We start from the raw sequence: 144179 nt of genomic DNA, 5'->3' as shown, positions 1-144179 counted from the left end.
CTCCTGTCCAGCCTGCAATCTGCTGCCAGGAGACAAAGAGGCAAATGTTCCACAGGCAGCAAAAGACAGAGGCAGACAGAGAGAGACAGAGAATTTAAAAAACACAATAATCAACAGAAACTGTGAGGATCATCGGTTGTGAGTAAGAAATAGACGGGAAAACAAGACCAAGCTGAAGAAATCCAATAAGAGCTGTCACAAACTGGCTCAACATATGTGACAAGGAGGGGAGACGAGTCAGGATTGAAAGTGCTAAATGAAAAGGTTTTATTATAACTTGAACAATTATATGTACAAAAAGCATGAGGTGTGGAGAGTAGTGGCATCAGTGGTGAATGTAGTGTATGGATGAGTGAGATGTGTGTGCTCCTGTTGAGTGTACAAGGAAGACGCCAAAAAGAACCAAGAACCAAGAACCTGTAGCGGCGTGGAGCCTAGGAGAGAGAGAGAGACAATGAGACCAGGCTGGCTTATATCACCTTGGGTAGAGGCCTAGCCAGGTGTGAGCACCTTGCCCTAACGACCCTCCCTTTCTGCCAACTCCTGCAGGAAGTAATCAGCTGCATGATGCTAGCAGTAAAGGGAGGGGTCGTCACACCCCCCTCCATAAGAACGAGGTTCCACCTCGTGTTATACATCAAATAAGTGTCAATATGTTCCAATCTGTCATGGTTCATACGTTACCAATAACTGACAGTCAGTACTGCACTCCCCCCAGGCTGCATCCTCCAGCACATCCCTCCATCCTCACCAACCCAGCAGCCTTGGTACCAAAGGAGCATTTTAAGGGAATGAAGAGCCGAGAGATGAGCAGAGGAGAACATGGAAATGAGAGACAGCATGAATAAATAGACTAAGGGTCCACAGGTGCCCGAGACAGGGCATCTGCCATTACATTGTCAGTCCCCTTAATGTGTCGGATGTCTAGGTTATATGGCTGCAGGAACAGCGCCCACCTCATTAGCCTCTGATTAGGATTTTGCAGTGACTTCAAGAAGGTGAGGGGGTTATGGTCAGTGAAGACAGTCAGCGGAGATTATTAACCAGGTCACACTGGGAAGACTTGCCCCCTGAGGCCTCAAAACTATCCACTCTCCCCATATCTGAAAGTTTACCCTCTCTTACCAGCTGTAGTTGATGCTGTTGCATTTCCAACTTGGCACACTCAGTTTTATGCTTTATAGTTTCCAACTCTACTTCCTTTTCACATTTCAACCTCTCCAACTCTAACTGCTGTTTTAACTGCAACTGCAGCAACTCCTTCTGTTGTTCAAATGTTAGAGCTCCAGGATTAGGCACTACACTGGTCACTGGACTGCTTACAGACTGCCTGCACAAAACTCCAGCCTCAAACAGACCATCCCTTAAGCAGGTCTTCACACTCTCCTTTAACTTTATATCTGAAATGTCAACTTCATAGTGCTCTGCTATCCTAAGAAGTTGATCTTTAGTGCACTGGTCCAGCAAAGCCTGTGAAGGATCCTGGATGAAACTCTCCACAAGGGAAGCCATCCTCAAAAACAATCAGCCTAACAAGTTACAAACCTTGACTGAGACACGCAGAAAACCCAAACCTGAGGTAACAGGTGAACAGGAGCCTCCCCCCTTTACTGATATTAACTACAACCATTAAAACTAGCTAACTAACTTATCCTAGTCTTCGTGCAGTTAATGGTGGGGGGTACTTATGCACGCGAAACCAGTGGTGAGAAGAAGGCCACCAGAGGACTGGCAACCCTCTCCCAACCCTAGAGGTGCTCCCGAGCTAATAGCTCTACCCACCTTCGCCGCCACCTAAAGTGATCACCACGAGTCCCCTAGAGGAACCCGCTACCAAACCTAACAGGGGGTAGAAACTCCTGCTCCAACAGATACCAACATACCCCAGATAGGGCTAAACGCAAAGCCCCAGTCAAATCCAATCACCTTCACCACAAACAGAAATGGACCAAATACCTCTCCTTAATTTCCTACAAGAAATAACCAGCACTGACAACAACCTGACATTTCCCCTCCCAGAACAGTTGATGACTAACCAACGCACAGTCAGCTATGTCCAACAACAAGTAGTGTACACTCCAACAAAGCAAACCAAAAACCATTGTCTGCAAGAGGAGGAAGCACACACCAACCTAAACCGGGCCAATTTACCAGTACAGACCAAATTTAAGCTATTTTAATCCTAATACTGTATCCCGGATGAGCCCCCACTTGTCACAAACTGGCTCAACATATGTGACAAGGAGGGGAGACGAGTCAGGATTGAAAGTGCTAAATGAAAAGGTTTTATTATAACTTGAACAATTATATGTACAAAAAGCATGAGGTGTGGAGAGTAGTGGCATCAGTGGTGAATGTAGTGTATGGATGAGTGAGATGTGTGTGCTCCTGTTGAGTGTACAAGGAAGACGCCAAAAAGAACCAAGAACCAAGAACCTGTAGCGGCGTGGAGCCTAGGAGAGAGAGAGAGACAATGAGACCAGGCTGGCTTATATCACCTTGGGTAGAGGCCTAGCCAGGTGTGAGCACCTTGCCCTAACGACCCTCCCTTTCTGCCAACTCCTGCAGGAAGTAATCAGCTGCATGATGCTAGCAGTAAAGGGAGGGGTCGTCACAGAGCAGAAAGCAGCGGTGAGGAGAAGTGATGACGAGCGAGAGATCAAGACTCTCCGCATTATAGGAACCAAAAAGGAGAGACTGAGGGAGCTAAATGCAGTCGAGATCAAAAGATGACAAGCGAGGGAAGTGGACAACAGACCACAAGAGAACCAATCGAGTGAAGGCCAGAAAATGAGTTAACAGGAGCGAGGAAAATGAAAAAAGAGAGGGATGAAGGGCTGCAGCAGCAGGGTTGGAATTTAGATGGGGGTATGCTGGTGGGTTTTAGACCCTGGGGACCAGACAGATCTCTCTCTCTAACCAGAGGGCTTAGTTTGGATCTCACAGAAACATACGCACAGTTTGCAAACTGATTTAAATCTTGTGCCTTGAAGGCAGGTATATCATCAAAAACCAAAGTATGTGAAAAATCACAATCTTTACCAGATGATGGATCTGAATGATGAGTCCAGAGGCTATCAATATTATCGTGAAATTCATAATTCATCGTCATATTCATTATGAAAATGTATTCCAAATTCATAATCCAATCTATAGTTGATGAGATACTAAGGTGGTGGACAGGCAGACTGTTTGGGTTTATGCAACTTAAAACTACTTGTTTTGTATGTTAATGCATGATATATTTGCTAAGGGTAACAGTGAATCCTAATTTTGTTTCCAGTTAAACTTCACAGGGCATCTTTAAGGTCAAGGGAGAGATCAGGGGCGTTTCTAGGGTTGAAAGAAAGGGGGGGCTTAGCCCCTAAGGCTGCTGAATGTTTGCACGCACAGCGCGCGCCAATTTTTTTTGGGCTCATTTGGGACTGCGGATATTATCCATGTTTCATACAGTTCATAGATTGGTTCAATCAGAAAGAGTGTGATTTTTCTCTGTATCTTTGCTTGCATTCATTCAGTATAAGATAACAGAAGAGACAGAATTTCAGGGTCATTGTGAAATTTGACAACACAAATATGAACTGATTATATACAACAACATTCTATAGGCACTGATATTATTGTTTTAAAATACTAGAGATAGATATTAATGCAAAGAATAGAGAGCTGTCGATAGTTATTTCTTACATTTCAAATTTGCTCGTTCACACTCTTGCTCACTGGAGACATTTTCTAACAAAATAGCTAGCTAGCCAGCTTAGTGTTAACATAGCTCATTACACTATTCCCTTTCATTTGCCTCAAGTAAACCTAAATTTAAGCAGGTAACAATCGTTAACAACTACAGATAGACACATTCTGTAACTACCTGTACTTACAATTTCACTCCGTGCATCATTTACTATGAGCTAAACTCCTTGGCTGTAATCCTGCTGTCTTGATGAGAGACGTTACTTGGCAGAGTGAGAAAGCCAGCGCAGCAGCCCTAACCCTAACCCTAACCCCGGCATGAAAAAGCCCATAATGTAGCCCCCCCTGTTCCTGCAGGATCTCTGGAGGCCAGTGTCTCTGTGAAGCCTCCGGGGCCAAACATCTACCTGGGTGAGAGTGTGCTACTGCAGTGCACAGTGGAGTCCCTCTCTGCTTTTGTGAAGAGCTACTGGTGGTTCAGGTCCAAACCACACAGGGCTCCCCCCCAGGCACCTGGTCTCCGGTGACAGCTACTTCATGACCGCGGTAACACGGGAGGAGGCCGACAGGTACTGGTGCCAAGCCGAGTGTCGGGAGAACCGGACTGAGGTTGAGCTAAAGGCCCGGCCAGTCTCGCTTGGAGTGTCAGGTGTGCAGCAGCTACGACTGCAGCCACTGCAGCGCGGCATCAGGTTTCTGCTTTGCACAGGACGAATCAGATGAGTACAGAGGTTGTGTATTCTCAAACTGACTAATGCAGAGACACATAGAGGCTCTTATTTTCCTCAAAACAGCCTCTGTCACTCCTCCCTATCATGGGTCAAAACATGGTTTATACTATTTCTAATTGATCAGAAAACTGTCAGAAGATTTTTTTTTAATTTGTTTATTCATTTAAGCTTATTTTGGCTTCATGACTGACTGTGTTTAGCAGCAATAAAATGTTGAAAACCCCTTTGAGGGTCCCTGGAGCGAACCCTAGCTGACATTAGGTGAGAGGGTACACCCCCGACAGGTCAATCTCAAAATGTAAAACTGTAAAAAAAAATGTATATTAATTATCAATAGGATATCTTCAGTCATACATTTTTTTGCCAAACATTGAATCCAAAAACAGACACAACTCTCCCTGTAGTACTTGATTTATTACAAAATGTTGCTGCACTCGACACAAGATTTGTTTTGTCTCTTTACTATTCAGAGGTGGGTTTTGGGCATAACATGCAATAAACCAATCAGAGAGCCATCTACCATTACCTTTAAAAGTATTAGTGTCCTTGCACCAGCAAGGTTATTATAAGAGCAAGTCATCATATTTTACACCCTTTTATTACTCAATGCTAATATGTCTCATTATTATAAAATCCTATGTCATCACTGTGAGATGTGAAGCCATTGTCCTGCTTTAACAACAGTGAGCAGGACACAGCATGCTAACATTAGATACATTGTTGGTTTTATGTTGTTCATGTAGGAATTAAATAGGCAATCTGACCCCTACTGGAGAAATTCATGTTGACTGGGTTTGACAGATTATCACATGAGAAGGGTGTTTCATAAAAGTATAATTGTTAGTGAAGTGTAGGCACAGGTGATTTTAGAGACTACAGTCGAGCAAGTATGGAGATTAGAGTACAGCTGAAGGCAAATCACAATAAGTGAGAGCACGAGTTTCACAGACAGCGGAGATTTACAGTGTTGTAATTGGTCATCAGTCTCCGTGATTCTTTAGGTTTTGTTTGAGCTCTGAGTTGTATTACTCTCATCCATAGACACCTATGAAGGTATTTTCTGCTGCAAAACACTTGTGCAATGGAATTTGTGGTTGTAGAAAATCGTCTTTTCTTAAATATTCTCCATACTCTCGTGTGACATGAACCTCTTGGTAAAATAAATTTAAACTATTTAAGTCTGAATTTTGGTTGGAAATATCCTGGGTTGTATAATGTTCACATGTTCGTTTGTGATGAAATACTGCGGCTAAGAGTTACACGACGAAATGAACAATAGAGAATGAAATGAAACAAAATACATTTTCTACCATCACACAATGTGTATGTGTATGTATGTATACATGCATATGTATATGTATATAAACATATATGTAAGTATATATTGTATATATATATATATATATATATATATATTAATACTAAGACAAGAAGATGATAAGACAGGAGCCATTAAAAAATTAAAGATCAGATGCTGCAAGAATGACGCAATTAAAAGTCCACCAAAATGAAACAAATTTATTTACAGAAATAAATGATCGCAAAACTTCATCATCAGTAGGTGATTCTATCACCATAGCAACCAGATGCTAAGATTTGAAATAGAAGATGTTTTTGATTGACAGGGACACTCTCTCAATACCTCCTTTGATGCTTTGATGAACAGCATCATAGTTGGTATTTTGATAGGAGACCTCTGATTGGCTGTTGATTGCTTTAAATACTGTTAAAGTTTAAGACAGTTGCTATTGCACTCTGACCTTGACTGAGGTAAGTCATGTCTCACCCTCTCTCTGTATTTACCCAGCATGCTAACCAATACAATTCAGGCTCATTATTCAAGTTTGAAATTAAACCACTGTATAATATGAAGCTTCTGCGGTTACATGTTGATAATGTGCTGTTTTCTGTTGCTTTTATGACAAATGTGAAAATATTGTTGCTGGCTTCTTTTGTGTTTTCTGCTGCTTATCTTAATGAGTGATATGTGTTAACGTGATGCTAAGTAGCTTTAAGTCGCCGAGGCCAGGCAGAGCGAGGCATTGTGGACAAAACACCTGTAGCACCAGGAAATTCTCCCATTTCACAGCTTATTCTACCAAACGATGTGTTTTGTAACATTGGGAAGGTTAACCTTGGTGTTTAACTTTAGTATTTAAGACAAGTTAAAAAAACAACAGCTTCCATCACTGCCAATCAAATTCAGATTCAAATTCAAATCAAAGGGGCTTGGTGCCATGGTGATTGATGAGGGAAGTTTTATTTCAAAAAAACATTTACTGGTGATTTTTTGGTTAATGTGTAGTTTGAATGTGTTGAAGGACAAGTTGACGGAAGCTTAAGTTAATGCTAGGAGCACATGACATGAGGTGTGTAGCTCCTTTAAGGAAAAAAACAATCCCTCCCCATTGGGTCTAATGTTATTTCAGAGAAAACTTTTCTGGAAGGAGCATCAACTTGCATAACTTGCTCACACGGCCCCATTTTTTTACTCTCACAAATTTCAAATATATCTGTGTGTCCGGCAAAGTCTTGGAATTCTCCCGATGTCTTTATTTCACAGATAGGACTTATAGTTTCTGAATTATAGTTGTTTGAGTGGTACACTCAGAGTTTAGATTTCTCTCTTCCCAGTGAGGAGAGAGCAGTTGCATTCAGTTGAGTTTCCATGGCAACCAGATACACACGTAGCAGGAGGGGAGTCTCTCTCTCTCTCTCTCTCTCTCTCTCTCTCTCTCTCTCTCTCTCTCTCTCTCTCTCTCTCTCTCTCTCAATCTCTCTCTCTCTCTCTCTCTCTCTCTCTCTCACTCAATCTCTCTCGCGCTCTCTCTCTCAATCTCTCGCTTAAACCAGCCAGTCTGTCTCTCTCCCTCTCTCTCCTTCTCTCTGCGTGTGTCTCTCTATCTGTGTCAATTGTTTTATATTGAATGTTTGATAGATCAAATTCACCTAAATCTTACACACTATTTCATCTTGTCACCTGCAGACATAAAGCCTTTTGACTTCAAGTTCCAGACAAGAGCAGAAACTTCTTCGGAAAATAGTGCATCAACTCATCCAACAGCTTCTTCAAAAGAGAGATCTACTCTCTGTGGTAAACCATGGAGAAACCAGATATTCTGAAGATCCTCAATGACGAACTCCTCACAGCCTACAGGAGGATTAATGCTCTTAAGGATGAGGTGTGGCAGCTGCAAGACCAGCTTCAAGACAGAGATGAGTTCATAAAGATGGCGGTGGAGAAGGAGAAGGAGAAGGAGAAAGAGAAGGAGAGGGAGAAGGAGAAGGAGAAGGAGAAGGAGAAGAGGAAGGAGATTGAGACCGAGACGGAGAAGGAGAATGAGATCCAGGCCCTGGCGGAGAAGGTGGAGCAGCTGGAAAACCAGCTGAAAGAGAAAGATGTTGTCATAGCGAAGGAGGTGAAGAAACGGCGCGCTCGCCTCAGGGCCTATCTCGACTGCCTTGCTGAGCTAACTGACTGTCAGGCCAAGGTTAAGCTGATGGAAGCAAGGCTGCACCAGGAGCCACCTCAGCCTGATACAGGATGTAGCAGTGAGGTGGAGGTGGAGAAGGAGAAGGAGAAGGAGAAGGAGAAGGAGAAGGAAAAAGAGAAGGAGAAAGAGAAGGAGAAGGAGAAGGAGAAAGAGAAGGAGAAGGAGAAGGAGAAGGAGAAGGAGAAAGAGAAGGAGAAAGAGAAAGAGAAGGAGAAAGAGAAGGAGAATGAGAAGGAGAAGGAGAAAGAGAAGGAGAAAGAGAAAGAGAAAGAGAAAGAGAAGGAGAAGGAGAAAGAGAAAGAGAAGGACAAGGACAAGAACAAGGACAAGGACAAGGACAAGGACAAGGAGAAGGAGAAACTTGTGACGATCTACAATGTCGAAATCCTCCGAGCCAACAGGAACATTTTGATTCTTAAGGAGGAGGTGTGGCGGCTGGAAAACCATCTTAAAGACAGAGATGATATCATAAAGATGGCGGTGGAGAAGGAGAAGGAGGAGGAGAAGGAGAAGGAGACGGAGAAGGAGAAGGAGATTAAGATTGAGACTGAGACCGAGAGGGAGATGGAGACGGAGAAGGAGAATGAGATCCAGGCCCTGACGGAGAAGGTGGAGCAGCTGGAAAACCAGCTGAAAGACAAAGATGTTGTCATAACGAAGGAGGTAGAGAAAGGGCATGCTCGCCTCAGGGCCTATGTTGACTGCTTGGCCGAGCTCACTGACTGTCAGGCCAAGGCTAAAATTCTGGAAGCAAGTCTGCACAAGTGAGCAGTGAGGTGGAGGTCAACATGGAGAAGGAGAACGAGAAGGTGCTTGCTTCAGGGCCGAAAGGAGACGAAACTGCAGCAGGAGAAAACTCCAACTATGGGACTGAGCTACAGAAAGGAGGAGGCCGAGATGAGCTGGAGGAGAGAGAAGAGGTGGAGAAGCCCCCGCCCTCACCCTTTTTCTACTCCTCAAAACAAACCCCTCCCCTGTCCCCCTTTGTACATATTTGAAATGATCTAATGATGTGTTGTAAATATGTTAAACTTTTTGAATAAAAATAACTAGTACAGTAACATCTACCTCTGTCTTTCTGAATATACATACAGGATTCATTGATCAATTAACACAGTGTTGGAGTGAAACAAATCAGTGTGATTCATTTAGTTTGCTACTATTCATACGAACACAGCAGAGCATAGACAAACAATGTTTCTTAACTTTTTTACATTTGGTCAAATCTATATATTAATTATGACAACAATACAATAATAATACTATCATCTCATCTGAGGGCCCACCCATCACACTGACCACACCCATCTGACACGCACACACACTCACGCACACACACACATGCACACACACACACACACACACACACACACACACACACACACACACACATACACGTACACACACACGCATACACACACACGCACGCACACACACACACACACAAGTCATTTATATATTTACTGTATATATACACATTTATTTCAATTTATTCATGGTTGAGGTCAATATCAGATCAGAAGACATGTTCATGGCACTGAAGTCAATTTAAAATGACATGTAGCATGTTAGAGTTGTCCATGTGTAAAACAATAGTTTAATTAAAAAAAAAAAAAATCACAATAATTATTTTGGGGGGCTGAAGCACATTTTAGGGGGGCTTCAGCCTAACGACGCCCCTGGGAGAGATTATGGGTAATGTGAAGGTTAAAAAACAACACTGACAGCATCACTCTCCTGAGTCCAAGTGTACACCACTTTCCTCCTAGTAAGGTTTCACAGCAGTGTCATTACCTCATGCTCCATCCACCTCAGCTTCAAGCAGACAACAGGCCTCATTCACACGTCCACACAGCAAAGTGTGTTTTCAGTGACTGACCGATGGACCAATGGCTTCGTTGTTACGATGAGGACTCTCTCAAATGGGCAAGAACAACGTCTTCAAGAAAAGGCAAACACAGAATACAACACCCTCTGCATATGGTGAATATTTGTTGACTGCCAGTACTGGCCGAGCCGGAATAACACACACACACACACACACACACACAAACACACACTCTCTCTCTCTCTCTCGCACACAAACACGTGCACAAAAACCCACGCTTCCATTGAGAATTTTGTTACTCTTAATTCTTTAAGCGTCCCCCCTCGCTAACCAGGAGAAATATAGCTACACGGTTAAAAAGACAGTTGGATGAAATGATAAGAAGATTAGGCATGTGCTCCTCCTACACAGTGGTGGTCTCTGACTGTCAGGCTGGCAGGCAGCTGCTCACTTTGTTTTGCTCCGTGGCTCGTTTGCGGTGGTTCAGTCGGCGTTGGTGTGTAAGCTCGGCTGAAGTCGGAGGAGGAAGAGGAGGAGGAGGTGGAGGAGGAGGAGGAGGGGCCCTATTTTGTCTTATCAGAGTCTTTGGAGAGCCTGTGGTTGCACGTGTGTGTGTGTGCCATGGTCTCTGTCAGCCTATACACACAAACACACACACACATACACACACACACACACACACACACACACAGACAAGTCAACATGCAAGCACAGAGGGAAGGAGGAGATCAGGCTGCCAATGGCTGCTCCATCCGTCAGGCTAATCAGCCTTCAAGACCCAGATAACAGCATCATTAGCGGCTCTCCCCACAACAGAAAACCCCTCACGAGTGCAAAACCTCCAGTCATACAATATAACCAAACATTACTGTATTCCTAATTCACGCTACTGACAGGTCTAAGCAGAGTGGATGGGCACAGAGCCCCGAGGGCAGAGCAGCCTCCCGTGCCTCACATATACGGCAGAGAAGATTTAATGCCGAGATCCAATGATGGTGCTTTATATTTTGAGCTGTCCTGCAGCTGAACTTGTACTCATCACAGCGTTTTTTTGTAGCATGTTCGATAATCCCTCACTTAAGGCAAGCAAACCACCAAACATTACATTGCTCATCTAATAATGTCATTTATTGTCCTGTGTCAAGATTTTCATTTAAGAGCCACACACAGAAGTGGAGCAATTAGTCCCCCCCATCAAAGTGAAATGCTCTGCATAATTCATCAGGATGGATGAGGGGGGGAGAAGAGGAGTGGAGAACTGAGGGAATTGAATATCGAGTTTTGTTCATGGAATTTCAGAAAAAAGCTGCAACCACAAGATGAACAACGGGAGAGTGAGAAATCAAGAGATTCAGATCCACAGAGTTCAGGATGATGAAAACCATGACAGCTCAACTGAGCCAGAGATAGACACACGTGGAGAGAACACAGCAATAAACATGCTTAGTCTCTAAGTGCGCCTGTAAAGTGACACCACTCCAGAAGTGCTCGACCTTCCTGTCTTTTACAGCTGGGTATTAAACCGTCTTCGTCTGAACAACAGCAAATCCTGCCACTAGCATCTCCAAAGCCTACTTTAATACCATACTCTGTTTATACAGATGAACAGCATGTCTCCACTTCCTCCCATTATCCAGAAATTAAGCCCAAATATCCCAGATACCAACAGCACCATCTGGAGCCAGAGTCTGTGCAGTAGTGATCTGTGGATGGAATGGTACAGTCCTGCCGGTACGCACGCCTGACCAATCCTGCGTCATGCTGACCTGTCAATCATAATGCGTTATCCCGTTTTTACAGCATCACATACCAAATTACAACATGAAGACTTGAACAAACCTAAACAACTTAAATGACTAGACCCTTCTTTCATTTAAAGGCTATTTATTTAAATTTTAACTTCTACTTTTTAGTTTGGCACATGTCCCGTCCACTAACATGGAGGAAGTGGAACTTGTGATCTTTTCTGTAGCCAACCATCAAGATGCTTTGACTTCATTTTTGGGGACCTGTTCTGTTTTCCATCTTTATATTGAGTCTATGGCTAATACATCCCATCTAACTTGTTTAATGTACACAATAACTAAAGTGTTTGAAAGATAAACTGTTGTTTTACAGGCGTTCACTCTTTCTTGGTCCTGAAGATGTGAGGCGGCCAATCAACCTGCTACATGTTTGAAGACTTTGTGCTAGTTTAAATTAACCTAGATGGACGAATATACATGAAAGTAGTATCATTTATACAACTCCCTCTCAGCAAAAAAGGTATTTCCCCAAATGTCCATGGACAATTATCAATATACCTTCACTAGTATCGCAAAATTTCACATAATATCAGGCTCTACTGCATACATGTATACGCCCATGAGAGATCTATTTTACCAGCTCAAATAGAATGCTAATGTATATTCAGTACTTCAGAGAAATAGAGAGAATAAGAGAGGGAGGGAAATGACAACAAGAGGACAAGGAAACACTTGTCAAGACACTTCATCATGTAGGTGATAGTTTGTTCCAGTGCTCGCCTGCAATGTCATGTTTGATTGGGTCTCCAGCCTTCACATGCCTCCCAGGTATTTATACTATGGATTTCTAGAAATACGCAAAAATAAAAAATTCACCCTGTGAAAGCAAATGAGTTGTTGACTATGAATTGGAAGCAGCGACCTCAACCAGAGGTGGAGAGCTTCGATGAGAACCAGAGACAGTCTGAGAGCCCAGCCGTCCTCAAAGGGAATATTTGATTTCAAAGGAAATATCGGAGATCTTGCGGATTCGCACCTGTTATCTCCATTCCAGCCCACAGCCACGTGCTTTCAGCTCGACCCATGTATAAGTAGATCCAGTCATAATTAATTCACACAGGATGCCAGATTACCTCTGACAGCAGCCTTGTCTGCGTTGCTCCCGCACAAGAGGGTTAAAAGCCAAAAAGGAATTTCAAATTGGAAACAATCTTGTTTTTCAGGCAGCAAGCTTACCTTGCATCATGCTTAGGTAATAATATAGCTCTGAATGTGTAAAGTAAACCAATTGACACTAAGTTGGAATAGGCAATACATCATGTCACAAATATAAGTGTTCTGCAGGTTTTCTTATTAAAAATGTTGCATTTATGAAATGCTCTCTCGTTTTGAGGGTGAAGCAATCGATCTCTCCACCAGTAATTTTATTAGTGCATAAACCTGTGAGCCAACTGTGCCGACCGAGTTTAGTCGAGACGTAATACTCGGATGAAATGTTAACGCAAGGAAATTTTAAATGCAGCGTCCGTATACATCCCTAACCCTGTGCCAAATTGAAATGAGATTTCCAGTGATCCTGCTCCACAATTAAATCTGGATCCAGAGACTCTACACTCTGACTGATCCTCAAAAAGCACAACTGCCAGAGAAGACACAGACAGTAATCCACCAACTATGCCAACAAAATGCATCGCACCACTATAAGCTGTGCTCATGACCTCATGTAGCAAAGAATGAATTATTAATTGAACCGTAAAAGGGTCTGGAAGACGCTGTAGAAATATATTTCTATCAACTTGGTCACACTGTCAGCAATTATTTAACCCAGAGGAGCTATAGGGGAATAGCTTGCTGGGATATAAAGCAATCTGAGGATTAGCAGGACATTATCTAAATATATAGTAAAAGTCCACAACGTGGTTATGGGGATTCTTTTTGTATCAGTTGCAGCTGTGCAGAGAGGTAATTTGAAAAATAGAAGAAGAAAAAAAATATATTAATTAGAGACTCAGAGAGAGGGAGTAGAAGAGAGAAGAAATTAGTGTGTCGTGATTATCAATGTTCCTACTGGGAGCCACAGACACAGTTTAATGGTGCTGCCGCCTGGAGAAGTGTTTTTTAAAAGTGCCGGATTGGTTCCATGAGAAGATGAAAACAAAAAGCTTGAAACTGATGTCTGCCAAGGTCCTTAAGCCTCTCTTTTGTAATATAGTTTGAATAAAATACTCAGATCACGGGAAATTTGATTAACCTAGATCAAAAGTAGCAAAGCAGAACGTGCATGAAAGTGGGGCCACGCTGAGAAATAGACTAAAAAGCAGCAACCCAGAAAGTAGACGTCAATGTTCTCAAGTGACAATTCGATAACGTCAACTGTGATTAATTGAAGGAAACAGGAATACTGGGCTTGCAAAGGGCAGGGATGCTCTTTTGCTCTGCTTGGGATTTCCTCCCTGTACTCCTAGCTGTCTAATATAGAGCCAACTGCTTGGGGTCTTGCCATGTGCCCACACGTGTGTAAGCATGTGCGGCTGGTTACGATGCACTGCCCACAGATGCCGACGGCAGTCATGAGGGCCAGCAGGCAGCATCCTGGGCAGGGCCGTGGCTAATGAGGAGAGGATGCTCCATTAACGCTCCCCGGAGCTTTAAGCCTCGCACTCACAGCCCACTTCTGTCGTAGAATGAGTGAAATGGACACAGAAGGTATTGACGAACTGGCACACGCTTATCTAACCCTGGCACACATGCAAGCTGTGTAAAAATAAAGATGAGCCTGAGTAAAAATAAAGATGAGCCGACGGAACTGGCAGCCTATCCTGTTGAGTGTGGCTGCTGACTAAATTGGTGTCAGTGTAATATTAATATCTGGGGAAATATTTAGAGGAAGAGCTGGCAGCACTTGTTGGTGATTGCTGGGAGATGAGGTTCTCCAGAGGTTAAGGGCGTTTTCACACCTGAATTTGGTCCAGACCGAGGTTTGTTTAAATTAACTCCAGTTAGGTGTGGCTTCAGTTTAGTCCACAGAAGCTTGTATGACGTACACATGTCCTATAACCTAAGTAGGCTGCGTCTTCCTGTACTTGACATTGATTGATTTGAAGTAGGGACTGTATCTGACGACAGGGTGTTGTCAGCTTGGCAGCTAGAATTCTTTCCATTTGATTAGAAAAATGAATGACATGGTCCACTTTGTTAATTCTGTTGACACTGTAATAACATGATGGTAGTGCTTCAGATACGTATGGGTTGAAAGAGATGTAGAGGTTCCCCCACAGGCTCCTCCTCCCCCGTTAGCATAAGGAGGCAAGGCCGTCATCTAGCATGGTGGCTGTCTGCACAATAGCATAGGGCACAGGGATGTCACTTAGCATGGCGGCTGGTGTAGCATTAGCATTTAGGAGCAGGGCCGTCACCTAGCATGGTGGTCGCCATGTTTAACTATGCCTGTTTGCAGGGTATGAGTTGTCAGTAGCAGGAAGTGTGGGGAAGCAAAGGCATGCGCCACACAGGAGAGGATGGTCCAAGTTTTCACACCTGTCACATAAGTTCGAATCAAACTCAGAGATCTACAGGTCGTGACGTTAAAAGGTGTGAAAGAGCACTAAGTTAGCTATAAAGACAATCTCAAATGTTCTCCTAAAATAAAGCAAAAACAATTATGTTGTGTAGACTTACATCTCAGAAGCACCAGGGACAGATATTTTTCTGTCATTGGATGTGATTATCCAATAAACAGATACATTTGTCAAGTGCAATTACTGAGGAGGACAGATTCTGTTTCATTCCATTAAGTGAAAAAATTGAATCATCCTGACACATCCTTTATACTTAACTATTGAGGAGCTGCGACATGACAAGGAAACAACTGAGATCACATCGCTCTGAGGCGAATGAGAGAGGGAGGTTCGGTCTTTCAAAATGGCTGTCAATAGATATCATTATACCATGTTAACCTATATAGTTTTCTTTGAAATGCTAAGGGGGGACAACTCTTCATAAATCCTAGGTTTGGGGGTCTTGACCCCCCTGTGCCCCCCACGAAATCCGTCCTCTGACCCAACGTAAACTTCCACAATGAGCCCCTGACATTCAGACACTTGACTGACAAGAGCTTCCCCACTTGACACCACTGAAACCTTCTGTGCCTCTCCTCAACGGAATGAGATGACAGACATGTCTTAGCTTCTTCTCTCACATCTTCCCAAAAGTACTGCTGAGTCATGAGGACAGGAGCGGCGGGATCATTACGCCGTGAAATACAGCCAGACAGAGGAAAATAAAGTGAAGCCCATCTTGAGGAAGAGCTCAGATGGGGTATTCTGACGTGATGAGTGCAGATCTTGACCCTACACAGCAATCCCATTACACCAGCTAATTGGATAGGGTATGTGCACAGCAGTGATAGAATTAGAGGACTAAAAGGTGCGCAGGGGTGCAGGGAGGAGCAGGTGAGCCCCTTGTACCTCTGTTTCTGTTTCTGTTTGGTTCGCAGACAGTTATGGTCATTGTAAAGAAATATTCTTGAGGACAAACAGCTCCAGCAGAACTATAAATAACAACACGTACGAGACAGGTACAGATGACTTTATGCTGCGCCCGACATGCACTGTCAACAATTAGTTTTTACAGCAGCTGCTTTCCGTTCCTATTTTCCTGTAGTGTCTAATCAAGAAAGGGATGGAAGAAGAATAGAGGATGATCCCTCAGCCTTGCACGATAGGAGAATTTGCCACAGCCTCATTATAAATCAGGCAGACATCTGAGAAACTAAGTGGCCGTTGATGACTAATTGGTTAATATTTTAAACTATTTTGCATGCCCGTTTTCCACAACAATAGACCGGCATACGATCTCATACTCATAAATCTCAGAAGGAGAATTTAAAGTCTTTTGAAAAGGCTGCTCTAATCCTTCATTCTTCCTAAATATGTAAACAGGGTGTATTTCACAGCTCTGAATATACAGACACCTTCAACGACACAGGATTCTATAGAGGACTTGTAAGCACACAAGGGAGCAGCAGCCAGAGAGAGGTAATCCATAGGATTGTAAAGAGCGGGCAGAGAATAGAGAATCAATAGTTCTTTAATGGGCACATAACAAGTGGGGTCAGTACCGTTGGTGAAGGGACCAGTTGAAGGTCTTCACTATAGGGCTCAAGCAAAAAACATTCATGACTTTGACAGGGAGGTCAATGTAGAGGTTAGGGACTTAATGTAATGAGGTTTATAATCTAGAGTTATCACAGCCACTCACATATACCCTGAGGTGGAGTATGACTGACTGTTTGGGTAACAAGAAGATGCTTCTTTTTTTTATTTTATGTTTTGGTCTAGAACTAAATCAGCCTGACGTTGCTCTGGGACACAGGTTGATTAAATCTACCTCTCATCTTGGAGGCTAATGATGAAAGGGACCAAAAGACACCAAAAGTGCAGATATTTAGCCACACGCTTTTTCATCTCCGTTTGGGCCACTGGTAAGTTAAAATGAAGATTTGAACAGAAAGCCTTCCGAAAGTGCCGATTTTCAAGAACTTCCAGTTTCTATTTCGAATACCCATGTAAAATAGAGCGCTTGCATTGGGAACTGATGACATCACAGCTTATTTTGTGCATTGCATTCTATTGCTTTTTGTAACGACACATTTATTACACACATGTTCCTCGGGAGGTCCCATTTCGAGAGTCGTGAATCGTTGTTCTGCCTTTGGTGCGGTCATGTGCTTTGAAGTCGGAATGTGGGAAACACATTAATGAAGAATACAAAATGTGTTGTGTTAATGTGTTTTAAGCATTAAGACAATACCTTCCAATATTTGCACAACAACGTAGACAAGTCACCAAAAAGTCAGTCATGGGTAAACAGTATTGTGCTGAGAGTCGACTACTATTTAAAGTAGATTGATTGTGAATTTATAGTAATTGATCTATAAACAATGGTGTCAGCAACTTGTGTGCCAACATTTTTGCTGACTTTCAAGATTGTTCCAACTGACACCACATGAACTCATTATAAGCATGCACCAGAAAACAACAATAACAACCAATAAATGGTGGTAATTTGACATTTTGTTGTTTTAGACTTTATTACCACCTAGTAGTCTGGCATGCTTGTTTTTCTGTTGCCGTCTAGACTGAGATACTTTGTAAAATGAAGGTCATGTGAACTTTCCTGTTTGAGGAGAAAATATCAAAAAAAGCAGTCATGTAGTCAAGACCGAAGACATTCGTGCAAAGGAATGAAGAAGGATTTAATAATCTGTGTTACCAAATTGTGTCATTTTTGGTTACTCCTTCAAGTTACACGCAGCCTAAGCATGGAGCTGAAAAGAATCACAAGGGTTTACAACAACGGCAGCAAATGAAACTTATGAAAATTATTTCATTTTGAACAAAAGGCAACGAAATACTATGCCGTTTATCCTCTTCAGCTCTTAAAGCTCTTAAAGCTTAGGAGTAATACAAGACAACAAACAAGCACAGGTTTGACTGACAGTCATTTCAAACAGACTCCTAACTCATATTTTATCATCACACACTGCCACTGGTATGATGCATAATGCATCCCATCTATTTTTAATAAGCCTATAGCCTGTGTACAGCTCTTATGGCACATGCATGGGGCATCTTTATGTCATCGCCTGCTAGCAGAATATCTTTCCATATCTTGCTGCTCTCCGAGGCGGCCGCGATCATTTATTTATTCACTGAATTCAAAGCGTGATTCATCGTGGCAGTCCTTTTTTTGCCTGCCAGAAGATTAGGGGGGACAATCTGGCCCCTGTGACGCTGCATTATTGCAGACAGTGAAAGACTAGAGACAGCTGTGTCAGTCTGCCATGGCACAAACAGAAAGGCCATGCCCTGGTGCAGTGCAGGCTGAGTACGGTTATTACTGTCACATAGCTACAGAGTGCTGCGGGGCTCCACAGGTGGTCAAGCACTTCAGATGAAAAGAAGAAAGGAGAGAAGAGATGAGAATGTGATGATAATACAAAAAACGCATTCATTTTCTTTGTCACGCAGGTCAAACACAAAGAGATGCAGGGAAAAGTGGCTTGTGGATGTGCGGCAAAAGATTTTTTCCGGGAATTGGTGTTTCACTCCAATACAAATGCGTTTCGTTTATGATGAAACATTTGCTGCACTGGGTTCAGGGGTGTGATCCTGCTCGGTACTCTGGTGATTGTGCTGCTGCGTGTTGCACTACTGCTCCTCTGCTGCTCCAGAACGGATGCTTATTCCTCACTGCTGGTGTCAAGTGGATGGAGCATGCAGGAGATCTTTAAGCTCCAGTCGATTCCCAAGTCCTCGCTATGCAATGCATTGTAAGTAAGAGTAAAATAGTAAAAACTGAGTTGGGTTCTTTGTTATGACATTCATGCCTGAGCGATCCCCCCCCCCCCCCCGAGTTTAAAACTATTCGATAATTTTCATATTAAGTTTCATATTAAAACCCATTAATTCCCACCAACATCTTCCCTTTATCTGCAGTAGTAAAGGAGAAAATCAGCATCCAGTTAGGCTTTTTCACCAGGTTTACCCACGTTTAAAAACAGAAAATTCCTCTTCTGGCAATAGGAAAGGTGTCAATCGCCTTTTTGAGCGTGTTTACCAAAGTTTAAAAAACCTGCTTATATCTTATATCTGCTAATTTTGGTCGGATCACACGCACAGTTCCTGCTATCTCCGGGCTCCACCAGCCCATTCTAGCTTGTCCCCCAATCATAACCTGACACGCTCGCCTTGAGCCAATCACCCTTGAGCTGTCAGCATTTAAAACCTCTCTCTCCTGTGATTCAGCTGTCAGCTCGGCACTGCGATAACTGAGCCACCCATAGCCACCCCTGCACCACCAGAACTCTGGATAGCAGGTCATCTCCGTTCAACCGTCCAACCAGAGGCCTTTCATGAGACGTCCCAGCTCCGAGCTCCATCCCTCCTCATCACCACCAGTGTATAGGCTACAGGAGGAAGACTGTTTCCTGCCGGAGTCAAAATGCCAAAGACTATTTTATCATTAAGTCTCTACTGATTGAATGATCATCACCCTTCTCTGTAGCTCTGCTCAGTTACAATGGAGGGTTGTTATCATCTTTTATCTCATGGCTGTAGTTTTTATTGTTTGGATTCAGGTCTCATTGCTCTCATCAGCCTCATTTCCCGCTGCAGCAGGCAGAGAACAAAACGCTCCGACAATCCCACTGTTTGCTACCTGCCCACAACAGAAGGACAGACTTGGGCTTGTAATTCCAGCTGCTCAACACACGAGTGGAGGATTTGGCAGCTGAAGAGACAAATGTTTTCCCCAGGAGTGTGGAAACCGGAAAACATAAACTCGGTGTGACACCCCCGAAGAATGTGAATGATCCTCTGTGTTTGCTGGATGTAAACCGACTACTGTCTGCCACTGTTTGCAATTTGTGCTGTTTTTATGCACAACCATACGAAATAATGGAATATGTCTCTCACAAAACCATCCATCCACCAATCCAATGAATATAGTGTGTTTAAGCATGACAAACATGAACCATTGAGAATGTCTGTTAAGTAACTGACTATCAGACCGGGGTAATCGAGGGAAATCAATGTACCTTCATCCTGTTGTTGTCGTTTATGTTGACAATGGTCACAGTTCAGTAAATGTTACATACTCCCACTTAAGTGTAAATGATTCTTATAAAGACACATAACTATATATCAATCACAATTAGCAGGTTTATTAAGGCCCTACAGGTCTTAGGGTGTTCAGGTTTTATTTTTATTTATTTTAATTTGATTTAATGGCGGGTCAGTGGAGCAGTGTCTTCTCACTGCAAGAAGGTTCAGGGTTTGAATGCAGATTCTGCCAGGGTCTTTTTTGTGTGGAGTTTAAATATGTTCTTCTTGTTCATTGAGGGTTTTCTCCACGTACTCCGGCTCATTCCCACAGTCCAAAGACATGCAGATTGGGTTTAGGTTAATTGGAGACTTTAAATCGACCATATGTGTGAACGTGAGAGTAAATGGATCCACCGCAACCTTCAAAGGATAGGCGTTTTAGATTATGGATGGATTTAATATTGGCAGATGCTCATATCGATATCGATAGATGAGCTGCTGTGACAACTTCAAGTGCAACTCCAATTTCCAGTTGTTAAAATTCACATCCGAGCCTTTTGTTTTTCACTCTGGTATTAACACACTACACGTGTCTCCAGTCAGCCATCACCCAAAAACTTTCCTTCATCAATTCAGAACACATCAACACACCATTTCCCTCCATCTTTAATCTCCCCTAGTCTCCTCCCGCCTGCCGCCCAGGTGCAGTCGAGCCATCACTCAACAGCACAAATCACTGCCTCTGTCAACAAGATGTGAAGGAGAAGGTGTCTTCCTCGGGCAGACAAATGTGGGGGCCATCAGCGCTGCCCAGGTCCAAAGAGTTTTTATCAATGGTCAGACTGGGAGCACTTGCTTATTTCTACACGCCTGCTCGCCAGAATCTCAACTCCCGGGAGACTTTTTTTGTCTGAGAGAATGCCAGAGCTGCAACAGAAGGAAAACCAGCACTTGGAATACATTTGCAAACCTAAAAGCCAATCACATCCTACAGGCCTCCGAAGTAATTACATTCACAAAGATGACAAAGCGTGCAGGCTTTTCGGGATGGCATTCATCTGAATAGAAGGAAACGGGGGGGGGGGGGGGGGGCAATTAGTGCATGACTGGGTGTATAAGCACAGAGCTGCACGCTTTTGTTTCCAGACATTATCAGTTTTGAAGGCTCCTGCTGCCATACAAGTGTTGGTAGGGAACAGCAGCAGAGCAGTGATTGTGTTTTTTTTTTTATAGTGGCAAATCACAGATCCCCCAGTTGGCTAATACGATTTCATTGCCGTTGAAATCTCTTCATCTGTAGGTAGATGTGAAGCGTGCACGTCCAGTATAACCTGAATAAAACTAAAGTGGCATCAAATACACTATTTGAGGAAGAGAAGGAGATATTCTGCAATATTTTAAACTGAGATACACTAGTTTCAATAATTCAATCATCTTGTTACCATTGTAATATCGCTGTCTTCAACAACAACCAACAGATTGCATTTACAGTAAACACAGTTGCCAGGATTGATGTGAGAAAGAATGATTTCAAGCTGCTGTAATGTCAACCTGCCATCCTCAAAGAGCGTCACAATAATGTGATAATGAGAATTCAATCTGTTTGTGGAAGACATCCTGCTGTTACATGCAGCCGGCATATACAAGACAGGCACATGGGGATATCTACCCGAGCAAGGTCCTGCATTTCAATGTGTGTGCATTAGTGTGTGAATGGAAGGTGTGTGAGCCCATAGGGATTTTCCTGCCATCTTTATCAAGCCCCAGGCCGAATGGGTGTGGATCTCTCTCTCTCTCTCTCTCTCTCTCTCTCTCTCTCTCTCTCTCTCTCTCTCTCTCTCTCTCTCTCTCTCTCTCTGTATGTGTATGTGAACTCACATATGTGTGCATGTTTCAGTGTGTGTTAGCCTCAGCCCAGATGTGCATTACATCTAAGCAACAAGCACATTTGCATCACTGCATTTCTAATCACCTGTTAACCTCAGCCTCTGGTGTGTGTGTGTGTATTCATCAAGCCGGTAAAAATTATATACTTTGGTTCATTTGCATTTTCATCGCTGCTCCAAAGCAAGTCACAGCAATCTTCAGCTGCCTAACAGATCCATTTCTCAGGAGAGAGACGACCCACGGAGCATAATTAAGACCCTGGTTAATATCTGCAGCACCTGAAAATGCACTGGTGCGTTTCAGGCTCGGTTAGAACCAGCAGCAACATCAATCAGTTCTGCATAATTGTCTGGGACAGCAGAACCAAGAACATCCTGCAAATCAATACCACAGAAGAAGAACAATCCTAGTAAAGCACAGTAGTGGGGTCAGGATGCACCTCATGAGTTTTTGACTTCATATATTTTTATGGAATTGCGGTCAAAACTCAAGATTGTGGCATTTATTTATGAAAAATGTAATAATGATGCTAATAAATCATCTAAAACCATGACACGATCTGTGTCTGTTCATTTGGGTCCAGGCTCCTTTTCCTCTGCATGGCTCAGTGACAGGTTTTGGGGGAAGAAGAAGCAGCAGCAGTGGCAGCAGAACACACCTGACTGGTCCTGATCAGAATACTGATAGATGCTATACTTAGTTTGATCCAGATGCATTTAAAGCCACCTGGTCCTGTCTGGCCAGTATTTCATTTTTTTTTTTTTTTACGTGTGTGGCAGATGAGAAAGTGTAACACCCCTAGCGTTAACGTTCATGGACTGCATGGGGGAGAAAAAACCAAGATCGATGGAAATAACTTACCCCGAGGATGACAGTGTCTTCTCCTGGAAATATTGGAATGAACTTATCTCCTCGGGTGATTTCGGACTGGTTCATCGGACGAAATCGACACAGCACCTTGATATTGCATTCTGCATTCGCATCAGCCATTATTGGAAGAAGAAGAAATGCTGATGCGCTTCCAAAATATAAAGAGGAATTTATAAAAGATTATTTAAAAGAAATCCCGTGTGGTCTTCTCCAGGACGCAGGCAGGAAGCATCGGCTATACCCACATGCAGAGCGACACTGGCAGGCGAGGCATTTGGAAGAAAGGGTGGACTACTACGAGTTCTGGCAGCCGAGTTCTGAGGAAACTAAAACAAAAGAACGCACGGCCGAGAGTGTTTCCCGTTTTAAAAAGGAGCAAACTCGGGTGCAGCTGACAGCAGATGCAGAGTTGTGAATGTGGAGTAGAGTCCACAGTGAGTGGATAGGCTGCAGGCGTCCTCAAGACCACGCCCTCTCCTCCCCGTCATCCCTGCTCCCTCGCTGGGGGCGTGGTCAACTCAGATCCTCTCTCATCAGCACCACAGAGCAGAGGAGGCACCGAGGAGGAGCAGGGAGAAGGAATCTTGCCTTTTTATATTCCTGCCATCACCGACCTGCAAGTTCTGAGACTTCCAGGTTCAAATTATGCAACTTGCACAAAAGCTGCAAGTGTTGTCAACATCTGGTGAGAGGTTTCCTGAGGCCAGGTAGTTGTGAGAGTTGAGAAGAGCTTCTTTAATTACTTCTCCTCCTCCACGTCTGCACCAGACTGGTCGCCATGGCAATGCCGTTTTGCATGGTTGACTAGTCATGTGGGAACCAAAGGCTTCATCATCTATTTTTTGCCTAGAGATTTTAAAGGGCTCTCCATTAATGCAGCCTTGCACTGAAGTTATGAAACCTGCAAGAACAGATGACAAGAATAAACCATCAAACTCAAAGTTATCCTGACCCGACTGGGATGAAAGTTGTTTTTCATCAGACTTGCCTGTGTGGTAAATGTCAAGTGTTCACAGGGCGTATTATTCATTATGATGAGTAAACAGCAAGCGGGCAAATATGGTGGAGCGTGCTTGCAAAAATAAATCCAACAGCTTGTAAAAGGTAACATGGCTTGAATAATGAAGAATAAAAGGCTTATGCTGAAAATGAATACATTTGCAGTGAAAATCTTAGAGACAAATAATCCAACTGAATGTAACAAACCATGACCCAAGAAATAAACCCAGTGTTCTCAATGATGTGAAATATTGCTTGTGATATTAATGTAGTTTTACCACTGCGGATTCTTTTTTTTTATCCCCCCCCCCCTTAATAACTTGTGGCATTGATAACTAGTTCCATTGTTCTTGAAGTAGCCTTGAGGTAATAAACAATAATACCTGAGTTGTCTAATCATGTGATTTGACAACAGTATGAGTCATACTAAATCAATGGAAGGAAGTAGAGCAGATTATTTAAAGATTCAGTGAAAGCAGATGACCCATGTCCAGACTGATAGCAGATTACCAGTTACTGCATTCTGCCTCTTTCACTCATGTATCCGAGACTAACTAATACATATTTTGCAGAATGTTAGATATTTCCATACACTTTTTGCTTGTGGTAATTAAATGATCAATATAAGACATGCAACTCATATTACAATAAAACATATTTTCACTGTATTACAATGGTATAGAATGGCAAAACATTATTATTATAATTTTATTTGAGAGTACTTTTTCAATAACTAAAATAATTATATATTCCTTTTCTCCCCTGTGCATAATTTAACTAAAAGTAAGCTTTGATAAAACACTGAAAAATATATTTATATTAATTGAGACATTAAATAAACAAGATGGCTTGGTAATACTTTAAATGGGGAGGGTATTATTTCCTAACTGAGTGAATCATTATTTTAATCGACCATCTTTGGCCCATTGGTTGAGTTGCTTGCTCGTGCCTTTAGCGCCACCGTGTGATCACTCTGATACAATCCAACCACGTTAAGAAAGACACGTTAATGTTATTATTGGAGCAAATCTCTTAAACCCACCATTAGAGCGGATTAAAATAATATATTGTATGAGAACTCAAAGAAAACGATGCTACAACCACATAAAGGTGCAGTTATATGGTCCTGGTCACATGAACGCTCCACATTCACGGGGATGCTTGTTTTGCTCACGCTGCTGGACCGCCCAAATCCCTCGCAATGTCTTAAGCAATTAAAGCACCGCCCGCCCGCCCACCCCTGAGTCAAACCCAGCATCCACGCTGTCAAATCGAGCTGGTGACCACATCGGGCTGAAGGAGACTCTGCTGCCTCATCCCCCCTCACCTCCTCCGGCTCTTCCACACCGTCCATCGATCCCGCACACCTTTTAAAAACCTGTCCGTATTTCCTCTGGTGGATATTTCGGAGCCTCCCGTGGACAATGGCTGATCCTAAATACGCGAACCTGCCAGGAATTGTAAGTGGCTAACGCTAGCAGGGAGGTTAGCCGTGTTGCTACTCGGCAGAGCTAGCTTCGCTAACACCGCCTCTGTTCGTGTTGTCTGGATTTCCATATGCTAACTAATAACTTAATAGTGTTGATATCTTTCCGGTTCTGTTGTGTGTTGTGATAGAAGCCACCTGAAGAGGAAGGTTAGCTTGTTGGATACGTGTTGCTGGACGGGCCGGGGCGTTGGCCAGGCTAACGACGATGAACCAGACATATCTGATGCTTTGCTGTGTTGTTTACCTCATTGTGTCTCCAGGCCTTTAACGAACCGGACGTGTACGAGACCGGAGACCTTCCAGAGGATGACCAGGCCCAGTTCGAGTCGGTACGTGGACTGGGTATTCCCTCTGGGTGTGAGGGCGAGCATACTGAGCTAACTCGCTGCAGACTGAGCTAACACAGCTAGCTAACAAATGTTAACACGTAATATTCTGGACAATCTACGGGCTTCTTTCTTTTGGTCAATGTGCATTAGATCTGTCATGAGAACGTACACGTAATCATGCACACAGGTCAACACGAGTGTATTAATGCATGCGAGTAATCCCATGTCATCACTGAGCTGCTGTTAGTGATAGTAACAGTGTGTGTTGACCTAACAAGCTCTGCAGGACAATTTATATAAAAGTTATTCACTGGGCACCAATGCAATAGGAAGTCGAGACGTAGGGAAGTTGTCATATACAGTAGTTTTATTAGATATATCCAGCTAAAGCTTATTTAACAGTCCTGCATTCAATCCCCTTCATTATGGAGATGTTGATCAGTTTTGCAGAAAACACATAAAAAAGGTGGTAAGTAAACTGTGCAAAATGTAATAAATTGAGTGGGGAAAAATCATAGGAACACACGATCATCACACAGTTCATTTAACACTTCTTTAACAATTTTAACAAAACAATGAGCATTACTAACTTGACAGAGGAGGGGTTTTCTTACCAGGACTGTGTAGACTGCATTAGCTGTGTAAAGAATATTTTCAAGTTATGGCACGTTTTAGTTTCTGTACAATTATGTAATGGTCATGTTTCGTTGAAGAGAAAAGTTATCTTAAAATACTGTTCCACTCTTCTTCCACACTTGAGCATGTTAGTATATCTGCTCATTTACACGAAGGGGCAGAAGTGAGTAAGGGAATAAGAGTCAGGTACCACCATCTCTGTAATAATGATGGTTATGTGACTCCTGTCTAATGTATAATCTCACTGTAACCAAGCAGCCACCTGGATTTATTGGTAGTGTTGTTCTCTAAAGAGTGCTAATGAGCACTTTGTAAACAGTCGAGTGATGCTGGTCGGACTTTGCTTTCCTCATGTCTCAGCTTTTGACTGAGCAGCTGATTGAATCCTAATGGCCTTTTCGCTTCTATGTGTCCACCTTCGTTCTTCCCTTACCCCCACCCTTGTGTTTTGACTCTCCCCCACCCTTCCCGGAACACTAGTGTGTACAAGTAAGACTGGCTCAATTCTACTCCCAGTGAGCTTAATGCCATGCTTTTTATGCATGTTTTAAAAAAAAATCTCATATCCACTTTTCCTACCTCCTTCTTCCTTGATTGGGATGAAATGAGAAGTAGATTAATGGAGTGAGTCTTTTTTTTTCATTGATTGTTGACTGTTTTGAAGTGCAGGAGATTGATTCCTTTCCCTCTATTTGTGTTCCTCATTCAAACTCTTCAGAGGCGTAATGATGTTGATGGGTTCTCAGCAGCACTTTAATTCCCTCTGTCATTTTGCTACACTTTGACAAAGCAGTGAAGTCTCCGGTGTGTGTCTGTGTGAGATTGAGGCTCCTGACAGACAGACAAATGGTTGTTTTAGAGGTTTCCCTTGTTAACCCGTCTTTGTTTTCTAACAGTTGCTTCCTGACTAACCACACTATTCTTACTAACTATTCTTTAAATGCTTGTGTAAATATATAAAGGGCTGTGTGGCATGGTCAAAAATTATACCACCACATAAAAAAAGGTCATGTCAGTCGATATCAGTCAAGAGAATGATGGGTGTCATGACATGTTTATGACTTTTGCACCTGATAGAACGATGACAAAAACTTACTCACTGTGCTGTACAATGTATATCGCTATATATTGAGCTTTTGTTTAAAAAAAGAAAATGATGCGCTCATGAAAATTGAATAAGACGAAAAAAAGTTTTGGCCATGGTGTTGGAATTCATATGTCCCCCAGGCCTGCTACTTAACATTTAGGTTACATTACCCAGTATAAACTGCTTTATTCTATGTATTGATTCTACTGATGGGGATTTGCACCAGTACTGACCTTATTAAGAGGATCAGATGTTACTAATCCATGTTGAGATGACTCTTTGTCATTTCCAATTTTGTGTTCTATCTATCAGTTGCATTCATTCGGTCTCAGTGAACTAGAGCCTTTTTAGTGCCGTAGCTATTCCTGGCCCAAATGTGACTCTACAGAAAACAAGTTCAGTCCAGCAGATTAATTTAGGATGAACTTCATGTTTTCAAGAATGATTTACGTCAGATTTTTGTATACCTGAAATTACTAAAGGGTTCTCAGGCCCTTTGACTTTCCTTGGTTGTGAGACAGACAGTGCTCTACATGAGAGCATATGGTAAAGCTGCATTTTAAAGTGCATCAATGGAGAAAGTAGCCGGGTGTGTTAATGGGGCGTTATACTACATTGAACTGGGGAAGAGAGAAAGAACTGTAGGCATCACAAGCTGTCTGAACACACTGTCTCCAGGGTTTTTAGCAGCAGCTCTCAGAACACTGCCGTCTTTCTTATCTTTCCCTGACCCTGGCCAAATGTTCCTGTTGTGTGCATGGCATGTGATAACCACATTAATCTGTGTTGTTTCTCTCTCTCTCTCTCTCTCTCCCCCTCTACTTTCTCTCCCTCTGCTCTTCCGTTACTTTCTCTAACTCTCTTTGGAAACCCAAGGAGCTGGTAAGAGCCTGACTAACTCTCCTCCTCTTCCCCCTTCCCCCTCATCCCCCTCCCCCCTCCACGGCATCTGTGTGTTTGTGTTGGTCTGTCTTTTTTTTCTCGGCGTGAACTCATGTCATCTATCTGTATGTGGTGTTTTAATCCTACACATAGTCTCTAGAAATCTATCATTATTGATCACGAGGAGATGTTGATCAAATGACAGACTTGTGTTACCCTCAAATTCACTAATCAAAGAATCATCATATAGAAATGTGAATATAGTAGCTTCTAGATTTAGTTTTGCCCTTTTGCATTCACATAAATTCTTTTTTTGACCATGATGGATTCATGCCACATCACATATATATTTTTTACAATGATTCATTTATGTTTTATAATGACTTTAAACATTTTATGATAATGCTTATCAGGTGACACAATCAGGCCTTGGAATGGCTGTGATATCTTATTTCGCTCATCTGCCTCTTGCCTGTAAATTATGTTGAAATCCTCCGGTGCTCTCCAAGACGGCTGAAAATAATGACTGTGAAGCTCCTGCAGATTTCCATGATTTATGGCTTCAGTGACTTTTAATTTCTGAGCGTATTTGCCCTTGGTGTGCGACAATAAAGCCATAGACTCAAACACATAATTTAGTGTCTGTGAAAGCACATCTCCCGGGCAATGATCAAGAGAGATCTTACCTATCTGCCAACTTAATTCAAGTCCGGCTTTAGCTTTGAGACACCGGCAGTAAGCTACGGCTGATTGTTAAGTGTTTGCAGCCTCCACAGCCCTTTGTGACTTTGATCTGACTTTCTTTCCTGGTGTTCCCATGACAGGAGGAGCTCTGCAGTGACAGCGTGGAGAGGATTGTGGTCAACCCCAACGCAGCCTATGACAAGTTCAAAGATAAGCACGTCACCACGAAGGGACTTGGTCAGTTTGCAGTGGACGAGAAATCCCAGTTAACTTATTTATGCATGTTAAATGATTAAGTTAAGGGTCATATGAAAGACAAGTGTTGTCTGTGTAAAGCATAATAGAGGATTAATGTTGTACTCCTCATTGAGTTAAAGTTGGGGATGAGAATTGGTGACAAAATAAAAATGATCACCATCCTTTTACAATGACTATCTTACAAATGGCCAACTTTGCCATCAGTAAGAATGAATATTAACATGGGAGAAAATATGGGATACAAATTAATTAACATACAACACAACCGTTCTTTATCCTCAGCTGTCTAACCTTTAGTTGTATGATGATTGTGGGGCTTTTTTGTGTTTTTGAGTTTCAATTCTACAAGCACATTAAAAGTGACTGCAAGTAAAGATATAACCTTCAATATTACACACATTGCTCTTTACAAAATATAAATATTGGAAGCAAAGTTACCATCATGGCTGTATTGATGCTATATGTTATGTTATTGCTGTAGTTCAGTCTGAGCTTGATACTGACTCCAGTTTGCTGTTTTGTGTTTCCTTCTTGATTTTTCTTACACTATCAATTTGTCTCCTTTTCACAGATTTCTCTGACAGAATCAGTAAAAGCAGAAGAGTGGGCTATGAATCAGGAGAATTTGAAATTGTGAGTACATTTTGTTCGGCAGAAATGTATTATTCTACTTCTTATTCTTTTAGAAGGTGCTCTATTTTTAGGGTAACAACATTATTATGATTTTCATTTCACTAAATGTGTTTCTCTCTCATCTCTGTTTAGCTTGGCGAGGGCTGTGGAGTGAAAGAGACGCCCCAGCAGAAGTACCAGCGTCTGGTGAATGAGATCCAGGAACTCTCTCAGGAGGTGGACGTCATCCAGGTGAACTGACAGCAGGACACACGCATGTACTCGGGACATTTCTCCCTCGTCCAAAAGACTTGGCAGAGGATGATGAACACTGATTGTCCAGTCTTTATTTTGTTATCTGAGTCTTGTCACAGCAACAGAAATGTGGTTGTCAGAACCAGTACAGTTGAAATTCTGTGAATCTTAATACCAATAGAACCAAACATATGGTGACAGATCAAACAATATGAAAATGTTTATTTACACTCAGACAGACTCGCCTATAAACTTCATGAGCTGTTTCTAAACAAGACATAGCCTTTTGAATGTTGAGCTTGAAAGGGTTACATTTTTTCTCCTGCTTTTCATAATTAGGACAATTAATCATACACTGTTTTGTTGGGGGGGGGGGGGGCTGTCGGAAGACATTACATACCTATAAACAATGCTTTTATCTTTTGTTGTCGAGCAATCCCTGTAAATTTTTCCCTTAGCTGGTTTCTGCTGCTTATCTGGTTCCAAGTTGTGTATAATTATTTAACTCCATCATTAGAAAATATATAAAACATATATGATAATATCCACGGCTTCCTAGACTCTTGCATCGCTGCTCAACAAAAAAGCAATCCCTAGTGTCTTGTTAACTTGGTGTCCCTGATGTTGCAGGCTGCCACGAAGGACAGCAATGCAGAGGAGCGCCTGACCCCGGTGGTGCTGGCCCAGCACGCAGCCCAGCTCAAACAGCAGCTGGTCTCTGCCCATCTCGACTCACTGCTGGGACCACAGGCACACATCAACCTGGCTGATCCAGATGGAGCACTGGCAAGGTGGGTTGAAAGGAGGGTGACATGAAAATAAAGCATTTGAAATCTGAAACCTGAGGCCACAACCTGTCAGACCCCAAAGAAGTGGTGAGCTGGTAGCTAGGGTCTCTATGAAGAAAGGTACTGGGGGGGAGAGTAGTTTTAAGAAACAGATGGAAAGAGAGAAGAGCAGGGGAATTCATTTCACTGAGCTCTGGACTATAACCCTGATAAAAGGAGGGAGGGGGGAGGAGATAAGGAAGAAGTAGTACACCTGGTATCAATTGCCCACATAAACCCTGTCAATCTCAGTGTAGCGCTACCCGAGGAGCACAAGACCTGATGGACGGGTGCTTGAGGAAGGTAGATAAAAACTGGAGAAGTTGAAAGATTAAGTGAGAGAAGACATAGAGAGATGAAACATGTCAGAACCCGACCGAGCACGAGGGAGCAGAGCTGAGGATAGAGAGGTAGAGATGCAGTAGCACAAGTGAGAGACGGGGATAAAAAGAGTTGTAAGAAAGATCCAAGCTCACCTTGAGCGTGTAGTTTACAACCGAGCCGGAAAAGACCGGATGCAACGGAGCAAGGGGGAGCACAGACACGGCAGCACAGGAGGGGTGATAACAATATTGAACCTATAATCCTCATCCTTTTTTCTTTTTTTTGGCCCTCTTTTTCCTTCATTCCCTCAGGCGTCTGCTCACCCAGCTGGAAGTGGCTAAGGGCAGCCGGGGCAGCGCCGCAGGAGACAGCAAGCAAACGGCAGCAGCGAAGGGCCCAGATGGAGTGGTGCTCTATGAGCTGCACAGCCGGCCGGAGCAGGAGAAATTCAACGAGTCTGCAAAGGTATCGTAGAGAGGGAGGTGGAGCAGTGGAGTCTGGGATGTGTGCACTCATAAAACAAGCATGTGTTTGAGTCTCTTCGACGTGGTTTTTGTTAACGTCGTGAGGGAACCCTTTGAATATTATATGGCAGTAAAAAGGACAAAAGGCAGAAAACTGTCTACACGAGTAGCTGTGTGTGTGTCAGCCATGTGTTGCGTTGTTCCCTCCCTGTAGGTAGCGGAACTGGAGAAGCGTCTTGCTGAGCTGGAGAACGCTGTTGGCTCAGGATCAGACAAGCAGGTAGGAAGCCAATCGCATTTAGTCTCAACACACACACACTCACACTGACAGACACGCACAAACATCATCTTTAATGCTTTTGTCTCATTCGCACTAATTCTGTTTGTCTCCATTTCTCTTTCACTAACACACCAGCACAATTTTCACGCTTCTGTTGCCGTGTAGTCATCCATAAAGTGAAATTGGAATCACATCTTCCACTTGAATTATGTAAATTGGGCGGGGGCTTCATTGCCTCCTGATATAATGTGTTTTCTGTCTCTCTTTGTGTTTGTCTTGCAGGGACCTCTGAGCGCTGGTGTTCAAGGAGCCAGTTTGATGGTAAGAAGTCGACTTCTTTCTTTGGAACACAATGGATGGAGTTTGAATTTGTACCTTTTGTGTATCTGACATTCAGCCAGAGAAATGGGTCACACTTTCAAGAGGACCAAGTTTCTTCATTCCTGCATAAATATAACGTGTGTGTGTGTGTGTGTGTGTGTGTGTGTGTGTGTGTTGCATCAGGACACCATAGAGCTCCTGCAGGCGAGGGTCAGCGCACTCGACTCTTCTACTCTAGATCAAGTGGAAGCAAGACTGCAGGTAACTAATTCCTGCTCAGCATGCAGTGCAGGGTTTGGAGGTCATGAACAGACAATTTCAGTTGTATTTTAAATATATTCTGATTTGTACAGCCAGCACGCTTACCATTGAAGTCTTTTGTTTGGAAGGAATACTGTCTAATGGAGATTTCAATGACAATCTCAGTATGTTATCCATTTTTATTTAGTACAGAGATAAATGTGGGATGTGCTTCCCGGGGGGGAAACAGCTGGTCCAGCTCCTGCAGCATATACTAAGCCAACTTTAGTACATGTTGGATCTTGTGTATCCAAGAATTGCAAAGGCAAAAAAAAAGGGCATGGATCTTTCCCTTTGATTCAAGATCTCAGCTGTTCCTATTCCATGTGTTTGGATCTCCTGTTGCGAGCAGTGACTGTTGAAGAGATGATACATTTCCTAAGTTTTAAAATGCAGTACTTGCTTGTGTTGCATGTGATCAATTTACCACAGTATTTACAGATAATCTGTTTTCTATCCCGATGCCCTCAAACGATACCTCTTGTAAAATTGGATTTTCTTTCTCCTTTCTAGAGTGTCCTTGGGAAGATGAATGAGATTGCAAAACACAAGGCAGCAATTGAGGATGCTGATACTCAAAACAAGGTCAGCAAGCCCTTTACACCCATTCAAGTGAAATGCTATAATAATCTCAGTTGCATTTATTTTCTCGGTAAAGTGTATGAAAATTCACAGCTTGCACACAGTCGTCCTGTGGTTCCTCCATTGAGAAGCACTTTCAGATGGAAGACTCTCCAGGCTGATTGCTGTTATAATAAATCTGAGATGTTTTGGTCCGAAGTTGTATAATTTATCCATTAATATCGGAGCCTCACAGGAAAAAATCTTCCGACTTCACTCTAATAAAGATTTTCATTTTGAAAACCTCCAGAAAAGACTTGATAGTCTAGCCTGTGGCCCTCAGACTAACCGATGAAGAGTAGCAGCATATGTTCAATTTGAATTTAGTGTTGTTTTTTAACAGCTAACTCAGCCATATCCAAATGTTCTCATCAGCCTGTCTGAGTTTACTCTTTTTTTAGACAGTATCTAAAATCCAGTCATGAGTCGAACATGATATCCAGGGTCATGTTTTTGTTTCTGTTTTAAGACAATTCTCAGAAAGTAATTGAAATGAAAATGTTAATCACATTAATATGTACAGATTAGCAGTTACACAATGCTGAGACCCAGACTACATGGCACAATTACCACAGTATTGATTATAAACTGAGCTGCATGAATTTATAAATTTATAACATGATTATTACATCATTGTTCTTTGCCCTCTTTGTAAAACAATAATGTTCTTTATTTTATTTTGGCATTAAACGGCTTGTGTGTGTTTTACCTGCCAGGTGTCGCAGCTTTATGACGTGGTGCAGAAGTGGGATGCCATGTCCACCTCTGTCCCTCAGGTGGTGCAGAGGCTGGTCGCTGTCAAGGAGTTGCACGAGCAAGGTAACGCACAGGAACTGAAACTGGATTCTAGCTCAAGACTTTGTTTGTGTCCTTACATTGATGTTCGGTTGGATTTGGAGGAGCTCACATAACTTTAACTCTAAATCGTAACACAAATGTACTGGTGTTGAATTACTGCTGTATATATTCTGTATACTCCAGGGGTGGATTTCACCCCAGTCAGGATAATAACAAGGAAAACTTGGATAATTTATGTTCTGCTCTTTGATGTGAGGGGAGAAAAACCTTGAGATGACACCCATGAGAGTTCAAGGAGAGGATGTATGTAGGTTAGTGGGGGTGGGGAGCAGCATTAAAGATTTAAAGTATGTTGGATATAGAAACTGAACATAACAGGGTGTGAACCCCGACCACGCTCAAAGCAGCGTTTGTACGTGAACGTCTGTATGTGTGACAAAAGATGAAAACCAAGTGAAAATAGGATTCAAATGGATAATGGAATTAGTCTAAACCATGCCATTCTATTATAGCAGGGGGCAAAAAACTCCCTGAGAGGGAGACTCGAATTGGTAATAGAATTAGACTAAATCTGGCAGAACTGCTAAATAGCCCCTTGGGGAGAAAGAGATGCATGATATCACATTATCATATTTTTATTATTTAGCACATGAAAGCAGAACCTTGGCATTAATAGATTATATTGATAATTCCCTTCTGAGAAGCTGAGAGGTGATTTATCATCCAGCCTCTCGATACACCGATCTGTCACAGTCTGCAGCTCATGTCTTCTCTGCTCAATAAGGTTTAGCGGCTCTGATTTCATCTGTCTTTACCAATGAAGGCAAACAAGGACAAGAAAATAGTTCTTTCAAGCAATCACTTGGTCTGTTTCAGATTCAAATTGCACTTGTTTGTCCTCTTCACACACTTTATTTTAACACAAATGTTTGAATGTGTTAGTTAACACTGTGTCTTACTTGTTCCTTCTTCTTGCTTCTTCTCTCCTGTCTATTTGGTTTCATTTGATCCGACCTCCTGTCTCGCAGCCATGCAGTTTGGCCAGCTGCTGACCCACCTGGACACCACCCAGCAGATGATCAACAACTCTCTGAAGGACAATAACACTCTGCTAACACAGGTAGGAACCTCAAGCCCTTTTGGACATTGGACACAAGGTCATTATGTAACACTTGTAGGGTGTGGAACTTCAATACACAACCATGTCAACGAGAAGAGTGGACCATGAAATGTCCTTGACAAGTACAATCGTCTGTAGCTATCTATACAGTTACCTATTTGAGATCCCTGTATTATCCACAATGAACGTGCACAAACTCCGCTTGAAAAGCCCCTTTGTCCATCAAAAATCAAGGCAACAGCTGATAGTCTACCTAGTTTCACCTACAATAACCCGAAAGAGCCACCAACTTAACTAGAAGGACTCTCACAGAGTGCGTGCCTCAGCCAGGGCTAACCCCTATTTTCGCATGGTAAAGAAAATGAAAAAGAATTGTGTATCTGTTCATTTATCCGGATCCGATCCAAAATGTAATGGGTTCTTCTTTGGGTCATTCCCCACCCATGCCCCAAATCTCATGATTTATGTTTTATGTACGTTATGATGCTAACTATTGAACAAACAAACCCCAATGAAATCATCCTATCCCCCGAGCTGTAAGGAGACGTATCGATTCCACTTTGTTTGCTGTGTATTTTTTATCTTTAACTGGTCAAGCACTTTCTGCCTTGTTTCTCCAGAACTGCCACTGACCAAGCTGAATCTTTTAGATTTTTCATAGGAGTAAAATGTTTGAGAATTCATATAAAAAATATGTGACAAACTCAGCGACCTGACAAAAGGCTTTCTGTTATGTGGAATAAATGAATGCAGGAAGTGTCTTCTGATGACTTCAAAGTTTTCAGCAGAGGCAGCATTTTCATTTGCCAAAGTGAAAATGTAAGAAAGAGCAGCGTCTTATTAGGACAGCGGCTCTGCACCGTCTCCTCCAGAGTCGATAATCAACCTGTGCTTTCACAGTTCAAGGCTTGTTCCTGCACGGACAAAGCAAAGCCTCGTCAGACCTGAAGTTTAAACTCTCGTTTTTGATGAGGTTTGTTGGAATTTGAAATTTAACACACTTCTGAACTTTCCACAGAGTGCATTGTGTTCAGAAATGGCCGAGGGCTTTAGATGGTTATTGAATCCGACATCGACATGCTGTCACAGAAAAACCAATCTCTTATTCAGCAAGTTCAGTTATTTTTGCAGCCTCCTGGGACATCACTTCCTAATAATGATTGCTGTCAATAGCATTTTCAGATTTCACCTCCTAAAACTATAACTTGCTTATAGACAGTTGTTTAAAATGTATTAAATAGGGCTGCATTTAATGATCATTTCTATAATTAGTTAAACTGACAAATAGTTTTGATGAGTCCCTCAGATATTTTGTCCAGCATAATATCCAAAGGTTAGTATTTAAAATGAATGAAAAAGAAAGAACCATTGGTTGTTTGGCATATTTGATAAAAGAAAGAATGTCACTAAGTAGAGAGCATAACTCAGCCAAGGCCAGACAGTCTCAGTAAAGTCAATACAGATGCACCATAGTGTTCAGACTCGTACATATCAGTTTTCTGGTTTCGTACATCAACCTCCTCCCATTATTCCTTGGGAAATAGTGTGTTTCATTCCTGGATCCACCCCTTTGTCCAAATCCTCACCTAATGTAATGGATTCTTTCTCGACCCTTGTCCAATCCTTCCAACAAGATTCATGTTAATCCATTCAGTAAAGTTTGTGTAATCCTTCTGGCAAAAGAACAAACTGACAGGGGTGAAAACCTAATCTCCTTGTCAGAGGTCAAGTCGATCACGTGAATTGGTTTACAGGTTATTGTTATTTTAAATTGTGAAACTAAGTCATCCCTCCCTGAAGCACCTCTGCTTTCCATTGTGTCTCTGACTCCTCCCTCCACTTCTGCCCATTTCTTTATCTCTGATCACCCAACTCTCTCCTCTGCCTCATCATTATCTCTCTCTCTCCACTACACGTTTACATCCAAATTTCCCCTCCAGCCCTAATTCTCTCTCTCTCTTCCATCTCCATCACTTCTTAGCTAACTGCTTTTTTTCTTCTCTTTCCATAAGGTCCAGCAGACAATGAAGGAAAACCTGGGGGCTATAGAAGAGAACTTTTCTTCTCTAGATGAGCGGATGAAGAAGCTCTCTCAATAAGCGATGGCTGAGTTAGGGGCCGGTCCAGGAGAGAGTGGGCAGAACATGGACTAATAGGAGCGGGCGAGGGAGCACCGAGAGGGGACTGGGTTTTTAACTCTGTCCTTCCTGGCCGACCCTCTCTTGATCTCTTTTCATGCCTTTTTTTCACTATGTGGAATGTTAGACCGTCGATAAAAAGACGGAATAACAACAACAACCAAATGCTCTTGTTCACACTCCTTTCCCTCTTGCTTCAAATTCATATCAACCGAAAACACTTTTCCCTCTTGCCACTGATTGTGGCCCCTCGCTTATTGACTTTTAGACTGGGTTGTTTTTATAATTATTAGTGTTAAACGTAAGAGACTCCTCCATTCCTTTGGACCCTCACACTATTATTAGATTTGTACTGTATACCTTTGTCAAATTAAATGACTCACGGTATCGTTGGGTTGATGGATGACACATTTAACATGTTGTCAACTATGTTAAATAAATGAAGCTCTGTTGTCCTATAGGGTTGTAGCAGGAGCACGTTGGAGCGAGCGTCGGGGCCACGGAAGGAACGCTTGTAAATATGCTTGTGTACTTTATTTTTTTCTCTTCACGCTCAGTCGCTTGTAACTATAATATTATGACTGAGACCAGATGCCACAGACAAACTTTGAATCTGCTTCGTCATCGCCTACAAGTCGACTGTACTGCTCATCTGTGGTCATGAAAACAATAAATAAACAAAGTGCGATAATAACGTTGTTGACATGGCTTCTGTTCTGGCCTCATTCTTGATTGGATGGAAAAATCTTTATCTAATGAAATGACTTCATGCAGTTATAAATGACTTAACATAAGCTTTTCATCATAAAAGGTATAATAACAATTGTGGATAATGATGCATGTGAAATATTCTTAATTCTAACAGGCAGGTCGTCAAACTGATATATTTTCTTTAATGGATATAATTGTTATGCCTGTTTATGAACAGTAGGTGTCAGCATAGCATTTAATAAAACAAGCCAGACACACTGAATGTCAGCCTTCTGTGGTATTAGTGTCACAACTATTAAACTTTTATACTTGATCTGTCCCATTAAAACTCCCAGTAGAAATAATGATCACACCCCTAACATTAAATTCCAAGCAATCAAGTATATAATGATAAAAAAAAAAAACTAATTAAAAAATCTGGAATAACATTATTTTAAGAAGAAAAAAACTATCATTAAAAAAGTTGATGTTCTAGAGACACCCTCTAGGGACCTTCCCATCTTGCTTAAGTGTCCCAGCAATATGTAAGTATTTAAAAACTTGATAGGACCTCAACACTGAAATCTAAGACTTCTATTCCTACTGTAAACACACCCACAGTCTTACATAACACTGAATGCATACATTATTTCAGTCAGAAAGAAAATGTTGAAAAGTCAGAAATAAGGTCAATAAGATCAAATCAGTGATTTTAAATGCATCAGCTCTAATCTGACCCTTGGTGTGAATTAACAGAACGCCCTCAGTGAACTGCTCCGTCAGGTCGGCCTCAGATCAGTGAGGGCGTGTTGGCCGTCAGGTGATGGCTTTCGTGTCAAAGGCAGACAGATAACATCCAGCAGGCTGAGGATCAGGTGCCTCTGGTGACTCATCCTGGCACAGGGACTCCTCCGAGTTCAGTAACTCCTGCTGTGAGTGGATTAATAGTTGACTGGGATGCAGAGTTAGCAGAAGGACTGCACAGTCAAAGGTCGGCTTCATGACACAGATCACTACGACGTCCCCTTCAGCTGGAGGGAGACATGTCTGCCCCCTGGATAATTTGGCTCAATAACTAAAACTTACAGTAAACTGGTTGCTGCTGGTTTCTCATCTACTTTCAGTTTGTGTGAACTTGTATCTTACGTCCTGGGCCACATCTTTTTTATTCTTATTTAATCCCAACTTTCTTTCTGTTTCCCTCGAGCTGCTCGGACAGGACGTATCAAGTGTGTCTCCCGGGGAATAAGATCCCGAGCTCCGATTTAGAAGGGGAATGCCCCAGATGAGCACAGACACATACTGTGTTATCATGTTATACTGCATTTGTCCTTCTATTTTTGGGGTGCACTAGATTGGGTGAGCCCAGCCCCATCTGTCATGGACACGTTTCCACACAGTTACCATCTGAGCATTGAGCATTGGGGTTCAGCTCCAAAAAAAGTTAACAACGGCGTTAAAGAATAAAAAATTCATTCCAGACTGTTGCTCTGGTCGCAGTGCAGAATACAAACAAGGATAACAAGGCCAATGAATAAATGATAAAGAGAGAATCTCTATTGGAAAACTGATCTTTTTAAAAGTGGGTTGTTCTTAGAGGGCTTTCAGCAACATAAATACTAGAAAACCCAGCTCCTTGTGTGTGTGTGTGTGTGTGTGTGTGTGTGTGTACATGCATATATGTATATTTATATATCTGAGCAGCTTCCACCAACCTTTGGTCCACTGGGCAGAGTAAACGTCTAAGTCCTCAGGCAGCACCGAGCAGCAGGGAGGAGGCGGGAGCAACCAACTGCTCCCAAATCCCTGCTTCTGGTTCTGATGTGGGGAAAACAAAGAGGAGAAGAAGAGAAGGATGGAAACGAAGCTGGAGAGTGTGTGTGTATGTGTGTATGTGTGTTTGTGTGTGAGTGGGTGTGGTTGGAGGACGTGTGCGTGGGTGCCTCGCTGCCATTAAACTCACCTGTTCAGACAGGCTGTTAAACTTGAATGACCTCTTCCCAGTGTTGTGCATGAACGAACGCAAAAGAACGCGCTCATTGAACACGTTCACTTTTATGAGAACGATGAACTGAACGCAACTCAATGACAAATAATGAATTTGAACGGTGAACACGTTCATATTGTAGCGTCCTCGCATATAGACGACAGGAAACTTCTCTCTTTATGTGTAACTTTATTAAAGTCCAGCGAACACGACACGCTTCTTTTTCGTAACTCTGACACTCCTCTCATCCACCACTGTATTCTTCACTCCCCTTCCTCATTCACCCTTGATTACGCCATCTCATCAGCCAATGAGAGCCTGGCATCCCACAAAACCCTACAGCCATTGGCCTAGACTGTCACGTGCCCCACCCCTACCTGTTCACTGACCCTCGGGACATTTCAATACTTTCTTCTCAGGAGAGAAGCTGTCTAAATCGAATGCTTTCACCATGTCGTTGCTCAGTGCCCGTAAAAATGTCCGCGATTTAGCCTAACCGAAACCAACTAACTAGACTTCGCACTACGTTACCCATCACTCATGGCACACATATGCAGACCAAACAAGCAACGTATTCCAAGTGTTTTCTTCTCTGGCCAGTGTCTCGGCTCCGTACCACACAACTTGGTAGAAGGAAGCTTCATCTTTTAAGTAAGGCTGTCAGATATATGTAGTAAAGTAGAAAATATTTTCTCTGAATGTGCGCAGTGGGCTTCTGCGCAGATGTGCGCAGTGGCCTTCTGCAAATGTGCGCCGTAGACCTCTGCGCAGGATGTGCGCAATGGGCTTCTGCGCAGAATGTGCGCAATGGGCTTCTGCGCAGAATGTGCGCAGTGGGCTTCTGCGCAGATGTGCGCAGTAGGCTTCTGCGCAGAATGTGCGCAATGGGCTTCTGCACAGGATGTGCGCGCGCAGTTTTTTTTTTTTTTTTTCCCCATTTAATTTAATTAAAAATATATATATTTAATTTAATAAAAAAAAATTATAATTAATTTTATATTTAAAATTTTGATATTACATTTCATCATCATTTCTCAGCGCTGGTTCAGGGGTAAATGATGCTGGTCTTCACAGGTGACTGACCTACGCAAGCCTGTAGCCGCCACCCCCCCACAGGAGATTATGTGCTTGTGTGTGTGGCTGCGGCGCTTCCTGGTTCTTCCCGGCACTACGCTGCCGGTGCGAACAGCCAAAGTATTTAACATTGGCGAGGAAAGGAGGCGGAGCGCTTTTCACGGCGCTTCTACCTCCGGTGCGTCCCGGGGTTAGAGGATGATGGTGTGACCATAGATATATATATAAAGGCTAGATGTCTCATCCGCGTTTCTGGTGAACGGAGTCGAACGTCTGCACATGGCGGCCATCTTGCCACAGGCAGCTCGCCCACCCATAACATTGTGTTGGCAGTGGTAGATGTACTTTTTAAATAAAAAAAAAAAAAAAAAATCTTGATGTATATTTGTAAAGGGAAATCTTGTTCCTATATAGAACATTATTCTATTTTTTTGAAAATAACATAATTATTTATAAGTATGCAGTGTCATAACTACATCTCTGACGTTTCTAACAAACCGAACGATTTAAAAATCGGTTGAGAATTTAGTAAGTTATGGTTATTTAAAAAGTACGTACCACTACAACACAATGTTATGGGTGGGCGAGCTGCCTGTGGCAAGATGGCCGCCATGTGCGGACGTTCGACTCCATTGGCCGAGACATCTAGACTTTATATATATCTATGGGTGTGACGGTAATGTATTGTTTTACATTGCATGTGTCACGTCATGATAAATCAGTCTCCTATGTCGCCCGTACCAGGAGCCGCCCCTGTCACTGGTTATCTTGGCTCGCTGTCTGGCCGGTAACCAGCCGTCCGGACCGCTCCATGAAGAAGGAGGAGGAGATGTTTCTTTACTTGGAATGCGGCCACTTCATTTCTCGGATATACAGCAGGAGCAACACTCGCATCACCTCTAGCTGCTCCGTCACTTCTCCTTATAAAACACACTTTTAGCGTATTTTCCCACAATGCCCTGGTGCACTACGTCACACACTACAAACTTTCCTTAAAAGGCGCAGGCCATACCTGCAACACAACAGCTCTCGGTCTCATATACAGATGGCAAGAGAAAGCAGAGACGCAGACTCAGCAACTACATCCGAGATCCGAGGCACCTTATTATTATCTGAGGGATTTTTACACTGTCTGATAAACATTCCGAAAGTAAAGGCAAGGGGTAGTGATGGGTAAGGTTTCCTTTAACAAGTTAAGTCTTTCATTTCCTTAAAACTATGAAATGAACTGAAATATGAACTTGTTCAGAATTTAAATGGTGAACTATGAACGTGAACTATTCATGTTTACTTGTATGAACTGAACTTTGAACTTGTTCATGAGAGTAGTGAACTTGCACAACACTGCCTCTTCCACTCCCTCACTGGAGATTGTATTTGCGCCGATGCCTTTCAGTAAATGATGGACAGGGGAAACTTCTTGAGGAAATAAAATGCAAACGAGTTGATTAACGTGCATCAGCAAACAATAGAGAACAGCAACATCGGCCTCAGCTAAGAAGGGGCAAAGGCAGAAGAGATGCAGTAACAGCATGGACATGAAGATAACGACAAAGTACTGTTGTTTACAATTACATTTGAGACAAATGAAGGCACTGGGAGTAGATGATGATAGTAGCATGTGCTTATTCACATCCATACTGTAGTGGGTAGGTTTTGAGAACATATAACCCAAATCAGAAAAATAACCCTAACCCTTTCAAATTGTGAAATAAACTGTAGTAACATTTCCGACAAAACAAATGCTGCAAGAGGCAAGGAAACCTAGAAGCAGAGAATAAACACCCGACATCAGAAATCAGCAACAAGCTACAGAGAAGAGAAAGAAAAGCCCCACAGTGGCCCCTGTATCGGTTTGTCAGATCTTCCTGAACGAGTGTGGACAGGTGAGGAGCCTGTGGTGAAGCAGAGAAAGAGAGAGACAGACAGAGAGAGAGGGAGAGAGAGAGAGAGAGGGGGACAGAAGAAGTGGGTGGAGGTGAGCGGAGGAAAACTGGGTGGATACCGTTGTGGGGCAGAATGAGGCTGGCAGCGAATGACAGGATGGGAAGAGGGAGATGGTATAGGGTGAAGAGAGGTGACGCTCTGCATGGGTTTAACATACGTAACGAGATTTGTCTGCAAAGTCGTCCGAGAGCTCCGGATCGCAGAAATCTCAACAAGTGGATGTGACGTTCAGCCGCCGGACCAGGATGGATGAGTTGAGGATGATCAGCTTGATAACTCAAAAAAATCTGAAATAGATGAACCTTGTTATTTTGCTGTAAAGTAAATGATGGATTGGGAAAACCAGTTGATTGATGTGCATCAGCAGACAATAGAGAACAGCGATATCGGCCTCAGCTAAGAGGGGCGAAGGCAGAAGTGAGGAATCTAGTAACAGCATCGACATTAAGATTAAGAGAAAGTACTGTTGTTTTTAATTAGTGGAAACAATTAATATTTATATGCCTTAAAATTTCTCAGCACTTTGAATTTTTAAGTTATGTTCCCAATAAAACACAATTTAAGAGTGTTCTGGAATTATTTTCTACAGATCTCACTAACATAACATAAAGAATGTGTCATATTAATGTAATTTTCATGTTATGTCTGATAAGGTGAGGAGGTCTTTGTTAGAGACGGAGGAAAAAGAGCTGGAACACACGGTGAGAAAGGAGAGAGAGAGAGAGAGAGAGAGAGAGAGAGAGAGAGAGAGGAGAGAGAGAGAGAGAGAGAGAGAGAGAGAGAAACAGGATTTACTGTATCACCATGTTAACAGCTGTATCAGTTGGTCCCCTCTCAGAAAGGGGAAGATTTCCGACAGCTGGGGTCTGTGTGTGCTAGTTTGTGTGTGTGAGTTTGTGTGAGTGTGTGTGTGTGTGTTTGTGTGTGTGTTTGGAACTGGGTGTGGAGCCTTGACCAAGGGCACGGGACAGAGAAGCAGGAGTGTGGTGGTGGGCTGGCTGGAAATTTCCCAGACTCTTTATGTCTGTGAAACAGAGGAAAACAAAAGAGGGGATTTGATATTAGGGTGTAACAGTAACTGAAGTCAAACAACAAGCTCCACTGCTGAGCTCTTCTTTCTTTTCCTTGCTGGTTATTAGTTATATTGCACACGACAGCGTTTGTGTAAAATCAGCATGGCGGCGCAAAAAAAGAAAAACAAATTCCTCAACTCACACTTTTAGAATTAAATACATTTTCTCGTTATCATTGTAAAATGTTGTTGTTTTAACTGTTTTGCATTATATGCCTCTATCTGTAGTCCAGTACGCTTAGTGCTGTTTCCTGCTTTGTGTGGCTGGTGTGGTATAAAAACATGATGTAACATGTGACACAGTTGTGTAGTTATTAAAGGGCATTTAGTGTGATGTGGCTCAGAGCAACAAAAAACATACAGCCACACCACTACAACTTATATCTGTAAGTGCTACCCTTCATCCACATGATGTTTGTTTACACTCTGACCTCAGCTCAGTCCACAAGTAAAAAATCAATCAGACAAAAGGTGATAGAACAAACTTTACTTATGTGATGTGTAACATGTTTCTTAATATGTTTTATCATTAAGGTACAAACAGTTAGAAAACATGGCCCATCATCATCATCATCATCATCATCATCATCGTCATCATCATCATCATGATGACAAAAGCCAGAACAAGAGGCAGCCTGGGTGTGTGGTTGTAAACACTGTTTTATAATGAATACAACACAGACTATGGCACTGACAAAATAAACAGACGGCAGGGAGGGATGGAGGGTGTGTGTGTGTGTGTGTGTGTGTGTGTGTGAGGGAGAGAGAGAGAGAAAGTGCGCTGAACTACTCAGCAACAGCCACTCAAGTGGTGACGTGTTGGCGGTGCTTCCTGCAGCGCTTTAACCCGGGTCCTAGAGACAGCACTTGAGCTTTCTATTCGCTGCTTGGCGCTGTTGCTATGGGGCTGCATGCGCATGTCGAGCCGTGCGCGTTGCACGGAAAACAGTCAGCGTGCGCGTGTTTGGGATCAGGACACGAAAAGTGTCTGGAGTCGCAGAAAAATCAACGAAACGGGCTTTTGTTTTGTTTTAGTTGTTGTTGTTGTCGCGGTCGCTACCAACAACCCAAACAAAAACAACAACAACATCGAGGCTGTTGTTTACCTTCTTCATGATCCAAAAGAGTAACAACAATAATAGTAACTATCAATAAAAACAATTTTATTTCACAGGAGAACATGTCTCCTTTCATCTATGAGACTTTGACCTTGCTGAACCCGAGTGCTTTAAATCTCATGTTACATCACTTTATATTGTTTAATAACGACTTTGATTGTGTGTGTATGATCTTTTATCGGATATATTGTGTCATTAAACAATAAATTAAATTATAACACTGAGAATGTGCTGGAATAGTGAATTTATGGCAATATAACCTTTAACAGGCAGTTTGTATAAGTGAATGTGATATTATCCAAGTTCAGCTTCTGACTTACATTTCATTAAGGAACTGTCTTTAATATGTGTCTGTAAACAGTGGTTAGTTTATGGTGATAATGACTTTGTTTATACAGCACTTTTCATATAAACAAAATGTAACACAAAGAGCTTCACATCACCCCCCCCCCCCCCCCCCCCCACTGTATACGCACACACACACATAAAAGCAAGGGCTGACCAAAAGGCACTAAGGAATAAACAATAGAAAAATATATTTATTGATCTAAAGTGTTGCAGGCTTTCATTTAAATAAGAGCCTTCTAAACAGTTAATAAAGTTTGTCATACGTGTGTATCAGCAAATGTGAGACTGGGGAATAAAAAGTTGAATTATTTAAATATTGCCATTTTAAACTCATATTTCAATTAAATATATAGGTTCATAATATATATATATATATATATATATATATATATATATATAGCTATATTTATCAGCTGGCATCTATTCTTAAATACCGTAGAAAGGATTGTTTTGCTGTGATGTGTCCGTGTTGTTTTTGTGAGGCTCCACCTCGTGCTATGAGCTGATGTTTCAGAGAGAAGAGACAATTAAACCGGAACTGATGAAATGAAAACAATAAAAAAATCACCTGCGAGTTTTTATGGCGAACTAATGAAGAAATGTGCTGAATTTCATCATTCACAATAAAACCGGACACGAGGAAGAAAGGGATGAGAGTTAAGGTGGGGAGGGGAGGGGGGGCAATGTGTTGTTGGATCCCACCCATCCGAGACGCACACGCACGCGCGCTCCACCGGCTCGCGCGCCCTCTTCACGCGTCTCGCGGAGCTGCCACAGAGCGCGCGCTCTGAGAGAATGCGACACCGCTGTGATGCGCGTGCCGTAAGTGTGTGGCATTTTTTACAAAATAACACCGGAAATACATTAAGTATAATCTGACCTACAGTAACACAACATGGTGGTGGATCGGTCGCACTTTGATACGGCCATTGTTATCATTATTATATTGAATATTACTCTTATTGTAGATATCATCATGATTGTTGTTATTGATGACCCCCCCCTGGTGGTCATGTGGTATACAGGAGGTGTGTGAAGTCAGGTGCTGCCTGTAATTCAGACTCAGGAGAAAACAACACATTTAATTAAATTAAATTAAAAAAATATATATATTTACAAATCAATGAACATGTGTACAATTATTTATTTATATATATATGTACACATTTTACTTTGGCCAGTAAATCGCTTCAGCCTTTGTGCTCCGGAAACAAACAATTCTTCGACATGAGCGATGCGTCCGTGCATATATGTATATTTTTAGATTTTCGCCGGAGCCAACGCTGTTTAATAAAACATGCTCTGATTCCGCTGGAGTTATCCCCGGCTAGAAATCGGTTGCCAAGCGTTGCATCATTCCTTTCATGTGACTCCCATACGCCCCAAATTCGTCCTGGCCGCCTCATGCCTGCATCACAGCTGCTGCTCGCACAAACTATACGAGAGGAGACAGGCAGCGGGCCGACGCCGCGCCGCCAGCACCCGCCTCCTCCCCCCGGTTCCGAGCAGCCTATTGGATGTCGCCAAGGAGAACAACTCGGCTCCACGCTGCTGATTGGACGCCCGCGACGTCGTTTGTCACCTCGCAGCGGGTTCGGTTGTGTCGACTCCGCCCCCCTCCCCCCTTTCCCTCGCATAGTTCGGTTGGCCGCTCCCTCCTTATAAACACCGCCGGGAGTTTCCGAAGAATCACATTCAGCCGTACAGACTGAACAATGGTTAACATGAGCTATCGACATTTTTTACTAAACTACCCACATTCGAGTTCGAGACAGTCGAGACGGCGAGCGAATAAACGGAAAAGGGTGAGTGGCTGTGTTTGTGGACTTTGTTGCGGGGCGGGTTCCGCCCGGTCCTCGGATTTACGAGCTCGGATCTGGGAAGTGAACAAACAAACAGGAGAGAGGAAAAAGGGACGAGCGTGTTTTTATTCAGTCAAATATCTCAATGACATTTTTTTTTTTGATTCACGGTTGTTTTTTTAAATCAAACACTCTCACCGGAGTTGTGTTTTTTGTTGCGTGTTGTCTGCGAAGTTGTTCATCTCGTACGGGCTCGAGCTTCCAAGTTATTTTATTTTGTTAAACTCGCCAAGTTAATATTTTAGTTTTTTTAAAAGCTCGCGCTGCTTTTGTTAAATCTCCGAGTGTCATTGAATTAAAATGTCATCAGAGTTGTGAGTCTTCTCGAGTGAATGACACTGACAGTTGTTGTCGGGGCTGAAGCCGGACGGCTTTTTAAATTCCTCCGTTCACGTCGCTTCATAATAAACGTCAAACGCTAAATTAGTTGATTTCTAAAATACAATGATTTAGTTTTTCCTTCTCTATTAATCCCGTTGTTATTTTGACTGTGTCGTTTCCTTTTGTTTCGCCCTGTCCTCCTCCAGCTGGACTCACATTTCCATGACATAACTGTCTTGGCTGTGACTGGACATGTTGACTCGTTTTTAAAGAATAAAACAAATCTTTTAAATATCACACAATTACCAGAGGAAATACAAAATCTGTACATTTCAATATGCACATTTTAATTTAAGCTTCTGTCTGCTCGTTTAGTTTGTGGGATTTTAACATTTAACAGCAAGTTTAAGAGAATTTTATAAATATTTTTACTTCTTTATAACACAGTTAAATACATCCGTGTAAAAATGTAGTTTGACTTCCTGCCATCATCACACATGTGACTTTGATTTACAATGTTCGCCTCAAGCTTTGTCCAGAATAATTAGGATATAATAAATTATAATTGTTCATCGTGAATTTAATGTGTGTGAAATGGATTCAAAGCATGAACAGAACGAGCAGGTTGGACTGTCAGACCTCATTTCATTCTTCATTGTCAGGATTTATTCATCCCTTATTTTTTTTAACCTCTTGTTTATCGATCCCAACGTGTATTGAGGATCGAGGAAAGCAGGGGGCGCAGTGGAGATCATCTCGGTCTTTGTTTACAAGAATGAAGTGACAGCATCTCCTTATTGGATCGCTTTAACAATTATTGACATTTTATTGGTCTTTAATTATTACATTTTCTGTTGCTCCCCGAAGCAGCTATATGTTTAATTTGAGTTGCCTCTTTGTTTTAAAATCCAGCCTGCTCTGTTTTTGTGCAAATCATCATTTTATTTTGAAATCTCAGCAAAATTCAGGTTTCAGATTTTTTTAAAATTATTATGGCTAATTTATCAAATCCCTTTTTCCCCCCCTTTCAGAATAGTTGGGACAAGCTATCTCCAACATATTGGCATACTTGATAAACAGAGACTTTCCAAAGGTAAACCTGTCTTCTATTATTTGACATTGTGAATGCTGCATGTTTGTTATTCATGACATTTAATCGGTTCATTCATTTCAACATGAACCGTCCTGGAAGTTGAGTTTTTTCATACACATTTAGAAAATTTCGAATTCCTCATCCTGTCAACAGTTTACATGCAGTACAGTCATCGACTCACTCAGTGTCACTGTTATTCCATCAGTCAAGTGGATTTAACTATGTTCTGCTTTGTTTTACCATGAAGTAAATAATTATAAAGATAAATGCTTCCTGCAATAACCTCAGTAACGATACGCACACGTCCTTCATCACTGGTGCCTCCGAACCACAACTCAACTCTTCGCCGAGCACTGACTACTTATACTGAATGGAGGCGGAGTTATGAGGTGTCACTCGACTAACAGGAGTTTGCTCTGCCCTCTTCCCTTCATCTTTGTTTTTCCCAACCATCCTGTGTGTGCCGGCCGCCCCCCCCCTTCGCCCCGCCCCTCCAGGTCCAGTGTGAACCGTGTGGCCGAGTATCTGTGCGTTGCGACTGATTGGCGAGATGACTGCCGAATGGCTTCACCTGCCCCCGCCGTACCCCCCTGGCGTGGGGCCGCTGTGTGGTGCAGAGTTGGAGGCGTGGTATGAGGACCTGCAGGATATTCTGGGCTCCGACACGGGAGGGGCAAAACTGGCACGTGCCCCCACATGCACCGAGGTCAGTAGCTTGAAGAGGAAAATGGCTTTCACGCCCTCAATGAGTGTGAGTGTGTATTTTCATTAGGGATTTAGTTTTTAAACATTTTGCAAAAAAAATATTTTCACCTACGAGATGATTTGAAATTCACTTGAACTTCAATATTGGACAAGTTTTTATCAGGTGTTGACTTTTGCGCTTCGTGTTTACAGAAAGAGCCGGAGTTCCTGGATGTTCTGGAGAGTTGTTCTCTGACATGGCTGACGGACGGAAGCCAGACGTGGGGCGAAGGTGTCCAGAGGGCAACAGAGGAGATCCACAGCACCCAGCCTCTGCATAACACCTCATCATCCTCCTCTTCCTCCTCCTGCATGAGTCCAGCTGTTGCAGAGGAGCGGCGGGGCGAGGCTGAGAGCGGGAGGAGTGGAGATAGCTCGGCAGGAGGAGGAGGCGGCGGTGACCTGCTGCCTCCAGAGTTCTTTGAGTTGCTGAGTGAAGGAGGAGTGGGAATGGTGGATACGAGCGGAGTGGGGATCAGCAGTGGCTATTATTACCACCACCATCAACACCACCAGGCTAATAATGTCCAGCCTGCATCTCCCTCAGCCAGTGAGGAGGAACTGCCCTGTGTCCCCGATTCCCCGTCCTGCTCCTCCTCTGCCTCACAGTCGCCATCTCAAAATGGCTCTTCTCCCTCCTCACCCGAGTCTTCTCCTTCCGTCTACCCGTCCTCCCGCCTGGGAAAACGCAAGAGGACCACCAGCGAGAGGGCCAACGGTGCCTTGTCCTCTTTCGCCTCCTCCACACAGCGCACATCCTCATCTTACACGTCTGCCAAAAAGAGTCGCAAAGAAAGAGAGCACGAGAACGAGAGGAAGGTGACGGAGCTCACGGACCAGAATGAGCGCTTGAAAGCGGAGATTGACAGGCTGGGCGAGGAGGTACAGAGGACACGTAGAGCCCTGATAGAGAGATTGGTCAACACCAGGAAATGAGGATGAAAGTAGACAGGATGGAAGACAGGAATGAAAGATGACAGGGCCTGCAGATTTAGAATCAGTGGTGGGAAAAGGTGTAAAGCGGTGGTCACGAAAATGCCTCTTTTAGACAGGAATAGGATGGAAACCAAAGATATCATTTATAAGAGAAGGTTTTTTAGAATTACGGAGGGGTAGAGATGTCAAGAAGGAGGAAAGTGATGAAAGTCAAGAGAAGGCACAGAGAGAAACAGCTGCAGCAGCATTGCGGCAAATAAAGACACAGCACGTTTAATGGAAGAGGAAGAACAGGCAGCTCAAATCCTACAGTGGTTCTGACGAATGTTTGTCGTGTTGAAGAGAATTTCATCACTCAGGATGGTAGAAATAACGGTCGTGAGCTTTTGATGATTTGTACGTTGGACAGAAAAGGAACTTAAATTCAGAGAGCGCATTTCATTGTCATCTGTTCCCACCATTTTGCAATAAATGGTAACTCCTACTTTAAGGGCTGCAATCTGGCTGGTAGAGATTATTTGCCCCAATTTGTGGAGAGTTTTCGGAGCTCAGGAAAAGTATGAAAGTGCCCAGAGCAGTGTGAGAGAAATATTTTTGTGGAAAGAGAATTTACACCCTTTCTTACTTTTATAACCCATGGCTTGTTTGTACGTGGAACTGTGTATTTAGATAAAGCAAGTAGGACCCAGCGATACTTTCTAAACCGACCTTTTTCTATCAATATGGCAATTTTGTGGGAGAATTATTAAATCCTTTTACCTTGAGTTACTATTTTTATACAATGCTGTAATATATATACACAATTGTACTGTAATGGCTTGTACTGTAATATGCCAACATGTCCACGGTTATTTTATCGTTGTACTCACATTAACTGTTAGTAGTAAAATAATATGCATGCTTTTATCACCGATGGCATCGAATACTGTACCTTTTTATTTTATCCATCATTGTAATCCCAATTTTACAATAAAAAAACAATATGACATTTTTGTGTCATGTAAAATTATTTGTCTTGTGATTAAACTGTGTCTTTGGGGGAAATGATGTAAAGCCGTAATTGAGAAATTGGAGAAGTACAGACAATTTTCAGATTCAACTCTTTTATTTTCTGGATCTAAAAAGGGTATTTGTGGTAAATAACAAAGAAAAAAATTCCAGAGGATATAAAAAACATCTTTAAATGCGCAACACACCTTCCAATGCTAATATCGTATGCTGACTCTATCACAGGGAGAGTATAAAATCAGTTTCTTTTGGTGTAGGGATTTGGAAAAATCCCTCCATTCTGTAGCTGTATTCATTTGACTCCCTCTTTGTGTGTTTTCATTTCCCCGTCGGCCTATCCAGCATTTCATTAGTCCTCAGTGCCAATACCACATTGTCTCAGATCCTGTCACGGCTTTGCCGTAAGCTAATACCCTCATCTCTCTCTTGGTGTACATCTTGTTCCCGCTCTCCACCATCATACCTCAAACCATTCTACTCTTCCCTTCCTCTGCCGAACCTCTTTCATTCTCTTTCCCTTTGTGTCTGTCTCACTTCTTCTTGCTCTTCTGAGGTGCAGGCTCAGGGTTCTTCCCCTCAGCCACAGCCAGCTGTTTCTTAAGGTCCAACAGTTTGCCCACTTCTGCTGTGATCGCAGACTTCTCCGCCTTCTGGGCTTTGAGCGCTCGCACCTTTTCTCCCTGTGATGGAAACAATGACCGGGTTAAATTAGTGTCTCACACCAAAATATGATTTGATTTAAATATCTCAGCTTTGAAGGAAACAAACAGCGATTGGTAGCGTCCTTGTCAGATAGTCAAGAATGAACAAATGCAGCCGCTTGTCCGTTTGTAATTAGTCGCTTCTGTCTGAGTTTAGAAATATGGAGGTTTTTAACATTGGACGCGCTGCAGAAAGTTGTAAAATTGAAAGATTACTAATTTGTAAATAAAACAATTTTGATTAATGACTAATTCCTTGCATTACAGGATAGATTTCCAATTAGAACCTTATTCTAAATTATAAAATGTAACTCAGGAAATTAGCCGTTTATTTATGTGGCCGATAGTTTGTTGCGTGCAGGATTAGATTTTTTTTTAGGAACTTTTCCGTTTATCACGGACGACCGGGTCGGCTTTGTCAGCCGCTAATACGAATAAGGATTTAAAAACAATTCACGGAATTTAAAATCGTTTAAATGAAATCCGGATCTTTTGCTAATAACAGATCCTGAGTCTAAAATGACTGAAGTGAGAATTGATGTGTTGGCACCAGCCAGCGATCTCACCTGCTCAGCCACAGCCTGAGTGAGCAGCTTGGCTTTCTCTGGGTCCGCTCGGCTCACCGTCGTCGTCCCCTCAGCAGCAGCAGCAGCAGGAGGAGCTGGCACGGCGGCCGGCTGCGAGCTGGCAGCGCTCTGAGCTGTCGTCTGAGGGAGAAGGCAGCACACACGAGAGGATGCTTGAATCGGAGGCGATTTGATGGTTATTATTTCTACAGATGACTTACCTCATTCCAGACAATAACACTCATCACTCAAAATGTCAACAGGGCTTTATGAGTCACGATGTTTGAATGGACAATAAGTCACACAAGACACACGTGTAAAAATGTAAAAAAATACGAGGACATTAGATGAGCTGCTGGTGTTAGTGGCGGCGTGCGGGTTACACAACAGCACCAGTGTGCTCACAAACAAATACCGCTCAATACCTTTTTTTGAGGTGGTTCATCTTCAGGCTGCAGGCAGCAATTGAGCAGAGGGTTTAGAGAGGGATTATTCTTAATCTATATGACGGATGCTCGTTACACAATTTGCAAATTTTTTGTGTGTTTTTTTGTATTGTGCTTCAAAATGCAGACACGCAAATCAAGGACAAATTCTTATTCCTAAGTCAGACAGCGGCTCGAGCACAGCTGTGATTTATCAATTCTTTCTTATTTCATTATTCATAAATAGTCAACCTATATTACCACAGGACCTGACTGAACTCATACACAGACCATTAGGCATCATGAACATCAAATACCTGCTGTCCACCAAATTTCTTCTTCAAAACGTCAATCTGGTCCGCCTCCAGTTTCTGGAACAACGGACTGACCTGGGAATAAAACGGGGAATAAAAAGTTAAAATAAAGTAAAAAATGTATTTGCACAATAAAATAAAAAATTACAATTTTGGACCCAGCCCTGGGCGAGCGTAACTGTAGGATTCAACCGGGAGGCTCTGTGCTCATCTTTGAACCAATAGGCTTATGCAAGTAAGTAGACGGAAATGTAGTTTTTGATCAAGATTGCCACTTTCTAACACAGGACTACACTGATGATCCAGGGTGTGGTTCATCAGGGAGGTTGTGTGCATTGTGTAGTCCTGTCGCGGTCACGAATCACAATCACCTTGGAGACTGAATGCAGCGTCGGCAGCCACCTGCAGACGCCGGCCACCACAATTAGGCCTGAAGGGACAAGTGGCCTGAGAGAAACCTGGTGTTCGAAGGCTGGGGCCAAGACACAGAGTCTAGGCTATTTATTCTTCAGCGTGTGTGTGTGTGTGTGTGTGTGTGTGTGTGTGTGTGTGTGTGTGTGTGTGTGTATGTGTGTGTGTGTGTGTGTGTGTGTGTGTGTGTGTGTGTGTGTGTGTGTGTGTGTGTGTGTGTGTGTGTGTGTGTGTGTGTGTGTGTGTGTGTTCACACGACTACAATGTCCTCCAGAGGACTGAAACATTGACAGATTGTTGCATCCTCATTGTATCACCCAGCGTCCACACACTAGACATTTGGACATGTATGGACTGTGTGTGTTCAGTTTCTCGGGTCGTACTCACGGTGCCGATGCGGTGGCCCGCTCTCAGGGAACAGACAAAGGTGCCAGCGCCTTGGAACATGGTGTGGAGGCCACACTGAGGGGCGTTGAGCTGATCCCTGATGGTTTGGCTCACTGTTGGCATGTAAGGTAACACCATCACTGACAGCAAGCAGGCGATATTCACCGAGACGCCAGTGACCGTGCCCGCACGCTGCCTGGAGAGGATAATCAGAGAAACGTCAGTCAGTGAGTTGCACCATCATACGTATGCTATCATTACTGGTTTTCTCATCGGTTGCACACACAAATAATTATCTTTACTAAAAATTGAATTCAGCCTTTGCATTTAAGTTGTAATTTTACATGAAAGTACATTTGAGACACTGGCTCACAGTCTGTTTACATTCCAGTGTAAGGCAGCTACTTGAGCTGCGCTTAATCTTTACATAAGTATGTATTTCATCTTTTTATCTACACCAAGTTTTCCCACAGGCTCCATTTTTGTTTGTTTTTGTTATAATTGTTTGTTCATTACTGTATGTTTGTTTTATCTGCACTGAATTAACATCTGCAAGTTGATCTTACTATGTGTAGTTGAGATGTGCTAAAAACTCAATAAAAACTAAAGTATAAAAAAAAAAGAAGGTACATTTGAAAAAAAAGTATGTAATCGATAAAATCTATTTACACGCATATCCAAACTGAAATCCATCGACATGAGGCCGAGTTTGCACCTCGAGTCCATCTCACCTGTCTGTGTCTCCTCCCTTGATCTTCTTCCAGGGTTCATTGAGCTGAATGTACTGGTTGCCATGGCGAGAGATGTTCATGATGTGTTTGAGACCATCACGGATTCTGGGGGAACATTTGATCAAAGCATGACAACGTGCACCATTGATTTATGGGAGTTTTGCAAAGCACAAGACATCCTACAGAGTCCACTGTAACTGACTACAAGTCCAAATATGGGATATCTACTGTTTTACCTTTACTGTCGGGATACATTTTAGAGATTTTAAAACTTGGGCTGTAATATATATCTTTGATCATTTTAATGGGTTTAAAACCCATTGAAAGTATATCAAACTAAATCAATACATTGACATTGCTTCTGACAGGCGTGTGACTCCACCGCTCTTACTTGACTTTGTCCATGAGCTGGATGTACTGCTGCAGCTCCCAGTTCACCAGGGCCAGCAGCTTCTTATCTTCCTGCTGCAGCTCCATCGCAGGCACACAGCCCTCAAAGAACTTAGTGACAAACATGCCGGCTCTGGAGGAGAGAGGGAGAGCGATTGAAGGGGTTTGATTGAGACAGATTAAAAAGGGGGGGGATTTTTGGGAGAAGATGTGTGAGCTGTGAGAAGAAGGCAGCAGGAGAAACAGAGTAGGAGGGAGATGAGAGAAGGGCATGCTGCTTGACTTCCTAATTGATTAGAAATACTACGTTTTGATGCCAAATGTAATTCAGTGCTCTGCAAGAAAACTACCGCAACAGTGTACTGCGTTGAGCCTCCTCACAGCTCCTTCATCATCCATACGTTGTAGCTGCGTCTGGAGCCATCTTTGAAATGAGTGTGTGTACATCAGAACCACATTTGTAGCTTGAAAGTTTTTGTCATGTCTGATGCAACTAGCAGTTTTTCTCTATGGAAGGTTCGTCAGATCAAAATGCTTTGACGTGCATGTTAAATTGTCAAACTGTGATTTTGATGTGAGTGTAAACCTTGTGTGACCTTTTTTTTTGTCTTTTTATGCATTTCTTTTTTCATCCTCAGGAAAATAAAGAACATAATCCTTCAAATATTCTATACAATGACTGAATTATCCTAATCAATGAAGTAAGGTTCTACCATTTTTTGTCAAAGTAAGTCAAGCTCATTATTGGTGAAATTGTGAGTAAAAGGTTATGACTTGACAACAATTAGCTGGAACAACAAATGCCAGGATCGTTTATGAATTTGAGAAATGGACAAACTGTCACTAACAAGGTAGTTCGGGGATTTAGCGACTGGATCCAGGCGAGGACAGAGTTTCTTTTCTGAAGCAGAATACTTTCTACCTCCAACACCTTAGGGTGGATGCAATCTACAAGATATTTTTGAACCAATTAAGCATCAACGTTGCTGCCCGAGACCAATTCTGAAGATCAAGGTAGTTTGAAAAAAAGCTGCTGAGAAACATCTTTGATGTGGGATTTAACCCTGATCTTTTAAAAATCATTTGAGGCAATGGAATTGGGGCTAAATTACACCATCCCAAACAAATGTAGAAAACTAGGGTGAACCTCTTGTAATAGTTACGGCTCCAACTTAATTTTCTCAATTAGCACAACAATCTGAGAACTTATTCATTGGACTGGATCAAAGTTTCGCTGCATTACTGTACGAAATGCGAGCAACATTTTATTTCAATTGTTTACTGGTGACTGTGATGGAATTGACATTATTCTGTCACCAACCTGTTGATGAAGTTGCCCAAGTTGTTGAGCAGCTCGGAGTTGTTCTTCAGAGCCATGTCGGCCCAGGAGAAGGCGGAGTCCTGTCCCTCTGGACGCACAAACAGCAGATAGAAGCGCCACACGTCGGATGGGATGCCCGTGTCTTTAGCCATGTCTCCAAACACGCCGGTGCCACGACTCTTGGAGAACTTAGTGTCCTCGTAATTCAGATACTCTGTGGGGAATAAGAGCATAAGTCACTGTCAGAGCTGAACTCTAATCTCCAGTTTTAAAGTGATAATTCATAATGGCTGTGTTGCATAAGCGTAAAACAGGATGAATGTGCCATTATATATTTTTAAAATGAGTTGTGAATCCAAATATGAAATCAGAAGTATTAATAAACTGCTGATCAGTGAGTGATATTACGTGATTACCGGTGGCAACGAGGTGGTTCACCAGAGTGTAGTTGTCTTGAGCTCCCAGTAGGGAGCAGGGGAATACTACACTGTGGAACGGCACGTTGTCTTTGGCCATGAAGTTATACAGCTCCACCTGTTGGCAGGGATAGGACATTGCGCTGTGAGGATGACATCATATTAGATCATCATGAGATCATCCAGTTCAAAGAGGACTTATCAGCTCTCCCCAACCCCCATCTCTCTCTCACTCACTCTGCAAGCACAGGCCACCCCACACACACACACAAGCTCAATCCTGGGCTTTTAGATGGAGAGACATGAGATGAGTCAGTGAGAGTGTAGAAGATATGTTAGAGCTTGTTAGATTCTAAGTCTTTTTTAATCAAGCTGCAGTTAAATGAAGCCAAGCCAAGTGATAAGTAGCTCACTATCACTATTCCAGCTTGTCACGTATTACTGTATGTGTGGGGAGTGGTGTGAAACCTTTAAAAATGAAATTCACATGCACATACAAAATGTCAATTAGATCAACTTTTCTAAGTGAGGCTGACAACAGCATCACGAACAAGTAAAACCAGGGAAACCAACAGAAGTTTGCTGAGTGTTATCTCAGAGGGGAGGAATCTAGAAGAACTGTTACACCGACACACACTATATCGTTATTAACCCATTCTACTGTGTCTGGAACTGAATATTACATTGTATTCAATAACAAAAGGAAAGGATTTTCAGGAGCTTCAGGATGGCTCATGAATCCTTTGTATTGTGCAGTGTTAATTTCGTTGACCAAAACGATGACGAAAAATATTCGTTAACGATCTTTTTTCCATGACGAAGACGAAGACGTAACGAAAACGATTCTTTGAAAATAAAAACTATGACTAAATCTGTTTTAACTTTCGTTGACGAGACGAGATGAGACGAAAATGTTGGTCACAATAATTTATTTAAACATCATCGTATCAGGCAGTCATGAAGTATCAGGAGCGGGCGAGTGAGTGTGTCTGTGTGTCTGTGTGTGTGTGTGTGTGTGTGTGCGCCCCAGATAGCGCACCGGTGCCGAGGCTCCGCCCCCGCCCGCTCACTCGCTCAGAGACACAAGATCTGAGCTCGTCCATGTGAAGCTGCTTCTTAACAGTGGAAACAGTGAAAACACAGAGTTTCTCTGGTCTCAGCTGATCAGAGATCAGCGCAGCAGCTTCTTGATCAGAGCAGAAGCTGCAGGTGGTTTGTACCGAGCTTCAGTTTCTGTGTCCGCCTCCAGCCTGACCTGCTCTCACTTTTTGCTTTCACATTTAAAACTAAATATATATTTTTAAGCTATTAGGCTGCAGCTATATGTTTTTATTTATTTCAAATAGGGTACTTCTTATTCAAATAGCCCTACAAAGTTCTGTGTTTAATTTATTTCAAAGTAGGCCTACACTTGCCTGTGTATTTTCTTCTCTTCATAAGTGTTCTGTGTTTTCTTTTGTTGTAACAGGTACAAATAGCAATAAAATGTCAAGAGTTTTCTTTATTGTCGTTCTATAATTTCGTAAATGCAACAAACTATAGTTTAGTATAGTATAACTTTATATTAAACTTTATTAGCTTTGTTATCAAATATGTTTTGCGGCTCCAGACAAATTTTATTTGGGGGAAGAGGGGGCAAAATTACTCTTTTGAAAATAAAGGTTGCCGACCCCTGCTATAGACCTATGCTAGGAGGGATATCTAATGGACAACCTAAGTACTGCAAGCTAGGCTATTTTGCAGTTTCAGACACAACACAGGGTCCCTGGGCTTGAGAATGGAAGAAAAGGAGTTTAATGTGGCAACTAAATGTGACTAAAACTAGACTAAAATGTAATTCGTTTTCGTCGATTAAAACTAGACTAAAACTAAGAAGGATAAAAATTACTAAATGTGACTAAAACTAATATGCATTTTCGTCAAAAGACTAAGACTAAGACTAAATCAAAAATAGCTGCCAAAATTAACACTGGTATTGTGGGTGTGGGCTGGGATGTGGTACCTGACTAGGATTCTTCCACCACTTCTCCCATTGGTCGGTGTAGTTGGCGGTAATGGACATGTAACCAATCGGTGCATCAAACCACACGTAGAAGACCTGCAGAAACACAACAAGTAAAAAGCAAATAAATAAATCTGGATGACATGAATGAAACTGTATAACACAAAAAGATGATGACGAATGAGGAAAACCTAAATTACTATCTGAGATAATGTGTCGGAAGTGTCACCTACAAGAAATGATCCGTGTGCAAACAAATCTAGACATGCAACACCCAGAAAAACTCAGTGAGGAACCAGTGAACAATTAGAGAGCGCAGCAGTCACTGCAGCAAACAGTGCACAGTCAATATTTAATTAGGAACCATGACCTTATATATATTGTGTGTACATTCATTATCCTCTCAGCAGGTAATACAGCTTTATTATGTTTCATTAAAGTGGGGTGAACATCTTTTCCACTGCCTGCAGGGATACCAAACAAAACCAGAACAATCATACAGCAACATCTGTAATGGGAAACATTATGTTTTGCTTTTCATCTGCATGTCATACCTTGTCTTTAAAGTCGGGGTGAGGTACTTGGGTTCCCCACTTCAGGTCTCTGCTGATGCAGCGAGGTTTGAGTCCATCTCTCAGCCAGGAGCGAGTGATCTTTTTGGCGTTCTGCGTCCAGTCTCCGGTGCTCATCGACTTGTCCAGCCACTGCTCCAGCTGAGCCTCCAGCTGCACGAAAGGAGGAGAAATCAACTTACTAGTTCTAAAGTGGCGAATGGAAAAGTAACAACATTACAATGCAGAGTGAGAAACAAACCTTTGGCAGGTCAAGGAAAAGATGTTTGGAGGAGCGGACGACTGGAGTCTGGCTGCAGACCTTACACTGGGGTTCCTGAAGGGGGCAACAAGCAGAAGACTGATTAGGCTGAATGTCACCAGATGGATTTACAATTTAGAGGAAAAACTAATTTCTTTCATGGAAGTACAAACTATTTCAGGAGTTACACTGCAGCTATTGTGCTCAATAAACAGTAAATTGAAAGCTGTTGTACTGGAGGAGAAAAACTGTAGAACAAAATGACTTATCTATAGCATGTATATAAGGTGCAGGTAGCATCCTAGACACCATTCTCCAAATAATAGGATATGACATTTCCCTTAATTTATAGATTTACAGTTTAATTATATTCCAGTATCTATCTCAATAATTTTCCTAATAGTAATCAGTGACAATAATAACAAGGGACTGATAATGACAATCCTCATTTTGCCCTTCACATTCACTTTGTTCCATCCGTTCCTCCAAACGTACCCCGAGCTCCACTGCATTTATGAGCCGCCCGCACTTGTCACACTGATCACCGCGGGCTTCTGGGTAGCTGCAGTGAGGACAAATGCCTTCTACGAAGCGGTCGGCCAGAAAGCGCAGACACTTCTCACAACGCAGTTGCTCCACCGTGTCTTCCAACATGAACCCGTTCTTGTGGAGTCGCCAGAATATATCCTGAGCAATCCTTCATAAAAAAAAAAAAAACACAGAGAAACAAGATGGTTCAAAAATGCTTCTGGGGCTGTGCCCATGATGCAATTTGTCTATTATGCTTGGTGTTAAAGGGGCGAAAAACACCGTGACACTTGTCTTATGTGGAAAATAATAAGTCATTGAAACCTGACCCCAGTTTCGCCTTCCAACTCAAAACTCACTGCTCCTGCTCTCGTCAGCAAGAAAATGATGTAAACTTTCTGGGTCTATATGGTAATACAGAAAACAGAGCAAGATACTTCAAAAAGGAGACGAATGGAGGAGTTTGTTATTGATTAAAGAAGAAAAATATGAAGTAAAATGGTACAAAAAAAGCTAAGCTGACGGTAATCTTTGCTTGGGAGTTGGTGAATCTAAAAGGGAAGACCTTACATCCTAAGTACTTGAATTGAGTCAGGTATTTAATCTGTGGGCTGTTTTCAATTTTCAAAGAACATGGTGCTTTGGCCTTTTATATTTGACTCACAGAAAAAACAAACTCAGGGATTTTAAATCTAATTTTCACTTAAGAAAAGTGACAGTATTTTGTTTCCCATTCTCCCATGAGAATTTGAAAGCGATTTCTTGAACAAATAGGCTACATTACAAAACTATGAAAATAAAATGCAGGCTTCGCACACATCCATTGGTTTATCCACATGTTATACCAATATTTGACTAATTCATAAGTGCCAAGTGTTACACATTATAATTGATAACAGAATAACTGGAATTACCACCTTGTGGTTTTATGTCTCAAACAATCTGTCATGTTGCAGTTTACATTTATGGCTGTCTAGACTTAATACCTTTTAATAGAAGGTATTAATAGAAGGTATTAAGCATATTTTGTTGTAATAAGCGTATGAATGATTGAGTTGTGGTGAGTATCATGTGTAAGTGTATCTTAAGGTCACAGTGACCTTTAAGAAACTCCAGGTGTTACTAAGATATCATACAAGAGCGAGACAGACGACCCAAACACGTCATGCATCCTGCTGCTGCTGACGCATAGGACAAATGTAATTTAATAGGATTTCTTTCCTTTTTTTGGTAAACCTCTGAATAGTAAGCAATAACCTACATTCCACAATCATCCTTGATAATCTCTAAGATTAAGTGAAGCAGAATTTATGGTCGCAAAGGCTAGACGTCCACACCAGTATCTACAGCTAAGATTATAGTAATCCTATGTTATGTAATTTTGAATAGTAACTGTATGGAAAAAGGTTTGTGCTTTCATACCACAAAAAAACATGTTAGGACCAGGATCGTGAAATTAACTCCTGATTAATACAGGAGACCTTTGTGTTTAGTATTTGTCTTGAGTTTTGTTAGATTCTTAAAGAATAATCTTGAATTTCTCACAAATCAGCAGATTCCATTTCCCCTCCGGTGTTGACCCTGAACAGGCCGACACAGCCTCCTTCCCCTGCCCTTACTTACTCTGTCTGCTTCTCAGTGGTGGTTCTGCCGAAAAAGTCAAAGTCAATCTGGAACCACTTGTAAATGTCGGCGTGAACAGCATGGTACTTGTCGCAGATCTGCTGCGGTGTCAGGCCCTCCTCTCTGGCCTTGTTCTCCGTCGCTGTGCCGTACTCGTCCGTGCCACACACGTAGAGCGAGTTCCAGCCGCGCAGACGAGCGTACCTTGAGGAAGACAGTGGGACGAGAGGTAAGACACAGGGATGAATGCGCAAAGGGACAGGTGTGGAAAAGAAAAATAAGGAAATGGAAAAAAACAAATGAAGGAGCATGAGGATGAAAAAGATGTGAATAGGTGAGATGAAAAATGATGGACAGGTTTCATTGTACAATTCAAAAGACTGTGCAATCCATTACAACAATCCATACACCCTTACCACTACATATTCTTATATATATTTTTTTTTTCTGTTGTTTTTATATATATATGTATATTTTATTGTACTATCCACTCCAGCAGCACAGAACACTTTCCTACTGGACACTGACACAATCACATCATTGCATTCCATTCCTGTATCTGTAAATATGTTCTCCGTATGTGATTTATGTATGTATGTCGTAGATGTGCTTAAGTGTACAAGCTACTGGATGATCTAAATTTCCCACGGGATTAATAAAGTATCCATCTATCTATCTATCTACCTGTATGTTTTTGTGTTTATGAATACAAAAATACTTTTGATACATTGGTTGAATTCTTCTTTATGATTATCAGTATTTTTTCACGCACCTATGTAGAAAAAAAGACAGAACATCCTACCTGGAGAAGACGTCAGCGCTGAGGACACAACCAATGATGTTACCCAGGTGGGGGACATTGTTGACATAAGGCAAGGCACTGGCCAACAGGATGTTTCGTTTGCCCTCCTGTGGCAGACTGAGAGGACAAAAACATTTGAATCTGCTCCTGAACCAGGATCTTAACAGGGTGTTGGTATCTGCTTAATATTTAGTTGGGAAATGAGACTTGTTCTTTACTGACATGGGGTGTTGTCTTTCCGTAACCTTTGGGCTGTCTTTCAAACCAGTGCTCCAGGTGAGAGCAGCAGCCTCGATCTCCTCTTCAGAAACAACACGTTCTACCTCTTCACACTAAACACATATGCAGAGAAAGAGAACACGCTTAAAGGACATCACACTGAAGTTAACGTGTTAGGCTGGTAATCTCCACAAGCAGTTATTTTACCCAAATGTAAGTATATAAAAAAAAAAAAGGTACATTCATGATTGTAATTTTGTTGTACATGCCCCATCAATCCCAGCTCCCACTTGCCCTCCTGACGCCCATGCATCTGAGATCACGCCTCCTAAAACCTCCTGACAGGGAGCCATAACTCCTGATGCTACATTTTGATGAACACCTGTTCAAATCCTCCCATGTTCAAACAAGACAGAGAGAGGAGGATAAAGAAATAGTGATGTAACCTAAACATACTGCATGTTCTGAACCCTAATGTAGGTGTTAATATAGCTTTTAAAGAGCCATGATCCGTCTTGAGAGAGCCTTACTTACTTCAATAGGGTGAATTGTTATGTTATGTTAAATCTTTATTCTATAACTATAGGGCAGTAAGGACGTGTGACAATACACGTCTGGTAAGATGTTTTGTTTGTGCAGCTACACCTTGAAGAAAAAAAAAACAAAAAGTTACAGGATATTTTCTTGGAACCCTGACAGGGTTTCCTGAGGCATGAACCCAAATGAAGACTTTTTGTGCTGAGAGAAAGCTTTAGATCTAACAGTCATCCTGATGATCAAGCAGGTACCTCAGCAGGGCTGCTATTGCATGGCTGTGCGTCTCTGCACTGGTTGCTCTGACGGGCAGGCTGCCTCTGCATGTAGCTCTTCATGCCCTGCAGGCCTTTCCCCTGCAGCACTTTCTGAGCAGCAGACTGGCAGCCGTGCATCGCAGCCATTCGGTCAAACCAGGCCTTCAAAGACTTGCGTTCACCTGTATGAAGTAAAAGAGAACCAGAGAAAAGGAAGGGGAGACATTTTAAGGATTGCAGTAAGGATCTTTAGATCACAGAGAAGGACAATCTACAACATGTGATGATTAAATAAATGAAAAGGGTAAGAAGAGGACAAAAGAAAATAAATTTAGGGAATTAAAATATTTTGTTGTACTCTTAAAGGGAGTCAATTAGTCACTGGATGGACCATTTAGCTATGACCAACAACTAAGAATTTCGTATTTTATTACTACTTACCCAGTGCGAGTGACGAGTCAGATAAAAGAGGGTAGAGCGCAGCCCACAAAACAACATCAGCAACAGAGACAGCTTCCTAAACAAAGCACAGTTAAATTAACATTTAAAACCCAATGTTCCTAAAATTGCTATGTGTCCAGTCAAGAAATGAATCTGTATGCATGTTAAATGTACAGAACAAACGATGCAGAAGAGTGATCCATGCGACCTCTTGTGATTTTCTACTTACAGAAAAAAATGTGAGAAAGACTATTTCCATTTGAAAATGCTTTGCGCTCGAGTCTAAATACAAACTGCTGCAATTGGCTCACTGCCTGCTTCCAAGTTTTCTTTAACATAACACACGGTTCCCCGAGGCATCCTCATCACCAAGATATGTAATAAAAAAAAATTCTGTACACATGAAATATATGACAGAGGCAGAGGACTTGTTGCCCCAGGGGCTGAAAATACAACAGTATTGACCCCCTCACACAGACACACACATCTGTACCACATGGGACCCCCTCTCCAGATGAATCGTTTTTAACTTAAAAAAGCATTACTATGTCAGCATCAGCTGCGGAGAAGAAGAGAAAAAGAAATGTTGCCAAAGGAGCATGATGTTCAGTGTCTCAGTTAAACCCAGCTGAGCTTCCTAAGAGACAGGGTGAACTTTTGACGTATATATTATATAGACGGAAAATGCTTTGAATTAGAATGTTTGTGTTTATCTTCTACATGTAGTAATAAATTAAATGGCAGCTAAATGGAGACTGGAAAATAAGAAATAAAACTGCTGAACAGGAGACGTTGATACCGTACCCCTGTTAAATATGGCGTGTTTCCCTTAGTCAAGCCCTGGTCCAAGTAGTTTAGGGGCGCCTGGAGAACCTGAGACACTTCTGAAGCCTTCCCTTGCAGCACTGCCATGTGAAGAGCCTGAAGCAGTGCAGGCTGCATGAATAAGACACAACAGAGGTTAATTAGAAATGATCAAGAGACGTTGAATCAAGCTGTAAACCAAATAAAATGGGATAAATTGTAAGCAGAGTCTGTAAAAAGACTGTACAAAGCATGAACTAAAAATAGCACGAGGACTTTCAAGCAAAGGAAGGTCTGATTTTTTTATGTTGTTTACCTGGAGATCTGTGGCTTCCCATTCCAGCCACTGGTTGCAAAGGTCAGTGGATTCTTGTCCTTTTACTTCATAGAGGTATCTGAGGTGACACACACATCAAATACAGTTATATGCAATATTAGTGCTCCATCTTCCTGGGTTAGTTTCAGTGTGCCACTAGAGTCGACTGCAACAAGCTTTAAGACATTATTAATAAGGTTGTTACATTCCATTACTGTTGTTGGCCTAATTTTACAGCATCAATTAATCAGTTATGTCAATACATTGTCAGATATTTGGGATCAATCCAAATAAGACTAGGTACAAATTGAGGTAAGTGAAATATTGTGTTAAACATATGGAAGGTTATACAGGGGCAGTTACTAACCGGCTCTACATTCATGACTAATTGGTGTTCAGTAATAAGAGGGAAGGACTGTGTGTGAGAGTCTACTGACTGGCAGATGGCGTTAGAGCTGAAAAGGTGCAATCCACTGGGCAGGAGGAGGGCTGGCAGAGTTGGACGGGTAAGAAAGGGCACCACTGTCTCTGAAAAATGAAAAAGAAAGAGATCATGTGTTTGTTGATCATTCTGAATAAAATACACAACAGCAGAGAAGATTATCATTGCCGGCTGCTTGTTTGATGACACGTTAGACTGGTTATACTTGATTCTTTATCCGGCTGCTAAATCCTTTCTCTAATGTTTTTTTCTTTAGAGAGAGAAACAAGAATAATCTACATCTATAGCAGTACACGGTCTTATTATAAAACATTCAGAGCCGATATTGAATTTCAAATTCAACAACACATCTTTTAAGAGAAGTAATAACAACACTCCTCAAATGCGTCAAGGATAATCCGGCGATCGAATTCTCCGGCGCAATACTTATCAGCAAAGTCATCTGAATGGTCACAAAGGTCAGACTAAAGGTCAAGGCTTTGATCATTTAATCCGGAGTTTTTCCGAAGGTATGGCAGATGAGCCTACGAGGAGATTCTGATTACATTTTGAATAGATGTCTTTACTTTGATGGTTCAACTTACTGGTGTTATGGCAAGTCAGGGATTTAATAAATGTGAAATATAGCAGACTTTGTGTAAAAAAACAAACAAACAATGGATGAATGATAAAAGACAGCCATTCACTCATCAAGTAATGAGACTTGCATGATTCAACAAATTTGGCATAATTATTCCCAGGCGAAGATGCTGAAAAATGCCCTTTCGGAATTTTAAATTACAAATTTTTTTTTTTTTTTTAATCCTGGATCCAATCCCAATTTAAATCAATACCGGCCGGGTTTTACTTTTAGTCTCAGGTAATACAGTCCACAACATGGTTTCAATGGGCAGAGTCACAAAGCCAACATTGTGTTAGGCGTTCTGTTTTCTTGAACTGTAAATATGCAGCATTATGTTTGTTCTAAATATGTGTTCAGGCCTTTAATTGTCTACCAAGGTTTGTTCTTGGGTGCAAGCTGATGTGACTGTCAGAAATAACCCTGTCCACATGGTGTGTCAGATCAGATGTGGAACCAAAACAAGCCGGCAGGTTCATAAAACGTTGTATTTTTCCTACAGCCATTGACAGACCAATTAAACACAATAACTTTAGATTTTAAATTAACATTATTAACTTGTAATCAAACCGGAAGTGTTTAAATGCAGTGTTTCCGATGTATATATAGTGAGTGGCAGATCATTTTTGAATTGGATTAGTCCACAGAGATTTGTTCTACCTCTACAACACAATCACAGGTATTAGTGTAGAATGAAACCAAGACAGCTGACATCTTTACTAGTGATACACTGCAGAAGCTGAACACACGAGTCTAAGCCCAACACAAACATGGCTGTGTGATGCTGTACAGACGAACGCTGTCAAAACAAAACAACACAAAGCAGATGCAGGTTTCGTTCCATTCATCGTGACACTGACAGGCTGTTGACAGCTAGCTGGCTAACACAAATCATCAGCTGTCAGTTAAAGCCGAAATCTGTATATATACACAAGGGTGTAGCCTTTAGCTACGCGTCAGCAGCTGTTCACAGAGGAACACAGATGAACAGAGAGCTATCCCCGCTGTCTTACCCTCGTGGCTGACATACTGGACGTCACACGGAACCCCGGTCACCTGCAGAGCCGCTAACACCTTCAGGCAGTGCGGGTTGCCTTCGCTTAAAAACAGCTTCATTAGACTGTGTTGCTGTTTGACTTTAACGCTGGCGGTATTTATTCTTTACTTTAAAAAACCAGGCTCGCGACTGTCGAAGGTAACTTTCCCACGCGAGCTGATGCAAGCGACGCCGGCTATTTTACAAATGGCAGATTTGTAGTTTTGCGGCGGGTGCCAGCGTCGTTCGAAGAAACGCAAGCCGTCCGGTTGAAGAACTACAACTACCAGGAGGCATTTCCCCGGAGAGGAAATTCACCGCTCGGTGGTGGCGCCTCATTTTATCTCCCATCGCAGCGCCGCCGGGCGACGGGAGATGCCGTGCAATACATTGAGCGCGACGCAGCCCACGCCTGTTCTGATTGGTCGACTGTGAAATCACATTGTAGCCAATCACAACTCAGCAAACCCACTCAGCGCAAAGCAATATTTCCTATCAGCTTAAAGAGCAGGAGGTTGTAGCTGCACCATGGAGCGTGTCCAGCTGCTACATGTCAATCTATGACTGTTTGTATTTATGAAACTCAGTTAGTGTCTGTTCCCTCAGCGATGTGAGGGGAGGTGTCCAGAGTTCTATTTGAATTAAAAGTGCATCAAACTAACGCAAGAAGCAACTCCTGCTCCCTGCAGCTCAACAACTGAGCTGTCACCGTCTCCTCGCTGCCAGGTGAGTGCTGCTCACACACAAACACACAAACACAAACACAAACACAAACACTCTAACCGTCAAACCTCTGTCACACACGTTTCCTGTATAAATGTTGCTGAGGAAACAGTCGCAGCTGCAGGACCCAGCGCTGCTGTGCTGCTCACTGGCGGTGTTTTAATCTGCAAATGAATGGAAAGTCATTAGATAAATAGCCTGAACACAGGGGAGGTTGGCTTTATGATGAATGCTTTTAGAGTTATTAGATGATGTTATTTTATTACCTGAAACATCTGACTACAGGATTAATAACAATAGTATAATATATACAAAAGAATATAATGTCTTCTGTTTCTCTCATAACTGTGTGACTCAAGTGGTGTGTTTGCTTAATAATAATGATAATAAAAATAACAATAATAATGATACATGTATGTGTAGAGCACCTACAGTTTGTAAACAAGGTTACAAACTCCTTGCCCAAAACATTCATGGAAAAAAGAAGAATGAATGAATATATTTTTAAAGAGATTGTAATATTTATCATTTTGTTTGCATTCATGGTGTTTTTTTACGCTTTATTTGGGAAATAATGCACTTAAGCTGATTTAAACGTTGTTTGAGTAGATACCATTACTTACCTACTACTTACAATACTACTACTCTTTATAGAATTGCTCATTATAGACTATAATTTAACTTGTAAATTGGTGTAAAGAGAAAAGTTGTAGGCCAATGCTGATACTCTTTCTACTTATATTTAGTAACATATTGGTCTGCAGCCACAACAAGAGTTTCCACGTTTCACAGTTACTAAAATAACAAGACCCCCTCTTCCAAAACAACATATTTTTCCACATCATATTTTCAAACCACAACTTTTTCTGTCGCAAGTACCACAACTCACAACAGCTGGGGCACCTCCAAGGCGCTACGAGTAGCTACTTGTTCTACCCAGCATGCTCTTCAAAGACTTCAACCATCTACCACTTCCTGTGGAAAAACACTTAATAAACCATTTTCTATAATGTGTCTATATATGTTTGTGAATATACAGTTGGATTCAGGCTGACACCACTTCTTTCCCATGACCTGAATTATTGGCCATTTCTTTGAACATATGAACGATAACAATTGCTTATCTCGACACTTTCCATATGACAAACCTCTTTGCATACGGACTTATTTCCATGCTTGTGCAATGGGAGCCGGGCCCTACTTGCTCCGCAGGAAGTGTAATGACGGGTTAACCACACTGTGTGATGGAAACATTTTGACTGATGCTCGCATTTTTGCTTTTTCATAATCTGTCTTAAATCCATGCAAAGCAGGAGATTTGCTCCCTTTTTTCACCGGCCTGTGACGACACTGGCTCGGAAGATTATTCTCCGGTTGCAAGTTTGCTGATTAAAAGAGCCCTGTATGTGCAGTATTAGCAGCAGGGTTACGAGTTGGCTGTGATTACTCGTGCACTCCGCAGATTGCTGTTGTGGTTGCAGTTTGAGATTGAGAGAATTAATCTTTTTTTTGACGTCAGGGCTTGTTACTGGTCAGATTATGACGCTGCTCTGGGAAAGTCTGCGGCCCCTCTCTGTGTCTAGAGCTTCCTCTTCTGTCCCGGCTGACTGTCTGTTGTGCAAAAATATACAGTAGCAGACATTTTGAATGATGGCTAGATAGATTTTCTTATCATGGTGCAAGTGCTGTAAAAATGACATGTCACCTTTTTTCTTACTTTTTACTGAAGGACCCATGCAGCTGGCTGCAGGCAGTTTAGTGACGACTTAAGATCAGGGTTTCTCAACTTTTCTCAAGAAAAAGTCCTCGTGTTCCTGACTGAGTCACGTGACTTCACAAGGCTTATTGTCACAGAGTGGCTCCAGCAGATTATATGTAATAATGTTGGTAAATTACTTTGTGCATTGATATCTGAAACCGAAGAACAAAATATACAAGTTTTTGTTGGTGTTTTAGAGAAAGATGTCCTTGGGTCATTTTGGCTGCTATGGTTTGAGGTTCTTTTCTCCACCACATTTGAATGAAGGTAGAAGGTTGTGTATCCTGGGTCCCCAAGGTTAAGAAACTCTCTTAAGCCTAATTCTGTTTAATGATGTCTAACAAGTATAATTATGACCATGTGCTTTCCACAGAAGATGCTTGGCTCAACATATTGTCACTAATTGGTAGCTATCTAAAAAAAATATAATCAAAATCCTTTCAAGTTGAGTTTCATTACACAGACCATCTAACTAATAGACACTATCAGAGGTGTTTGTGGCCGAATCCTCAAAACCGACAAACCAGCTCTCCCATTTACTCACTATACTGTATCTGAACTGGACTATCCCAGCCCCCATCTGAGCTCTGCTTTAATCCAGTTTAATCCTCTAATTCATTTTAGTATCTGTTTGATGAGTTGTGCGCTCACTAGGCTGCATTATGCAAAGGTACAACACAGTGCACTGTACATCAAGGTTTATTCCTTCAAACGTGCTCGGTTAATAATAACTTTCAATAACCGGGCACGGTTTATTAGAAAGAAACTAAAGTCACTGGGAAACTTATTTGATAATACATAAATTATTTCAATTACTTTTCAACAAGGAATAGTGCAAAACATAGACTGAATATAAAGATGGATGATTTGACTGCTCCCCAAACCTGAAGCCAAAGCTTCTGAAGCGCCACCTGCTGGCTGACTGCAGTGTAGGTCACACATCCCTCCTCCCCTATGTTGATGGATGGGACATGGACAAGTCAGAGCAGGTTGAGTAAAACAAGACATTTGATGCTATAGAGTTTTAGAAAGACTTCATCTGCTGTTTTTATCCCATTTTGACTAATATCAGTAGTTAGTTGTAGCCCTCCCACATTTTAGTGAAGTTTAAGATATAATATGTTTGTTACACATTCTGTTGACTTGTGTGTTTACATTATCCAAAATGTTTCCAACAATATTCAAACCCAGAGAAATCCACAATTTTATTCAAGGCGATGGGAAGTTTAACTTTGGTCGCCTTCTAATTGCCGTCTATCCCCTTTATGAGTTTGTCTCTGCTATAACATCCGAGTCAAACTGCATAAGATGAAGTAAAAAAAACACTGCTAGCCAGGTAGCGAGCGATCCACTGTTTTCATCTTTTTTTATCCACTGTTTGTATTGATCGCTCGTAATGGATTATGATTATTTATGGCTGTTTGCTGCATAACGTAAATAAAACCTCTTCTGTGAAATTGATTTGTGCCCGAGTCGCATCAGGTAGATTCTTACTCCCACGATCCCACGCTGCATCACAAGTTCATAAAAATAGGTCTTTAGTTATTGTTTTGATTGATAGACCCCGGTGGTAGAGGGTAGAAGTTAAATGTTGTACATTACAGGAAAATAAATAGACCTGAAGGCACATGGGTAAACAGGCCTCCAATGTTTGACTCGTCCTAAACCTGTGTTGTTATTTGTCTAATGTTCCTTTATTGGGCAAACAAACCCCTTTAAGCCTCTGGAGGCATCAACGCTTGTTTCTGCACGTGTGAGTCTCTTCTCTGTAACATTTGCCTCCAGAGGTTGAGCTGCTCTTCTTGTGCCTCAACAGAATCGTGCTCACTTCAGCCGTGCAGGCCTGAAAGTGGGTCTTTGACTTTGCCTGATAGCTTTTGACAGCTCACTCTCATCCCCGGTGGATCAATGGAGCTCAGTGCTCTTCATTAGAAACATCAATGTACCGCACATTCCCAGAGGCTCAGCCACAACTCACCAGCCCAGTCGGAGAGTGAGGGGATTTTTTTATTTTTTTATCCTGGAGAAGATCCTTCTTGACTTCTGTTGGATATTTTAGTTTCTTCAATTGGAAGGCTAATGCAGGGATACAGTGATCTTGTTTGTCTTCATTAACTTATACGCAATATGTTAACAACGATGTGCACAACATTGGTCAAGCGTCACCTTCCGTGTGAATAAAACATGGATATTTTAGATTTTGGTTTGTATCACATAGAATAACAAATAATTGCAACTCATCGTATTCTGTCTGGCTGCTCCAGACAAAAATCAATGCTCTGCAAAATCCATAACTTGGCAGCCGTGTTCTTATACTCAATCTTAAAAAAGTATTTAGAAAGAAAATAAATCAGTTAGGTTGACTTGTGAAAGTATAGTTTCTTTACTTCTTTGAGAAAATGAATAATTTATCCCTGTTGTCTTGAAATGATTAATCGATTAATTAATCAGTTGAAGTCATTTTGAGTTATTAAGTTATCTTGTTTTAATGTATTTTCTTTCATTTCATAATCTATACCTATAAACATGGAAAAACTGCTGTGATAATAATTACTAATCACCACTATGTCTTAAATGTTTTTTATACCATTTAATCATTTATACCTATTATTATATACGCAAAATTGTAATGTGAGATTGATAAGATAAGAAAAGCAGTTTACTAAAACAAGAAGCTTCTCTCTTGAGCTTTTTTCTCTTACTAAAATAAGCTTATTATTCTTTAACTCAAAGTAAGCTGGCTGCATGTTTTCCACCCTCAACTTTTTTTATATAAAATGCACAAGCTAATTAAAAAATGTGATGCTTGAATTCATTCTTTCAAGTGTTTTAAATGGCCCCTGAGCAATCCTGCACTACTTTGCCTAACTGGCAAACATTGGTCTGAAATAGTGAGCTCTCTCTCTTTCTCTCTCTGTCTCTCTCTCTCTCTCTCTCTCTCTCTCTCTCTCTCTCTCTGAGGAAGTTTGCGGTGTGTCGATGGAGGCTGCAGGGTTCATTGTAAACACAAGTATTGCATCAGCAAATACTTGAAATGATGGCATCACACACATATGAAATGTTGTTATATGCAACAAGAAACACATAAACTGGAGACACTGGAGATGGTAGTTGGTCACGGAGGTTGTTGTCATAATGATAGTAGCAAGAATGAGCCAATGGCTGCTGTTCTGTCATCATCGGCTTTTTGATTGGCCAGCTGACAATTTACACAGCTAATAAAGAGAGAGAATCCAGCCCACCTGTTTATTCTCACACACACACACACACACACACACATACACACACATACACACACACACACACACACACACACACACACACACACACACACACACACACACACACACACACACACACACACACACACACACACACACTAGCAGCCAGGCAGCCATCACACTGTGTTTCAGTGTCTCTCTCTGGTCTAATCATCAATAATGCATGGCGTTGGGAGGATGAAAGGCTGTTTTGGCTTGAGGCATGTGTCTCATATAGAGAGAGAGACATCAGTGCTCCTAGTTCTAACTGTACATCCACAGACAGAGTGAGTGTTCCTTCACATGGCTGTCCTCAGCACAACTGCTCATCAGGCCGGGGGTGAACTGATTCCAGGCTCGAGGGATAAATTGACAGATTAATTGGTGACAGGGAAAGTAATTAGAATTTGTATTTATTTGTTTATTTGTTTATTTAGAAGGATCCCCATTAGCTCTACCCTAAGACAGAGCTACTTTTAGTGGGGTCCACATTTAAAACATGCATTCAGATATCAAACATTTAAAACAAACATTAAATATCAATATCAAACATTTAAAACATTAGTTACATTACAAATATCAAAAGTTAAAATAAATAAAAATAATGATCATATAATATTACAGATATCAAAAATAAATGTTGTGGTTATGCAATTTTACCTTTGTCATGATATAAAACTCTGATATATTCCATTCCATAGAAGCGAACACTGCAAACCATGTAAGAGAATACTAGGCCTTTATGTACAGTACATCACCATCTTGTGTCACAAGTATTAAGGGTTGTTGTTGTCAGAAATGAAGATCTAAGGAGTGATGGTCGATTATCTTGTATGGGTTGAACGCACGTGGTCAGAGATAAGGTGGTTTTGAGGGCTTTGCAGAAAAAAATGAGGACTTTTGTTTCAGCTTCATTCATGTTGAAGTTGGTTACCACTAATCTCAGAGTCCATCGACTATCGTCTGATGATTATTGACAAATTAACCTCTGTGGGCAACGGCTAATATTTTAGGGCGTCCGGTAGACAACGAAGATTCGGGCCAAGCCTCCATGTTTGTTTCCTTTACATAGTTTACAGTCCGGGTCGAATTTTTCTCCACACAAAACACAAACAGTGACACTTTTTGAAGGTGTTTGTGATCCAGACCACATTTTCATCTCTATTTAAAGCTTTCTGCATGTGAGTGCAGTAGAGTAAAAACGCCAATAGCCAATATATGCTCAAATGCGATTGGTCAAGCTAGAAACGGAGACCACAAGCCATCCGACCCCAAAATGCCAAAAGGGTTCAATGTAAAGGTCTTGATTTCCCTTTATGAGCATTAAATCCAGTTCTGTAACACACTGTCTGGTTGAACATTGATTTTAGGAACATTTTAAGTCACCTCTGTGTAAAATACTACACTCTGCTGTGTTACAACTCCTTTTTCCCCCATAACCCAGGACTGTATGATGTGATGCAACACCTCATCTCACACAGACTGCACCACAAGTTGGGACTGAAGCAGCCGGTTGAGCAGACAAACCAGGATGCTTGTTTGCACGTAGAGATCACACACAGATGGCAAGGCTTGTGTCACAGTCAGGGACTAAGATACGAGCAGTTGTTTGGCTGATAAAAGTTATTTAAACAGCTGTCATGGCTTTGAATATCATTTTCTAACTTGTTTTTGTGAAGATTAAAGTTTCTGAACAGTGTGCATCACGTGGAGAAACTTGCCTCCACTCAGCTTCCTGTGAACTCTTTGGTAATAGACATACATATGTAGATACAGACTGTGTGTGTGTGTGTGTGTGTGTGTGTGTGTGTGTGTGTGTGTGTGTGTGTGTGTGTGTGTGTGTGTGTGTGTGTGTGCGTGTGCGTGTGTGTGCGGATGTGGGAGTGTGTGTGTTCTATGTGTATGCGGATGTGGGAGTGCACTCAAACCCTTTGAAGTTCCTCATTCACTCTATACTCCTCTTCCCCATGTCTCCTCTCTCTTTGAAGACCATGTAGCTATGATTTTTAAAGCCGCCCTCTTCTCACTTCAAACATATGGAATGAATATGGATATGATATGACGGAAAACTTTGGCACCATCTCCCTTCACTGCGCTCTCGTCCGCCTGTGTGGTGAACTTTGACTGGCACCAGTCGTCTGAAACGCTCTCTGTGGGAGCTAAGCTGCATGGTCCCTCAGTGGCTGGTCATAGAAATGAGGCTTTACAACGTCCACCAGGGAGTTTGCTTTTAGTTTGTCTGTGGGTTTGTGTGTTTGTCAGCACAATTACAAGAAAATTACTTGTTGACACCACACTGGGTACAGGGATGGGACATAGGCCGGGGAAGAATCCTCCCCAGTTTGCAGGGGATCCACCCTAAAGGGGCAGATTCTGGAATTTTAATCATTTTCCTTCAAATTTGCAAGATTTTCGACATTTCAATTGGTTTCATAGAAAAGAAGATGGATCTTTATTAGAGCCCCACCAATCTGGACTTTTTGGGCATGATGCTGATCCTGATATTCTGAAGTGATACTGATATATTGGCCATAAATTGGTCATGATTCCCAAGATGTCGTTATCAAACCTTTATAACAAAGAAATGTAATTGAGGCCGGATATACATGTTGAAGATATACACACATTTTTTTTATATATGTATATATAGTCAAATGAATGGTTAAAATGTAAAAGGATTTTTATATATCTTCAACATTAACGCAGATACCAATATGTCTGTCAAAGGCTCGTATAGATGAATAAGCCAGGTTGTTTGGCCTGAGGTCTACATGCTCTATATCTATCTATACAAATATATGACTGGGGTGTATCTTTAACTGACTTACATTTTAAAAATGTAATTTAACTTTAAATGTTCTCGTTGGAGGATTATCAATGGCGAACAGGCTTTAAGTGGACTTTCTTTCCACTGTTAAAATCCACAAAGTTAATCTAAAATTTGATGTATGCTTTAGAAAATGTTTGGCCAACATGTGGAACCACCAGGAGGGCCTGTAATCCCTGATGTTTTTAATCCAAAGGTCTTTGGGGAGGGTTGATTATCCTGAAAATGTAAAATGCTGATGGTATATCATCCCTAAGATGATTTGGATGAACTGGGCGTACTCTGCTCTGCGGCTCACACCCCCCCATGTCGTGGCTTCTCTAACTAACCGTCCGGGTGGATCTCTGATGTCCAGTGGGCACTGTTGACCAGCCGGCTCTTTGCATGGATCGATACCTCGATCAATCCACTGGTCGCCTTTGTTTTCGTCAGCGCCCAGGACCTCTCTAGCTCCGCTTCTCCATATGCTCCTCTCCTCTAAAGTGCAAATATGGTTTATTTGCATGAACGGACAACAGCCAGCTGATGCTCCCTCTGTCTCTGGCCCGCCTTCCGTTTTTTTATCTCTCAGGCAAAATGCTGGCTGAATGGATGAAGGTAGGGTCAGCAGGGGTTCAGTGAGTGGAGGCAGAATCATTTGGGGCATAGGATTAACTGTGTGTCCACAAGAACAAGAGAGAGAGAAACAGACAGAGGGAGATTTTTCTGCAGAAGGGAGCTTTTATCAATTTTTCTGGTTTTCTACCTTTTTCATAAGTTATCTGTGTCAGCAGTGCATCTTCAATTTAGGCTTGAGGAGAGTTGTGTGTTTGTGTTTGTGTGTGTGTGTAAATTTGACCACATGCATGGATCTGACTGTAGAGTGAGCTGGCGACCCTGCTGACGTAGATATACTCTCTCATTTCAGGACTATGGTGAGTCGAACTGCTCTCGGTCTGTCACTCTCTTTCTTGCATGCATGCACAAATCACATCCTCTCTGTTCCTTCAGCTCGGTCTGACTCACACGCACACACACACACACACACACGTACACACACAGTCTGAGTTTAAGTGAAATCAATCAAGCAAAGGCAGACAGGCATTTCACGTGTAGCACTCCCTTTAGGTCTTTTGTCTTCTGAAAGTTTGCTCTCATTTTCCATCTTTTCATTCTTCCTCAACTGTTTACTATACCTCCACCATTGAGTTTTCATCTTCGTTTGTTTGTTTGTTTATTAGCAGGATTACACAAAAACTATGGGCGGGAATTTGACAAAACGTGGTGGAAGGATGCAGTAAGGGTCAGGAGAGAAACCTTTACATTTTGGTGCAGATCCGGAATCTGAGGATGGATGAAATGAATGAATGTCTGGATGAAAGGAAATCAGGCATATTAAGTGGACTGGTATCAATAAGAGTATGTAATTTGGTGTGGCTGGATTTAATTTAAGGGGACTGTTGGGCCTTGGTGGAGGTATTCACTCAGCTGAGTGCCATTCTAGTTCCGTCTGTGCCTCTGTCTTTCCAATTGTGTTGTTGATGCAGCATCATAAGTCCCCATGCCCTCAGCTCCTGGCACAAATCTATCGCTCAACAGCCGTGGCAGGATGCCTGTGGCTGTGGCTGACACCATATGGCCCTCTCTGTGTGTTTGGGTGTGTGGCGCTAGTTTCCTCTCCGCGGCCATCTGACCGGCAAAAACAAACACGGCCTGGCCTCTCTCTACCAAATCATAATTTGTTTGTTTTTTACAGATTTACTAAATTTGTCCCATCATTTGGTTTCTGTCTGTTCTTGTTAAGTAGTCTGAGATGCTGCCCTTTAGGAATGTTGTTAAAGTGTCCACTATGGAATAAATCATCGAGGGACTTTAACCCAGCGTTTACAGCCTAATTTTTTATTTGCACATAACATGATGCAGCTTCCTGTTTCTGGCCTTCTGTGTAGGAATTAAGGCCTGTGCTGATGCGTGAACTGATGATACCTATTACTGTTACAGACGTTATTGATTTACCCATGTCATTTGTTTATTGGTGGGTTTGTTTGTTTATTTGTGTGTAACCAGTAAAGACAAAAGAAATGGAGGACAGATTTGTTATTTTGGTGCTGAACTGCATCAGAGGGTGCAGAGGTTTTTCCTCCACTTTTTTTAACATTGGAATATAGTACATTTTGCAAGAGTTTCATTCATTTCTCAGAGAATCATTTATGGATCATAAAGACAAAAATCTGACGTATTTAGGCGACTGATATTTATGAGTCTCCGGATCTGGATCTAGTGAATTTAACTGAGACTTCATAGGGTGGACTGTTGGGCCTTGGAGGAGGCATGAGCTCTAATGAGTATCTTTCTGGTTTCATTCTGCATTCATGCTATATTTCCATAGAGGTTTTTTCTTGAGCAGTAAAGAGAGACAGGAAAAGAAACAGGTGCAGCAGCACCAGAAGAGCTCTTCCTGTCTGTGAAGAAGACCTTGCTGTGTAACCCAGGGTCTGTGGTAACTCTCACTAAAGCCATGGAGTAACGATGTTCAGTAGTTGAAACTACAACTCAAGTAGTTCATCATCATTATTGTCATCATCATCATAACTGGCAGTTATCTGGTACAGACTGAAACTAAACTGAACCAAAGCTGTCTCACGGTATTTAGGCAAATGGTAAGATCCAGAGGATATGACCTAAACTGTCTGTGGTAAAACCTCGATATGAGTGGTTTCCTGTTTACCTGCTCCCCTTCTGCCTCTGACTTCTGCCTTCGTCCTCCCTGAGAGCAACTGCAGCTCTTAGAGGAGTGTTTCTGAACGATTTTTAGAACTTAAATTTTGTCTTTGAATAAATTCCAGTGGTCATTTATTTTAGCTAAGATAAGATTAGACTAGAGTGCATTCATTCTGTGTTTCAGGAAAGACAAGCATGACTATATTTAAGAGCAGCACAATATTGCAGATACAGATGGCTGCAGCAGTTTAATTCCTGCATACAGAGGTAAACATTATCACACCAGCCAGGAGAACCTCCCTGTGCATGTGATCGGTCTTAATATGCAGTTTAATTGGTAATTAAACTTGCAGGTGAAGATAGTGAGCACATGGTTGAATAAAATAAATTCAGGTGTGGCCTCCCATCTCCATTTAAAAAAAAAAAATTGATATATGATTATGTGTGAAATAATCAGGCATTGCTGAGTGTTTCCACCTCGACAAAACATTCTGAAGAATCCTGGTCCTGTCAACATTGCAGGGTGGGGGCTGCAATGGGGCCTGGGGTGTGTTTGAGGAGCTGGATGGAAAGCCTGGTCGGTATTTGCAAGCTAAGTTAGCACAGGGAGCTAAATCAGAGCTGGTGATGGGGCCAAGTTTAATCAAACAAAGCTTCTGGATCTGGAAGATGTTGCTGGAGATGAGTTGCTGACTTTTGTTGCTTGAATAGCTGCCACCTCGTGGTTTGTTTTGTTTTAGCAGGTCAGAGCTGCAGGACAGCAGCTGACGGGGTGGGTGGAGGTAGAGGCGGGGCTAGCTTTCATTTTTATAAACACACACATTCTAAATGAGGTAAATGTGTAGAGTTACATCCAAGTCATGTTAAAGCCAAGAATGGAAAAACACTTTAAAATATGTGATGTTGAAGAACCGAGAGTTTTTTTGGCGATTGATCACTTCCATTGAATGAACCTTAAAACCTCTTGATATTTATTTAAAGGCTCTACAGAGGGGCACAGATGTTTACGCTGTGCATGTATGCAGCTGCTTTCAGAAACTCTCCAAGTGGAAACGCTCGTAAAACACATTTTGCATGCGCGTCAAAGGGGAAACAACTTGCATATGAGCCAATGGCCTTAAAGCCAGATGATGTTATCTCTGTAATGAAAGACAATGAAAACACACATTCAAATGATGAAAGTTGAATTTATAAGAAATCAAATGCAATCTTGCTCATTGCAGTTCATGCTGCAGGGGTCTTACTTCGTCTGGTGTGACCAGAAGCTTATGTTGAAGAGTAAACGTTATCAAACACTGGAGATACTCCTGTGTGTCTTGCAGTGATCCTCCTGACAGTGTCAGTCTTCCAGTCCTTAAGCCCATATGCTGGTGCAGAGGGGTTTTATTGTAATTCTCTGTGGCCGAGGGGTCACAGATTGACTCCTTTGCTTTAATAACAGTGGGATTATCAAGGTCCAGCCAGCTAACCCCGCCCTCATGCTTCCATTGCCATTAGCTCACAGTTTTGTCTATTCCTCTGTCGCTCATGCTGACTGTGTTTCTTATTTTCTAATCGACTGTGCTCTTTTTGCACGGTTTGGTTTGCTCCTGTTGTTTACACTTGTCTTCTTTCCCCTGACCAGTATCTTATCTCTCTCTGTCTCTGTAACGACATGCGTTTTCATGTCAATTATCTGGGATCTCTCTCGTTTGCTGCCACTCCTCTGTCTAAGAGTGTGGCTGAAACTGACTATGGTTTCTATGGTTCATAGGGATGTTCCCCATTCTGTGAAAGCTTCTCTGTATTTGCCAGAGCATGCGTGTGTGGGTGAGTGGCAGTAAGTGGGATGCTCTCTTATGTAAGTGGGTCTTGGCTGGGTAGGGCCGGGGATGCTGGCTCAGGTGGAGAGACGCAGACGGATGCTATTTTGGTTGTGCTGCACTTACAGCCTCTGAACGCATGAGTTATTTACTCACGTGTCTCCTGGTTCTGCCACGAGGAAAAGACAATAGAAAAGCAGAGTATTGTGAGGTTTTGCAAAGTTCTGCATTGACATTTCATCCTCAACCCCACCTGTCAGGAATAATACAATTAGAATTGTTGATTGCAAGTGGAAATGTTTATTTTATACATTTACAGTAGCAGTAGCACTCACTTGTCTCTGGAGCTGAAATGATTAATTGCTTATTTGATCAGTCACTTTGCAGATAATTAAATAACAACCTACTATGTTGATAATTGATTAATATAAAAGAGATGTTCCAACAAGCAGCAGAAACGCCCCGGAAGACAGGTCTGGTATCGTCGAGTACCAAAATATTGGATTATTCCTCTTCAAATTTCTTATTTATAAAGTCAGAACAGACCAGCAATCAAAAACACAGAGATATTCAGTTTTCAATAGGGATGCACCGATATGGAAATTCTTGGCCGATACCGATACCGAACAATCTGGCCGATAGCCGATACCGATTCCGATATTTGTTTATTTTCTTTTTGTTGTTAGTCATTCACCCTTTTGTGCCAGAAAAATTATTAAATCATTATTTAGAAAGCACTATTTAAAAAAATGTCAGCCCTTCATCACTCTTATCTTTTAATGAGGTGATCCGCGAGAAGGGCCCGACACGCGTCCAGAGTGGCCGCCGCTGACCGCGTACCCGGTCCCCTCCAACAGCCCGCCTTCTGCGCCGGCAATGGACACCGCCCCGCGGTCCAAGAGAAAGAAAGCCCCCCCCACCAGTGACGCCGTGAGGTGCCACCGAATGAGGACCTCCCGGTGCCGCACACTGGGCCTCCGGCGGCGCGGAGAGGAGGGCGACGGAGCGACTGCTCCCCCAGCCGCGGCACGTGCGCAGCGGTTTTACAACAAATATGAACATCGGCCAATGATATCGGTGAAAGTCAAGTTTATTACCGATAAGCCGATATCAGTAAACGAGGCGAATATCGGCCGCTACCGATGTTCGGCCGATAAATCGGTGCATCCCTAGTTTTCAATTATACAAAACATAACAACTAATAAACCCTCACACTTTAGTGACTGAAACCAGCTTATGTTTAGTTTATTTTGCTAGAAAATGGAGAGAAGTAATGTTTATCGTTGTCATACAGGTCAGTGATTTTCCCCACATTAATCCACACTTCCATTTTTAGCACTAAAATCAGCCACGTTGTCTTTTGAACCTGCTCAGAACCATGACGCGTTTCATTGTTCTCTGTCAGCTCCAGTAATCTCTCTCTCTCTCTCTCTCTCTCTCTCTCTCTCTCTCTCTCTCTCTCTCTCTCTCTCTCTCTCTCTCTCTCTCTCTCTCTCTCTCTCTCTCTCTCTCTCTCTCTCTCTCTCTCTCTCTGGTTCTGTGTGTGCTTGTTTCAGAACATGGCACCGGCCTGGCTCCTGTCTCACCTGCCCCACGCTAACCCGACCAGCATCTCCACCGTCACACAGCAACACGCCTCCGGTAAAGCCTGCTGAACGGGACTGTGCACGTGAGCCATGCTGTCAGGGACATGGCGGCGCTCTGTGGGGCATCAGCAGCCTTCTGCCACGCCTGTGGTGACCACCAGGGGGATGACGGTGTGTGGGGTCCCCAGCGGCACGGTGGTCCTCGAGGCCCAGTACGACTACAACTACCGTGGTGCCGATGGACGGCAGGTCTGCATAAGGGAAGGAGAACGGTTTGTTCTCCTGAAGAAGACCAACACTGATTGGTGGCAGGTCAGAGAACAGGTCATCTTTTGTTTCTGTTGAGCCTGAGGAAGTTAGTGGGGCAGAGTCAGGGCCATCTTTAAAGTCCCTCCTTAAAGGGGACATATTATGAAAATTCCACTTTTGTAGTGCTCTGTCAGAAACGATACGCTAGAGTGCGTCGAATGGGATTACGACCGAAATAAACGTCATAGTCACACCATGCCCATGTAGGGAGTCTCGCTACATGGCCTTGGACGAGCGAGCTAACGCTAGCCGGGCTCCATCGGCCCAGTTAGCTCGCGAGCTAACGCTCCCCTAGCTCCCTAGGGGCTCGCCCCGGCTAGGGGAGCCTGGCTCCCCGGCTAGCGTTAGCTCGCGAGCTAACCGGGCCAGTGGAGCCCGGCTAGCGTTAGCTCGCTGCTGCTACCACTGCTCCCACTGCGGGGCTGCGCTGGGGAGCTGGGGCTCTCGCAGCCAGGCTCACGGGGGGGTGAGGGGGGCGGCACTCAAAACAGGTCAATCTGAGGAGGGCTGTTTTAAATTATCCTTGTGGTATTTTGACCAAAATATGTTACAGACATTTCATTAAGACCCCAAGGAACCATATCAACTGTGGTAAAATGGGCATAATATGTCCCCTTTAAAAGCCTTTCCCGATTAGATAAGTTGTACGTTTACTTTAATTATTTCATTTTAACTATTTTATTCAGTTGTGAAACACATGCTTTATATCATCGAACTACCTCTAATAAACAAACTGGAGGAAGTGACATTAGCCCACAAAGTTGTCTGTTTGAGAAGTTGTGGGTTTGATAATTTCCTCTGTTGCACTCGTAGGACTTGTAGCGCTCGACCTTTCCGCCCTGATTGTGACAATCTGTGTGCTCTGTGGCAGGTACGGAGGATTGGAGCAGCGAGTAAAGCAAAGCCACTGTATGTTCCTGCTACATATGTGACGGAGGTTCCTATTGCACCCATGGCGTCGCCACAGCGCCTGGTAACGTCGGCCTCGCTGAGCTCCAACCTCAGGATATTGCCTCGGGTGTCACTCTCTCCCAGCCCTTCAGAGACTAACTACCCTGGACAGCATCAAGGTAAAGTCTGAGAAAACATCTGGTGAGGGCTTTCGGTTCAAATGATTCTTTAATTCATCATCATCAATGTGTCTCTTGAGTACAGCAGGAAAATAAGGTCAGAATTGACAATGTTATATTCTTCTCCTCCAGTGAACAGACCCATCTACCGCTCCATGGAAAACCTCAACTCCAATGGTGCCTTCCAGAGGCTGGACAAAAACACCGGTGGCACAGGTGGACGGCACTTCCCCACCCTGCCCCTCTCTGGATTCACCTTCACCCCCAACTGTCCCACCTCCCTGTCGGGCCACCTCATGGCGGCCGCTGCCTCCAGGCCTCAGACAGCGCCACCCAACCCCAGGGTGGTCCCCATGATCACACGGAGCCAGAGCTCCAGCAACCTGCCTGAAAACCTGACGGAGAACCCGTACGATGAGGTGGGCGGAGGCTTCAGCAGCCGCGTCAGCCACAGGGCCCCGAAGAAGTCCTGCAGCCAGTGGGACATGGTGGGGGCGTCGGGCAAGAACAACCATCTGCAGGTAGGAAGAGAGGAGGCCTGCAAAACCTCACACTGATGTTCAATTAAATGTTTCACACTGCAGAGCCAGGACGTGACTGAAAGGGAAATCCTGGTATTTGCTAACCAGCTAATTATCCTCCTGTTTTTGTCTATTTTGATTTCCTTAAAGACATAACAAATCTCCACTATGCCTTAGCTGTTAAAGTGTTATAGTGACCACTAGGAAAAAGGACAATAACTAATAGTACAGCATGTTAACACTTATTGTGTTTGTGTAAAGCTTTTGGCCTGTGGAATTCATCGTTGGCTGGCACTAAATAATTGACTTTGGAAATCAGAGGACAATGGATATTTTCAAGTCATAGGCAAGAGGTTACTCTCCTGAATGAAATGCTAAAAAGTTGAAACAACGTCTGCAGGTGTGGGTTGAAGGATTTATGGTGTCAGATTAATTGGCAAAATCTCAAATCTGACGGATGTACAGGTCATGCAAATTCAAAACGGTCAAAAACCAGCTGGTGTTTTTTACTAACTCTGCCACAGAGCAGGTTGTGGGCATGGTTCCAGATTTAAGAAATCCTATTGATAGAAAACTGATCAGTGTGTGATGTATTTTTTTCCACTTAAAATTGAATTACATTAGAAATGTGCTAAATTATTGGCTTTCAAACTTCAACTCTTTAGAATAGTTTAATTTTTTAAACCTTCTATAATCAGACAAGCTTTCCGGGTTAGAGACAACCAACCAAAGTTGTTTGTTTCGTACCAAACAGATCAAAATGTAAAAATAGTGCCTCTTGTTAAGATCCCACCAGACGTCAGACTTGGACATGTCAGCACAGGTTGCATTCAATTTACGTCTGTAGTTGACCTCAATAATCCTCCCGGAGCAGCAATCAAGTTCACACTGTCATGACGTCAGTGCTTCCCTGTCTTACATCAGAGGGGATTACACAAGACAGGAGCTCTCCGAGTTCTCTGTCCGTCAGCTGAGGGAAGCTCCCTCCGCTGAGGATCCGAACTGTCCGTCCCAATGGGGGCTTTGTTTCTGCCGAGCTGCGCAGCCACGAGTGGACTCTGTATAGCTGTGATGTCAGTGGAGATGACAGTGGTCTTTTTCCATCTCTCTCATTCTCCTCTTCCCTGTCGGCCTCTGTCTGCGTCTCTCTCTCTCTCTCTTCCTGACGATCGTCTTTGTTCAAGCCTTAAACACCAGTGGGCAGGATTATTGCAGCCGCATTCAGGACATTACTCCACATTTGTCATCCAGAAAACACACTCACTCCCTCTCTCACCATGGAGTTATGGGCCTTTCTTTTTTTAAGGATTTATATATTGGCCTTTCAACATAGAAATACGATTAAAGTATATGAACCCTTGCATATATGGCTGGATATGTGAGGTGGAAGAAAACATTCTGTAAAAGGAGGTGTGAAATCGATGATCACATCTATACAAGGGATATTCTCCATCTTGTGTTCTAAAATAAAAAGTATTGCAAAAAGTACCAAAGTGCCACCAGAACTAGAATGACACTCAGGAGGGGACATAATTCACCAAGGCCTTACAGTCTCCTTATGAAACCACATTTAAACACCCCAGATTCAGATTTTTATTTGAATCAGCACCACTTATGAATAAGAGTCCCCTAAATATGTCTGATAGATGAAGTATTCTCTGAAAAATCAACAGCAATGTTGAAAAATGGATCTCAAAAAACAATTCCTGGATCCACCTCCAATTGGTTGTGTAGTTTTTGCATAAAAAATCCTTTGCAGAGATAATACTGAAAAACCTCCTGGAGTCGATGACTGTATTCTGGGGAAAGAACCAAAGAAAAGTCTGTTGCCACTGTAAACACTTCTCTTACCCGTGTACAAATCACACACACACACACACACACACACACACACACACACACAAACACACAGCAAAATGATTGTGTTCATTGTTCTGGAAACAACAAACCGATACAGTTGATAATGTTTGTGATGACCTAACTAGACAAGTGTGCATGCAGTGTGTTCTCTCTCGTAAAGAAGTTCCATGGATCATAGTTTAGGAAGTAAATATTAAATTGTTTCATGTAATTTATGTGTCACACATCTTATGTATTGCTTTCTTAGTTGTTTACTGAGCTTAATTCCATATTTACCAAATTCTTAATCAATCTTAGTCTTAATCAGTCTTAGAATATCAATTTGAGAATATTGACATGTGTTGCAGCAGATATTTTGGAAAGGTATGTGTATTACCTGTGTGAGTGTGCAGGAGTTGTTCGACAAATATCTCAATAATATACATTTCCAAATCTTCCAATTCTATTTTATATTCAGCTGGAATATAAATGATAAATTATCTTTAGTGGAAATAAGTTTTGTTTGACACTAATAAACATACTGCACATATTTTGCACAAATATAGACATTCACATAAAAATAGTCTGTTTTCCTTCCGTCGTGCAGGTCTCTATTTTATATATATTTATATTTTTCCTCGCACAACATGTTGGTGTTGTCAAGCAAGTCAATGTGAGTTAATGCAAGTTTGAAATATACCAGTGATTTGAGCCCTGACATGAAGAGAAAGAAACGTTAGGAATGGAAAGTGCAGACGAGCTGAGGACTCAGTGCTGCCCCCTTGAGTAAACTGCCATACATACAGTTTACGTCACTTACATTAGACTACATATACTCTGCATCAATAACACAGACCACACACACAAGCACACACATCCACACACACACGTCCCCTCTGTCATTATCTGAAATGACTTTGTGTTGTGTGTTACGTAACAGGGATCAACCAGCCAGTCAGTCAGTCAGTTAGTGAATTATGTCTCAGCTATGATTCGTGGAAAGATGATCTTCCATGCACATCCTCTCTATTAATTTCATTGGATTTGTAAATTTCTTATAGCCGTTGTTTAGTCCTCGCTATCTGAGCGAGCACATGCATTTCTATAAGCTCCGTCTTAATCCAAAGTCTGACAGGTTGTTCTGCAGTAAGAGGCGGTGGAATCTATTTGTTTCTCTTTGTGGTTTCTGTGAGAGTAACTGTCTCCTCTTTGCACACTGACATGAGTGCTTCTGTTCAAGGCACCGCTAACCATGGTGCTCTTATGAACATGCTAACCATGCTAACCCTAACCCCTTTGTTTACATAGTGTAGATGTAGAGAAATTCTTAAGAAGAAATATAATGTTGCAGAACCCAATTACATACTATATACACATATTAATGGTCCCACATTAATGCACAAACTACACAATGCACACTTACTATACTAGTATGGGTCATTCTTTCCAGCTTTGGTGATATTCAATAGATTCTTATCCCACAACAATGATTCAACAATTCCCATCAATACAACACCCAGAAATAGCCTTTTCCGCAATTTCGAAAACAATTAAAAGAAGCTTCTGGGATATGTTATTTCCTAGAGTGAAGGCTTCATAGAAAAACACCAGGGTATTTTTTATTTAATCTTTTTTAATATCTCGCAAATTACCGAAGAAATAAATGTCCAGCATCTGGAAATGAATATACACTGCCAGAAGCAATGGAAATATGTCCCCCTATCTGAGTAGCATTTAATTCATAGGGTAGAGGGTAAAAGTATTTATTTTATGCAAGGTTATAAAGGCTGTATTGGAGATTCTCCTGCAGTGTTACATGTGGATCTGATCAGGTCCACAGCCGTCTGTGATCTTCTATACATCTTCTACCTAAATCTCTTTACAAGAAATATTTGGAATCTCATTTGCCAGACACAAGAAGTGAATAAAATGATGATATTAGAGTTTTCATGGTCACGGTAGTTTATTTTGAGTCAATCCCACAGACACCATCCTGCTTCCATAAATACTTACCAGTGGACCGAATGTGCATTAATCTGCAGCTGAAAATAGTCCCCAACAAATGCACTGCTTAATTATTGAACGTTTCCCCAAAAACTTTCAGAAATTATTAAGACGTTTTAAAAAAGGAAACTTTGTACTTCCGACCTGTTTTTTACGATTTACTTTATTTCTCCTTTCTCTATTTCTGCCCACAAGGTCCCAACAGAGTCGTACCTGTCACAGCTGTCCTGGCAAGACTCTCCTCTTTACACTGATGGCGTGCAGCCAGACAAACAGTCGTCGCTGCCCGAGCCGCCCTGCCCTGCCCCGGGTCAACAGCCTCTTCAGATCAAGGACCACTGGGAGCAGTACTCGGACCCAGCTTCAGGAAGACTCTACTATTTCAACACCATCACCAAGGAGAGGTCCTGGAAACCCCCTCGGCGGGCTCGCGGACGCACCAATAGCAAGGTACAACGCACAACCACACTCCTGCTGAATCCATTTAATTAATTTCACTGAAATTACCATAATAATTGAAAAGCTGGGCATTTTCAGAGCTGCATGAAAGCCTCTTGTCTCAGAGGAGAGTGAAAAGGGTCAGAGTGTCGAATGAAACAGAAAACTCATTAATATGCTCACATAGTTTGACTGTATCAGCTCTAAAAAGGACCTTTTTCAAGCAAAGAACCTAAAGGAAATCCACCTGCCTCACTTATTTGACTCCGACACGAGGTGATGATCACAGCTCAGGTTTCCACAGCTGGAAGCTCAAGTCTAATGCACGTGGGGAGACTCGTTTATGAGTGAGAGTTACTCTATGTATTCTCACTTTGTCAAAGAGTCACATTGAACTTAACACCAGGAAAGTTGCTGAAGGGTAATAACTCTGTAACTGAGTTCAACTATAGGGATCATAGACTGTTTTTAAAGATGGACGACATAACGGCTCCCCGAAAGTGAGGCCAAAGAGTCTTGATCACCACCTGGTGGCTCACTGCAGTATAGTTCATAAATTCGGACTTTTCAAGCAGATTGGACATGGACCAAACTAAAAAGTCAAACTACATGACAAATACGGTTTTCTTAGGTTTCTGTCTTTGTGGGTAGTTCTTATAACAACGATGTTTCTTCATTTTTAAGTATGTTTGGTTTAAATTAGTTATTTGATGCTATAAAAAATTGGGTGAAACACTATGATTGACAACTGAGACTGACTCTTGATTGGTCGAATGCGTGTATCTGCATTCATTTACAGTCTGCGATAGGGCGAGACAGCTTACAAGGAATAGATGCCTGCCCCTCTATGTGTTTGTCAGTTATGAAGCTAATCAAGAGAAAGTTAGCTTAGCGTAAAGACTGGAAACAGAGGGAAACCTAGCCTTGCTCTGTCCAAAGCTAATGAAATACTCTTACCAGCTCCTCTAAAGCTCATTAACTAACATAGCACGTCTCATTAATCTAATCTATAAAAACTCAAGGATAAACCCCACATTGAGCAATTTCATCTAAACTAACCCGACTGACTGTATTTGACTCTGCAAACAGGAGGATTGGGTCAATCTTCTTATCTTAAAATATTCAAACTCTCCTTATACAGAATATTGTACAATAAGTGGATTAAATTACTGACACAGACAGGTTTAATTCTGGGATTATGAGGGCAGCTAATTAAAGCAATGAAGGTTGGACACAAATACCCCACAGCATATTGCTCCAACAATAACAGTGAAAATAATCTAACCTCTGCGAAAGGCATTTGGTTGATTTTGCATGTTAACAATATGGGGTGATTATGTATGTTGATTTAATGTTTCTGTATTTAAAGAGTAATTTCAGCTAAAAGGAGTCCAAGATTTCCTCAGTAACAATCAGTGTTTTCTTCTGTTTCCGTGACAGACCAGTCCAGCACAACCTCAGACTTTACCCAGGGACACCAGCCACCTTTCACTACCACTTTCTGAAACTGGCAATGGAACTATGCGCAGGGTAAGTCTGTTGTACAAAGATGGTAAATTAAATGAATACATATAGAGCCATTTCAAATAAAGGTTAGGGTTGGCAAAAGTGTTTCTGAAACACTTTTTTGTTAAACTTTGTTGAAATCCTCGATAGCCAACAATGAACGAAGTTGTCTGACAAAAAAGAAGAAAAGTCAGCTCATCAAATTTCCTTTGGACGGAATGAAATGATTGGCTGGTGAAGATGTCTGTGGCCTGCCTGTGTGCACCCTGTCCATTCTGTCACTGCATATGAATGAGTCTTCAGCTGTGGAGACAATGGCCAGATATCATTGAACAAGTCACGGAAAATGTCCCTTCCAACAGTCGTCAGTCATGATGGGAGGGGGCGGATTGTCAGTTGCATTTTTTTCAAAGTAGCCTGCTCTCGGTCACTTTTCCAGGATTACCAACCCTAGCTTTAAATTGATGGGTGTATGTTATGCTCTTAACCTATTGCTCTGTCTCTTACATGTAAATATGAATCAAAGGAATTCAATAATATTTCTTATGTTAAATGGTTTGTATTTATATAGCGCTTTTCTAGTCTTGATGACCACTCAAAGCGCTTCACACTTCAGAACTGCCCACCCTCTGATTGGAGGACAACTGCTCTACCTCTCAGCCACATGTGCTTATGTAACCACTGAGCGTTGGAATCTGTAAACACAGACGTACAGGACAGGCCGCAGCTAAACAACAACACCCGCCCATCTGCCCGTCTCTCTCTGCAGATGAATCTGTCCTGAGCCTCGGTCACCCAGACTGGACACCGTGTCGGGACTCAGGACCCGATACGCTGAGCGAGGTCAAAGGGAAACCGGGGTTACATCATCCCTGTCTCCGCATCGTTTACTGACAAACCTGCTGCCTTATTTATTTATTAAACGTCCTGTGACACACGCCTCCTCTTTTGGAATGGTGTTTTTGTCAGGCTAATCCCTGAAGGGAAAACGAGGTAATGCCTCTTGATCTGATGTAGATGAGCAGAAGCCATTAGGGCTGCACACAGGGAGACACATAAAACGTTACAGAACATTGCTAAATTTAAAACCACTCGCTAAAACTTCTCATCAGCAGTAAACCCCACCCTGACCTCGCAGAATTTTTTTTTGAACTTCCACTTTTTCATAGTTTCTCCTGTTTGTTGTAAACTTTTGATTGAGGAAGTTCATCTGTTGTTTCAGGCGTGAAGGTTGTAGGAATTTAAGCAACTCTCATTGCAATGGACCCGTCCACCGATTCAGTGACGACATCCACGAGATAAAGTGACATGAGCTGCGTGATCCAGATTGTTAGGGATAAGCATTTTGCATCTCAAGGTTGCGTTGCCTCAATGTTGCGTCAGTGTTTCAAATTTAATGTAGCTCATCAAAATCATACGCACATGATCAAAGCAGTGATATCCCATCAAGTCGGTTTGAGGTGCATTCTGTTGACCTATATGTGTCAGTTCTCATACAGCGGAACATGTGTTAGAAAACAGGAACCTTACCAATGATATATAATGCATATCTGTGCCACATGTAAATGAAGCAGGTGTAAGAACCAGCACAAGTTGTTCTCTACTCTGGATTCAAATGGTTGTGATCCTTATCATGCTGACTCTCGGGTGCATTAGTCCGAAAAGAATAACTACATTTTGAGTTTTTAAGTTGAATTCATTTAAATTTTATTTTACATACTGATACCCTTAAGGATGAACCTGTGTACTTTTTACCCCTTTTACATATCTTCTATATGAGCTGCAACAAGTTGACAATTCCTGGCTTATTCAACAGAAAAAAAGGCTGATAGTCAACAAATGGTTCATCTTGATTTGATGATGATGAAGGTTTCATCAAATGGTTCATCTCTAACAAAATTATTCTCTGGTTCCAGCCTTTCAAAAGACAGCATTCCGTGCTTATCTCCGTTTCATTTAATTGTAAATGGAATATCTTTGATATTGATTAATCCATAATGCAAATAGTTATATCATATCAAATGTGTTTGTTATAGCAAATATATCCTCCCTTTATAAAATAGGATGCATTGTAAAATCAACCAGTGGTCGTCAATGATGATGTACACAAGTAACTTTATCAATTTGCACCTACACTTGTGCATTAGCTCTCCTCCGTATTACAAACATTTGGATTAGTTGTTTTTGCTGCTTTCATCCAAACGCATTGGTAATAATGTGCTTAAAAAGGGTTAATAATTCATTAAATCCAAAGTATTAGAAATAGAACATTGAACTCCCCCGGCCGCTCTTTACTTCACAACTTACAAACAGAGGGTGTTGGACAGCGGTTAACGTGTCATTCTGCTGTGGTGATTCAGCTGAGCTCACCTTCCTGGTTGAGCGGTTGTGCTTGACACCCAGTCGAGCTGATAAACCAGCTTCTCTCTAGAATGGGGAAGTAGAGACGGGCCGAGACGAGAGGGAGAGATGAGTGGTTTCTACATTTTCACACACGGCATGAGCGGAGGACTTTAACTCGACACATGAGACGCAGTCAAGAGACGAAGGTTGTTCTCGATTGTTTAACTGGGTGATTTGTGATAATGAGCACCTATAATGTAAGTTAACTTTTATATTCCTACACAATATTATTATGTTATTCTGATTGCTTTTTTTCTCTTAGCAGCACGTGGCTTAAGCTGGCTTTTTTTTTTCCTCAGAGGTGTTAGAACCGACTTTGACATTCTCAGAAGAAGCTGATGTGACTGTCTTAATGTGGGTGTTTGTGATTTGTGGCCCGGTTCAACAACTAAAAGTCCCCATGCCATTTGAAAGGCTGGAACCAGAGAACCATTTTGAATGTCTCACTCTTACTGAGCAACTGCCTCTCATTAGCTTCAGTTGAAAACTTGCAAGTGTGTGTGTCACGGCGAATGAAAGAGCATTTTGGCCTGGCAGGATGGGGTGGGGGGGGGGAGGGGGTGTAGAGAGGTTTCACTGCTGGTGTGACAGTTAGCCGGGGCCTCATTGCCTGAAGTAACAGATAATCTGTCAGCATCCTGTTGCTCATGTGGGTGTGTAATTTACCCAAATTGCTGTCATTCTGCCTCACACCCATTGCTGCACAAATAGAGACCACTCTTGTTTCCCCCAAGTTAAAACATTCTCAGATCTTTACTGCCGGTACGCAGAAAATTGAGACGACTTGTGTTTTAAATTTGCTTTAAATATAAATGTTGTCTGTTCATGTGCGATTCCTGTGTTTTTCTTCCTGCATCACTCTTCCTCCTGTCTCTCTCTCTCTCTCTCGGCAGCTGTCATCCGATGTGCTTTTCGGGAGCCACCAGAGGAAAAATGACTGTGGCTGGCAGAGGAAACAGGTGAAACTCTCCTCCACCTGCTGCACTCTTTCATAGCCAGAGGCCGTCTCATTCACCTTGACTCTCACCTTGTAAAAAAAAACAATAGTCAAAAGATTAAAGTAACAGATAAAACCCTGCACCAGCTTTACATATTCTGTCTACACATCATCATGCATTTGTTTAACAAATCAGGACACCAGAGATCTCTGCTGGCTTTATTTTCCACCTTGCCTCTGTCACAGCATTAGAGAAAATCCTACTTCATGTTCTGCTCTCATACAACACAATAACTCATACATGAATATCTATAGGTTGCTTTGCTTATTGCGCTTTAAAAAAAACCAACTTTAATGGCAACTCCTGCTATTGTTTGCATGTCTGGCTGTGATAAGGTAATCCTAAGTGTTTTGTCAGCACTCAAAGGTCTTTTGATGGAGGGTATTTTCCTCATGAAAATCAATGAACTTGAGTCCTTAGATTTGCAAAAACTGCATTTCCACTGTATTACTGCAAAATACGTTATAATACTGCCAGCTATGCTCTTTAGATTCTCAGAGATCAGCGTTTATGTATATGAAGGTGGTGAAATAGCAACTCATGGTGTAAAAAGAAAGGCTGTTATCCCGGCAGTTCTTACTGCAACATGTTGCATCACAGTGGGGTTTGGGTGCGCTTGGTTTAAAGCCCTTTTAAAGGCCTCATTTTAGCAAAGGAGCAGATTTGGCTCTTAGTGCTAATCCGCCTTGCATGAGGAGATGGCAAACATTAGGAGGGATATTTAGTCTGATTGTTGAAACTGGGTTACAGGGAATCACAAAGGTACTTAATTATGGCTGTTGCTGCAAAAAATTGAATTTGTGTGAATATGTGAATTTATGTGAGATGATTCATTCTACATATGCATGGGATTGTAAGCGTAGATGTTTTGCATGTAATGTCACACGTGTGCATGTATGCATCCTTGTGTCTGTGACAATCTGTCTCTCAGTCGTTCCCGGGAACTCAAGCAAAACTAGTGGAACTTTTTAAGGAAACTACTTTGTCTCCATCTGCTAATGGGCAGAGTTCTCATGATGAGCATCAATGCTTGAGGTCATTGACGTTTCTCAGTTTGCCAGAATGCTTCTATTTGCAGTTCATCAATTACTGTTTGATCTAATGAAGTGCTGCTGCATTGTTCACTCTCAGTGAACTTGCAGCTTAGAGGTGTAGTTTACCGAAAAATGTATATTCACTCATTATCTACTCACCACTATAAAGGAGGGCTGGGTGAAATGTCTGAGTCCACAAAGCACTCCTGGAGTTTTACAGGTAAACGGCATTGCAGCCAAATCCGATTCAATTGAAGCAAATGGTGACGGATTCTTCAAAACGTAAACAAAAAACTAAAGGTGAATGAGTTTCAAACCGGCATTTAGTGGCCCCAATTAATACATTTAAGCCTGTCAGAGACACAGCATCGAAGTGCATTTCCTTATCATCTACATCCACTACAGCAAAACATGACATCAAGGACAATAAGTCAGAAGGTCTTTATCTTAATTGTAACATGGAGTGAAAAGTTCAATGAATGGATCGGAAAACAAAAACAGCAGCAGACACATAATACCTTTTTTGTGGAGTCAGTACTTTAATTCTATTGAATAATATACTGTTAAGGCAACCACACTGTATGGTTCTTTTAATAGTGCGGATTAGAAACGGAAAGTTCCGTGCAGACTGAAGATTGAATATCCTTTATTCCTGTGTTATGCTCAAGGCTGTTCATGCATTGTTTGTATTAAGACTGCAAAGCTCACTGATCTCAGAAGCTCTCAGAAGAAATCGGGGGAGAAACTGCATGATGAGTTTGACCTTTGTGCTGCTCCTTACTGTTGTTTATTTCTAATTTCAATTTTTTTGGGAAATTAGGCTCATTGTTCTGTTGTATTCTGTTTAAATAAGGCAAGAAACTCAATTAAATACTAAAATATATTGTAAATATAATATAAATATACTATATATATATGTCTTTGAACATCTGTTTACAGTTATTATGTGGAAAACTAATCAAATGGGAGTGAGTTGAATCTTTCTCTCTGTTGCTTTACCGTATAATAAATCAATGCTTCTCCCTTGTCTGTCCGTTCCACCGCTGGCCCAAACCTGTGACCCTGAACTTCTAACCCCTGTAAAGAGCATGCAGCGCGCAGCCTCCTCTGACACCCTCAGCATGACGGCATTCAGCAATGCGGAGGCCAAGTGCCGTAATTCTGCCTCCATGCATGATGCCAAGCAGCAGCTCAACCACTCCCAATCTGTGATCCTGCCTGAGAATGGCAAGGTACTCGCCTCCGGGGCAAATACACACGAGCTCGTAAGCCGTGAGACACATGGAGAGACAGGGAGAGCGGAGGGAAACACTGCTCCGGTGCAATGACCACATACTGTTTTTCAGCTGGCCCAGCAGTGCAGAGATTACACCTGTAACGTGACCAACATCGTGGTGGAGCCTCCGTCCCCTGAGAGCTCTCCAGACAGCGACGGCTGCACACCGGTGAGACCACACTGCCTCTTCACTTCACAAATGATATACCTGTACATGTGCAATATCTTTATTAATTTGATATAATGGACTGAGAGTTTGTCTGTCTTTATATATTGTACGCAACACATCCAACTTCATAGATTGTATTCATTCTGTTCTCCTGCCCCTTAATCGGGGCCATACCGCAGTGGGAGACTGTACAGCAGCTCCCCTCCCGCTATTCTTTGAATGATGCAACAGTAGAGTTAAATGGGTTCGCTCAGGATGCAGTGCATTTCACAGAGGAAAAGCCCTCTGCTGCACTTTACTGTTAACATTTGAACATGTCCTCACATACTCTTATTATTATTGAGAGATAATAAATAGTCGGGCTTCTCTTCCCCTCAGGAGTTGGAGAAAGCCGGCCTCTTGAACAAGACAAAGATTGCAGAAGGAGGCCGGAAACTGAGGTGAGGAGACAGGGATCAAAAACAAGGAGTATGTTTTTTGGGGCTAAATACTGACCGAGCAACACACACCTGTCTGTTGGGTTGCAGGAAAAACTGGAGTCCGTCCTGGGTTGTGTTGGTTGGGAACAGTCTGGTTTTCTTCAAAGATCCTAAATCCCAGACACCGTCCAGCTGGGTAAGAGCTCAGAGAAACCTCCTGTTTGATGGTTTAAGTCAAGGTCAGGGTTACGGTCACAGAGTTAAGTTTAGCTGTAATATGTTTTTTATCGACAACTAGGAAATAATTGCATAAGGCCAATGATGTGTTGATTACAAAATCCCCTCCCTAAGTGTGAGTCATGTCAGAATTGCCGATGTTGCTAAATGGACTTCTCTTTTGAAAATGCAAATGGCAACCAATGCAATCAGCTAATTCTTGTCCGAGTTTCTCTCTCCTCATGGGTCAATGCCTGGCAAATGATAAGACATCAGCTTTTGTGATCACGCAAACCTGTTGTCGTTGTATGAAATAATGATTTGATCTAAAAGGGGGAAATACGGAAAAAAAAACATCAAACTCCATTTAAAAAAAATCAATCCACTAAACTGAATGTTGAGAAAATGTTACAAATATGAACCTTTTACATGTTTATTGAAAAACAGAAACCAGGAAACAGTCGCCCTGAGAGCAGTGTCGATTTAAGAGGTGCAAAACTGCAGTGGGCCAATGAGCTGTCCAGCAAGAAGAACGTCTTCAAGGTAAGAGACAAGTAGGATTACGAACAGAAAATCAAGTTAGAAACAAACTTTCATTTTTTTTTATTTAAAACATTTATGTGAACCGACATATGAGGGAGCATGGTTGGAGTGAATAGAAAAACACATTCTGATTATATCTGTCAGTGAAGATTCCTTATGTAGGAGAGAAGTGGACGTGGGAAGCGTACTTTCATCCGGTCACTTATCAACGATGACAGAGAGGAAGCACTCAAAATAGGTCTTACAGTTAAATGTGGCAGAATTAAAATTTCGTCAGAATCATAGAAAATTCCATAGAAGCGGGAAAATACACAGTCAAATCCTTAATGAGGAACTTTGGGGACAGTTTTTCATTGTTTCATATCTAAATTTAGAATTGTTGATGTTTCAGCTGAGGACAGTGACAGGAAATGAGTTCCTCCTACAGTCGGAGACGGACTCTCTGATCAGAGAGTGGTACAAAACCATCCAGAGCGTCATCGACAGGCTGGTGAGACACAGACACACACACATGACACCCACTGAGCTCTACTTAGTAAAGAAGTATTTCACCGTTTGGTCGATTCACAAACCTCATCCCTTCTTTCTTTTACTGAATTTTAAAGATGCAAACTGTTACGCACCTTTCCGTCTTCTTTTCTTTTCCAATTTGAATGTCTTATGTTCTATTCATCGTCTTTTATGTCAATGCAATATAAATAAATGGCCTCACTTTAGGGGACGTGTAAATTCATTTTATAGTGAAAGGATGATGAAAAACCTTTGAACAGCTGAAAACTGTAAAATGTCCCGTTCACACATATGTTGGTCATAAATGTTGAATAAACAAAGTAGTTTCAGTTTGTCACTGCAGCACTCATCAGTGTTGTGCTACTGGCTCCTGTTTCCAATTAAAAAGAAAAAGGTTCATATTAAACCACAGTTTACCACACAGCGGAGTAGGTGGAGGCCAAAAATGGAGTTTAAAGAAATGTGTTTTTGCTTTTTTTTGTTCCACTTCACAAAATTATGTTTACAGGTTGTTTGATTATATCCCATTTAACCAAAAGATTAATTACTGTTTGAAAAAGAAAAAAAATATTGGTCAAAACATCTTAGTAGCTCTATATTAAAAGTAACATTTTGTTTTCTGGTCAAACCACCACTTCTGCAATATGTAAATTCGTCTCTGCTACTGTGTGCAGCAGAGTAGTGGTAAACCAGTTGTAGTCAAAGATACAGGGAGTAGCATAATGTTCATATGTCCTACTCTTGTCCTCCCAGGACCGTGAAAACCCGCTGGACAATGTCCTCCTGTACTCTCTGAGGCGCGCCGGCAGCGTGGAGATGCTGGACCACAGCGGAGATGAGGACGACAGGAGAACAGCACGTAAGTTCTCACCTCATGACGCCGCTCATCGGTCCATTCAGACGTCCCTCCTTCACACGAGCATCACACGGAACCCGTCCCTGTCCTCAACTCCACACAACAACCTCTCACCCCATCATCATCGCCACTTTTTTGTTTTCTTCAAACTTCCACACAGGCTTCTTACATCCCTCCATCCTCTCCTCCATCCTCTCCTCCATTCAGCCCACTTATATTTTCACACGGCCCCCCTGGCAGATAATCCCCCCGTCAGTCCTGTCTCACCTCCGCCGTCGCCCGGCCCTGCCGCTCTTCATCCTCACCACCATCCCCTCTCACCTGCTCTCCTGCCTCGCGGCCGAACGCCCCACACTGACCCCCTCCTCCTCTTCTTCCTCCTTCTCTTCCTTCTGCTCCACCCTCTCCCTTCTTCCCTCTGCAGTCCCTCGCTCGTCGTCCAACCTGGAAAACACGGAGAGGAAGCGAGTAAAGTCGCGACTGAAGAAGCTGATCCTGAAGAGACCTCCACTGCAGACTCTGCAGGAGAAAGGCCTCATTAAAGGTGAGATTTCTTTTTGAAGTCTTCAGTCTATTTGAATGCGTTCGTATCCTTTATTTAGAGGCGATGAATAATGGACTTACAAGTTCTCTTTCTCTCGCTCATGAATTTCACAGCTAAATCTATCCAGTGGACTTTTGTTGTGAAGTTGTAGATATTCTTCCTTTAAGCCGTCACAGTTCTGTGTTCTGTTTTTTTTCACACAGCTTGTCTGTCGATAACACTGTTAGGACATCTGTTATGTGTCTTTCTCAAAAGCTGAAGCAATCCCTGTGCTTTCCATGTTTTTTTTAATGGGTCAGAAGAAGTGAAGTCCATTTTTATGTCCAGGCTGTCATCTGAAAGTAACAAATAATATATAAGTGGATCGAAAAGCCCCTTGAGTGCAGGTCAGGACACGCCTGGGAAATGTTCGTGTGAAAAGGATGTGACTCATATTCTGTGGCCTCTAAATAGAAGGTCGTTTGGGTTTTTCATCTCTGTAGATGAAACCTTTTATAGGCCTTTTAAGCAGCTTTTTGAAAAGATTAAATATGTTAAATTATAGGTTTTTATCCATATTCTAAGCTTAAATTTAGCTTAAATGCAAAAAGCTGCTGTTTGGGGGTATTTTCATTTGCAAGTGATTTATAACAAAAATATCGGACTTTTCCAGCAACTATGAGAGTAGTTGGAAAGTCTGATATAGTTGAATGGGTTGCAGTGAGCTCATTGAATAACCAAGTTCATCAGAGTCCTGATCAGAGAGCCACACACTGGAGTCAGGGCTTGCATTTGATTTCTCTCAACCTATAGAATATATACAGTGCAAGGGTTGAGTTGCATCATCAAGTGTGAGCCTTCATCTCTGGGAGCAAAGTCCAACGTATAGGTTTCCTCCCTCAGCGAACTATCTCGTCTTAAGATTAACGCTTTTAGCACTTACATCACGTCTGTTATGTGAGAAAAAAAGTTCACAGTAACATGAAAACTGTGCGTGTGTTTACTCTCCAGATCAGGTGTTCGGCTGTCGTCTGGAGATGCTCTGCGAGCGGGAGAAGAGCAACGTCCCTCGCTTCGTCAGACTTTGCACCGAGGCCGTGGAGAGGAGAGGTGAGAGTCACTGCAGAGGGACGGCTCCTGCTGATGGGATCTGAAGGAGCATCAGTCTCTACACCTGCTGTTCAGAGCAAATCATCAAACAGAAATTTACAGGAGAATGTTTTTGATTTCAAGAAAGAAAGTCCACTCAATTTTGCACAGATTATGACAGTTGCCAGAGAGAGATTGATATTGGAGAAAATTGAGTCTTGTTTAGAAACAGTTCTGCAGGTAAATATTTACATTCGTTCAATTGTGATTTGATGACGAGAGCTTTATAAACTTAGTTTTGATGATTTGAATATTTCTAGGAAGCAGTTGCAGATTGAGACATTTGCGTTCAAGGTGTGACACACTGAAAAAACCTGATGGTTCTCATAGCTATAATATAAAATTACTGTGGGAGAAAAGGAAGTAGTTTTCTTCAGCTCAGTACTAACAAGTATGTCTTAATGGAGGAGAGCTGTTTCTCCCACTCCCCATTAAACTGAATCTTTACTGAGAGTCGAAGTTTAAAGGGTTTCTGATATGGAAGGGCAGCTCACAATTATTTTCATCATCAATTAATCTGGAATTTATTTCCTTGATCAATCCATAATTTAAAGTATGTAAAATGCAAAAAAAATGGTGGAATTTTGTCTGGCTAACCCTAGATATTCAAAAATTATCATAGTAGAAAAACAGCAAACATTGATCTGAGGAGACCTGATTATGAGGTTATTTCATTTTTGCTTAGACTACGTCTTAAATAGCTAATCTATTATCAAAATATTTTCCTTTTTCTCAAATAAAAAAACAGACCATACAACCTGGACCAATGAAATTGTGTTAGAATCACAACAACATGGAAATAAAAATCAACTATATTCACGGTTCTGGTGCATATTAACACAGCTGGAGGGAGGCTGTGTATTTTATAACCTTATCATGATGCATGAACTGTCACTCAGTGGCTCCTTGTGAGTGTGAAGCTGTGTAGTCTAAGCTCACTGCAAGAGTGAAACAATCAGTGTTTCACAAAGGCTCACTTGTTCTTCACTTTATATCATCATATGTTATCGTGGGAAAAGCAGAAACTCATTAAACGTGTTGTGTTAAGAGGAAGTTCAGTTTCGACCAAAATGGGCCTTTACTTTATTCAAAAGTAGTACACAAATATAGTAGGTGTGTGTTTGTGTGTGTGTCTGTGTTTGTGTGTCTGTGTACCTACAGCCTTGTGTCTTATATTGCAGGACTGGACACCGATGGTATCTACAGAGTCTCAGGAAACCTGGCAGTGATTCAGAAACTCCGCTTCCTGGTGAACCACGGTGAGGATGACGGGGAGGAGGAGGAGGGGTCACACTGAACAGATTGTGATGATTAATGCTGATATTTTCTGGCAGGTGGAAAAAATCATTACATCTTTATCCCATTCATCTTCTTCTTTTTTTTTTTAACTTCAATTCAAGACAATCCTCCCTGATGCTCTCTTGTTTATTCAGATTGTACATAACGATTAAATATGAGTCATTTCACACACACACATACACACACACCTCTTTATCCCTGCGTGGAATCTATACCTCTCTCACTGCCCGTGCACCACATCCTCTTGATGAAGTGAGGAAAAGCTGACTGAGTAACTGTTTTCCGCAGAGCGAGCGGTGACTACTGACGGCCGCTACATGTTCCCAGAGGAGTTGGTACAAGGTAGATTCAGACGGACGAGGAGAACAGTGGCTTTCATGTATAAGTGCTGGCCCCGGCTTGTTTCTTGTGCATTATTTGTTGCATAATGCGAACAGATCTCCGTCAAACACACACACACACACACACACACACACACACAGACTAACACGCCGAGCTGAGCTGTGTAGCGCCGACGTGCACTGAACGATGAAAGTTTGGTGCTTGTGCTACCATTTGCTTAATGTGTGTGTGTGTGTGTGTGTGTCCCTCAGGCTCTTCTGCTTTAAGTTTTCTGATGTAATAACAGGGAGCAGGTTGTACAGAGAGCTGCGGCACGGTGCACGGCTGCCACCAAGTGGAGGAAACGGAGAGTGCAGCAGCTTGTGTGCTCGGAGGCGCTCCAGTCCCACATAACATCTCACTGACTAATGCTTCTCTTCATAAACGTGATGGACATGTTTTTGTCTTTTTATATTTGAACCATTTATCTCATTGACACCGAGGTCAAATTAAAGCTGTTGTTTTCTTTGGATCCATTTGGAGAAGCACTAGTCAGGCCTGGATTTTTATAAAGAGTGTGTGTGTGTGTGTGTGCTTGTGTGTGTGTGTGTGATTTGTGTGACTGTCTCCTCTTCCTCTCACAGAGCATCTCTATCTCCCTCCTGCAGCTACAAGCCTTCATGTTCCGCCTCAGCCCCTGACGTGAATTCTCGCTCTGTTTACGTTCCTCCGTTTACACGACGCCGTGACTGTAACTCCACTTATTTTTCTCTCTCTCTCTCTGAATTCAAACTCTTTTGTCTTTCCTTCACGTATTGCCCCACTTTTCCTTCACTTCCTCTGACCCTGTCTGTCTGAATTTCTCGCCGTTCCCCTCATCCTCTCTCTCCCTCCCTCCCTCCCTCCCTCCCCGTCTCTCAGAGGAGAAGCTGAATTTGGACGCGAGTGAGTGGGAGGACATCCATGTCATCACAGGGGCTTTGAAACTTTTCTTCCGCGAGCTTCCCGAGCCTCTGGTGCCCTACGGCTTCTTCACAGACATCGTGGAGACAGTCAGTGAGTGACCACTTTCAGCCCCAATCAGGCTCCACTTCTCTTTCACTCCCTCCCCCTGAACGCTGCGTCGGAGCATCAGTCAGAGCCGCTCGTCTTTGATCCGTCTGAGAAAGAGATTAAAGAACTTTGTCGGTTGATCTCATCACTGTGTACAAAGCTTGTATGAAATTAGAACTAAATAGCAGCAAGAATTATGTATACATCATTTATACATGAGGTGAGATGGCTTTTTTTTCCAATTCCAAATATTTCTCATCTTTAATTTTACTGAGAGGACGATTATAGATTTAATATTCCCTGCAATGACATGATCAGCATCTGATCTCACACACACACACACACACACACACACACACACACACACACACACACACACACACACACACACACACACACACACACACACACACAGGGGACTATAATCTCACCTCATTATATTTCCCCTGACGCTGTTTTATTCGGAATAGTCACAACACTGCTGTGGTTGAAATGTTTTCCAAAGCCGTACACATAAGTATATATTTTTAAAGATACATAAAGACATTTTTATAGCCGCTTTATAGTATGAAGACAAAGATGTTTAAATGAAAATGACGCTTCCTGAGATGAAACGTAGATGAATTCTGAGGCGAGGAAAGAGTAATTACATCCTGACACAGCGGGAATTTATTGAGCTGCATCAAATTAAAATGAAGCGATGGTTTCTCTGCAAAAAAAGAAAATTTAAATTACAGATCTTCACATATTCATAGTTGCGCTTGTTCATACTGTAAATACACTTTGACAACTTTATTTAAAGGATGAGGCTGGTGTTGTTCTATTTATATATATTTTTTTATTGTGAGCAGATCCCATGAATGAAGAAAAGCGGCAATGTGTTGTTTTTGTTGGTTTTCATTACTTTACGGCTTCTCCAGCCTGCCTGTGGCACTAAGGCTCAAAGCCCATTCACTCGTACTGACGACAGAAATCTTAAATATGTGCCACAAATGTCTTAACAAAGATTCTGTATTCTCCTTCAAAAATATAGTTTAGGTTGTGTATAACAAATCCTTCTCAGATTTAAGTTAGTTTCATTTATCAATTCGTATTGTGTGCGGCAGCAATGTGTCTGTGGGATAACTTCCCTTTATTGTCTGTTTTCAGTGAGTGAGGTCGTAAGAGGTCATCCACATTTCATTTACTGAAGACCGTAGATCAGTGTTTATCTCCCAAGACACAGCTGGTCCATTCCCATCTGCAGTGACCATGGCAACCAAAGTTAGAGAGGAGGCTCTCATAGATAAGACAGACAGAGACTGGGAAGGGAAACACCCCAACACCCAGTGTCTGCGAGTCTCAGGGTCGTTGGAATAAACATCATGAGTTGATGTTTACGATTAAATTGAATTTCCAGTAGAATATTAATAAATATGTATATAAGGGTTAAAGCATAAAGGTATGGATGTGAGGAGTTTTACCCAATTGGATTTTTTCACCTGTAAATGCTGGGGTTTATTTTGACTAGTTAATGGTTAAATAGTTCATGGTCTGTATTTATATACTGTTTCTCTAAATGACCACTCAAAGCACGTAACAGTACAGTTTTCCTTTTCACACACATTGTCCTACAGTGTTTCTCCAGTTTGTGCAGCACTTTCTCTATCATACATCATTCACGCACTTCTGGCACAGCCGTTAGGGCCAATTTGTGGTTCAGTATCTCGCCCGGGGGCACTTCGGAACGTGGAATGGAGGAGCCGCACCAAAGTGTAGCGAAGTGAACTCTGTAACCAACGCCAGCCCTGATTTTGTGCTCATCTCTTTTCTCCTGCAGTCAGTAAATGCTTCACTTAAAGACTACTGAAGTCTCAAGAAAACAAGATTTCCTCCACAAGAGATTTAATTAAGTGCGCCTCCATTTAAATCTGTTGAATTAGTGAATAAACCAAATCAAACTCTCACACAACACTCACTAATCAAGGTTCTGATCTTTTCATGGGATTCGTTGACATGAAGAAAATTGCTAAATATCTCCAAACTCTTTATCTATGTGCTTCAATTAGATAGCAAATAGTAGCAAATTGGCCGTGACCTCTTTTGATACTACGGTGTATCATGATATCTTTTGACTTATCCTAAAACTGGAAATAATCTGCATTTTAATATAGATTACATTCAGTAAGACATTTTGCATATCAAGAAAAAAAAAGTAGTGTAAAAATGTAAATGTATTCATGTGTCTGCACAGGCTGAGATCAGCACTCTTCATCAAACCACGGTGGTGATAGTGGATAATTGCGAGCTGCTGTATCGAATTACATGTTGGAGGCTATTAAAGTACATGTGATGTCAGTTAACGGATGTAAATCTACTTTTTGGATGCTAATACAGGAATGTGACATCATGCAAAGGATAACAATGCGTTGCGATCTGACCTGTGTGTTGCTCTTTGTCGCAGAGATGTCGGACCACATGGACAAAGTGGATCGTCTGAAGTGTCTGCTGCTCAACCTGCCCCCCCCGAACCACGACACACTGCTGTTCATGTGCCGCCATCTTAGACGGTGAGAGGGTGGGATTGGAACCATGTGCAGTAAATATATCTGCTGTTGTGACTGTCCTCATCTTCGCTCTGTTTGCCACGCAGCCCTGATGGTTTCAGGGTTAGTTCATAAGGCCGAATATTCCCCAGGCACATTTCGGCCGTGAAAGAATGAACCACATGCCCTCGAAGGGGAAATCAAGTCTCCTGCTTCTAACTTTTCCTTTAATACTGACCACAAGATGGTGTAGTTCCCTTGTGGATGTCAGGGATTTCTGTCGGGGATTGTTCGTCGCTCGGAGCATGCCAGCGCCGCTCCAGGATCGCACTGTTGTTAAGTTTGGGTCGTCTGAAGATGAAAAGGCTGGAGGAAGATGAATGGTGCACAATGTTTTGTGAGCCAGTTCCTTTTACAGTACATAAAATGTGTGTTTTTATACCGCTTATGGTTTTTCCTTCCACTCCAGGGGTGAGTGTTCGTGTTCTGAGGCCGATGTTTGTGCCAGGGTGTGGTGGGCCCCATGGATTTGTCAACTCTGTGTCTTTCTCTCATTTTCTCTCCGCTGTCATCCCCCCGCCCCCCTCCCCCTTCTGTTTGTCATTTATCATCTTCTTGTTCAATCAACCTCTGTCGCCTCCTCTCTTGCTGGCTTGCCACCATTGTTTCCTCAAGTCCTCTCTATCCTCTTCCCTCTCTTTTCGCTCTCCTCTTCCTCTTCCTCCCTTCTTCCTCCCCTTTCTCCTTTTTCTTCCATTCCCCCCCCCCCCCCCCCCCCCCCTGTGCCTTCCCTCCGCTCTCCTCCTTGCCTCGAAGGTCCCATGGGAGCCTTGTGGTTCGTCTGCTGGAAGGCATACCGACACCACCGCCGCCACCACTGGAACCTCTCTCTTTTCTCTCTCTTCGCCCTCTCCCTCGTTCGCTACGTTTTTTTTCTCTTCCCTTTCCTCTCCTCTCCTCTCTCTCTCTTCTTTCCTCCTCTCTTTTTAATGTGGAAGTTTTGAGCAATTGCTGGCTGCTTCTGTGGCTTGGTGGGAATGGCATTTTTAGAAGAATGCCTCATGCTGTGGCTTTAACCCATTCCTGAGTCTCCCCAGATCACACACACACACACTCAAAGACACCAGGATAGGTCGATACACTTACAGGCTCATGAACACTTACATGCATGTATCTACTTTATAAAAATGTTCAAAGGCATGAACATGCATGCAAAAACTGAAAAGTTTCAGTCCTGAGTTTGCAAGATTTATGTCACACGTTGACCACATATATACACGTGTAATTCCAAAGATTAACTTTAACAAGACTAAATGTCTACAGCAGTAACAGTTAGTAACTAAATACTAATATCCTAACAATGTATATCATGGTCAAGACCTTAGTAGCCTATCATCTGTTAGCATGCTAACAATTTTCGCACTTAAAACAAAGTACAGATGAGACTAATCCAAATATCATCAGCTTCATAGGTTTCTTGCCATAAAGCTGTTATTAGACCATTTTAGATTTTGACCTGCTTTGGTACTTTAATCCAAAGTGGCTGAAAGCTTCAGTACAGCAGGAAACCTGAAGGAGAGGAGGTATGATCTTCAAGAGGACAAAAGAGGATTAGCTCTGATAGCATTTGGAAGCTCGGAGCACCGTCGGAAAACCATAAACGATACTGAGATGTCCTTGTGTTCAAGGATGGCAATGCCAGACCACGTTCCTTGGAGGAATGCAGTGGCTGAGCACAAGGTTGTATAATTGAGTTTTAAGTAGTGGGGTGCAGAGCCCAAAGCCATTGGATTATGATTTAGGTGGCCATGGGTGGCCAGTGGACATAAATTTATACCAGAGTGACATGTGCCTTTATGGGCTGATCAAAGTTGCGGCGTCACATTCTGGACTATCTGAGTTTTCCTGTATATGTATAGGAGACCTGCCAGAAGGGCTTTGCATTGGTCGAGGGCAAAGAACCATGGTTTGCAAAAGCGGCCCAACCAGGATGCAGATGCAAAAAGGTCAGATAAGCATAGCTGGTCATCACACACACACGTTTCACACAACTTTGGCTGGGTGAGACATAAATACATTTTTCTATCCATGTAAAAATAATTGTTTGACATACAAGCTGAGATCTAGCGGGGGTCTTGTGGCAGGGACGACAGCTATAGTCGGGTATCATCTGGAGCAGTGATATGAGAAGCCGTGCATGAAGATGACTAGACCCAAGGAGGTGGTGTCCTGAGCTCTGGGGCAACCAAGACGAGAGCGAGGACTGAGCTGCAGCTCCGGCTCTGCATCTGACGACTGCATCTAAGCAACCAACTGCAAATAAACGGGCACGTGCATTACCAGTGTAGATGATTTGGGGTTTCAGGTGTGTTAGAATTAAAGGAGATTGTGTTTTTAGTCATTCTCTTGCCCACAATATCAGTCTGATCATGATTGGTGTGTGTTAGTCGCTGTTGGATTCAATCTCTTGATTCTTGACTTCCTGGTGCCTGCAAGTTGGCTCACAGCGCCACCTGCAGTTGTGGTGGAGGGAGGATATTTGTGAGGAAATCCTCTGCATGACCAACGGTGTGGTATTTGTAGCAAAAGTCACATGATATTTTATTATGTCTTAATGGTATATATTTTTTTGAACTTGCAGAATATATACTTTAAGTCGCGCATTAGTTTGTCAGATGTGTTTTGTGTTTGCAAAATAGAATGCATTAGTTTGTTAATGCTGTTTGTATTTGCAAACCACACTGTGTTTGCAAGTGAATGGTGGGGAATGAATGTTTTAACCAAAATGTATACTGGTCCATTTACTTTCTGCTGTGATTTTTCATTCTGAACCACAAAGTTTACCCTCCTGGTGTCTCCAGAAGAAGTTTTACTGAATCACCAGCATTCATCATCTATTCATTTCTGTTTGAAATGTCATGACAATTCATCTAGTAGTTTTTGTTGGTGTTTTAGGTTTCATTAAGAATTCTATTTTTCTCTCTTTTATTCATTGCAGAGTGCTGGAAACGTCAGATTCCAACAGAATGACCACACAGAACATCGGCATTGTGTTTGGGCCGACGCTGATGCGCCCGGAGAGGGACAACGGCAACATGGCGGTGAATATGGTTTACCAGAACCAGGCGGTGGAGCTCATCCTCAGCGAATTCGACCACATCTTTGGAAGGAGAGGCCCCCCTTGATCTTTTTCGGACAGCGCTTTGGGGGGGAGGCTCCTGCAGATCAGACGAAAGCACAAGTAGTGCAGCGTTTGTCCTCTTCGCCTGTTGACTCATATGGTGTAAAATGGATTTCACATCAAAAGATAATTATGGGGTAAAAAGAACCAGGACAGAAAGCTGCTAATCATGACATCTGGCCTCCATATAAAGCCATGTGAAAACAATAATAGTAAAACAAGCCAACTTTTTAGCTGCAATACTTGTGCCTTTGCCTGCAAATGTGGAGCCCAGCCCCGCAGGTCTTTACTGCGTGAACAGACGCCTCCTTGTCACTTTTCCTTCATGTTTCAGACTTGATCATGACAAATAAAAAGCCATACAAAGTGATGAATCTCCTCCAGCCTCCTCAGCAAGCTTTGTTTTAAACAGTTATTTTTCAAAGTATGAGATGAAAGGTGGGGGTTTTTTTGACAAAAAGCAAAAACCATCTCACTGTGAAAACAGCAGCACCTCTTGATGGCAGGTTCGACAGATCCAACCTGCAGCGTAAGAGTAGGTAAACTGTAAATTATGCAGAGAAGCAGAAGGCAAGCTGGGCGTGTAGATGTGTCGGCATCTCCACAAGTTAAACAGTGTTCAGAAATTTCATTTGAAGGAACTCTTCACAGATATGAGCATAGGTTCAGTGATGGGGAGATTGTGCCAACAGGGCATCAAATGTTCCTTTGTACCAACTTTGTTGTGTTTGGATCCTCAGAGTTTCTTTTATAGTACAATTTCAGACATGTCTCCTATTTCTATTAGTGCAAACTCCTCAGATTAGGTCAAAGATATTAAGTTGTAAATATGTGACATAGTGTGTTTGTCAACTTGTAGCACATACAGTATGTAGCCTAAAAGATAATATATTGGCCACTTTCAAACTGATACGTTTCCTTTGAAAGGAGCGGTGTGCTGTTGAACAAATGTTACTCGGACCTGATTGTTATAACTCTCCTGCAATAAACACAAAAACAATCTGAATAAAGTGATTGGATCTGTTTTTGTTGTACTTGGCCTGTGTGCGTCCATCAGGTTGTTTGTGCCGAGGGATGGGTTGCATGAGAGATAAAGTGTGTGGAGGTATGTGGGCGTCTCACGACTTGGCGGTTGGAGGCCTCCCCTGTGATTGGTGCAAATGCTGCTTTTAATAACAGAACAAAAGAGGAACTGGAAATGCATATGTTTAAAAAATGTGGATTCTCCCTCCCCAAAAACCCTCTCACTCTCTCTCTGGCTCTGTGGCTTTGGTAATTTTATATTGACTGTGGGTTTGGCAAAAGACGAAAAGGAGCAGAGAAGAGGCACAGGGGTGGAGGGCGGGGGTCTCGTAGACTCTGCAGAGTTTTATTAGATGTATTTATTCATTTTTATGCTTGTTTTATTTCAAGTCATGTGAGCGTGCGAGGAGGGGCTAAATGGAAGTGATCATTGTGTGCAAGGTTCGAAACGTTTTCTACTTAATTTCTACTCAAACAGACAATTGCACTTGTTTATTTTTGTTTAAGGACTCGTCACATTAACCGTATCTCCCGCAGTCATTAGTGCACTCTCTGTGATTCTTTCTTTGTGTCCCAGAGCCTCATATTAAACTATGCAAAGAGGGTACAGCATCGTGAAAGCATTAATTGATTCAACGTTTCTTAAAGTAGTTTATTGTATGTTTTGTTCTCCAAACTGAAGGGATATTCCATCAATAAAAACCCAGAGGAACAAAGAACTGCCGTCGAGCTCTGTGATGTGTGTTTTCTTTCACTTTGGTGTGATGCTGCTAATCACTCCCTAAAATTAGAGTCAGTCCGTAAAGAGACACAATCACACACCCGCCCTTCTGATCAGCAGCCGTGAAAGTCAGACTCTGCTGCTCTTCTACTTCACTTTTTTAAATAAATGTGCTCCCGGCTACAGATTACTGAACCGTGGACTGATGACAATATGTGGGCCAACATTAGCTTTTCATTTTGTTATCTGCACAACTGAAACAAAAATAATTCCTGTAAATAAAAGAAAAATAAATATGTGTAGTGTTTTTATCCGTCACATGTTGTTTTTTTTCATTAAATCTTCACAGGTTAGATTTAAAATCAACCACTTTGTCAGATACTTTTTCTAAGTGTCATCTACAATACTGTGCTGGAGCAGTGTTGCCTGGGGCCCATGGTGGGTGAAGTTAACTCTACTCTCTAACAAAGAGCAGATATTCTGCAGTTTAGGCTGAGCCGCCGTAACAATGTCCTATAGGCAGGAATATACAGTTAATATGCTCCTACATCCTGAGGCAAAAAAGCCTGTTTAAAATGTTGAACATAATATAAGTGGCTCTTAAATGTTGGAATGAGCTCCCCATCGACATCAGGACATCAGAAAGAATACATACCTCTTCCGACTATACCTTGAATAACATTTTGAAACTAACAATTTAGTAGCACTTAAATGGCACTTACGTTGGCCCTTTGTAGTTTTGCTTTATTTTTGAAGAAATTGTACTTTCTTGATTCTTGTTGTTCTGGGTTTGTACCCTCGGTGTAGAATGCACTTACTGTAAGTCAGCTAAATGTAATGTAATGTAAAAGTATATAATAATATTTCACTGGTACAATGCTGCTGGTTGACGTTAGCACCTGTGAGAATCTAGTATACGTTGTTTTCCAATTGTATTTGGTCAATATCTGTCTCAATACAGAATACTTCCGGGTGTGGGGTGCCGGCCAACTGGAGGTGAATGTGGGTCCTGAAAGTTTCGGCAACCACGTGACCTGAGGCTGCTCTTTAATTGGTTGTTCCTGATTTCCCATGGAGCGCAGCGCTCTGCCACTAGGACCATAGGACACTCCCACTTTTATTCACAGCCAACAAGTATTGATTTATTTTATTTTTTAACCTATTGTGATTGGTCGATGCCGTCTCAGGTACGTCAGACGTCACTAAGTTACTTCCGGTGCGAGCTGACCGGCGTCAGGGGGAGCTGCGGTACATCCGGTGAGTTCTTTACAAAAACACCTCAACAAGACAAAAAGAGGATAAAGCAGCTTGATTTACAGTATCAGGTGACGAGGAGCTCACCCCCTCTTCCTGCTCTACTTCTGAGAAACAGAGGTGACTCACTGGATGTGGTTTGACTAAAGTCTTTTACTGCTTCACCTGTTTGACCTAAAACATCTCACTGAGAAATGCAAACGCCATGAAAGTTGCCACCCTCACTCCGAGGCTCCATTTTGGATGCAGGCTACAGACCTGACGTTTTGTGCTGTTTTTTTTTGTCGAGTCAGGCTTCAGTTTGTTTGGTTCTTCCAAACTCATCAGGCTTTCGCTTACAAACGACTTTTTACAAGCAAACGAGAGTGAATTGGACCCTCCCTGTATAAATAAAGGTGGAATGAATGAAGAGACGTCCTGTGATGACACACAGGTGCCATGTTGCTCCGGTGGATGAACAGTATCTCTACTTAATTAATCTATAGCTGTGTTCATTCTGAGGTCTGTTTACTTTGTGACTGTTGTCCCTGCGAATTGAAACTTAAAAAAGCTCAGAAGCAAATATGACAACCAGTTGCTCAGGGGGTCGGCCTGTCGCTTCTGTCTGAGTAAGTCGAGGCAGCTCTCCGTTAGACGTCCTCTTACTCATGAGTCCAAGACAAATGTCATAACATCCCCTTAATGTTGCTAAATGATCTGACCTACGTCACAGCATGGGGTTTGTTAATGTTATGGTTTGCTGATTGTTTACTCAACCTAATGTTTAAAGTTCAGTGTATCAGGTATCCGCGGAGATGCTCAACCCCATAATGCCCGCCCTCCCCCCCCTCCGCCGCACACACCGAGCTGCCACCTCCGATGAATCATCATGCAAATCGATCGTGAGCGCTGATGGGAACCGCTGCTGCGATGGGAAACTGAGCAGCAAACCTACAGAGATTATGGCATTTGATCACTCTATAATTTAAGGCCCCGTCTGATTTTATATATAACCCAATATATTTCATAGCCACTGAAAGAAATTTAAGTTGGAATACATTTACATTGACTTTTAAAACCTTTACCACATTAGAAAACTCACTTTAATAGCAATCAAATCAAAGATTCGGGTGTTAAACATGTACAATTTTATTACAGATATCCACAAACATGCAAAAACAAATAAGTATAAAAAGTTAATACAAAAGTTGCATCTGTGCAAGTAAAAAATTTTAAAATACTGCTCAATATTAGAAGTCTGCAGATACTGAGTGAAACCAGGCAACACTTTTTTTTTAATATATATATATGCCTTTTTAAGACACAAAAGTAACAGGTAAGGCAATACAAGGTGACAGTTGACGTGGCACTTATGCATATCTGTGGTGAGAAACACAAAAACACACACACACACACACTGATGCTCTGATGCATGAATGCCACAAGCTTAGTCACACCTCATGCACCACCGTCTTATCTTGTCATACCAAGGCTCTGCCGGATCACTCACTGAGACTGAGTGCATCCGAGGCACTTTTCACGTTGACTACACTGCAGTCAGAAAGAGGAAGTGGGAAGTATAAAAAAAACGACGTGTGCATGAGTCCTGAGTCTTGACCCTCTTGCCACATCTCAACGGACACCCTGAACGTGTGACACCTTCTTGTTCCTGACAGGCTGCGGCACGTGTAGATCATTGCGAATAAGACAAAGACTTTGGATCTTTAGATAAAATAAAGCGGCTCCGTGTGGTTATTACACAAACACTGAGAAAAGTACAACGTTTAATTTACTCCCTCACAATAAAAAATCCAGAAGACCTCCCCCCCGCTATAACCTCAGACTGAAATTACTTCTCTTACTAAGGCACGCCATTAAAGAGGTGCAGTCCACGTTTCTTCTTAAAATACAAATTAAAAAACCCGCTGCTTTCCAGTTGTTCCTGTTTTTACTGCTCACTCTAAACACTTAATATATTGCTGGTTAATTAAAGCCACTGAGAATCCATAGTTACCCTGAAGAGATGAGTTGGTTTTACCTTTTTTTGATTTCACAGCATTAATTGCATAAGTCCTTGCAACAATAATGGTAAATTGTAAACTGTAAAGCGCTCACTGGTTTTAGGACAAAATAAAAGCATTACTGTAATTGCTATTTCTTAAAATACAGGTAAAGATTTATAATGAAATGCACCACAGGATAATCAAAGGTGATCTTCTTTTTGGACTTATGAGGAGGAATAAATATACTAACTAGGCATCAGGTGATTGTGTTGATTTGGCTGCATCTGTAACCTTTGACCTCTTGCCTCCATGGCATTTTAACATGATAATAGATGTCCCTCCATCGTGCAATCAATCACACAGACAATTCCTTCAGGGCCCCACTCACTGGTATGCATCTACAATGTGAACAGTTGGAATGTTTCGAACTGAGTTAAAAACAAAAGCTTCTGGTTTAGGGGTTGTGCAGCATTCAGCAGCAGCAGCAGCAAGCAAAAGAAAAAGTTAGAAATCTGCAAAGCCACATCTGAATATGTGACAACCGCCGCTAAGTAAAAAATGTTGCTGTCCTGGAAAAATACAATAAAATAAAAGTATAAAATACAACAAGGTACGTCAAGTCTGTTTTACATGTTAAAATATTGGCACATGTATTTTGTTTGTATGGCTTGATCCTCCTTAAGGCCACGTACGCATTGGCAGGTTTGTGCATTTTATCATGATGTGAAATTAAAGAAATCAGAGGAGCTGTTTTATATATATTTATATGATAGATAAAAAAATTATCAAAAGTATTTTATATATACAGTATATGCATTGTTTTGGCTTGTTGAAATCACCTTAAGTCTTTATCCTGGGTAAATCTGTTATATCCAGGTTTAGCTCATATTTGTCCAAGTCTCCACTCTGGTCCTCAGTGCCCCGTTCCCACGCGTGACTGTCTGTAATGTCTCCCACGTCGCAGCCGCTTCTCTCCTGTTGCTCTCCGTGCTCCCTCGGTGGTGAATCCTGGACGGGTCGACCTTCCAAATGCTCTCCTGACACACTCTCATGTGCCTCTTCCACACGACCATCACTAACCCCTGCCTCTCTCTCTTCCTCCTCCTCTTTGAGTCCCTCTGGAGCCCCGTCCAGACTGGAATCGCTGAGGAAAGAGTGCGGGGTTTGAGTGTCCTCCAGGGACAAAGGGAGGTCGTCAGCCAGCCGACCCGCGAGCATGCCGCCTGTCCCCGGGCCGAAAGGCATCTCCTCGGGGTCTTGGTCTGGATCCTGGTCTTTGCTGCAGTAAGCGTAGCGGTGGTTCATGTGCTGGGAGTAAGAGCCGGAGTGAGAGAAGCGCTTGCCGCATTTGTCACATTGGTATGGTTTCTCTCCAGAGTGCAGCCGGCTGTGCTCGATCAGATGGTGCTTGTGCTTGAACGCCTTGTTGCAGATCTTGCACTCGTGAGGACGTTTGCCTGTAATGACGACAGAGAAATGATTTAACAAATATTTAGAAAATGTACTGAAATCACTTCAAATTGTTTTTTTATGTAAATTTTGTCAATATTTTCTAAAGATTATTTTGACATGGTGTATCGTAACTAAAGCAGATGTTTACCTTAACTTACAAAAAGGTAACAAAGGGTAAAAAACCTATACGTAGTTAAAATAATATGCCGACCAGCATCTGTAATGTTCATGAATAACAATATTTGAACAAATATGATGGCAGCCAATAAACAAAATGATATATCAAATGTTCTTGCAGACTGTGCACAAGCTACTGACCTGTGTGCTCATATTTGTGCCGAAGCAGTGAGCTGCTCTTCTGGAAGGTTTTATCACAAATGTCACAAGCATACATCCCCTCCTCTGTCTTCTTTAGCCTCTTCCTCCCGGGTCCACCTTCTCCCTCCATACTTTCATCCATTAGAGAGAGATAGTCCAGTGCTCCGCGGCTTAACACCTCACCCTGTAAAGAAATAATGAAAGATATAACTATGCAGTAGTTTGTATGGGGTAGTACTTTAATTCTATGCACTGTTTAAGGTAATACATTAATTTTTTTAAGAATTTACAAATTTAGTAGAGGCAGAGAAGGGGGGGAAGACATCGGGTCCAAGCTGAACCTGCCATCATTGTAGGAAGACTCACATGAGGCACCTACTCATCCAGGTGAGTTTGGTGCCCCACAATGCACTTCATCTAAATCTTAAAGAGAAGCCTTACTAACCATCAGAGCTTGCCTCTCCTGGTGGATCTTTTTCAGCGTGGCCTCCGCATCCGCCTCCATCATGTAGGCCATAGGAGAGAGGAACCCAGCGCTATTAGCTGGCTGACTGAATGGAATCTGTGTGATGGCATCATGTCCTGAGAGCCCCAAACCAGACTGGTTGATGAGAGGAAAACCATTGTATAAGGACCCTGGAAACACAGGAGTTCTGGCCCCACTGTAAACCGGGTGGTGGTAGTGTAAGGGTAGATGTGAAGTCGGACTTAAGTTGGACATAAGTCTCTTCAGCTGCTGCTGGGCCCCAAGCTCTCTCTTCTCGCCTCTGGCTGAGCTGCCGTTAACGGTTTTGTTTCTCCCCTCTTGGCCTGAGAGCTGCTTGGGCAGGGAGAGGTCCAGAGGTTCATTCTGTGCGGACCAGGGGCTTCCAGACTGGTTCTGAGGTGAGGAGATTTCAGGAGGGAAGTTGTTGAGGTCGAGGCAGACAGGAGAACTGAATCCTGACGAGGGAACTCTTCTTCTTGCTCTCGGTGAAGACAGATCTGGGGAGTGGTTGATTTGTTGGCTCGGGCTTCCCTTTTCCTGGCTGGACCAAAACGCTCGTGCGGACAGGGTATCATGGTGGGACGATGTGGGAGAGTGCATTGCGACCAAAAGCTGCTGCGGTACAGAGTGCCACCTGGGCTTGTGCAATGGTGACTTGTTTCCACAGAGACCATTGGGGACCTCTCCTGGTTTGCTGTTCTCCAGTTTGATAGCAGATCTGGGGAAAAACAAAGGTGGCGAGGAGTGGTCTTTGCCGCGAAGCCCCTCGGGCACCTCCATTGCCTCAGGATTCATCTTGCAGAGGTAGTGCTCGTGCTGCAGAAGCACTGCCACATTGGGGAAAAGGTGGGAGCACCAGCGACACGTAACCCCTAGCACGCATCTCTCCCCTTCACCTGACTCCCTCCTTCTGTCAGGGGACATCCGACTCTCAATCCCTCCTCCATTGTGAGTCACCCTCCTTTCCTCTGCTGCAGTGCCTCCTTCTCTTTCCGTCTCCTCATTTTTCTTCACCTCCCTGTGAAGCACCTCCTGCAGCATCTCCTCAAATTTGGTCCCAGAGTAAGGATAAGGCAATAGGGTGGTCCCTTTTAGGATGCTGGCCCTCAGGGACAGCTCTGCCGAGGGGTCCCAGGACCGAGCCAGATCCAAAGCTTTGGCGAAGGCTGCAGGGTTCTGGTTATGGTCTTGCAGCAAAAGCTGATGAGGATCTTCTGGTACTCGGCCCAGAGACCTGGAATTGTCTTGGCTCGGTGAAGACAAAGGAGAGCCGTTGTCGCTGCTGTTTCTCCCCCTGCCTGCAGAGGGAGACTGGAGATATGCGGGGTGGTAGGGGCTTTGGTTGTGTCCATTAAAAGCCCCGCTGGCTCCTCCTGTATGTCCCCCTCCATTCCCTCCACCGCTGTGGCACTTTTTGCTGCTTAAGTGGGAGCTGTATGAGCCAGAATGAGAGAAACGTTTCTTGCAGTTGGAGCACTCGTAAGGTTTCTCACCTAAGGGACACAACACAGAAAGAACGCAATTGTCAAAAGATGTCAGGTGGGCTGAAAATACTTTTTACCAGGGTGTCATCATTCTGCATTTTTCATAATCGTTTTTTTCTGTCGGCACATGAACTGGGTGTGTAATTTCACAAGTGACTTAAGTAAGGGTTAGTGATACAGAGGAAACAATAGCAAATTAACGGGTGAGTACAAGTGTGGTGATGTTATTTTGTCTCACCACTGTGGATGCGGAGATGCTCTTTGAGGTGGTGTTTGTACTTGAACGCTTTGCCACACTGCATACATTTGAACTTCCTGGTCTCCATGCCTTGATCAAGCATGATGGGACTCTAGGAAGACGGAATGCTGTTATTAGTTTTACACTGGAAGACGTGAAGGGAGCAATTTCAGGGTTGGTAGAAGTATGATTATGGTAAATGGTCTGTATTTATATGCATAGATACACACTTGATGACCACTCGAAGCACTTGACACTACAGTTTGGCCATTCACACACACATTCACACATTGCTATGTGCTATAATCTTTGTGCAGCACTTTCCCCATCGCACATCATTCAGACACAGTCAGGGGCAATTTGGGGTTCAGTGTCTTTCCATGCGGACTGGAAGAGCTGGAGATCAAACCACAAACCTTGTGGTTAGCGGACAACCCGCTCCACCTCCTTAGCCACAGCCATCCAAAGGTTATTTGTGTATAACACAAAGTTAAAAAAAATATCACTACTAAATAATTAAAACTATAAAGAACCATGCTGTGGCATTTTGCCCTAATTGCAGGAAGGTTTAGGCTACTCTGAGTCTCACCTTGTCCTGCATTTGATTGTGAAGTGCCAGGTGCTGCTCCATCTGTGCCCTATGGGGGGCAGTGTATCCACAGAGTGGACAGACCATGTGCCCCCCCTCCCTCTCCTGACAGTACTTGATATGTTCCCTCAAAGTGGCTCCTCGCTGATACATCCTGTGGCAGAACGGGCAAACCTGCTGGTTCCGCGCTGCATCTGAAGCCGAGAGAGAAGAGACGATTTAAACAGAGCGTGAAAACTCTCATGCATTTATCACATATACTGTTTTCAGGCTTGGGGGCTGAAGCCTTTCCTGGTATAGGTCAACAACCTGTCTTATACATAAATTCAGCCAGGGTTAACTTTAAAATTTAAAAGAAATTATTAAAATTGTTTTATTTTGAACTTAGTTAGAACTAGTAGATTCTAAAAGACAATTTGAGAGTTTTTTTTACGCTGTGTGTGTCGTCACACAGGTTTAATGTAGAAATAGGAAGATGGATTCTTACGACACCTTTTCTTGTGTGTCTGTGGTTTAAGCTACAGAATGAAATGTGTTCTCACAGAGCTGAACATAATGATTTTATATTGTTCACTAATATTTATGGATAGATACAAGAATATCTTAATCCAATACCAACATGTCTCCCTAATGTTTTTATTTTTTCAAGTGAAATTACTTAACATATTTGCAGTGTGACATAAAAATTACAATTCTGCCTTATCTTCCTATTTTCCCAGAATGAATATAGTACGTACATCATTATACACGCTTATCATTCTTTAACGACATCCTGCAGTTGAGTTGGTTATTAGAACTAATAACAGTCATTTCACATGTGTACATTTTCTATGTATTTATCATTGCAGCCGTTCCGTTATTCACGTACCTGCTCCCTCAGGGGAACTGTGCTGAGCTCCTGGTGACCAGATAGCGGGCGGCAGGTCGTCGTGCCGGCTGCCCTGGTGGTACGCGGCAGCCGTGCCATTGTGGCTCAGATGGTCCAGGAGACTGGCGGAGGTAGAGGCCCTCTTCAACTGGGCCAAGAATTCATAGTGAGCCAGGTCCTCAAAGGCGTTCTGGGAGTCTGAGCTCTTACCTGGGGAACAGATAAAAAGACACTGAAATAGGTACAACTATAAATATGCTCAATTTGAAGCAGCAGTTAAGGTAAACATAACTATGAGACGTGCAGACTCTCAGCTTTATTAGTGTTACTACAAATTCTACTACAAGTTTCAAGAAGAAACTTTTTTAAACAAACCCGTTTAAGGTTAAAGACAAGTTTTCCTTACCTACATTTTACAGTTATCCTTATTATACAAAAGAGACTATCATAATTTTTTTTGCTTTTTTGAGCAAAGCAAGATTCTAATATTTTTGTAGTAATTAGAGACTTTTACTAGATCTGGGTTATTGGAAACTCTTTTCTTATTTACCCAATTTATTTTGTTTGAGTGAGAACGGTTCAGACAAAAGATATAATCAATGATTCAAAATATTACATAATCATCTCTTTTCCAAGAAATCACATTTCTTAGTCAAATCCTTTTAAGGTAATTTCATCCACACGTACTTTACAATTATCGCAGGCATCTCTGTTATATTGGAAAACCTTTTCAAAGATGTTTTCTCCGTCTTTGTGACACCGTGCAACTGAATCTAATGGGATTAAACAGTTTACTCAAAAAGACTGAAAGATAAAACAATAAATCCAGGGATCGGCCTGAGGAGACACACGCGATTTTAAGAATTCTTGCTAATTTGAGTTTTCGAGTGCAGTGACAGCCACAGATGTACTCAATGTGAAGTGGAGAGGGTGTCTCCTATCTCAGGCCAGTCAACTCTGCTCACAGCGACTTTGAGGAAGATTTTTCAAATGTTTGCAGATGTTGGCATATTTTGAGCTGTTTTTTTATGTGGTGAAGGGAAGAGCCTGTGCGGTGGCGTGTTGTAAAAACTCCGCTCTGCCTTCATCAGGCGAGGCCGAATCACACGAGGCGAGGCAGCTAAGTGATTGTTAGTAGGCGAGCCGCGCAAGCCTTTGATCTCCGCTAAATAAAAGGGAAAGCCTCACGTCGCACAGTGCTGATTTCAGTACCGTAACGTCACCTCTTTGATGCATGGAAATATTGTGACATTGTGTGGGATGAGTTCTTTTGTCATGCTTTCAGAAGGCTGCCTTTTCAAAGAGAACAGCGAAAAGAAGAAACAGCTTTCAGGGAAGGCATGGTTACACAAGGAGCTGATACGAAGGTGTATCTACGGGGCTCTGAGCAGCATCGTGAGGCTGGCAGTGTCTTGCATCAGAAAAAGAAAAAACCCTCCTGGAAAACTTGTTTACACTTACTGTAGAGTCCACGGCAGTCTCGTACAGTATCCCTTACAATCGTACTTTCTTCACTGAGCCAGTTAAGTAAGTTAAAATCGCTAGATCTGGATCTTTATCTGAATCGGCACTAAATTGCAGACACTCATAAATATCAGTCCGCTAAATATGCCTGATTCTAACACAGATGCAACCCAACCTCCTTGGTGGAGATAACAGGGGCTTAATTCAGACCACAATGAGAACACCACACTTCAGTTTATCACTTACAGTACATCCTCAATGTTTCATGGTCTCCATCCTGGTCGGTGGTGGATGCAGTGATGCCGTCCTCAGCCGCTTCGGCATCCGGCTCCACCTGAGCCCAGTAGTTCCTGGCGCCGGGGCTGAGGCTGTGCGGGCGGGTGGAGCGAGCGGGGCTGCCGGGCTCCTCCGTCCCCTCGCTGGGCGTCAGGCTCGTCTTGTCCAGGCTCTCCTGGCAGTCCTGCGGCTCCAGGCTCCACAGGCCCACCTCATCCTCCCCCTCGGATCCCAGTGAAGTCGCTTGCTCAGCATCCACTGTGAGAGGGAAAGTAACAAAGGGAAGTTTTACGGGGGGGGCTCTGAGTTATATTTAAATGCCATGGATCAAATGTTCAGTGAGCTCATTAGGGGATGTTTGATTTTTGCAATGCTATATTGTGTTTTCAGTACTTTAAAAGTCAAATAACACCAACACATGTCTTTAATCTGGGCTAAATGACACGCCAATTATTTTGTTGTGGTGTCCAAACCTATAATTACTTTTTTAAAACATGGTTCCTAATGAAATGGACATGTCTCTTGTTATTTCAGATGGTGTTTAGTTATTTGAGCTGTAGGTTGTGACCACTGGAAACCAGACACAATAACGCATGGGTTCAAACAAATATGTAAGGAACCAAACTGAGGAAAAACACAATCAGGAATTCAAAAATATTTTCTAAATGCAAATCTAATTTTTCAATTTTTTTCAATATTCCTCTGCAAGTAAGAGGATGAGGTTTCTTTCATGTTGTTCAATGTGGTTTTGATCAAGAGATATTTCACATGGCGTTGTGGATGTGTGGATAATGATCAATGCAAACAGACAAGCTCAGCATGCAACATACATAACTGAGGAAAGATGTATAATTCTCAACACTTCAGACAGAAATATAAAATATAATAATATATTAGATTACAAATTTCTGATCCATTTTAAAGGGAAGATCAGTACGAGGCTTTCTGGATACAAATTTAACCAAAAAACGACAATAGATATATATAACAAAAGAGTATGAATGTATTTAACTCAGTCTGCTGTTAACGTGTCATTGTGATTTTTAAACTTCACGCCAAGAACATGCAGCTTGTTTTAATGTCACTTTAAATCCCAGTTACTGACAACATGTACTTCTCTGTTACTTTGAGTTCATGTGTAACTGTTTTTAAAGAACAGTTTGTGACTGTAGGATAACGTACACTTTTATGTCTCACTCTATATTTTCATCGTGATCCGTGATGTGCACAGTACATGGCCGTGAGGCAGCGGAGCAGTAAGAAGAGAAGACAAATAACATATTGTCATTTTAAAAGTGTACCCTCGGTGCCCGGGCTGCAGAGAGGAGTGGAAGGGCGCGTTACTTTTTCCCATGGCGAAGACAATAAATGACAATTACAAACACATGCCTGGGATTTCAGCTGTAGGCTCTTATTTCCAAGGCTTTCTTTGAGGACTCTCTGTTTCCCTCTCGCTGATTGGCAATATCTAATCACAACCAAGTAATGACCATTTAAGAACACAAAGTGGACTCCTTGCCAGTGTGCGTTTGAAATGCAGCATCAGAGAAAGCCAAACCGTTGTCGAGGGGAGAGCGCGGCCTGTGCCAACGGGCAGAGCTTCCAGTTCTTCTCCCCCCCCCCCCCCCTTTGTGTTGTGAAAAATAACGTTTCTGATCAGTATTCGATGACGGCCGCACTACAATGTTGTCATGGATCCTATTAGCCTCAAATGAATTTTCCTTTTGGGCTCCGAGAGCGATCAGAGAGAAACGTACAGTTTCACAGCTCGTTAAATGTCACAAAACAAAAAACAAGATTTATTCATTACGCTGTCAAAACACACTCGCACTCACTCCCTCTGAAAGATTTTCATTTTCTTTCTCTGAATCGCTGCGACTGCAACCTGGCTCGCCCGCCTGTGGACAGTGCTCCTCGTACAGTTTGCCCTTCAGCTCCCTTGAACATGTCATGTGATCCCACGGCTGTGACCGTGCACTCAGAGGAACTTTATAACCTGGTAGCCATGACACCTTCACAACCGAAAGAGACATGAGCTTGCACTGATAACACACACGCACAGTCACTCTGCTACTGAAAGAGCCGAAGGGGGCGACCCGCAATCACATCTAAGTCACTCGCACAATTTACACACATTCTTCAGATGAGTGTATTGAGATGTAACTCCTACACGTGTATCTGTTTGTATCAGCATGTTGTACGTCCTTCCCCCGGCTCCACTGCACCCGTGTTCAAACCGGTGCTCATGCAGAAAACTCAGATTGCGTGCCTCCTACAGAGCTGATCAACTAACATGGGGAGGACGGACTCGATCTTAAGGAGGGTGAAGTTCTTCATCAAACATGCTCCACTACAGCAAGTAGTTATGAAGTTGATGAGGTTGCTCAATCGGTGCTGCAGGAGTTTCCTTGGGATGATAGGACATACACCGCCAGGGCCCAAAAAAGGGTGGGGGGGGGGAGTCTGGTCCTGATTAGCATCAAATTGGCTCTAATCTTCTCTCCCATGACAGTGAGTGACACTGAGTCTATATGTCCTGTCATTAAAGCGGCACCGCACAGGGATGGCTTTCATTATCAGGCCCCGTTGATTTATTTATTTGGATAGAGAGTGCGTCAAATAGATTCGTTTTGCGTGTGTGTGTGTGTGTGTGTGTGTGTGTGTGTGTTTGTTGGACCAACACAATCTTTGAACACTGCAGGAGGCTTGGGATCGTCTCCATGAACGGATTGTGTGACAAGGTACAAAATGAATTTAAGAGTAACACAAACTAGCACCCACCAGTACACTGCTGTTGTGCATGCACATTATCGTGCGTGGGAAGATTGTGACTCATATCCAGAGAGTGCTAACCGAACTGTGCTGCATCATGCCTGACAATGTTGATCACTCGGTCGTCTGGGGACTGCTTCTGATGGCTTGACAACAACACTTGTGTTCGGATCACACACTGCAACGCTATTTTAATCTGTCTGTTGCTGCCTCTCCCTCGCTGACGGAGGCTGAAGTGAAAGGTTGACGGTCTCTGCCTGTCAGGAAGATGGTCACTTTCTCCAGCTTGGACACGTATCGCTAGAAATGCAGAGTCGCACTCAGAGAAAACTTATTTCTGCTCTTTTCGAATGTGTTTATTAATCCATATTGAGTTTCCTCTGCAGCCTAAAAAATAATCACCTACAGTTGTGGTTCCAAAAGTAGTTGTCGGGACCCCTTGGGAGGTTGCGAGGCACCGACAAGAGGTCGTCATTGATCAAATTAAATTCAAACCAATTAAATGAACCATAATTTAACAATTAATGCAATACAAGAAGGACACAAAATTGTTAAATTTAAGATAAATAATTATATCAAATGTTTAATATTGATAAATAATTCATCAACCTTATAATTTTCTTTGTCCCCACATGATCCCTGAGGTGTTTATCAAAGAATAGTCACAGCATCAGCTGCAGCAGGTTAATTAGTCGCACCAAATGATACATTACAACATTAGTTCAAATCAATATCCTCTTGGATAATGTGGGTCCCAAAGTAAGAGCCTTATTTTGTGGGTCACGAACTAAAACATTTTGGAAACTCTGAACTACACTATTAATTTTCTTATTTACATCATTGGGTCGGACAGACATGAATAATAATTATAAATTCATAAGGACATATTTTTGTGGGACAGAATTTTTCCAAAACCACATTAAAAAAGTCTGCGTTTCTCTTGCACTGGCTCAGCAGAGAGATGGTTCCAGTCCCGTCCACGCGAACCCTCCTCTGTTTATATCCCTGAGGGCATCGACTGTACAGACACTCAGCTGCAGTTTATTTTACAATTCACATATGTGATCTGGTATTGACTTAGTAATTATGTGGCTAAATGGTAAGCACGCAGTAATTACCTAAAAATTACCTTGTTTGTTTCTCTTGGTTTTAAATGGTAACAAACAGGGCAAGGCCCAATTTACCACACAAGGAATTTATTACCATTCTGTTGATTTTTACTCACTTTACACTCGATGTTAAAACTAAGCCAGTATAACAGTAATACAATATTATCAATGCAAATTAATATATTATTGTATCTTACACATTCTAATAAAAACCAACTATAATTAAAAATCTTTTGTACAAATTAGTTTGAGATATTTTTGGCCGCGGTTAGATATAAAATTGACAAACAACAATCAAAAAATAAATGATAAAATATATAATAAGGCTTTGATATATACAAAAAAAAGGATTACACACACACAGCATATGCCTACTAGTAAAATTACGTATTAATCGGAAATAAAAATCAAAGACATATTTTACAAGATCTGAGTATCGCTGTAAATGTATTTTTTAGCCCACCTCCTTTTCAACAGTGTTTGCAAATATCACAAAGCTGTAACATCTGCTACATTTCATGAAGTACATAATGTACGCGGTAAAACTGTCAAAACCAGTGAAATGATCACAGCCCATGAATAAAAACTCACTGATTCCCCATATTTCCAGCAGAGCTCCTGTAGATTTCACTTAAAGACATTTTCAAACACCTTTCTATCATTATTTGCTTCTCAGCAGTGAGACAGTGCTTCTTCCACGACAGTTTCACTCGCGTCGAAAGAAACTAAGCACTTGCTATTTTGAACTAGATAAATTACCACATGGAGGTGCATGGACGCCCACGTGCCAAACAAACAACCGAGCACAGGAAGATGTGTGTTTATTGTCATTTTACTATACCTATGAGAGCAGTTCAGAGACACCAGGGATCCACATTCATCTCCAGAGCATATCGCAGGATTCAAACAGGTCATTTGTCACTGTGGCTGCTCTCTTGTTCATACCTGCTGTGTCACATTCGCACAATGAGTCAGGGGAGGACCACAACCAGCAGGCGACGCCTCCCCCCCGATCCTCCTCATGTTAGCAGCAACTCGCACTCTCTCACCCACACACTCTCTATCAGAGATCAATCCTGACAACCGGTTATTAATGATTTGTTTAGCAGAATTAAGTCAAAATCGTATATATCACCCCCCCACTTCATAAGCTCACAGGAGTGTATGATTTCTATAATATACCAAAGCGAGAGACTTTAATTTACAGAAAACCTTGCACTGAAATTTCCTCTCCTCAGTCCGGAATGCAACTTTTGATTTAAATTCATCCGAATGCTTTTTCTCAGATTATACGCTGACAGCAAATTGAGGATTAAGTGCTCTAAATGACACGGTAACCAATAGGAATGGTGGTAATGGGATGTTTTGCTGCGTGTTTATTGCATTTCTGTGGCCAGTGAAGAGGAGGTGCAAACATTCTTGTCTAATGATGGAGGAAATAAACCTGCAAACGCACCGATACCAAAGTCACGCGGTCGAGTTTGAGCTCAATCGATTGGGCGCCGCTTCTACAAAGTCTGCAAATGGCTGCTGAGACTGAGATGGAGATTGTAAAGGTCATATTAGTGTGGAGGAAGAGATGCTAAAATGTGCAGCGTGTTGCAGAGTGTGATTGTGAGCTCTTGCACTGAAGTGTGTGTGTGTGTATCCTGTAACGGCATCTTTGTGAGGACCATTTTGAGCATAGACCCTACAGAGTGAGGACATTTTGAACAGTCCACACTGTTTCAAAGGGGCTGTTTGAGGGGTAAGACTTGGTTTTAGGGTTAGGCCTTAAGTTTGGATGGTTAGGGTGAGCTGGGGAATGTATTATGTCAATGAGTGTGCTCACTAAGAGAGAAGTACAAACATTGGTGTGTGTGAGTGTTTGAGAAAGAGAGTGACACAACTACACCGAGAAGTGATGGAGAAAGAGAGATAAGAGAAGAGCAACGGAACAAAGGATCAGAGAAGAAAGGTACACAATAAGACTGAAAGCACCAGCGTCAAACCGTCCTGGGCACAAATCCTCCGACTGATGATGAACTGTGAAAAACACACAACAGAGGGAAATTCCCTCAACGCACACATGCATACACACACCTACAGAACATAGGGTATGGAGTAATACAGAAAAACAAACAAACAAAACTGATGCGGTGGAAAGAATGGAGAACCAGACCGATGTGATGCGGAGGAGAACAAGAGTCATCAAACAAACAATAATCTGTGTGTGTGTGGTCCAGTTATTAGTCATGTTGTGGGGACCTAAATCTTTTGTCACATTATGTCTTCTTCATCTGGACAAAAAAGTCCCCGTAACGTGAATGATTTAATTTGAAGATGAAGACATGTTTGAGGGTTAGTAAGGTTCAGTTTAAGGTTAGACTTAGATATGAGACATGAGTGTGTGCGTGTGCGTGTGTGTGTGTGTGTGTGTGTGTGTCTGCACGTCCTCCAACATCATCTGAACTCCAGTCGCAGATAGCAGAATGGAGGCCCATGCGGCGCCGCAGCAGCCGGGTCACAGCTCTGTGCCGTTAGATGTCCCCCTCATTAGGAGACACCACCCTGTAAGAGTATTTACACCAGCACCGCAGCCCAGGGGCAACATCTGCACTTTGAAAGATGCAGCGGCGGCATCGCACTGCAATCAGCTCGAGAAATAAACACACAGCTAATTTCCTAGTATTGATTGAAGCCCTGCGAAGACAACAGCAGTGCGATTCTGCACACTGTAGCTTGACAACAAGAACCGTATTGAAACTATTTCGCCCTTTGTTCACTGTGGCTTTTAATGATGCTCTTCAATTAGGGCCCTGGTGACACAAAAACAGAATCTCCCTTTTGGGCATTTTATTAGCTTCAAAGCCGCCGAGCCATTCGCCGATACCACACACAGGGTTGATTTGTCAACGAGCTGTGCTCTTGGTGTGAGTGTGCTCTGGTGTTAGTTTCATTATTCACATATGAGCGCTCAGTGCGATTTCAGAGGAGCCTGCATGCACGGGCGAATCAAAGCACAGCCCCGAGACAGAGACTGTGCCGCTCTGTGCTGTTGTGTACTGCTGCCATGGCCCCCGCTCTGGAAAGGGCCCTGGCATCTGAAAATCTATTGATTTCACAGTATTACTGATCTGTTATTCTCTATCTACACGTCACATCACTGCACTGCACCCGACAGTGAACCACATGTGCGCAGTGGAAAACCTGTTCTTATGTGGCTTCAAACAGACCTGAGACATTTGACTAACTGCAAACAAGTTGCTAAAAGTTAAATATAGTTGCGAAAGCCGTAAGTTACTGTACATGTGCTGCAGCGCAAGATCAATCTACATCAAGATAAAATGTCTGTCATCATCCTTCACCTTCAAAGGAACACTTTCTTCACGTCTGATAGACTTAGTGAATCTCTTCCTGTTTACCATGATGCACACTTAACTAGGCTTTGTTACATCCACAAAGGAAGTTATGTTTTCACCCCTGTTCGTTTGTTTGTGAGCAGCATTGCCCAAAGACAACTAAATGGATTTCTATGCGACTTTGTGGAAGGATGCGGTACGGGTCGGGCAAGAAGCTATGACATTTTGGTCTTGGGTTAATCCAGGAATTTGTTTTAACTTTCTTTAACAATCCGAGAAAGTGCCGTTATAGTCGTTCTATTGTGACTGCCAATATGGTACAGATTATATTTTGGGCTATTTTAAAGACTTAAGTGCCAGTTTTGTGTTTCTTATTTGCTATTATCATTGTTTCAGTATCATTTAAAGGATTTTAAATTCATTTATATTTCACGTGTAACATTTAAGCTACTGCTACATGTCCCCTTCCCAAGGAGCTCATTGGTTCCTACCTGCCGTTGTTTCACGTGGGACAGGTGTAACAGTGGCGTAGGCCCGTTGGGAAGTCCAAGAGTTATGTTCGGTTTTGCCGTGTTGGTGTTTATTAAATAAAGATAGAAGAAGAATAAACCCCTGTGGTTTTAAAGACAACTTGTAGCCTGCTTATTGCCCAGTAACTTTTGCTGTTAAAAGAAGATTATACTATATATACTGCACAACATGTGTGAGGTCACTTAATGAAATTGAAGGACAACCTTTACATTTTTTGTATTTGAGACATTGGGTGATAGCAACCACGTGTATTATATATCATTTCATATAAAGAGAGATCAAAATGATTCTGATTAGGGCCCTTTTTTTTTTGCACTGTGATGCCTTGATGGATTCAGTCTTATGCTAAACCTGTAGCCTCCTTAAGACATCATTCTCTGAGCTACCGTGCCTGTGTGAGAAACAATAGAAAGTGGAGCAGTGAGACAGGAAGAGGGTCCCAAATAGCTTCAGGCCTAAACGGCGATCACACCACAAAGGTGTTGACAGAGCTGTGAGGGGAGGTGGTGTGAAGGAGAAACACACTGTGTACTTTTTGCCCGTCCTGTAGATTCCCAGCCCAGCTATGTATATTCTTAGATCATGTGGTGAGTCTTCTATAGAAATCCACGGTGTATTTTTGTAAACCTATAATGATGGTAAGTTCCACAGCGAGGTCAAAATGAATAGGTTCCCATTTTGCACAGGTAGAGCTTGTCATTTAGTGTATCATCACAGTAACAGCCTCCTTGTGGGGATGGTGTGTTCAGAGTTTCAGCAATAGGACGTGCAAACAAACCACAGTTGGGTTAAAGCAGCACAGTCTCGTTATCTATGAGTCCATCCCCTTATCTGCTTTTACATCATTTGTCGAAAACGGATAAGAGAAGGAAGGAAAGTTAAAATAACTGAGATCACTTAGGTCTGAATATTCATCTCCGGGTGCAAGTGAGCTGAGAGCGAAACAAAAGGGGAAAAATGCAGCAATCAGTTTTTCTCTTTGCATTCAAGAGGCTCAAGGTGTGAGTGGAGAGGTGCGCAACGAGCCTTTGTGGTTGTGTGTTCTTCCTCCGGAGGTTTCCTGTGTGCTGCTGCTGCTTGCGTGTTTGCCACCATGTTTACCTGTCCTCCAGACCACCACAGCGACATTTATCAAAAGAGGAGTCACCTCGTTTTCTCACCGGCCGTTACCTTCAAAGCGACAGCACAGTTTCTAAAGCCTGCGTGCGGCATACAGCAGTAACACACAAAATGCAATGATACAGCAAGTAAATCGATTTTTTTTTTTGTTTCTCCCCACTGGATTCTCTAACCCCAAAGAAATTTACAAGTCTTTTGAGAATTTAAAGGGATTTTATAGAGTTGTTCTGTCAAGCGATTTAACATCCAGAACCTATAACAACCCTAATGACTTACAGCCTCTGCTTTAAATGCACTGTCTCTTTCTCGCTTTTCCTCATCACACATCTGTCATAAGCTCTGTCGCAGAAAACAATTTCCACTGACCCACTGCGCTGAAAGTTAACACAGGAAACACCGGTCACATCATCCTGCTGCTGAATTGTGTATATTGGGTAATTCACCATGTCAGTGACTCACCAGCAGTGACAAACCAATTCAGCTATTGTGTGTGTGTGTGTGTGTGTGTGTGTGTGTGTGTACTCGAGCTTTCACCCCCGCCATGTTAGAGCCGAGTGCCACTGCCACCGTGCACTGGGAAAAGGTTAGCTCGGTTTGAGGAGCACGTTATTTTGGAGTTGGCCCTCCGCCTCCTCCTGTGGCCCTCGCTGGTTTCCGTGTAGCGAGGAACCGGTGCTGGAATGCAGCGACGGTCACAGAAGGACCCACGCACTCACCACACTGTGAATCAAAAGCCAAACTCCACTTCATTAGACTCCTGTCATTGCAGAGACTCTCACACCACTCTATAAATACCCCCGTCTCTTTCCCCCCCCACGCCAAATTTGTTTTCCCTCTTCCTTTTCTTGACACATGAAAATGCTCGGGGACGGTTCCAGCTGTCTGATGTGGCTCTTTATTTTGTACGTTGGCGCAAGAAACCACACAATAGTGGCTCCTTTTGAATATTAAAACATTCTCTGACGGAGCACAAAGGTTCTGAAGTTTTTTAATAGGGGTGCACGCTAAATAAAACTTCTCTTTCGAGTTTAACAGCTACACAATGTGGGATTTGGTTAGTTCGACTCGAGCGGCAACTTTCGGCTATGCCCACGACAGGAGATTTGTTCTGAGGGTGAAACAAATATGCCTGGTATCCCACGGACTTCTGGCGGCTTCAAACGTCTTTATATATACGATCTCTCTGAGGTGTTTTCTGCATTGAAGCCCTAAAATGTTTTAATATAGCCACACAAAGCCGATTTAAGACACAAGATACAAGAACTCGGAGGAACCCACAATGAGATATAAAAGATCAGAGCGCACATGTGAAGGTATTCACGACACCAGTAGTTTAAAAAAAGCAAATCAACTCGTTACAGCTACTGCAAATAAATAAAACTGCCTTGTTATTTCTCTGCACTTTGGCCAATTAAAAGTAAAAAACAAAGACCACAAATAGTCATTAAAGAACATGACAACACGGGACATTTATCTTCTGCTGCTGCATTCAGGAATCAATCAGTATAATAATAGTATGTTTCTTTACAATGATAAATGTTTGTCCGCCTGCAGATGAGACCTAACAGTCAGATCCTGTTTGTAACGTACAGACGGGGCGCCATCCTCTGGCCCGTGCAGACATTACATCCCTCAAATGAGATGATAACACACCAGAGTGTTTCCAGTGACCACAAGTGACCTTGGAGGCTTTGAAACATAGAAAAGACGCCTCTCTAATGTGGCGTTCTGCTCGTGTTCTTTGTCTTTCTCTCAGTCGTTCCCCACGCGCCTGCACACACACACGCACACACACACACACACACACACACACACTCTCTGTCTCGGCCTCTGAGTGCGCTCTGCCTTCTTTCATCACTTTTTCTGCACGCACACATTAAGAAATACAGGCGAGGAAAAAAAGAACAAACACACACACACACATTGTTCACACACTGTGTGGTTATGGAGTTTTGATTGGGAAGATGTATGAGTCATATTGCATATTAATTTACACACACTCGTAAGTGCTTTTGTTTCAACTTGATGTGTGTGTGTGTGTGTGTGAGTGTGATGCCAGAACCTGCGCTTTGAAAAAGAAACTAATTAAAGTCATAGAGAAAAATGCAAAGGCAGCAGAACTGCACGAGAGAGTGTGTGCATGTCATTACTGACCTGGCCCATGTTGGAGAAAAAAAGAAGTGATGGCAAGAAGAGAGAGGGAGAAAGAGAGAGAGAGAGAGAGAGAGGGAGGGAGAGTAAAACCTCAACCGTCGAAATAATGTATATAAAAAAAGACTGAACAAGAAGAAAGGTTCAGAACGCAAACTTGGGGAGTTTAAGAGGATCTTTGATGTGTATCAGAAGAGGAAAGCAGCCTCGCGACTGGGACGACAGTAATTTTAAGTCGAAGCAGAAGGCCGGCTGGCTGACTGGCTGCCTTGCTGGCTGCCTGGCTGACTGCCTGGCTGACTGACTGCAAGCTTTGATGGCGTTGGCTGTTTGAAGTGGTTTTTCGGGGGATGGGAGCAGCGTGTGGTGTCAGTGGGACAGGGGAGGCACTCAGGGGGAGGGGGGGGCATGATGGCAACCGTTCAGGGCTCTGGGAGAAGGGAAGGGGGGGGGGAGGCAGAGGATGGATAGATGGAAGGAGAGGGGAAGAAAGCAGGAGAGGGAGTGGATAAAAATGGAAGTGAGGGAAAGGGATAGAGGAGGTGGGGGGGGGGGGTTCGATACAGGAAAGGGAGAGATAAAGAGGAATCAAAGGGAAGAAAGGAGACGGAATGGCGAGAAACAAAAAGCAACAGATGACGGCTGGAATAAAGTGCAAGTTTGAGAGAGAGAGAGAGGGAAGAAAGAAAATCTGATTTGTTTTCAGACATTCAGGGGCGCGTCCCAATACGAGGCCCGGACGCCTTCACACCTTCCTATGACTCGTATCGTTCAGATGACGTTACCTCGCTCTGAAATGCTGCCAGGCTGCCTTATAACTTAACTTCCCTTTCCATCCCTCCTGCAAAGGCTGGACACACGCACCATATAATCATAACTGCACTGCTTCCCCGAGGTAACCCGGCTCGACCGCATCGGCAGAGAGGGAAAAAAGAAATGTACGACTTCAGAACGTTTTTGTTTTTGTTCTCCGCGCCTATTCATTTTCTTTTTATTAGCGGCTGACCTGTTTGGTTTCAAACCGATGCGCCAGTTTGTCAAATTTGCAACAGAAAACATGATCCGTAGCAGTGAGATTAGAGCAGTGAAGAGTGAGCATGTGTGATGCTGCCTGTGTTGGATCCTTCTTCTTACCTGAGCTAAAGACTCATTTGCAGCCTTTAAAAATGTCATGCTGGTTGGAGACATCAATATCTTTTTCTTTTTGTGAGGTTTTTACTGATCGGGATTGAAAGTGACTAAATACAGAGGCATGATTTATTACAAAAATAGTCCAATTCCTTTCCAAAACCTCTCCATTGTTGATTTGTGATGCTGCAGGCCACGTCTTCACAGATACTCTCGTGTAACACAACTAATATGTTTGCATTGCATGTCTCACTGGAGGAATGAATGAATTTTTTGTTTTGTTTTGTGGTAAATCCCTGCTGATGGAAATTTCTGCCGAGATGATGCATTCGCTGGTGGGCCCAGAAGTCAGCGGAGCGTGTTCTCTCCCCAGAGGAATGTGTTTACTCCCTTCCAGGTAACTGAGTACGTACATTATCTGAATGTGTGAGCGAGAGAGGGAGAGAGTGGGATGTGCAGGTCAGACGGAGGTGGTACCAGGTGATCACAGGTACAGGGAGACGGAGCGAGAGAGGAGGAGGAGGAGGAGGAGGAGGAGGAGGAGGAGGAGGAGTTGGCTGACTGACTGACCCATGCCATTTCTGTTGCTGGTCCAAGTTCTCACACCCCAGCTGATGCAGGACAAGCTGCAGATAGAGTTTATGTTGGTGCACTACAGAGATCATGACTGTTAGAAAGTCTGACTTCCAATAGGCTGTTAGCATATGTACTGTGAGAATATATATATATATGTTCTCTGTATTTCTTTTTTTCATTTTCATTTATTGCCTACTTTATTTTGTTATACTTTCACATCCTTTTTTGACCTTATTTTGACGAGGCTGCTGTAACAAGTCCTCAGCCTGGGATCAGTTAATGTTATCTTATCTTAATTATTTACGGCTGCGTCGTCTGTGGTGAAACCTGGTTCAGGCCTTCATGTGATACTGTAGCTGTTTAATCACTTGTTTCATTTGCTGGATTAGTCAAAACAAACTGTGACATCTTGTTTCAAACTGAAATTATAAGCTGATTAATTTGTTGACAGATAATACATAAATTTTTTTGATTATTGATTAATTGTCAAAATCCCATTCGAATGACAATTAAACCATCAGGGGATGCAAACAATGATAAAGATCCCACATCTCAAAAAGTGAAGAAACAACTTTACTTTTGTCCTCTGGTGGCTGGCTGCAGTCCAGGTCATAAACTCCACCCACTCCATGTTAGCAGATGGGACATGGAGCAAACTAAAAACACCTCAAATTCATTTAGGTAATTCTACTACGCTTATGGTTTTTCAAATATAAGTTTAATTTCAATTCGTTGACTGACAGCTGAGATTAACTCATGATTGGTCGGGAAGGTTAATCAAGGTCGCTCTGATACTCTCAAGTGCTGGTCAGGTTTGTACTGAGCTCTGTTACCTGCCATGAACTGCATGTCCATCACGGGGAACGTGTTCAGCTAAAGAGGAAACTACTGGTGTTGTGCTGATTTACCATCAGCTGACCGCACAGTCAGCAGCCCTGCAGGGGAGACACCCACCGGGGTGCGGCATAGGATTTCATAACTGAGCGATGACCAAGACAGCAACTTTATGTTGGAAAAAGAAGGAAGGAACAGAAAAATCTTTTTTTACACGAACTAACACGGTCCTGCGATACCTTTTTTTGTCAAAGTGCTGCCATGGCTGCCCGTGTGGTGCTAAGTAGACAGAAAAGATCCACTCGAGAAGAAAAGTAAAAACGAGAGAAACATTTTGTTTAAAATAAGGAAATAAGAGAGCAAGGCAGAACAGAAATGGGAAGTGATTAAAAAGAAAGGTGTCAAACTGTCAACCACTCCGTTTCTCGAATCAGTCCTCTGAGGGGATCAAAGCAGATCGTCCACAAACGCCACCGCTCGCCTGTCGTTTACCACGTATCAACGTGCTGCCCTGTTATAGCTGCTTCCAGAACCCTGACACACTCTGTGTCTGTCTGCCAGGCCGCTCTCCCCTCTCTCCCCTCTCTCCCCTCTCTCCCTGTCTCTTTTCTTTCCCCCCGCCATCCCTCTCTCGCTCTGCCACCCATCTGGGCCTTGTAATACATGACAGCTGAAGCGGGGTTCCAAATTTAATTTGAGGTGTGATAAAACGGCACATATCTATAAATTGTGCGCAGAGATCCTGCCTAGATCTGGAGAGCTTTAACCCCTCTCCCCTGTCAAACACGTGCGGCACATATCAAACGCACAATACCCCGGCCTGTCTGCGCACAAAGGGGAAGATCTGCAAGTGGACTCAAAGGTGAGGCGTGTTGCCAAAGCAATGACAAAGGATGTAATAATAAAACGGGGAAATGGAATCTGTCAAGAATGAAAAGAGAGCAGTTTCTAACATCGTAACGTAAAAGTACCTAAACCCTTTTTCTGTCAGATAAAACGCCTTGATGTGAAAATAGAATCGCACGCATTTGAGTGAGAGGCAGCAAAAAATATTGTTGGTGTTAAACGTGTGAAGAGTGCAGCCTGAGGCACCTTGAGACTCTCACACACACACACACACACACCCAGAGACACACACACACAAACACACACACAGAGACACACACACACAAACACACACACAGAGAGACACACACCTCACAGCCTCTGTGGTTATTCATGTTGTCTTACAGTTTAAAAGAGTGTGATCCTCAAACAGTCAACTCTTAAGTTTCTAATTAAGTCTCATCGGCTCTTCCTGGATTTGACTTTCAGCGACGAAGCCACCGTTTGAGCAAACGTTACATTTCTCTGCGCAGATCAGTTGGATTACAAAAAAAGATTGATTCTAAATTTTGTTGCAATATTTCTGATGACGAAGAGTCGATGTCACATCTCAACAAAAGACGTCCCACATCTCCAAACGATCACGAGCGGGAGCCGATACGGCGGAAAGCCCCCGCGCGAGTATTAATCCTACAATGGCACCACAGAACTTTCCAGATAATAATTCCTCCGGGAGTGGATCATCAGCGTGGCAGCCACACAGCAGGAATGTACAGTACGACATGGGACTGTTTGGGCCGCATCCAAGCAATAATCAAATGAACATGTGAAAAATACCAGAGGGACTCAATCAAGGGATTCCCCATCACTGCTGCGTTGATCTGGCATCAAACGCAGCAGAGCTGGGATGGGAAAAATATGTGCCACTTGGAGCTATGGGAACGTCGGGGAGCAAATAAGGGAACACTTAAGATGATCCCACATTCTGTCGCCCCGTCCCGTCTCTTCTGCATCTACCCATCGTGCCCCTCGGAGCCCCTCCGTCCCCACCTCTGTCATCCTCCTCTTCTTTCTTCCTCCTCTGTCCCACCCACCCGCTGGTTCTGACGCCTGAGCTGAGCCCCTTGAAGAGTCCCGGTAATAAACTGTGGTGCCTGAGCTCTTCATTGCTGTCTCGCCCCCCCCTCCCCTCATCCCCGAGCGCCGATACATCTTACAGCAGGCCCGGTCCAACAGGCCCAGCCCATGTGCTTTGTACAGTACAAGCGCGACAGTCTTTCATTGCTGTGTTTCCCCCTCTATTCTCTCTCTTTTCTCCTTTTCCCCCTCTTTTCTGCTGCTCGAGTCCTTTGTGTACAGTGTGCTATGCTCACTGTGGCAGCACTGTGCCAGAAAAACCCACACAAACACACACGCATTCACACACACACACACACCCGTACATGTATGCACACACATACACAGTCACAGACACACAGCTGGGCCCCAGCTGCATACAAAGACTGGGGTTTGGAAATCAATGAAGGAGAAAGAAGAAAAGGGGAAAGGAGTTGAAATAAATTGGCACTTGAAAAAAGGAGAAAAACGAGAAAGAGGGAGTGAGGGAAACAGGGAGAGAAAGCTCTCTCTCTCTCACTCCCTCTCTCCTCTTTGTTAAATGGGCACATCAACTCAACAGCAGAGCGAGGTTTTTCATGGACTGACAAAACCTGAAGCACAAGGCCACAGGGCTAAATATGTTTCTGAGGACGCTCGTGAAATGCAGCCCGGCGTCTGATTCGAGAGTCGGGGCCTGGATGAGCGTGATCGGGTGGGTGGGTGGATGTCTCTCTGGTGGAGGCGCCCGCTCAATAGAGGGGAAAGCCCGGGTTTAATCCAGTCAGCGGGCTTTAAATAAATGAAAACACTGGAATCTAAACAGCGGGCAGAGACCAGTTACTGAACCAATTAGCCGGCTTCTTTGAATCCGCTCTAGAGACTAAATGGCTGCCTCATTAAAGTTGTCCCGAAACTGAAATAAAGAAGTTTCAACGAGGAAAATAGATGATGTCTCCACCGCTATTCCAAAATGATGCAGTAATGTTATTGATGTTTGCCTCAAATGCAAAGAAAGTGAAAGTGTAAATCTCATAAAACCCTGATAATTAAAAACGTTGCGAGAAATTTGACCATTTGCTCCATCAATATGAAAAATGTAGCATTACACTATCAAAATAGACATTATGGAGTCAAATGTGAGTGTGTATGGAGGCCTGAAATTGGGGGGGGGGCTTGCTCCGCTAATGAATTCACACTCTTTGAAACCAAAATCTCTCTCTCACAGCCAGAACAAAGGTCATCATCTCAAATGGATGTGTTTCCTTCCTCGGTCCCAGGACTGTTTCCAATCTGCCAGGAATGAAGAGTAGTAATTTCCTCACGTTGCTTGATATTGGTGAACATTGACACTTTTATTGGGGGAGACAGAGACATAATCAATAGGCGCCTTGGGGAGAGAAGAAAAGTCAGCGTATGGCTCTTTTTTTTTTTTCCACCTCTTTCTTCTGGTTTGGACAAGATCCGCAAAATCGCTGTCTTATGAGTCAGGCCTGCCAGATTCATTTGGGTTTATCAAGGACCTTTAACTCCCTGCTCGCATTCCAGATCCTAAACACGGCTTTAACACACACACGTATCTGCGCCTGGCATCCGTGCAGCGAGGAGGGCACGCGCAGATTCTCCACAGGCGCCGGTGCGTGTGTGTGACACAGGACACCGATGAGCGTGCAATCTGCACAGACATGCACGCGAGGCTCACTTCCACTCGTATGAACAAGAATCAATAAATAGAGGAGAAAGGGAGCAGCCCGAACAGAAGTGACACAGAATATATTATATAACAGAGCCTCAACATTTCTGACTTTTAGGACACTTTTTAGATTCTCGGCCACATCTCAATTTGTAATCAGTGTCTTTTTCTGTTTTTTTTTTCCCTTCTCAGGTCTTGAAACTCCACCACCGCTTGAAACTGACCAGAAGCGATGGTTAAACTTTGCTCTGAGGTCACAGCAGGAATTAAAGGAACTGTGCTTTTCGTTTTGTTACAGCTACAGTCTGATAGGCGACATGTCCTTGTCAGGGAGTAAATGTGCTTTGGGGGTTATTTCTTTTTTTCTGCTTTCACAGCACTGCGATGCTGTTGATTCGTGCGGTCGGTCGACAAACTGCTACGTGACGGTCAAAGGTGAGAGTGTGCATGTGTGTACGCACCGCACCCGTTAGCGCCGAGCAGCCACAGAGGGATCTCACCCTGGTGACACTCTCTGCCGGGCGTCACACCTCTCCGAATGAAAATGAGGAAACACTTTCAGCAAACTCTAATGGAGTCCTGACAGCACACGACGGTTAGTTGTCACTTCAGGGGACAAACACGCACGGTGCCGGGGGTTTGTGAACCTCAAGAGTTAAGAATCAAAAGGAGTTGTGTGTCTGTGCGCTCTCGTTCGATTCCCGGGGACAAAATATCCTCTCAGGGACAGAAAGGTGATTCAGTTAAAGGCTGCGTTTTGCACTTTGACTTTAGGTTATGTGTTTAAAAAAAAGTTATCCTATGGTTTTCCCTTGTTTTCTCTGCATCAAATACAAAGTCAACAGCAAGACACAGCATCACACACACACTTCAACAGCGGTAGAGGGATTTAGACTAAGCTTATAAGGATTTAAGGTTAGTTTTATAGATTTGAGCTCATTAAACAGTTGTTGCCTGCAGTTAAATTTAGGCCCAGAGAAATGTTCAATGTTGAGGATAATTTTAGAGTTTTTGCGGCTTCGGGGTTTGGGAGGCAGCGTTTGATTCTAACATAAATTTCCAGTCCTCATCAGAAGAATAGGAGACCGAATGTTTACGTGGGTGTCCATGTGCGAGTGTGTTTATCCTGCACAACAGTCAGGGAGTTCAGAGGCAAAGCCACACACACACACACACACACACACACACACACACACATACACACACACACACACTTGCAAACAGCGCACAGTGTGTGTTGCATGCAGAGTCTCAACAAAGTCCCTAAATTAGGCACACTGTCAACAAGTTCCTCTCCTGCAGCCCTGCTGTAGGAAGTGCATTCACACAGACTGATAACATCTTTACACTGTGATAAGACCCCTGATGGTCAGAATTACACAAAGATCGATATGACTCAGTGGAGCAGGCTTAATAGAGAACATGGGGCGGGGGGGGGGATATTTTAAAGCCTTTGTATTGGGCAGAAAACTCAAAAAACTAAAATGACGATTGTTTACACATGTTTAAGGTAAAGCAAATTATTTTAGCAATTCGATTTGTCACTTTTACCTAAAATGCAAGCGATTTAGAGATTTGACAAAAAAAATTGTTATTTACACTGGTTCAAGAAAAAACTTCTATTTAGAAGATACATTTTAAACAAGCCATTTTCTTAATGTTGTTTCTGGTACAATACACTTTCTAGTTAGAAAATGTTGACTGTGTGTTGAGTCAAAGTAGCTTAAAGTAAACAAACTAATTTGCAGTAGAAAATAAAAACTACAAGGGAACAAGATCCTAGAAAGAAACCTCATGAGCAGGTTCAACCTTTTTTTTTTTTACTCAGGCCGACATGAGAGAGAGAGAAAGAAAACCGTTTTTTTTTTTTTTTAAAGAAACTTTTAAAGAAACGTTTTTCTTAAGAAACGTTTTAATTTGACGAAAATCATCTCTTGGATATAAAATCAAAATAGAACCACGCCATGCTCTGCGTCAGGACGTTTTAAACACTGTGGATTTTCCAAACTTTCCCAAAAAGTTTGTGAAAGTTTCTTTTCGGATAAAGATAATAAAATAAACAAGGTTCTGGAGATTCCACTGAACGCGTGCACGGGCTTGAGGGATGTTTTCTGCGCCTCCGCCTCTTAACGCACGTCTCTACTCCGGCTGTAACAGTCCCAGCTGCCACCCTGCCTGCGCATCCTCAGCTATTCATACTGCAGGCTCACGAATGCAGAAACACGAATGCGAAAGTTGCACAATGAAACACACGTTGTATTTGTTTCCCAGAAAGCTCCCGAGGAAATGTCCCCCCTGTGATGGGCTCCTGCGCGCGACATCTGCTGCACCGTGGAGTCCCCGACTTGATCGAACTTTCTTCTGCCTCCCCCCCCTCACCCCTTCCCCAGCGCCTCGGTTCTCTCACCTCGGTTTCTCCTGGGGTTCGCCTGTTTCCTCCGCTTGCCTCGGCTCTCCTCTGTCATGGTCAGGCTCGGCTCGGCGGCGGGGAGTTGTCCGGGGCGGCGGCGGCGGTGCGTGGCTGTGCGTTCGTCCTGCGCGCCTGCCTGGAGAATGAATGGTGTCGAGGAGGCATCGCCGTCGCTCGCAGCGGGAGAGACTCGAGTCAGCCCTTTGGTGGGACTCCTCCGAGGCGAGAGGCGACGAGCCGCGCTGAGGAGGAGTGATGTCAGCAGCAGAGGTTGGCCCTGAGGTCAGCCTTGGCATCGCAGACCCGCACCTTCCTCATTTACTGCTGAGAAGTGCTGGTGAGACCTGCGCGCGCTCGCACACACACACACATACGCACACACACACGCGCACAGCCTCGACATGTTGCACACACTTATTATTGTTCGCTGCACTGCGCCTCCTCTTCTCGGGACCGAGGAGGAATCTGCGGGTTCTTGTTGGACTTCTAAACGCTCCTTTCGACTTTTCTCCATTTGTCGAGTGATGACATGCAGGAAAACGAGGAGTTCCTGACTCATTAGTTTTCTCTTAAAACTTTCTTTTTGACGCTTAGTGATGAATCCACTTTGGAGTCCTGCCCTGTCTTTACTTCCCCTTATTATTTGTGTAGTTTTGATACAATCAGATAAGAAACTTGCATTTCCATATCTCTGCATCTCTGTCACTCTTCACACTGACACCAGCTAAAGTTGGCTCCCTGAATTTACTCTTGAATCTTATTTATACAAAATATGACAACATCTGGAGTGTTGTACTGTTTGAATCCCCTTTAATTAGAGGTGTCATTAGAGGCAATAACAAACCAGAAAAGTCTCTTTGTCCAACTTCTCTGCATCTGAAGCGTCACAACTTGAGCCTCCATCATATAGTTTACTCTTGAATCTGATAAAGAACGAGGACTTGTTGGACGCATGGTGATTCGTTTACTCTGGAGTCATGTCCTGCTTTTCACTTTTCATCATCGCTTGTGTAATTGTGATGCCAGCAAGTCAGACACTCTCTATTCTCACGTCGCTGGATCGGATCCACGCTGCAGCCGCATTGCTCCTCGCACTGACCCAGGAACAGCAGCGTCTAAAACTTTTAAACTCTCGGTGCAAATGAGGAGGATCATTGTGCCAACCCCAGGTTAATTAATGGTAGCAGGTATTCACGGCCCCCCTCCTCCTCCTCCTTCTCCTCCTCCACCTCCTCCTGTGGATTTTATGGCCTGCGACTGTTTTATGCGCGGCGCACCTGCGCTCGGCCGCCCCCGTGGAGAGACCCCGTCCTGCGCGCCATTCACCGCTGGATGGCTGTAGGAAGTGGTGCATTGGCAGCCTCCCTTTGTGTTGCAACCTGGACCTTAATCTGTTTTGCAACTGAAAAAAACATCCGAAATAGACCTCTAACGCAGCGCTCAGGACCCCCACCTTGGCTCGACAGTGTAACACCCCCCACTCCACACCTCTTTAGCAACTGTGTGAGATAATCACGTGTCCTGCAAACTGACAAACAAGCAGGGATCTGACCCAGGGGAGAAGATTAGGAGAAATACAAAAACTGTAAATTACAGTGATCATGCAACACTAACACAGATATAAAGGCATATTAAAAGGTCGCTATAGTCACTATTGCATAGTCCCTGTAATATACATGCTACAGGTATACGACTTGTCACATAAGATAAGAATATTCTTCATAATATTTCATTATTTTCATTCTCTTGTTATGAGGATATCTCCTTTTCAACCCCATCCACCTCCGCCTTATCCACTTTCATGACTTTACATGTCATATAGCCTAAGATACGTTCCCTCTACATTAACGGCTTGTGGTGATAAACACAACACCCCCGCCCAATTCATGTCTTAACCAATCCTGACTGCTAGGTGGTTGGGGGGGGGGGGGGATTTTGTCTCTTTATTGGATTGTGGAAGAGAAAGCATCCTGAAGGTGGGGAGGGAGCAGAGGGACAGAAGGGTCATCATGGCCCTTTGTGGTGGGATGGATGGAAGAGGGAGGAGAGAAAGAGAGAGGGAGGAGAGGAGGTGGGTGAGGATGAGGATGAGGGGGGTGCAATAAAAGTTTGCAGCGGACGAGGGTCACATGGGTGCAGGGGTTCGGCAAAGGTCCTGGGAGCTGCAGGGTTTTTAAAGAAAGAGTCATGTCGGTACATAGGCCACTGTAGGATGTCAGCAATTTAGATGATGAAGCAGATGTTTTCATAATTTTTTATCGATTTTAATCAAATTGTTCATATATGACTGAGGCCAGATTTTGTTATGGGTAAATTGTGGCTTGTTTGCACATGAAGTTAAGACCTGTAGCTTTTGTTGTCTTCTATGCGTCATATTGCATTTTGGGCTCAACCAGACACTGATTAAATAAACCAAACCTTCCCAGTGTAATCCTTTAATCAACATATGATGCACTTCCTTTAAACAGATTGGTACGCTGAATGTTCATGAAGATACTTGTTTCGGTCAAAAAGTTGTGCAGAGAATCAAGGACACAGCAATGCTGCAGCTTTGTAGATTGTTTTCTACTGTCCTGTTGAAATAACAACTCATTGTCTCTTTCTCACAATAACACCTAGACACACACACACACACACACACACACACACACACACACACACACACACACACACGGAGGAGCACAGAGGAAGCAGTCCCACTGGGGTTTTGTCCCTGTCTGTGGTCTATGGGTTCAAAGCTTCTTGCATGGGGGGGAGCCCTTAAACGGCATATTAAGCAGGAGTTAATTATATGCCAACCTTAGTGACAAAGGAAAAAGAAAAGCCTCCCTCTGAATGGCAAGACAAGAAAAGAGAAAAGTCATTATGCTGCCCACTTCTTTGCATTTGAAAAACTCCGCTCTGATTTTGGCATTTCCATTTGTAACTCTGCAGAGGAGCGGGGATCACATTGTGGAGCGTCGACAGCACTATCATCGAGTCGGTGCTGTGTAACTTTTTCACTTTGAACCCGTTCAAGAACGTAGTTTAGAAAATACACACTCACTCTCTAGCTGTGTGAAAAGAAACCACGGTCACCTTGCATCACAATCACGTTTGGCCCGAGGCAGGAGTGAAGAAGACAATGTTTCCAAATGGATTTGAGGAAAACAGTCGGCGAAGGTCACTGGGCTTTTACTCTGAGATTTATATCATTGTGTCAAATGATTCGGAGTCAAGCACAGTGAGATTTCTTCTAGTTTGTGCACCTCATTGCAAAGGTGACATTTTACAGGTTTGAAACAACAACATTTGATATGTGTTTATACTTTGTGTAACAAGTTGGTGTATCTTTAGTTTATGAATCTAAAGTAGTTGTAGCTTTTGTTGTTTCTTGCATTTATATTCCCCTAAATGTGTGTATTCAACATCCGAGGTTTGTGGCTCAGCTTTATCTTCTGCCAAGGTCCATGGAGAAGAGTTAAAATAAATCTAAAGAGGTTAAAACTACATATATATTTGCAGCATATAGAACAAATAATAAAGTTGATCTTTATACCACAACTGTTGCTGGAGTTTTGTTTTCAGCATATAGGGATTGTCTGTAAATTCCAAACCTTCTTCTCATGGACCATGTCTCATTGAGATTCAAATGTTCTTTTCAAATCAAATATCTGCATCCACCAGATTGCAAATCAATAGTCCGTCAGGAGGACGTCCCTGTATGCCTCGGAGCAGATTAGTCACCTTTAACATCGGCGCCAGGCTGCAGTGGCTGCCGTGAGTCCACTGTGCCATGCCACAGCACCAAAATGCCAATATAGTCTAAGCGTACTGGGGCCCCTGAACTGAACTATGAGCCAACACTGTAAAAAGTAATGGTGGTCGTACCATGTTACAAAAGTTACTGCAAATCCGCTTTCACCAAAAACATCAGATTATATGACGGTTACAAAAAACTTACAAAATTAGCGAAAATTGGAGAATTCTGGATGTTGTGTTGTTCATCTTATCATGTCTGTTCGAATCATCATGAAGTTTAAAAAAGTTTGCATGTAGGGATTTTAA

At 42.6% G+C, this 144179-nt stretch overlaps 6 protein-coding genes and 1 long non-coding RNA gene across 13 annotated transcripts in view; 3 read left to right on the top strand and 4 right to left on the bottom strand.

The window, feature by feature from the left end:
* The window catches only part of kif5ab (kinesin family member 5A, b), a 65388-nt gene extending 42417 nt beyond the window's left edge, over positions 1–22971 (bottom strand). For both annotated transcript variants that reach the window (XM_053410687.1, XM_053410695.1), the window contains exon 1: positions 22843–22971. In XM_053410687.1, the coding sequence (XP_053266662.1) occupies positions 22843–22971 (129 nt within the window). The remainder of the gene's footprint in view (positions 1–22842) is intronic.
* LOC128424508 (uncharacterized) lies at positions 244–1029 on the bottom strand. The gene is made up of 2 exons (XR_008333036.1): positions 685–1029; positions 244–434 (listed from the first exon to the last, which is right to left on the bottom strand). It is a non-coding gene; the product is annotated as an uncharacterized LOC128424508 (long non-coding RNA).
* Positions 22972–25095: 2124 nt separating the features above from the next.
* Positions 25096–37969, top strand: dctn2 (dynactin 2 (p50)). The gene is made up of 14 exons (XM_053442550.1): positions 25096–25310; positions 25600–25668; positions 29098–29194; positions 29787–29848; positions 29981–30079; positions 30713–30873; positions 31545–31698; positions 31912–31977; positions 32260–32298; positions 32482–32559; positions 33112–33183; positions 33936–34038; positions 35046–35137; positions 37150–37969. The coding sequence occupies exons 1-14, from the start codon at positions 25275–25277 to the stop codon at positions 37234–37236; spliced, it is 1215 nt and encodes a 404-aa protein (XP_053298525.1). The 5' UTR covers positions 25096–25274; the 3' UTR covers positions 37237–37969.
* A 9168-nt stretch (positions 37970–47137) lies between these two features.
* ddit3 (DNA-damage-inducible transcript 3) lies at positions 47138–51455 on the top strand. Of its 2 annotated transcripts, none has more exons than XM_053437553.1 (4): positions 47138–47316; positions 48726–48787; positions 49285–49493; positions 49685–51455. In XM_053437553.1, the coding sequence occupies exons 3-4, from the start codon at positions 49338–49340 to the stop codon at positions 50465–50467; spliced, it is 939 nt and encodes a 312-aa protein (XP_053293528.1). In that variant the 5' UTR covers positions 47138–47316; positions 48726–48787; positions 49285–49337; the 3' UTR covers positions 50468–51455. The 2 variants fall into 2 exon arrangements, with proteins under 2 accessions (XP_053293528.1, XP_053293519.1); XM_053437544.1 differs by having other exon boundaries at positions 49285–49538.
* mars1 (methionyl-tRNA synthetase 1) lies at positions 51071–67779 on the bottom strand. Its single transcript, XM_053437540.1, has 21 exons — positions 67551–67779; positions 65914–66004; positions 65477–65555; positions 65161–65292; positions 64357–64432; positions 63913–64097; positions 63128–63237; positions 62906–63022; positions 62104–62307; positions 60448–60649; positions 59953–60027; positions 59694–59864; positions 59140–59235; positions 57138–57255; positions 56722–56935; positions 55402–55533; positions 55011–55115; positions 54280–54475; positions 53485–53556; positions 52743–52883; positions 51071–52155 (listed from the first exon to the last, which is right to left on the bottom strand). Exons 1-21 carry the CDS (start codon positions 67651–67653, stop codon positions 52006–52008), a joined length of 2769 nt encoding a protein of 922 aa, XP_053293515.1. The 5' UTR covers positions 67654–67779; the 3' UTR covers positions 51071–52005.
* A 269-nt stretch (positions 67780–68048) lies between these two features.
* arhgap9 (Rho GTPase activating protein 9) lies at positions 68049–109417 on the top strand. 5 transcript variants are annotated; one of them, XM_053435489.1, is made up of 21 exons: positions 68050–68299; positions 82201–82554; positions 83411–83609; positions 83742–84130; positions 88169–88423; positions 89852–89941; positions 93214–93279; positions 95438–95584; positions 95699–95797; positions 96176–96237; positions 96325–96412; positions 96880–96975; positions 97367–97465; positions 98239–98344; positions 98766–98885; positions 99876–99974; positions 101195–101272; positions 101601–101654; positions 102555–102689; positions 105130–105235; positions 108210–109417. In XM_053435489.1, the coding sequence occupies exons 2-21, from the start codon at positions 82321–82323 to the stop codon at positions 108394–108396; spliced, it is 2709 nt and encodes a 902-aa protein (XP_053291464.1). In that variant the 5' UTR covers positions 68050–68299; positions 82201–82320; the 3' UTR covers positions 108397–109417. The 5 variants fall into 5 exon arrangements, with proteins under 5 accessions (XP_053291467.1, XP_053291464.1, XP_053291468.1 ...); XM_053435490.1 differs by having other exon boundaries at positions 68051–68299; positions 82201–82542; XM_053435492.1 differs by lacking the exon at positions 95438–95584 and having other exon boundaries at positions 68049–68299.
* A 3085-nt stretch (positions 109418–112502) lies between these two features.
* LOC128460400 (zinc finger E-box-binding homeobox 2) lies at positions 112503–140187 on the bottom strand. Its single transcript, XM_053445582.1, has 8 exons — positions 140130–140187; positions 120519–120806; positions 118809–119018; positions 117941–118134; positions 117352–117463; positions 115588–117122; positions 115143–115326; positions 112503–114829 (listed from the first exon to the last, which is right to left on the bottom strand). Exons 1-8 carry the CDS (start codon positions 140185–140187, stop codon positions 114213–114215), a joined length of 3198 nt encoding a protein of 1065 aa, XP_053301557.1. The 3' UTR covers positions 112503–114212.
* Positions 140188–144179: the final 3992 nt, after the last annotated feature.

This window comes from Pleuronectes platessa, chromosome 2, assembly GCF_947347685.1.
Source record: "Pleuronectes platessa chromosome 2, fPlePla1.1, whole genome shotgun sequence".
In the NCBI taxonomy this organism is placed as follows: Eukaryota; Metazoa; Chordata; class Actinopteri; order Pleuronectiformes; family Pleuronectidae; genus Pleuronectes; species Pleuronectes platessa.
The sequence above is the reverse complement of the archived record's forward strand: the minus strand, read 5'-3'. Positions and strand labels throughout refer to the sequence as shown.

Bases quoted from the DNA above. Each gene is read 5' to 3' on its own strand.
- dctn2 (XM_053442550.1), top strand. From the start codon at position 25,275: ATGGCTGATCCTAAATACGCGAACCTGCCAGGAATT. The intron at 30,874-31,544 runs GTGGGTTGAAAG...TCATTCCCTCAG, and splicing joins CCAGATGGAGCACTGGCAAG to GCGTCTGCTCACCCAGCTGG. The intron at 31,978-32,259 runs GTAGGAAGCCAA...TTTGTCTTGCAG, and splicing joins GCTCAGGATCAGACAAGCAG to GGACCTCTGAGCGCTGGTGT.
- ddit3 (XM_053437544.1), top strand. From the start codon at position 49,338: ATGACTGCCGAATGGCTTCACCTGCCCCCGCCGTACCCCCCTGGCGTG. The intron at 49,539-49,684 runs GTGAGTGTGTAT...TCGTGTTTACAG, and splicing joins CTTTCACGCCCTCAATGAGT to AAAGAGCCGGAGTTCCTGGA.
- mars1 (XM_053437540.1), bottom strand. From the start codon at position 67,653: ATGAAGCTGTTTTTAAGCGAAGGCAACCCGCACTGCCTGAAGGTGTTA. The intron at 59,865-59,952 runs GTTTGTTTCTCA...CCTTTCGTGCAG, and splicing joins TTTTCCTTGACCTGCCAAAG to CTGGAGGCTCAGCTGGAGCA. The intron at 55,534-56,721 runs GTTGGTGACAGA...TCTCTCCTCCAG, and splicing joins TTGGGCAACTTCATCAACAG to AGCCGGCATGTTTGTCACTA.
- arhgap9 (XM_053435489.1), top strand. From the start codon at position 82,321: ATGCTGTCAGGGACATGGCGGCGCTCTGTGGGGCATCAGCAGCCTTCT. The intron at 83,610-83,741 runs GTAAAGTCTGAG...CTTCTCCTCCAG, and splicing joins CTACCCTGGACAGCATCAAG to TGAACAGACCCATCTACCGC. The intron at 98,345-98,765 runs GTAAGTTCTCAC...TTCCCTCTGCAG, and splicing joins GGACGACAGGAGAACAGCAC to TCCCTCGCTCGTCGTCCAAC.
- LOC128460400 (XM_053445582.1), bottom strand. From the start codon at position 140,187: ATGACAGAGGAGAGCCGAGGCAAGCGGAGGAAACAGGCGAACCCCAGG. The intron at 120,807-140,129 runs GTGAGAGAACCG...TCCCTCTCACAG, and splicing joins GAACCCCAGGAGAAACCGAG to TGGATGCTGAGCAAGCGACT. The intron at 119,019-120,518 runs GTAAGTGATAAA...TCTGTTCCCCAG, and splicing joins TGAAACATTGAGGATGTACT to GTAAGAGCTCAGACTCCCAG.